A 144,179-nucleotide genomic window follows, 5' to 3' on the forward strand; every position below is an offset into this window, starting at 1 on the left:
CGGAAAATTCCTGAAACGAAAGAGACAAGAACAACGTGCACAAACAAAATATTTGTATTTGATGATTTTGGGTTACAATCTCTCTCTATTTTGATCCTCTGATTCGATCTCCGTAAGGTGTGTATTTGTGGATGTGCGATTGATCCAAAGGGCCGTTGGGCTTGATCTAAGGATGAACGTTCTTCAAGGGCCGTGGACTTGATCTTGAAGGTGGATTTGAGTGGATCTTCAAAGGGGCTTTTGGGCTTGATCTTTGAAGAACAGTGATGAACGGATCTCCAAGGGCTTTTGGGCTTGATCTTGAAGAACAGTGATGAACGGATCTTCAAGGGCTTTTGGGCTTGATCTTGAAGAACGGTTGGATGCGTGGATTTGTCGACGTTGTTGATCCAAAGGGCCGTTGGGGCTTGATCTTGGATGAACGGATGATGAACGATGGTGCTTTCTTCAAGGGCCGTCGGGGCTTGATCTTGAATTGGTGGATGGTTGATCCAAGGGCCGTCGGGGCTTGATCTTGGAAGAACGATGAACGAAGAACGAAGAACACTTTCTTCAAGGGCCGTCGGGGCTTGATCTTGAATTGGTGGATGATTGTTGATCCAAGGGCCGTCGAGGCTTGATCTTGGAAGAACGATGAACGAAGAACGAAGAACAGTTTCTTGATTCTTCGGGAACCTGGATGCTTGAGAGCTTCGGAGTTTCAGAGCTTCAGAGCTTCAAGGTGTAATATGAATTGGTCCTCTTATGAATGAAATTGGGCTTGTATTTATAGAATTTTCCAAGGCCTAATTTTGAATATAATATTCCAGATGAAATAAGTCGTTTCTGCCAGGCGTTGACACGTGTCCTATTTGATGACTTTTCCAACTCATTTCAATTTTCGTTGAGTCACACGCTACGTGTAAAATTTATGTAATACATGAGCGTTGACACTTTGATTTATCGGTCAACATTTATTTACGAAATTTCGATGTCTACAGTTTTATTCACACCTCACGTTTAATTGACTACACCTCATATACTTAATACACCTCACATTTACTTTTTAGACTAAAATTTATTTTAATACACCACACATACTTTCCAATACTATCCACACTTTCTACATATACCCCACACTCTCCACTTAAAATCTAAATCAAATCATGTGTTCGTCTCAATTAGGGATTTTAGATTTTACATGTATATATATATACATGTGTGTGTGTGTGTGTGTGTGTGTGTGTGTGTGTGTCTCCATCTATACTCACCTTATTTGGTAGTTGTTGGTAGTTGTTAGATTTTTGTTCTACAATGGATGATAGGAGTGACTTTGAGAGCTTGAAGAAAAAAATATGAAAACAATTTGGGGTGTATTCAGAAAATCATTTTATTTTTTAAATTCAAATGTGGCCTAACTAGTCATTTCATAATAGGATATATAAGTCATTTAATAATAAATTTTTACGTGGGGTGTATTCAAAATATGTGGGGTGTTAATAAAAAAAACCCAAGTTGATATTTTAAATTATTTGTTTAATACATTCGATATTACCTACATTAAAGGGTGGATGAGTGAGTTAGGAGTAGCCATAATAATTTAGTTTGAATTCGCATTTGAGGAAAATCGAACATAAAATCTGTTACATACAAATAAAAAATAATATCACTAGATGGTAGTATTAATGACATATTTTAATATGGGTGCTTCTAATTATGCATCTAGATTCAAATCTTTCTTATCGTATTATAAATTTAGGGGTGTGCTATCTACACACCCCTTTTTACTTCTCCCACATTCCTTATTAATTTTTGTCATTTGATATTCTTCAATTCATCTGATCCGACGGCCGAAAATTAAAAAGATGTGAGAGAAGTAAAAAAGGATGTATGAATATTACATCTCTAAATTTAACATATAAAAAAGTTTCTTTAAAATTCAAACTCAGATGCAACGGATAAGACGTTGGATAAATTGTTGGTTTTAGTGGGACAGGTGGCATGAGTTATTGGTTTGTGTTGTCTTGTTGGACAGAATTTCTCTAAACACCTCCCTCATCAATAGTTTAAAGCCTCTCGAGCTCCATCAATTGGCGGAAGAGCAGTTTGAGCTTCTGAACGAAAAATGGCTGGCGATTTAAGAGTCCTAAGCAGGTCATTGAAACATTACAAACCCACAACCTCTATATTACCAGAGAATTCACTTTCTCTTCAATCCAATCAATGGATTCACCAAACTCGCCATACTCTGATTTTAGAGTCAGCCCCGTCTCACTCCGTCACTTTCCACCGACTCTCCGACTCCTATTCCGGTAGTTTCCAGTTTCAAAATTCGTATGAACAAGTGGGTTATCTCTGTTTATGCCAATTTTCTATGACCTAGAAAGCGTTAACCGAATTGGGTTTTGGTTGTTTGGTAACAGGGATTATTGAGGTTAGGTTTGAGAGGCCGGAGGTGAGGAATGCAATTGGCAGAGATATGCAGAGACGTTTACAAAGTGCCTTTGAAGCTATCAGTGAGGATTCCTCTGCTAATGTTTTGCTGATCCGCAACAACGTTTCCAAGGTGTTCTGTGCTGGGGCAGATTTAAAGGTCGGAATTTTGATTATGTTTTTTGTCCAAATCGATGTTTTTCTTTTCTTTCAAGGAACTTGTACTCGATATCCAAAGAATTCTTCAAATTTATGTTCACTTTATAGAAATTATGGCTTTAATTTGTAATGTATTTCATGAGTTTAATGTACAAGGGGTCCAGATATATATGAGAAGAAAGAGGGGGAAGAAAGAGAGATAAGATGGCTGTTGCAAGCAGCCAACAGAAAATAGAAAAAAAGAGACTGCTACAAGCAGCCGACAAAGACTGAAAAAGGAAGACAAATTAGACAAGCTAGCCTAATCTACACCTTACAAAAAACAACTTGCACCAATCAATCACCTCCCTTAAATCAAGAAAAGAAGACTAATTACTAATTACAAATATTGCCTAGAGCTATCCCTAGAGAACATGGTAGCTAACTCTAGAGGCCAAAATACACTTCAACACTTCAACATTTCAACACTCCCCCTCAAGCTGGATCGAGGAGGTTAACTGAGCCAAGCTTGCCTAATAATCGATGGAACTGAGTGGATGCCAATGCCTTTGTAAAGAGATCTGCCAATTGATCATGGCTTCGTGTGAACATGGTCCGGATGATTTGAGTTTGAACTTGAGCTCTGATGAAATGACAATCTACTTCAATATGTTTGGTTCTTTCATGGAACATAGGGTTGGCAGCAATGTGCATGGCTGCCTGATTATCACACATAAGTGACATAGGAGTAGAACTAGAAAACCCTAAGTATGAAAGAAGCCCTTTAAGCCAAATGAGTTCATAATGAGTGGCTTCCATGGCTCGATACTCAGCCTCTGCGCTGGAAGGAGCAATTACCCGTTGCTTCTTACTCTTCCATGTGACAAGGTTTCCACCAACAAATGTACAATAACCTGTGGTTGATTTCCTATCAATTGCATTACCTGCCCAGTCTGCATCTCTGTAGCCACTAATGACAGTGAATTGATTGTTATGCATTGTAATTCCTTGCCCATTGAACCCTTGAAATAACGAAGGATTCTTTTAACAATGTTAAGATGATCAACAGTGGGAGAGTGCATAAACTGACTAGCCAAGCTCACTGCATAAGTGATATTTAGACGAGTGATGGTGAGGTATATGAGCTTGCCTATTAATCGTTGATAGTAGGTTACATCATGCATGGCTTCTCCATCTATGCTGAGGTTCAATTTACAATCAACGGGAGTGATAGCAAGCTTGCAGTCAAGCATTTTTGCTTCTTGAAGAAAGTCCAATACATATTTCCGTTGATGTAGAAACAGTCATTTTGAAGATGTTGCCATTTCGATCCCCAAAAAATACTTTAACCTCCCCAAATCTTTGATAGCGAAAGTTTGATGTAGTGAAAGTTTTAGTGCCTCAATTTCCACAGTGCTATCTCCAGTGATGATAAGATCATCAACGTAGATGAGGACCACCAACTTCCCACTGGTGCCAGTTCTCACAAATAACAAAGAATCATCATTACTTCGCACGAATCCAGCCTTTTCCAGAACAGAATTGAGCTTGGCATACCAAGCTCTTGGTGATTGTTTCAAATCGTATATTGCCTTGTGCAATTTGCAAACCATGTTGCCTTTGATACCATCATAGCCTGGAGAAGGTTGCATATACACTTCTTCCTGCAACTCTCCGTGAAGGAAAGCATTCTTCATGTCCATTTGGTAGAGTGACCACCCACAATTGATTGCAACTGAAAGTAAAACCCTGACTGAGTTCATCTTGGCCACCGGTGCAAATATTTCCTTATAATCTACTCCAAAGGTTTGGGTGAAACCTCGAGCAACAAGTCTAGCCTTGTGTCTCTCGTTAGATCCATCAGCTTTGAATTTTGTCTTGTAGATCCAACGACTTCCAATAGCCTTTTTTCCTAGTGGTAGTTGAACTAGACTCCAGGTGTGATTCTCTTTCAGTGCACGAAGCTCTTCTGTCATGGCTTGGTTCCATTGTGGGAGAAGATAAGCTTCTTGAAAGCTTCTTGGTTCACAATGCTTATCAATTTCACTAAGAAATGCAGCATGAAATGTTGAGAACTTACTAAAGCTGATACATTCAATGATAGGATGCTGTGAGGCATATGTAACATAGTCTTGCAACCTAGCTGGAGGTTTTTTGATTCGAGGAAGGTTTCTCTTAATCACCTGAGACTTTGTAGTCGACTGAGAATGATCATAGTGGGACTCTTCTTCACTATCACTGGCAGTAATTTGGTCAATTTGTACCTCTTCACAATCTGGACTCACAGTGACTGATCTTTCTTCCAACATCGGATGATTAAAGTTTTGAGAAAGTGGGAACATGTCAACTAAATCCTCCCCCTGACTTGTAAAATAGGGACAATCTTCTTTAAACTTCACATCTCTTGAAACTGTGCACTTCTTAGTGACTGGATTAAAGCACTTTATCCCTTTTGGGTGGCCGAGTATCCCATAAACACACACTTGGTTGCCCTAGCATCTAGTTTGTCACGGTTCAAAGTTTGGATGTGAACAAAACAAACACAACCAAACATCTTGAGGTGTGTCAAATCTATTTTCCTCCCCTTGAGAACTTCATAGGGAGATTTAAACCCTAGCACACGACTTGGAAGTTGATTGATAAGATAAGTGGCAGTAAGGATGGCAAACGACCAAAATTTCTTTGGAACATGCATGTAAATCATGAGAGCACGAGTCTTCTCCAAGAGATCTCTATTTTTCCTCTCGGCTACTCCATTTTTTTAGGAGTCCCTACACAGCGGGTTTGATGTATGATACCATGAGAACTTATGTATTGAAGCATGTTGTTGGATAGAAATTCAGTGCCATTATCTAACCTTAAAACCTTAATGTTTGATTGAAATTGTGTTTTAACATGCATGTGAAAGTCTTTGAAAATGGTTAGGACTTCACTCTTTGATTTCATAAGATATAGAAAACTTGTTCGAGAGAAATCATCAACAAACAGAACAAAGTACTTAAACCCTTCCATTGATTCAATTGCAAGTCCCCATACATCGGTGTGTACCATTTCAAAAGGTTTACTTGTCTTAGACATTGAATTACCAAAAGGTAGCCTAGTAAACTTAGAAAATTGACAAGTATCACCAGTAGGATAAGGGTTACAAAAAATTTAGAAACAGTGTAGACAAGACAACTTTAGAGGGGTGAGCTAATCTCCTATGCCAAAGTTGGTTTTCATCTATGAACTTTGATTGAGCTTGAAGAGCCTGAGTGAAACATGCATTCTTGCACAGGTAGTAAAGTCCATTTATGAAGACCCCTTCACCAATCATCTTCATGGTGAGAATATCCTGAAACATCACATTATTTAGTGAGAAAATAGCACGGCAGTTTAGAGTGTTGGTGATCTTTCCAATTGACAAAAGTTGGAAAGGAAAGGTTGGTACATAGTGGGCAGTGAAAGGTATTTTTTGAGAGAGTAAGTTTATTTCTCATTTCCCCAAAACTAAGACATTTTTTCCATTTGCAACATACACATGCGAGGGACTTGAAATTTTTTTAAAATGATGTAAATTTGTAACTTTGTTTGTCATATGATTTGTGGCGCCTGGATCAATTATCCAACAATCAGTTTCAGTACTAGTTAATAGGGCAGTAGTGAAGGCTTTGAGTATGCCTAATGCTTCTTCCTTTGGAACTTTCTCATTTCCAGCAAGAAAGCCGGCAAATTGTCCCAACATAGTTGTGTGACTACCTTCTTCATTGCCTTGACCATGTGAGCCTCCTCTGTGTCCCTTACTTTGTAGGTAAGCTGCAAATTCATTGATCAATGACAATGGATTGGCAGTGAACTCCATGGATCCTTGTGAAATAGTAGGAGGGTGAACATTAGCAAGTTGTGCCTTGAAATGAGGTTGAAATTGTTGTGAGGACCTTAGTATCATTTTTCCATCTTTGCTGAACTTAGGCTTAAGTTCAGGATGAAGTTCCCAACACTTGTCTTCCACATGACCAACACCATTGCAATATTTACATTTTAGATGTGTGCTTCTTCCCTTGTATACCTTGGCTTCTGAATTCTTGTAATTTGATACATATGCTTAAGTCAGTCAATCTGGGGCTGTGATCAGCATTCATAACCTTCTTCCTTGCTTCTTCTTGTTGGATAGTTGCACAAACATTGTTGAAGGTAGGTAGGTCTTGACTCATCAAGATGTGACTCTTTAAGTCCTCGTACTCAGAGCTCAAACTCCCTAACAGCTGATAAATTTTGTCTTCCTTAGCTCGTTTTAAGAGAATGGTAGGATTTGTGGTATGTGGGATATATACATCCAACTCATTCCACATGGCTTTGAGACTCCCAAGGTGTTGAACAAACGCTTTCCCTTCTTGTTGAGCACTGGCAATGTCATTCTTTAATTGGAAGACCTGCGCATAGTTGTTTTGATTTCCATACATATCTTTCCAAAGATCATGTACGGAATTGGAGTAGCTAAAAATTTCAGCAACATATTTCTCCATGGTGTTGAGCAATAAGGACATGACAAGTTGATCTTTGCAGAGCCATGCATCGTATGTAGAGGAAGAACGGTCTGGAGCTTCCACACTTCCATTTAGAAACCTTGACTTCCCTTTGCCTCCAAGAGCTAGTGAAACAGCTCGGGACCAAGGAAGATAATTGAACTCGTTTAAAAGAACTGAACATAAACGTTGATTGGTGTTAACCTCAACGTCTGAGAAGTTTGGAGAGAGACTATGCTGGGTTTCCTCATCATGGTTCACAGAACTTTCTTCAGCCATGACTTAGACTTTGAAAGAAAAAATTTGCAGCAGCAAGAATGGCAGAGACAGGTTACAAAAGAACCTGCTCTGATACCATATAGAAATTATGGCTTTAATTTGTAATGTATTTCATGAGTTTAATGTACAAGGGGTCCGGCTATTATTTCAATTATTGAAATGATATAAGGACTTAAAAAATTAAAATACGAAAATGTATGATGAATGTACCTATAATGGTGTTTAATTGTCAAAAAAAAATTATGACAATTTTTTTTTAAAATTTTCAAGTTGTTAAAAAACATGTAGATGGGTGAAAAAGGGGTAATGGTAAAAAAAAGAAGATAAACGGGTTAAAAAGGGTAAATGGGTAAACGGGCATTAAACAATTACGGTTAAATGAGTATGGTTAACCGTTTATAAATGGTTATGGGTATGAGTATAACCGTTTAGGCAATTACCTAACGGGTAAACGGTTATACGGGTATAAGTATAAACGGTTATGGATAAATAACTACAGTTACCCGGCCGCCATAACCGTTACCCATCCTTAATTAGGAGAAGATGCAGTGATGGGCTTGCCAGAAAGAGGACTTGCTATAATTCCTGGGTAGGTGCTAAATTTCAGAATCAGTTCCCATTATAACCTATGACCTCTCCCCAAGGATTGCAGATCACCTGCATCTTGTTTGACGAACCAAACATTCTTTTCTGTTTCAATTTTTTCTAAGCGGGTCTCATAGCAGACCATTTCCGATCACAAAGAGATAGAAAGGATTTTAATCCCCATTCCAACCCATATGTAATTTATGGAATTGTGTCATCCATAGTCTACATTTTCTGGAAGAACTTTCCGCATGATTACTTCTTATTTTACCCTCTTTATTTATTTATTTTTCTTTCTCTCCATTTTTCTGAAATTATTCGTCCAGTTCAGATCAACTCTCTTGATTATGTCCATTTACAGAGCAGGTGGAACACAGTGACTTCCTAGATTGGTAAGAAAAGCAATATCAAAGGAACTAATATTCACTGGTAGGAAGATTGGTGGCAGGGAAGCAATGTCGATAGGTATGTGATGTATGTCTACTCAGTAGCTGCTTTCCTTTTGTCTTATTTTCCTTTGACACAAGATTGTATGTCACTACAGGTTTGGTAAATTACTGTGTTCCTGCTGGTGAAGCTCATCTAAAGGCAATTGAAGTTGCTCGCAATATAAATGAGAAGGTACGGCATTATTTTATCCACAATTGCGTTCATTTTATACTATTTCATGGGGACTGTTATAGGGTATAGTAATCTATGAACTGAACTTTCGCCTTCCGATGATAACTACATTCTAACATCTCTATCAAAGTGGATGTCTATAGCTGAAACTTCTCTATTGCACAAAATCTGCTCTAATGAACAAATGTTTAATACATGCACTGAAAAGGGGCAAAAGACTGTAGAAACTAAGCATCACTTGAAATCATCATACTGGGCAAAGAAAAAAAAAAGTTGCGAGTAATTGTTGCAATCAATTTTATGAAATATAGTGTTAGCAGGGTCCAATCGCAATAAGGGTGGCAAAAAAAGCTGTTGACGAGGGGGTGGAGGTAGATAAAACCTCAGCTTTGGCTCTAGAAGAACAATGCTATGAACAAACGTTGAACACAAATGATCGCTTGGAAGCCCTAGCAGCATTTTCTGAGAAGCGAAAGTCAAAGTATACCGGAGCTTAAGATGATAAACTTGGTATAATTTGTCTTGGATAAGTTTCTAAGTTGGACAGAAATAAACTTGTCAGCATTGACAAAATGATAGGTCAGTCAAGGTCTTAATTTTATTTGATCATACTTTACCATTTAATGAATAGCTGATTAAATGTTATGTTTGGGTGTCTCTGGATTGAATGTGATCTTAGTAAATATAATAAATGTACTCAATATCGTTCTTTTTTACACTTGACAACAAAATGGTCTTTGTTAAACAGAGGCTAGTTTCTTAGGAAAGTGTCTTTACTAAGAAAAGCATGTGATTGACCTCGCACCTTTTAGTTTAAGCATACACGGAATCTCCTGCTTGAAATTAATGGCGGTGATGAAATGAACTATCATTAAAGGTTCAGAAATATGATTTTAGGGTATTTACAACGTGTCATTGTGTATGGTATATTTTTAGATTTTTATTGAAAAATAATTAAGTTATAGTGACACTAGACATTTATCCATGGCAGTCATGTCGTAGTCACTTCAACACTACCCTTGAGTGCTTGTGCTTGCCTTCATTGGCAACGTACCTTTCGTAGTTGAAAAAACACAACCTCAACTCTTACTTCGTATAAAACATTGCATTCTAGTGGACCAATTCATTCCTAATAGGATTCGTAGACGTAGGAATTAGAGTTCCTAGCGTATGGCACTAATATCATTCCCCACAAAACATTGATAATGTTGATAAAACAATGCCTTCATTGCATCTAGTCCAAGAGCTTCTATAGAATGTATTTTATTTAATTTGTTATGAGCTCAGTTGTTGGACCAGATTGAATGTAGGTAGGCATTGTATTGTTAGGAAATAGTGTTAGTGTCATATGTTGGTAACTCTAATTCCTACGACAACTGGTAGAGTATTTAAGAACCATGGATGCAATTGATTAAAGAAAACACGAAACACATACCGCGAGGTTTTCGTAACATAATAGAGCCTTTCTCGTGTTTTCATTTTTTTTTATTGCAAAATGTTTGCTTCCTATATTGCTTGGGTGGATGACAAATGGATATCATGTAGATGGGGAACTAATATAAAAAGCAAATTATTTAAAAAATTAAACGACTTGAGAACTGAAATTTTAAATTTAGGGTAAATCTCTATTTACTACTCTCATGTTTCATGGTTTTCAACATTTAGTACATTAAGTTTTTTTCGTTCCAGAGTTATACCTAAAGTGTTAATTTTGGGACAGTCTCATACATCTGTTAGTCAAACTGTTAAGTTTGCCGTTAACTAATGACATGGCACCCATGTGGACAATGACTGAGCACCACGTGTCATTACGGGTGCACGTGGATTTTTTTTTTGTTGAGAAGGGGTTCATAAAAAAAAAAAACAGTGGTTCCTAAAACTGCAACAACCATGGCTTTATCTTCATCATCCCAAACCCCTCCTCCTAAACCCATCTCAGTCTTCATCTCCAAAATCTAGAAATATCAACAACCCTACAAAAATCGAGCTAAAACTTTCAAAACCCAGATCAAATCTCAGCCCCAAATACCTCTTAAACCCTGAATAAAAAAAAAATCAAACAACAAAGAAATTTGGAAAATCCAACAAAAACCCAAATCCAAGTTTCCGTCGATCCGCATGCAAAGCCATGAAGATCTGAACTTTGAAGCTCCGGGAGGCCCACAAGCCCACGAGCAGCGGCGGGGGGACGTCGTACTGCTTGGTGCTGTGGGACCAGCAGGCCTACCATGTCGTGACGGTCTCATCCTTCGACCCCACAATCGCCATCCACGACTATCTTATCCTGTCCAGCCCTCCCAAGCTCCTCTGCCACCACTGCGACGGCATCACGACTCTTACTCTCAACCCCAACTCCACCTACCTCGCCTCTGGCTCCGTCGACCACTCCATCAAGCTCTACAAGTTTCCCGGTCAATATCTCCCAACCAAGTAAACAGACAACACCCAGATCTGAATTTCCATCCAAAATCAAACACAACAAATTAGGGTTTCGTAATCTAAGAAATTGGGATCTAAAATTTGGGTATAACAAGGAGAAAAATAACAAATTCATAATAAAGTTTGAAGGTTTTAAATATACAAATATGAACAAGAATGTAAATGGCAAATTAATAGTACAAAGACCCATATATTCAAAATTTAGATAGAGAAAGAAAGACAGTGAGAGAAGAGAGAGAAGAGAGGAGAAAGGAGAGAGAGAACTTACTCAGGTGGTGTAAACGGCGCTTTAGGGTTTTGCCCTTCTGGCGAGAGAGAGAGGAGAGAGAAACCTGAGAGAGAGAGAGAGAGAGAGACTTATGAGATAGAGAGAGGAAAGAGGAAAGAGGAAAGAAGAGAAGAGAGAGGAGAGAGGGGAGCAAGTGGTGGAGATGGAAGTTGGCGCGGGTGAGGGAGGCAAGGGGCTTACCGTCACACCAGTGGGGAAGACGAAGGGGGAAGGAAAAAAGGGGGTTCTTTTTTATTTTTTTTATTTTTGTGTAAGTACTTTTATTTAATTAATTTTTTAATTTTTTTAATGACATGTGGCGCCCAGTCATTGTTCACATGGGCGCCACGTCATCAGTTAACGGCAGACTTAACATTTTGACTAACGGATGTATGAGACTGTCCCAAAATTAACACTTTAGGTGTGACTCTGGGACGAAAAAAATTTGATGAACTAAATGTTGAAAATTACGAAACATAAGAGTAGTAAACAGAGATTTACCCTTCAACTTAATATTGGATGTGGGGTCGTGGGTCGTGGACCTAAACATTGTTCTTTAAGGGTGCGTTTGGTACGTGGGACGGGACGGGACGGAACGGGACGAGGCGTTCCGTCCCGCGTTTGGTGCGCAAAAAATGGGTGGAACGGGCTATTCCACGGGACAGATTTTGGGTGTTTTTGCGTCCCACCTCCCCCCTGGAACGGGTTTGTTCCACGTCTGTGGAACACAATGTTTTACCATTTTAAGACAAATATACCCCATGTCTTTTTCAAAAATAACACCTTCGTTCCGTCCCGTCCCGTCCCGTCTCGTCCCGTCTGCGTACCAAACGCACCCTAAGAAAGTATTTGGTTACCAAGACAAATTTTAAGTTCTCAAGTCGTTTAAAATATTTTTGTTTCTATTAGTTCTCTATCTGCATGGCACCCATTTGTCATCCACCTAAAGTATATATGAAGCAAACATAATGTCAAAATGAAAACACAAGGAAGACTCTGTTATGTGAAGAAAAAAGGGGGTTCTCTTTCTTTTTCTTTATTTTTTTTTTCAAAATTAATTGCATCAATGGTTCCTAAACTTTTCCCAAGTTTTACTTTAGTCCCTAAATTTGTTTGAATTTTTTAGTCCTCATTTGTTTGCATCTTTTTAAGTCTTTAAAATGAGAGACACTTAGCAGGTTCTAGTTGCATGTAATTTCGTATTCCTGCCCAGTGTTTCGCCATTCCATAAAACAAGTCTCGAACCGTTTCTACCTATCATATACGATTTTTATCTACCATCATTGAAGCGCAACAGAGTTTTCCTTTTGAAATCTTCTGTCGCATTTTCAGATCTCAAGGTTTGAAAGCGAGATTTCTAGGATTTTTTTATTGTATTGTTTTAATTATGGTTGTCTAGCATTTGAGACGCCAGTAAGAAAGAGTATTAGTGGGTCTTGAGTGACGTTCTTCCCCGAAACTATTTTAGGTAATTATTTCTTACTTTCTGTAATTGATATTTTGTAGATCTAAGAAGGTTGATTCATTTCATAGTTTTCCTTGTTCATTTTTATTTTTTTTGAGAATAGTACGATATTTCATTCACTGAAAAAAAGGGCATTACGTATCATGAAGAACTCGGTCACAAATGGTCCCTGCAAACTATATCAAAAAATATTACAATAAAGTATCGCCAAGCAATGACTAGACTTTAAAAACTCGTTCAAACCCGAGCTCATCGAGGACTGTAAGATTACACAAATTAATAAAACCGTTAAACCTCGTGTTAAATGAAGATCATGTGAGTCTTATTTTATGCAGAAGTAGTTTATAATAAAATACCAAATATAACGTCGTAAGTGAAAGCAAAAACAATTTCAAATGGAACTTAAGAAATTTACGTGGTTCGGCGAAAAACCTACATCCACGGGCGAAGCACGACAAGGAATTTCAATAAACAAAATGAGATTACAAAAGAGTGTTTAAACTCTCACAATCCAAAACCTATAAATTACAATCGCTAACAAAGCCAAACGAGTAGACAACTTGAAACAAACGGAGAAGGTTCTCTCAAATTGCTCTCTACCTCACAAATTGACTCTTAACAAATTGCCACACAAATGATTCGTACTAAATACACTATCTTTAAGGTCCTATTTATAGAGCATAGGACTTAGGTTTATATAGGAATCTTAATAGGAAGTAAAATCTAAATCCTAATAGGCAAGGAAATCAAATCATTATCTTTTAATGATAAAGAAACCAACAAGGAAGTAAAAAACCCAACCCAAATAGGACACAATTAGCCTAAATAGGAGGTAATGCAAACCAAATTTCTGCATCATTCTAATTTGAGACGCAAATCATAATAGTTAGAACAAAAATCTCAATCATAATGGGATAGGGAATACGATGTCCATTAGTCTAATTGCATCACCTAATCACCACCACTATCACAGAACACCAAGTGAAGTAAATCCAACAAACCAAACTTGCTCCACCCTTCACACATAGATCCAAACGAGATGTAGCACACCAAAACAAAAATTAAAATGAAGCAACTCTCCTATAGAGAGAAATCAAACTAGCAAACTCTCCTAAGGGAAGAAAACCAAACTCTAAGACAATTCCTAAAAATTATCAAACAGAAACAAAATAAAAAGATAATAAAACCATGACGCAGCTCCACATCCTTTGGGCATCTGAGATCCATATATATCACCACACCAGCTAAACCCATAGTGTCATACTGGATAAACTTGATCTCGACGCAATTTGACATCTTTCATGGCTTCCAACTTCAACCGCATATTGAAGGTGAACTGGATCCAAAAGCTTGTGTAAACTGCGTGTGTGAGCCAAAAGTGGACCAAAAGATGACAACTATCACAACAACTATAACGTTTCATGGCGACAATTCTACACCAAAACAAAGTACATGGAAAGGGAGAGAAGGAAGACACAAAGAATGAGTGTCAAGAAGATTGCCTACGGCACCAAAGACAAAGGCAAGGGCCAAGGGCAGATAGTTTTTCTTTGATTTTTGCTCTAGACGGTTAGGGTAGTCCTGTTCGTTTTTATCTCATTTTTCTTTTTCTTGTTATTTTTTAATTTAGATTTTCCTGATCAAAGCAAAAAATTACATAAATATGTTGCAGTCCTATTAGAAATGTAATCCTATTAGAGTAAAGATTCTATCTATCCTACTACTATAAATAAAAGCATAAGGGGGTGATACAACATAGACCTCAGAATTACATATCTCTCTTCCCTCTCTGTTGTAGCCGGCCTCTCTCCCTTTCTGTCATTTATACATAGACCTCAGAATTACATATCTCTCTTCCCTCTCTGTTGTAGCCGGCCTCTCTCCCTTTCTGTCATTTATACAGTTCAGTCAAATAGGCTTACAACAAAATAAAAATTTTGAATTATTTTTAACATGATTTAATATAAGTTTCAGTGGTAAAATCTTTAACAAATTTTCCTTTATATATATATATATATATATATATATAGAGAGAGAGAGAGAGAGAGATCTGGTTTTTCTACCAATCATTAACACTAAATTACTTTTAAACAATGTTTAATTAATTTTATAGTTTTTTTTTTAATTTCATAGTTTTGGTATATCTTTATCTTGATAGTCGTTTTCTAACTAAACAATCAAAATCATTTATTGGGATGAAAAAGAGAACTCATTTTGTATATGTAGTTCTTAGTTAAATAAAAAAGGATGAGGAACTCATTTTGGATGAGTTACTTTCGTCTTGGAAGATGACGATTGAAGTATGGAGGCTAATGTTAGATAGGAGTGGGTTAAAAGCCCATAATTAGAGTAGTCATAGTGGAAACCCAACTAAGTTGACTAAAGATTCCAAGATCTAAGTTCAAAAGGAATAACTAAATTATAACAACTTGGAGTAGCACTATGGAGAATATATTCTCCTTCTACCCATATCCCATGATGATAATAGTGTTGTTTGCCATTGGGATTAGGTTAAACTTTGCCCTTAATGATTCATATAGCTTGGAATACTTAGAATTCCAAGGGAAGTATTGTCACAGCCCATCCCAAATTATTTATTTTCGATGGTGTGAAATTACTTATTTACCCTTGGACGTTTTGTGTGGTTATGTGGGTTAAGTTTTATTTGGACCAATGCAAAGATTTTCCTAAGTTTTGGAACACTTAGGACTTAAAGTGTTTGTTTTGTGTATTGGAAGACCAAGTAGGACAACCACACACCCAACCTTTTCCCCGTGCACTCTCTCTCCCCTCCCTTTTGATTTTTATGCAACGTCCGTACAAGTGTACAGACAAATCTCGAACCCTCTCATTCAGACACAGATCGATGTCAAGAAGGTAAGATTTGAACTCCTTATAAGCTTCTGAGTTCGTATATGTTATTTTTAGAACTTGAAAGCTTCAAAAACCCCGAGAACTCTAACCCCAGATTTCATGCACTAATTAATGTGAGGTTTTTAGGAGTTTTTAAGGACATTGGGAGCTTTGAATCATCCTCACGAAGCTCGGAGAAGAAAAACCAAGCGATTGGGACGTCGGGAAATCAAGTTTGACGAGTTTTAAGTTTTTGCCGGATTGTCGAGCTTTCTCCGGCGAGTTTTCGTGGATTTCAAGCCTTGAAATTGGCGAGTTTTCGTGGATTCCAAGCCTTGAAATTGGTGAGTTTTCGTGGATTATAAGCTTTAAATTGAGACCAATTTCATGAGTTTTGGGTAAAAAAATGACTGAGATACAAGGATTTTAAGATTTTCCAGTTTTCAGCGATGGCGAGGGTCGCCGAAGTTCGAAGGTAGAAGATAAAGAATATTCCGTCAAAGTTTGACGGAATATTTTGATGCCGTCAGGTAGAATTAACGGTTTATGTTACTTTTTAACAGAATATTCTTAACGGGGTTAGGGGATTCCGTTAGGGTTCCCTGCGCGTGGCCGTGCGTAGGGTTGTGCCCTTGTCGGTGCGTGACGGCGCGTGAGGGCTCCAAAAATTATTTTAAAAATTTGGACGTGTTCATAGAGTTGTGTAGGTCACGATGGTATATTTATATACCTCAGTTGAGCAATGTATAAGAAGTTATAAGCTAGTATTGGTTATGTGCTTTAAATTAATGTTTTTGTAGTTATTTCGCATATAGGGGAGACTTATCCCGAGGACGAGCGCAGTCAAGGGCGACTCGGGGGCTACGACCCTTCGACATACCAGTGAGTAGGCTTTTGGTTTTCAGTATATATTTATATACTTGATATTTTCACAGAAAATGTGTTTAAATGAAAGTATGCTTTGAAATGTCATGCATATAAACTTATATTTAGCATATGAATTAGTATATGATGCATAATATGAATTGGTGCTGTGGACGCTCAGGTGAGTTATGTTTTGTTATATGAGATATTGATAATGGGAGATGTGATTGAGAGCTCATAAACCTGCACCCCGGGTGATTGTGACTTAGCCAGAGATATGGTACATGCCTATTTATAATGTCACCTCCCGCACTCTATGCTCAAATTGGATCCAATTTAGATGCACAGTCTTGTCGTACAGACCATCATAGGTGGTTCCGATTAGTAGGTGACTAGCAATTTATCGCATAGCTATCATGAGTGCGTAGCATTGAGTATAACTATATTACACCCAGTCTTGTCGTATAGACCCTTTCAGCTGTTCTGACTTGTGTGTAGTGTAGTGTCGTATAGGTCATTTGTAGTGACTCCGACTAGATTGACTAATGAGCTATGAATTCAGCCGTACAGACTTTTGTAGAGGTTTCGGCTAATATGTTATTTTCCATGAATTTATTTTCATCTGAGTTACTTATTCTGTTTTATATTTTGGCATGACATACTTATGAATATGGATATGTGAAGCATGATTTGAATATATATATATATATATATATATATATATATATATATATACGTTTATATTCCATTTATGGGAAAGTTATACATGTTTTACGGTGAGGGGTTAGAGCATTTGATAAATGAAATGATTTTTGAAAAGCTTTGTTTTTACCCACTCACACTTTCTGTTTTGTGCCCCTCCAGGTTTTAGGTAGACTTGCTGTTGGTGACATTTGTGGATCTTGACGGTTCTGACAAAGTATATTATTCGTAGGACTTCTTCTGGTACCGTATAATTAGTACTTATCCTACTGGACTGCACCTAGACTTCTATGCTCTTATTAGGTGTATTTACACTTGTATCTCATTCCTAGCACTTTTTGCTTATTAGTGCACATTAGTTAGCTTTCAGTTCTTATTTATTTGTATATTTCATATCCTTATCACTTCCGCACTGTGCACATGACTACGTCACCCTCTCGTGACGGCCAACATGTCTTGATTTTAGGTCGGGTTGTGTCAAGTATTGCAGGATACTCTTAATGAGAATTCACCTAACTTGAGTGTGGAATGTGATTGTTCCTATGATAATTTCTGAAGGGGTTAATTTTATAGAGCACTCATGAGAAACTAGGAATTGTTAAGGGCCTATATGAACACAACCAAGTAACCACGAGGTGTTTGAAAATGTATTGTGTGTTTACTATTGTCATGGTTTACATAAACGACCGAACAGTTCAAGACATTGTGTTCACTAATTAACCAAGTAAATCTGATAGTAATTTACCATGGAAGGTTCAAAGCCAAAGCTACATATCCTAATCTTGTGCCTTTCTTTCTGAATCTCTCTTTATTGTCTGCATTGTAATTTGTATAGTGTTGACTCAATTTTCATTCATGCAGGGATTGTTGGAAATTTACTATTATTATTATTATTATAATAATAATAATAATAATAATAATATTGCATTCATTAATTGAATAGAAATTAGCATCGGTGCCTTTTAGTGGAAAAATATGTCTTTTCAAACATGAAATTCAAATGAAGAGTTGCAATGTATGACTCTTCATGAATAGTCACATGGTTTCTGAATAGACATCTCAACTTCTATAGATAGGAAAACCCCTTATGGTCTTTTAATCACTTTTACATTCACATATTCAAGCATATAGTACACTATTGTTAGAGAGTTTTGTAATGTCTCATTGAGTCCATATGAACGAGTTTTCAACACAATTGTGGTTCACTTGAGCCTTGTGGGTAGAAGTGCTACTATTACAAGGATGTGGTCACTGTACCTGGGAGATAACGATGATCGACCTTAAGCACCGTAGTGGAATTTAAACTTATCTTAAAGACAAAATGTTTAACATTTAGCTCGACTGAAATTTAGGTGTTTCTAACTCAATTCTCTTGTTCATTTAGCATTGTTTATTATTGTTTGTATGCATTAAATTGTTTATTTAAATGTATGATTTATTCTTTAATTTTATATGTGATAATATAACAATTATACTCTATTTTTCCAACACAAACGAACTCATCCAAGGCAAGTTTTAGCAAGTTTATCATCTTAATCTCCTGTAAAACAAATGTGGCATTTGCTATCTTTTCATGTAATAGAAAAGTTTCAGCTTAGAATGTGCAAATGACGCTTTACTACAGCAGCATAAAGCATTAATGTCATGTACCATGGTGTGGGTTTGATTCTCACCGATTCTCGTCTCCTAACATTTAATAATTTAATCCACTAATACTATCAGTTGTAAAAATAAAAAAACTTAGAATGCAGTTATCATTGGAAGGAGAAAATTGCTTCTTAGATTGCTCAGATTGCTCAACGCCAATTAATTAACCTTCCTCTTCACACACAAATTCGAATTTCTCTCTTTGTAGTTTAGCTGAGTGTTGAGAGTAGAAATCTCAAAATGAGAAAAAAAAAGACATTGCATATGCCTTAAAGTAGTTAGGCTACTTTCCATATTATCAATTGGTTTGACGATTAAACCTCAACTTCTTCAATGAGTTTAGTGCATATTCTTCAATAGTTTGTCAAAGAATAAAATGAGCATAATAACTTAATAAGGGCAGCTCTGCTGCTCTAGTGGATCAAATAATTTCAATCATACCTACCAATTGTCCTAGTAGATTTCCACATATTTCTTCTAACAGTGGCAAGAAGCGAGTGAACTGCAGGTTATCATATTTAGAATGTCTCTATTGTCTTTCTGTTATGAGCCAAAATTTCAGTGGCGGATGAACCGATTGGAGGGAAATACTGCAACTGTAAGAACCGTCTTTGTGTTGTGTATGATCTTTAGACCCAAACATGCTGAGCTGAAGTTGTTGAACTCATTTATGATATCATGCGCTCTCGTAATTGTTGGAACATATGAAATGGGATTAACTTCACAATGTTTATGAAGAAGCACTTACCAAATGTTTCGCGACTAATACAAAATGTGATTCTCTAACTTGATGGCATTTTCGGAAATTTAATAGCATGGCTGTTACAAAATTCAAAAAAATTTATGTCGAAAATTTGATAAAATAAAAAAAAACCTAATGAAAAAGATTTCAAAACTTTGAATTTTAATCAAAGGTCATCTAATAACTAGTCTTGATGATGATTTTTGGTCGCGTGCACTGTTCTAACCGCCCTCGAGAGCACACGAGCATGCCTGACCCTTCACAAATCTAAAAGCCAAAAAACAAAAATTATAAACTTGTTTATTCAAGCAAATAGTGGGAGAGAAGAATCAAGCCTATAAACTAAGATGTAATGATAAATGGTCTTAACCACTTGAACTACAGGTTGGGTTAAAAATCTTTTTGTTTTTGTTGATGCAATGAGATATTTACACTAAGGGATGAAAGATTAAATTGGTTTTGAACTTGCCATTCACGAAATTCGAATATAAGATCTCTTATTTACAAGTGAAGATAAATACCACTATACTGTAATTGAATAAAGTAGAGATTCCACAATAAAACAAATTGACAATATAGAAATTAGCTCAATTACTTATAAAGACATGTAAAATTCTTTTTTTTTTTCCTATGTAGAATTTATACTCTGATAAGTAATACTAACATCATCTCTAATAGAGAGGGCTAAAGGTCCAAAAGCAAAAAATTGGCTTGATATGTCCAAAACTCATCTCCAACGAATGACATGCTTATAATTCTATGGAACCCACTAGGCCATTATTTGGCCAAATGGGTATCAGACTGGACAAATATTGCCCCTCTCTAAGCCTTTTTTTGGGGCCAGCTCCTCAATTGCAATAATTAATTCAAATTCAACGCCAAATTTTGAAAACATATAGTTTAATAAAATTAATCAACAAATTTAAAGTATAAACTTTAAACTAATAAATTATTGAGACACTATGTTTAGCACTTTGGTTGAAGATTGTATATGAATATAACCTGATATCTATCTATTTAAAAATAATTTTTTGTAGGCTATGTTTAGTCTTTTTTATTGGAGATGAGATAATCGGCTCAGATCGGGTTAAAATCTTAAAAAACGCCTAAAAATTTTGGGAAATGGTACCATCACACTGGGCATGGGCCTTGAAATGGGGGACATTCGCAGCGTAAGGCCAGAGGTGAGTCGATAAACAGTGTATTAAGTGGAAAGCCTTATTTGAAACCCACAGCCCCAAACCTATATATTAACCCAAAACAGCATTTCACAAAATCCCAGATTGTCCAGCTTCAAACCTCACCAAACGAAAAGGCACAAAGAAAATAAAATCGAATCGGAGAGAGAGAGAGAAAGAAATGGCTGCTTTGGACGAAGCCCCGTCGGCTAAGAGATGGCTTCCTCTCGAAGCTAACCCTGATGTTATGAACCAGGTACTTCAATCAATCGCCTTCCTTTTCAAGCAAAAATTAAATTCATCGTAATTATTTTTGTATTTTTTAGGTTATCCTCTGTTTCTCTAAAAAACGTCGGAAAAGAAAATAAAATAGTTTAATTTTTTCTTGGGAGCAAAACGGAGAGCTAGGGTTTGGTGCGAATTTGATGTGGAAGATGGAACTTTTTGATTCTTCTGGAATTAGGGTTCTAGTTTGTGATTAACAGTTGGCAAAGAGATGATCAAGTATGCTGAAGACGTATCGGTTTCGTTTATACTAAAAATTTTAGCGAGGGAGACCCAGTTGGTGAATATTAAGTAAACATTTGCTTTTGATAGAAAGCTAAACAGGAATTTGGTTATCGAAATTAAAATGTAATACAACAACAACAACAAAGCCTTATCTCACTAAAGTGGGGTCGGCGAAATTAAATGGTAACGAGTAGCGAAAATCATTTGCACTGAAGAAAAGCGCAAAAGTGTTTGGACTATTCTTTCAGCTGTTAAATGATCAAATTCAGCAGATAATACAACCTCCTAAATAAAGAACAGAAGTTCGAAAATCCTATTCTTCGTCGTTTTGATTACATGTACCCTTGTTTGTGTGTTATGTTGCAGATTAGATTTATAATTTTTTGTAAAGTGATATATTCAGGAAGAGCACCATTTGCACCATTGTACTTTACAATGGTTTACCTCATTGTGCAAAATACCAAATCAAATGTAAGAAATATATTTGGTCATTGCAGTTCCTTTGGGGCCTGGGTCTTCAAGAGAATGAGGCAGAATGCTTTGATGTTTACGGGTTGGATGGAGAACTCTTAGAAATGGTTCCGAAGCCTGTACTTGCTGTCCTGTTTCTTTATCCTATAACTGCTAAGGTTTTGTCTCTTTCCTTGAAATACAAGTTTGTAATTCTGAACTTTGTGGTTGGTGTGCAACTTAAGCTCTCGGCATCTGTCTTTCTTTTGAACAATATGAAATTTAGTTGTCTCTTGATTTGAGGGATGTTTCTATACTTTTCAGACTGAAGAAGAGAGAATGATGCAGGCAAATGAAAAACAGGTGAGTGATAGGAAATTTGATTGGATGCGCTCTATAAAAAGAAAACCTTGTTTTCTTGCGCGGGTTGTTGGACCTGTGATCTCTCTCTGCATATATGTGGATGGTGCGTATCTGCATATTCATGCGATGATAGTAACTTTTGAGTGATCAGTTGTGTGTTGAAATTTATGTTCAGATTCAACTATGTTTTATGTTTTCTTATCATGCTCACTTATTTTCGATTGTGTTAATTTGTTTTACTTACTTCGTGCGTACTTGGTTTTTTTGCTTTGTGTTTCCAATGATTTACTGATCAAAAGAGAATTTTGTATTGAAATACATTCTGTCTTGATTTGAAGTAGTATGATTTAATTAGATGTTTTGCAATGCAAATCCCGGCTGTAGGAACCCAAAGGTAGTGTTTATTTTATGAAACAAACTGTGGGCAATGCTTGTGGAACTATTGGGCTTCTTCATGCTGTTGGAAACATCAATTCAGAGATCAAACTTGGTAAGTTTTATACTGTTTTCCTGTTATGGGTAAGTTCTGATTAGAGTTATGCATGGAAGCTATGCGTTCTCCGTCCTTTGGCTCTCTTTTTTCTCATATTCCTGTTTCTCTTACCTATAACATTTGGATCACCCTGCTTTTCGAAAATGCAAAACAGTTGCAGGAACAACCGGATCAATATAATTAAAAAGATAATTAATAATATAGAATACCTGGGGAAAGTAGCATACCATTGGAAATGAGCTTCTTGGTTATTATCACCCAGGTGTATGCCATTCTAGTTTCTAACTAGGACAGTACATGTTTGTGGACCACGTAGCTGTGGAAATTAGGGATATAGAATCCCGAAACCAGAGAGTTCTAGATACCAAAATTGTTCCCTTAAGTAACTCCTGTGGAGGAATGAGCTTGATCTTTGTTAAGTATGCAACCTTGGAAAACATGCTTCCCTGTCGAAGCCAAAATTAATGAATTAATTTCTTTGTGGACGACTGCTCGCTATTTCTTTTTAAATTTTAATCACAGTTCTTTTTTCCATGTTATCCCCTTTTTCTTTTCAGTTGAGGATTCATTCTTGGATAGGTTTTTCAAAAAAACTGCAAGCATGGATCCATTGCAGGTTCTATTTTCCTTGTCCTTTCAGTTTGACCAATAGAGCCATATTATTCTTCTTGCCTCTTATTGTCATCTATTTTTCATACAAATGTAGCGTGCAGCATTCCTTGAAAGTGACACAGAAATGGAAGTTGCTCATTCAGTAGCAGCTAATGGTGGCGATACAGAGGTGATATATTATAAGTAGCATAGAATATTATATAAAGTACCAATCTCTCCACTTTTCTTTTCTTCTGTTTGGTTCAGATGGTTTGTGCTTCTCATGTCTAACCCTGTTTCTTTGCAGGCATCCGACAATGTGGACACTCACTTTATTTGCTTTGCATGTGTGGACGGTAATGCTTTTTCTATATCTGTTTATTAATGACTTAATTGATCAGAGATGGTTCTTGAAGAGTTTTTTTACCCTACTGTAGGATTTGTGATTTCAATATCATCTTTTAATATGTAGGGGAGCTTTATGAGCTTGATGGGAGGAAGTCAGGTCCAATCTCTCACGGTCCATCTTCACCAGACAGTCTATTGCAGGTATTTAAGATGTCACTGTGCTCTCTGAGAATTAGAGGAAGAACACACAATCAATGCCTAAAAAAAAAAGGTCATACCCAGTGCACAAGGCTCCCGCTTTACGCAGGGTCTGGGAGAGGTGAATGTCGGCTAGCCTTACCCCCATTTATGGAGAGGCTGCTCCCAAGTCTCGAACCCGAGACCTACTGCTCATGGGCGAAGACACTTGCCACACAATCAATGCCTAAACATATAAAAAGTTTTAACTGTCCATTTAGTAACCTTTTCTTTTTTTGGTCAAGTAAAGAGGGGGAAGAGGCATAATATCCTAAGATTATAAATGGATGAAGTTTCGAGGGAGAGAAGAAATTATAATTGAAACCGTTTTGAACTGATTTAAAAGTTAATGTGTCTGTTTTGGAAAATTCGATCATAACAGTTTAATTAGTTATTCTCATGTGTTTATTTTGGCTTATTTCAAGTGGGAACGTGTTGGCCTTCTACCCGAGTCTTGTGTACAGTTTGCAGCCCTTCATCACCCATTTTGATAAGTTTTTTATTGCATAACAGGATGCAGCTAAAGTCATACAGGGCATGATCCAGAAAAATCCCGACTCCCTCAACTTCAATGTGATTGCAATTTCGAAGAAATCTGGTGGGTTTTCTTAAGTTGGAATGCATCCATGTCCTTCAAAAGTGGTCAAAAGTTTAATGCAGTGGTAGCACTTGATGTACGCATCTTTACACTGAACAGTTTTTTTTTTCCTGGTTAACATGTGTGCTAGCATCTATAACATAAGCTTACTCAACTGCGTTAAACTGGCTGTAAAATTCTCTGACTATAGCCTTGGTGTGTACGGATCATGCCTATTGGGCATAGAATAGAGTTCCGTGTTTTTTTAAGGGAAGTGTTATTGGCACTCCAAAAATCTCATTTTTGATCATGCAGTGTTAATGATCTCGGGAAACCAAAACCAAACTCTTTCCAACTTCTAGTTCCCTAGAGTGTCAAAGGAGTATGTTTGATTATACGGCGTGGAATGTGTCAATTGCATTAGTGTGACAGCATGCTAGATAATTAGATTTTATGGTCATCTGCACGGCGTGCTCAGAATATTTCGAAGAGAACACATAGAAACCAAGCCTCAGGGATTGGTATGGAACTAAAGTAAGAGCTCAGAGTGAACAACTATTACACACTAGTTCTTTCTTGGCCGTTGCAACCAATTGCCATATTTTAGTGTTCGTTGGATAAAGGAGGAGGGGGAGGGCGTCAGGTAGTCGACAGTCGGCACTCCATGATCACGTCGAATCCTTATGAAAATGAATCCAGAACAAAATCGCGCTAAAGCTAGGGCGTCACCCGTAAGTGGCGCGCTGTGTGGCCTGAGCACAGTGATAAGTGAGCAAGGGTCGCTGCATCTCCATCGGCACCCGGATGCAGTGTTAAATGAGCAAGGGGGCCATAGAAACTTCTTTTCGAACGACTCCACTCAAAGTTGTTTGGGAGCATATGCTCCTATCAACTTTACCCGGGACACACAAAAGAAGTACTTTGATCCTATTAGACGGGGGAGGGTGAAGAAGCTAGGACAGAAGGGTAGAGTTCAAGAGAGCAAAATGCGTTTAGGAACGTGGAATATAGGAACCTTAACGGGAAAATCTATGGAAGTAGTGGAAGTTATGGTGAGGAGAAGGATAAATATTATGTGCCTACAAGAAACTAAGTGGGTTGGTAGTAAGGCAAAGGATCTAGAAAACTCAGGGTTTAAACTTTGGTATTCGGGCACAAATAGAACGAGAAACGGTGTTGGCATCATCGTGGACAAGACCTTGGTACAAGATGTTGTAGATGTCAAGAGGGTAGGAGATAGAATCATGGCAATCAAGATTGTAATAGGACAAGAACTTATCAATGTGATTAGTGCGTACGCACCTCAAGTAGGGTTGGATACGAGTTCGAAGGAGAAATTTTGGGAAGATCTTGGAGACTTGGTGCAAGGAATTGCTCAGACGGAGAAGTTATTTATAGGAGGAGATTTAAATGGACACGTGGGCAGGGAGACAGGCAACTATGGAGGTTTTCATGGTGGCCATGGTTTTGGGGAGAGAAACGAGGATGGGGAAGCTATCTTGGATTTTGCAATGGCATATGATCTCTTCTTAGCCAACACCTTCTTTAAGAAGAGAGAAGAACATGTGATCACCTACAAGAGTGGGTCGTCAAAAACACAAATAGATTTTCTTCTAATGAGGAAAGGGGATCGTATAACTTGTAAGGATTGCAAAGTTATACCAGGAGAGAGCGTGGCTAATCAACATCGCTTGTTGGTGATGGATGTACATATCAAAAGAGTAAGACAAAAGAACAAGACTTGGAAGTGCCCAAGGACTAGATGGTGGAATCTAAAAGAAGAAAAACAAGTCATTTTCAAAGAGAAGGTAATCACCCAATGTGTGTGGGATAGAGAGGGGGAAGCTAGCCAAATGTGGGATTCCATGGCTAGTTGTATCCGAAAAGTAGCAAAAGAGGTATTAGGAGAGTCCAAGGGCTTTGCCCCACACCAAAAGGAATCTTGGTGGTGGAATGAGGAGGTACAAACAAAGGTGAAGGCTAAGAAGGAATGTTGTAAAGCCTTATACAAGGAGAGGACCGATGAAAATGGTGAAAAGTATAGAAAAGCGAAGCAAGAGGCGAAAAAAGCTGTCAGAGAAGCTAAGTTAGCGGCTTACGACGATATGTATAAACGACTAGATACCAAAGAAGGAGAGTTGGATATCTATAAACTATCTAGAGCAAGGGAAAAGAAGACAAGGGACCTAAACCAAGTGAGGTGCATCAAGGATGAGGATGGAAAGGTTCTTGCTACAGAGAACGCGGTTAAAGACAGATGGAGAGGTTATTTTCATAATCTTTTCAATGAAGGACATGAAATGAGTGATTCTTTAGGGGAGTTGAGTAACTCAGAAGAGTGTAGAAACTACTCTTTTTATCGTCGAATCCGGAAGGAAGAAGTGGTTGTAGCTTTGAAGAAGATGAAGCATAAAAAAGCAATAGGCCCAGACAATATACCAATCGAAGTGTGGAAACTTTTGGGAGAGACAGGTATAACATGGCTCACTGACCTTTTCAATAGGATTTTGAAAACGAAGAAGATGCCAAATGAGTGGCGAACGAGCACTTTGGTGCCTATCTACAAGAACAAGGGCGACGTACAAAATTGCATGAACTATAGGGGTATTAAGCTAATGAGTCATACAATGAAGCTCTGGGAGAGAGTCATTGAGCATAGATTGAGGCAAGAGACACGGGTTTCGGACAACCAATTCGGGTTCATGCCAGGGCGCTCAACCATGGAGGCAATCTATCTCTTACGAAGATTGATGGAAAGATATAGAGATGGGAAAAAGGATTTACACATGGTCTTTATAGATTTGGAAAAAGCGTATGATAGGGTCCCAAGAGACATTCTTTGGAGGATTTTAGAGAAGAAAGGAGTACGAGTAGCATATATCCAAGCTATAAAGGATATGTATGAAGGAGCAAAGACTGCCGTAAGAACTCATGAAGGACAAACCGAAAGCTTCCCCATAACTGTAGGATTACATCAAGGCTCATCCTTAAGTCCTTACCTTTTTGCGTTGGTAATGGATGAGTTAACAGGACATATTCAAGATGATATTCCTTGGTGTATGCTTTTCGCAGACGATATAGTGTTGATAGATGAAACTCAGGAAGGGGTAAATGCAAAGCTTAACCTTTGGAGAGAAGTGTTGGAATCTAAAGGTCTTCGCCTAAGCCGATCAAAGACAGAATATATGGAGTGCAAGTTCAGTGCAAATGGAGGCCAAAACGAGTTAGGGGTGAGGATCGGAGATCAAGAAATACCAAAAAGCGACCGTTTTCGTTACCTAGGATCTATCTTGCAAAAGAACGGAGAATTAGATGGAGATCTCAACCATAGAATACAAGCTGGATGGATGAAGTGGAAGAGTGCATCCGGTGTGTTGTGTGACCGCCGTATGCCATTGAAGCTCAAGGGAAAATTTTATAGGACGGCAATAAGGCCGGCGATGCTGTATGGCACAGAATGTTGGGCGGTGAAACATCAACACGTACACAAAATGGGTGTAGCGGAGATGAGGATGCTTCGTTGGATGTGTGGGCACACGAGAAAGGATAAGATTAGGAATGAGGATATCCGGGGTAAAGTAGGAGTAGCCGAAATTGAAGGAAAGATGAGAGAAAATCGGTTACGGTGGTTTGGACATGTGCAAAGAAGGCCTACTGACGCTCCGATTAGAAGATGCGACTATGGGACAGAGGTTCAGGGCCGAAGGGGTAGAGGAAGACCTAGGAAAACTTTGGAAGAGACTCTAAGAAAAGACTTAGAGTACTTGGATCTAACGGAGGACATGACACAGGATCGAGCACAATGGCGTTCTAAGATTCATATAGCCGATCCCACTCAGTGACTTGGATTTTCCAAGTCTTCAATCGAGAAGTTTTCCTCACTCGGGAAATTAAGGGAACACTACCCCAACCTACATGCTCCACTCAGAAAGCTTCAACATACAAGCTTCAACAAAAGAAAATTCAAAGAACTTAGCGAAGAAGACTTTGGTGTATTTAACACAATACGTTGAAATGAAGGAAAGCTTATTTATTGATATCCCCGATCAGCTACAAATATGTACATATACATGAGTCAAAATAAACACACAAGACGGAGCCTTCACAAAGGTTGCTTAGGAGAAGTCTCAGCAGTCGGTAGAGCCCCAGAAAGAGAAGGCACCGGAGGGGGATCATTTGGAGCCTCAGTACTGGACAGAACCCTAGAAGGAGGAGGCATCAGAGGTTGATCATTCGGAGCTTCATTACGCGGTACAGCCCCAGAAGACGAAGGCAATAAATGCCTTTGGAACAAACCCACAAATCTCTGATGATCAAGTAAAACCTGACCATCAGTTTCCTTCATCTGGTCAAGCTTCCTCTTCATGTTTGTAGCATAGTCATGTGCGAGCCGGTGCAACTGTTTATTCTCATGCTTGAGCCCTCTAATCTCCTGTTTGAGACTCATCACTTCAGCCGCCAAGGATTCAACTTGGCGGGTTCGAGCAAATAGGCGTTGGGCCATATTAGACACAGAACCTGCACACTGAACACTGAGAGCCAGCGAATCCTTAACAGCTAACTCATCAGACCGTTTGGAAAGTAGTCTGTTATCTTTGGGAGTGAGAAGGTTCCTGGCCACCATCGCAGCGGTCATATCATTCTTCATCACGGAATCCCCAACGGTAAGAAGACCAGTAGGGGAGACGAAGGATGGGCGCCATATGTTGTCTGGAGAAGGCGGGGCTGCCTCTTCAACAAGGTTCAAGTCAAAACGACGGTCGGAGGGGCCAGACATTTTCAAAGGTGTTGAAGAGAGAAGAGGTCGGACAAATCAAGATCTTAGAAGTGCAAGAATGAAGCTTCTACTGGTGGAGATTCAAGTGTGCTTTGGAACTTAATGTCAGCCTCTATAAAAATCTGCACTCGACGGAGCTTCAGAAATCGAAGAGGCGCCTGCTCAGAAATCGAAGAGGCGTTTGCTTTCTCAAAAGCTGGGCTGCTTAGAGATCACGAGGGTTGATCTCAGAAATCGAAGAGGCGTTTGCTTTCTCAAAAGTTGGGCTGCTCAAAGACCACGAAGGTCGATCTCAGAAATCGAAGAGGCGCTCGTTTTCTCAAAAGCTGGGCTCCCCAGAGACCACGAGGGCCGATCTCAGAAATCGAAGAGGCACCTACTTTTCCAGCCTTGTCAGCACCCGTCACACGCACACTCAGCTTTGCAGAAATTATGGGCATTCTGTCGAAGACTTCTAGGGAAGTAGAAAACACATGAATCTTACTGTTCAATCACCCACTTCTCACACGCAACAATAGCTCATGGGTACCACAGATAACTTTGCCAAAGTTCTCTGCCAAAGTTGAGCACGTGAAGCTTGCAGCTCCCACTACATCGCTCTGACCAAGAAGGGTAAAAGAATAGCAAAGAAACAGCACTAACAAAGTTTAGACCCATAAATTTTGAAGGTCTAGCTACCATATTATTACCCACAAGGGTAAAGGAACAGTACCACTGCTGGATAATTGGAAAGTCCCTGTGTGTCAACCTCTGTGCTTCGTGGCAAGGTAGACTAGCAAACATGCCCAACCTTTACTCACATTCGAGAAAACACTCCCAATAAGATTGCTTGCTCCAAAATCGAAGAGGCACCGTCCTCCGAATCTCGAGAGCCAGACTCCCAACATGACTACTTTCTTAAAAATCGAAGAGAGGGTAAAGGAACAGTACCATTGCTGGATAATTGGAAAGTCCCTGTGTGTCAACCTCTGTGCTTCGTGGCAAGGTAGACTAGCAAACATGCCCAACCTTTACTCACATTCGAGAAAACACTCCCAACAAGATTGCTTGCTCCAAAATCGAAGAGGCACCGCCCTCCGAATCTCGAGAGCCAGACTCCCAACGTGATTACTTTCTCAAAAATCGAAGAGACACTGCTCCCCGAATCTTCGAGAGCCAGACCCCCAGCATGATTGCTTTCTCAAAAATCGATGAGGCATCGTTCTCCGAATCAATCGAAGAGGCGCTTGCTTTCTCAAAAGCTGGGCTGCTCAGAGACCACGAGGGCCGATCTCAGAAATCGAAGAGGCACCTACTTTTCTAGCCTTGTCAGCACCTGTCACACGCACACTCAGGTTTGCAGAAATTATGGGCATTCTGTCAAAGACTTCTGGTGAAGTAGAAAGCACATGAATCTTACTGTTCAATCACCCACTTCCCACACGCAACAATAGCTCATGGGTACCACAGATAACTTTGCCAAAGTTCTCTGCCAAAGTTAAGCACGTGAAGCTTGCAGCTCCCACTACATCGCTCTGACCAAGAAAGGTAAAAGAATAGCAAAGAAACATCACTAACAAAGTTTAGACACATAAATTTTGAAGGTCTAGCTACCATATTATTACCCACAAGGGTAAAGGAACAGTACCACTGCTGGATAATTGGAAAGTCCCTGTGTGTCAACCTCTGTGCTTCGTGGCAAGGTAGACTAGCAAACATGCCCAACCTTTACTCACTTTCGAGAAAACACTCCCAACAAGATTGCTTGCTCCAAAATCGAAGAGGCACCGTCCTCCGAATCTCGAGAGCCAGACTCCCAACATGACTACTTTCTCAAAAGCGAAGAGAGGGTAAAGGAACAGTACCATTGCTGGATAATTGGAAAGTCTCTGTGTGTCAACCTTTGTGCTTCGTGGCAAGGTAGACTAGCAAACATGCCCAACCTTTACTCACATTCGAGACAACACTCCCAACAGGATTGCTTGCTCCAAAATCGAAGAGGCACCGCCCTCCGAATCTCGAGAGCCAGACTCCCAACATGATTACTTCCTCAAAAATCGAAGAGACACTGCTCTACGAATCTCGAGAGCTAGACCCCCAGCATGATTGCTTTCTCAAAAATCGAAGAGGCATCGTTCTCCGAATCTCGAGAGCCAGATACCACAGACCACTTTTTCAAAGTGCTCTGACAGAGTTAAAACATGTGAAACTGGCAGCTCCCACTACCGTGCTATGACCAAGCAGGGTAAATGAATAGCATTACTACCTGTTGTTAGGGAGACTCCTATATATGTCGACCTCCATCCCCAACGGACAGGCAGACCTGCAAAAATGCTCAACCCTTCATCATATCTGAGAGGGCACTCCCAACGAAGCCTTTCGAAATATTCAGCTTTCTTTCCCCCCGATAATACCTCTGCAAACAAGCTATACTAGAGCAAGAATATCTCATATCATCAGGGTTAAAAGCAAGAGTATCCCATATCATGCTTTTTCCCTGTCTTTTCCTTTGGCCTTGTTTTTACCTGCAAGACAAGGAGAAAGAGAGCAATTAGTCAGCACTTGGATCAAGCTTCCAGCCAGGAACTGACTGCCTGGAACCCCTTACCTGATTACTTACCTGACATTGCTCTCGAGTACTCATCTTCAACATCTTATGTTTCCAGGGAAGATTCCGCATCTGCTTGAGGAACAGATAGGGCAAGTGCGAAGGATACAAGGAAGCATGTGGAGACAAGCGTAATAGCACACGTGCCGATACACCCATTACTCTGTCAAAAGCAAAAGTATCCCATATCAGCAGGGTGGAACGTACTCTAGATTTGATGGACTTGTTTTGACCCTCAAATTCTTCAGTCGGCCTTATACTCTGGAGGAAACCAGAAAACCCTCCAGCTCAGTTCAAGAATAAGCCTGTGGAAAGTTACTTCTTCAAAAGCAAAAGTATCTCATATCATCTCTTCTCATTTTTCTTCTCTTTATCCTTCATGCTGCTGCAAGATGGGGAGAAGGTGAACAATCAGTCGGAGCTCTGATTGCTTACCTTGTCTGTCACCTCTTTCAGCAGACCCCCTAGCTCGGCGACTTGGGGGACTCCTACTACATGGTTTGTATCGCGCTTGACCAAGCCTGAGACTACAAGTAAGCTTCAAGTGAAATTGATACATTACCTTGTGCATCTCCACCAGTTAAAGATACCACCCCTGGATGGAGGAAGAGTACTTCCAGAGAAGATGCCACATCTACCTATGAGACAGATAAGGCAAGTCAAGACGACACCACACTCCGATACTTAGAAGTTTCGTGATTACGAGATCATTCTCCCACAATATTTCCTAATGTCATTTGTACTAAATCATTCACTTGTACTCACTAAAGGAGAGCTTGAACCTATGTACTTGTGTAAACCCTTCACAATTAATGAGAACTCTTCTATTCCGTGGACGTAGCCAATCTGGGTGAACCACGTACATCTTGTGTTTGCTTTCCTATCTCTATCCATTTATATACTTATCCACACTAATGACCGGAGCAATCTAGCGAAGATCACAAAAAGCGACCGTTTTCGCTACCTAGGATCTATCTTGCAAGAGAACGGAGAATTAGATGGAGATCTCAACCATAGAATACGAGCTGGATGGATGAAGTGTAAGAGTGCATCCGGCGTGTTGTGTGACCGTCGTAAGCCACTGAAGCTCAAGGGAAAATTTTATAGGACGGCAATAAGGCCAGCGATGTTGTATGGCACAGAATGTTGGGCGGTGAAGCATCAACACGTACACAAAATGGGTGTAGCGGAGATGAGGATGCTTCGTGGGATGTGTGGGCACACGAGAAAGGATAAGATTGGGAATGAGGATATCCGAGGTAAAGTAGGAGTAGCCGAAATTGTAGGAAAGATGAGAGAAAATCGGCTCCGATGATTTGGACATGTGCAAAGAAGGCCGACTGACGCTCCGGTTCGAAGATGTGACTACGGGACAGAGGTTCAGGGCCAAAGGGGTAGAGGAAGACCTAGGAAAACTTTGGAAGAGACTCTAAGAAAAGACTTAGAGTACTTGGATCTAACGGAGGACATGACACAAAACCGAGCGCAATGGCGTTCTAGGATTCATATAGCCGACCCCACTTAGTGGGAAAAGGCTTTGTTGTTGTTGTTGTTGTTGTTTGATGTCCATGATCATGCGTATTGTGTATCATTTCGGATGCTGCCTGGACTGCTCTGCTCGTTGGTTCTTGATGTTCCTAACACCGCACGCCAACGTTGAAGCCAGCCGGCCAAGTTCGTCAGAGCCAACGGGGGTGCTGTCCTGTCACATAATTGTAAGCCTAGTAAAATACCATCACCGCGGTTGCCCCAAGCCCTCCGGACATAACAAGGCCGGTAGTCAGCAGAAGCATTGCAACTGCTGTTGGTACCAACACCTTGCTAAAGATCACCAGCAATGGTGGTGCAGCCACCAAAGCAATAACAACCGTCGTGAGTGTCAAACCGGAGAGGACAGAGAGATCGGAAAAGGTTATTGTAGTTGAGGTCTTGGCTAATTGATAAGAGGGTTTTGTGGATTTTGAACCATTTATGTGCGTCAAATTATGATTTGTTTTCAAAGGACCATTTGAAGCGGCCTTTGAAGTAGGCTTGGCAATTTCTGACACGACTAGATAACCGGACATGAAATTAACAGGTGTTCGGGTCGTCATGATAACGAATCGGGTCGTTATCGTTTGAAGGGACTTACACAAGGAGTTTAGGCATTATTCATGATCTATCATGAAGACTCACAAACAATTTGGATACTGGCATAAATGTCGATCAAGCCACTGCATATCGTTGTCCAGCAGAACATAATCAGGTCTCGCTCTTCCTAATCCATGGGCATGCTCTTCTTGCAGCTGAAGAAACAGCGGGATGGCAAAATTGTTGCCAGATACTTAAGCTGTGAGGCAATCTAGCTCGCTAGCTAGCAGCGTAGCAGCACGAGACCAAGTTGTTTCTTTGCCCCCTGGCCCTTGGATACCTAGACCCAACACAACACGTGAAGAGGAAAATAAACTTATAACTGTATATAACTGATGACACCGGAGAAGTTACTTAGGAAACAATAATGGGATATACACAAACAAAAGTTTTCATTCCCACGAGCCAATTACACCAAAAGTTTTCATGATAAAGTCCTATTCCAACATTTAACAAAACCAAAGTTTATACGCTTTCGACAGGAATTTCATGATCAAGGTCTTCTTTTTTATGGGGAATTTTCTTCAAGACGTGGAACTTGATTTCATGATTTCGTCGCTCTAAATCTGGAATTGCAGTCACTTCCGGATATACTTCATCAACAGTCGGTCATTTTTTAGTTAAAAGATTGCATGAACTAGGTAAGAGCGTTAGCCAACCTCACAATTTCAGTAGCAAGGATATCATCTGCTTCGCTTTCATCATCTTCTTCGCTTTCATCTTCCTCTTCCATTTCTTCTCTTCCTCTTCGCTTCCATCATCGTCACTTTCATCATCTTCTTGACGTTGATACCAAACCACTATTGCTGCTAACAGAGCAACGATCTAAAAGGAAGACAAATGAAGGGTTTTTCGTTTGGGAAGTTTTATTTGAACGAACTTATCTCTGCACCCAACTTACATTTTTAATATGACTTATCTCTTTATCCTATTGCATAATTACTATTAAGTACAAAATGAAATTAACAATTATTGACTCTAAAAAACTACCTAGCCTACATGGAGCGCAGACTGAGTAATTAATAAGCTAACTACGTCCTTTGGTTGAATGCAGGGCATGCCAACTCGTCAGCCGAGCTCGGTCGAGAGTAAAATGTATGTTGATGTGGCGTTGGGTGCGCTGCTGACTTCGGAGTCTTGCGATTGCAGCACAGGAAGGAACTTGTCTCGGCCTTTGGATTTTATAGCCTGAAGACAAGGTTGCTAGTTTCTTCGAAGTTCACGAATCGTCGGCTCCGGGTTCGGTCTTAGTAATTATATTTGTGCAAATATAAGTACGCCGAACTAGTACCAGACTATACGGACACAAAAACTCAAAAGAGATAAGTGTCTTGATTTTAAATATGGTTTGGCCATCTGAATGCCAAACTCTAAAATGTATTTGCGAATATCCAATCATAAAATAAACTCAGCTTTCAATGTGCCGAGCCTGGTAACACCTCACTTCGTCGAAAAGGCTGATGAGATGACCTCTTCCAACAAGGACACGGAAATCCTTGTTGACCGAGACTTGGATAGATAATCAGTTGGACTCGAAACAATGTTATTTATCCAAACTAAATGTGCTTCTCGGTTGGTTGATTCTACAGCTTTAGTGCTGTTTATCCAAACTGAAAATGTCGCTGGTTGCCTCCATAATGCTGTTTATCCAAATTGAAGATGTGTTGGTGGGATAAAATATAATAAAAATCTCAACATGTTTGAGAAGTTTGCGTAGGGCAGTTGTGTGTTGAATTGGAAGGGGTTAGAATGATGCACTCTCTTCTCTATTTATAGTAGCAATTTCCTTGATAATCGAGTTAGAATTTTACTCGGACTAGAATTCCTCATCCTAATCTGATTACGTTTCAACCAATCCTAACTCCCATAGAATTCTGAATCAAGCTCTTTAATCACTCAGATTCAATCCTTGATTCTCAACATCTTTTTTGATTCGAAGCATCCTTAACTTCTGAAAAATCCTTATTGCACTAGGATTCGACCACTTCACCCTTATCTAGGTAAAACCATCTTCTGATAGCATTCAGTCGAACTCTTCTAGACTTGGCCCATAGCAAAGAACATTCCCGATATTCCTTATTGGATCGAGAACAATTCTAGGCTTGGCCCAAAGTATTATTTTGGGTCCAAACAACAATAAAACTAAAATTTATCAACAAACCCATACCCAATAATCAAACCTATTATCACCGAATCCTTATCCTCCATTCATTCTAGCTAAAACTCTAAGACGTTTTTATAAAGAAAGACAAGCTCTTTTTTAACGATGAAGATGATGATTTTTAAGTTTTGAATCATCCAAGTAAGGTATGAATTGATTTATGCAATTTTTTTTCCATTTGATTTCACAATCAACCCCTTTTTTCAAAGCATAATTACTAGCAAAAACATATATAGGATTTAAAATTTTAAAGTCTAGCTACTTGTGTGAATATCACACTTTCTTTTCGTTTCATTCGTGAAGGGTGGTGGCTATACTTTGCTTGTAGTTATGATGGCAGTGCATAGTAGCAATATAGCGATTGTCCTTGAATTTGAAGGTGTTGAGTTCCTTCTATCTGGTGAAAGAAATGCATGCACGTTGTCTCCAAAAGCTTCCTCGTCTTCCTCTTGTTTTAATCAGTCATAATTTAATTTGATTATTGGATGTCGAAGATGTTTCAATTTCATGAAAATATAGGAACTTGATTTTCAAGTAGGTTCGTAGCATACAAAAACATGCCTTCAATTTCAGAGGTGAATTTTTTATCTTGATTATGATAATTAAAACATAATCTTGTTTTAATTACGAGATTATTAGGTACCCTTATCATCATGTAATGGGAAGATGACGTGCCTCTACTTCTATACAAATTCGTGTGGACCTTGCAAGGCTCTTACCTCTCAGATGGTGAGACTTTATGAAATGCTTTGAAGGAAGGCAAAGAGTTTCAGATAATTTTTGTCTCCTCCGACTGTGATGGGGAAGAATTCAATGAACACTTCCAAGTGCATAGACGTCGAAACATCTCTTCATAATGATCGTGCCTTAAAGTTCGCCGTTACACACAATCATGCAACCTTGATTTGCGTGCTTTCCGGCCCCTTTGACTGGATTTTTTTATTTTTGCAATGATTGCAAAACATTTCACCCGGATTTACCCCTCAACTTTTGAATTTGAGATCATCGATCTTCTTTCCCAATCGGCTATAAATACAAATTCCGGCCTTATTCTAATTTACGCTCTCAAGAAATCCCAAAACTCTTGCCATCTAGCTCCCGATTTTTTCAAAACTCAGAAAACCTCAAAACCCTTGCTCTAATGGCTATCAACACTTTCATTACCAAGGTCGCTGAAGAATGCGACAAATGTCACAACTTCATAGATCATAATGCCATCAAATCTCTCCGTTTTAAAGATGAAGCATTCCCTTCCCACCAAGCTCTGGGACCTTTATTCAAGGACAACATCCTAAAACCCATTACTGAGATGTTGAAGGAGTACTGTCTAAACCTTCTTTTCCAAGGTCATGATTGGTCAAAATGGGATTTGGCTAAACCCCAAGGATCATGGTCATTTACTCAAGTGGCCTGGGCTGCTTTGGTCAACCGAATGGAACCTTACTTCAGCGCTGCCTGGAAGGAACTTGATATCTTTGATGCCATCAAACTCTCAACCATTGAGATCATCATGGATTGAGAACTCTTGATGGCCACTCTAAGTTTCTGGTGTTCGACTACCAATACCATGATACTTCCTCTCGGCCCTATAGGGCTAATCGTATTAAATGTGTCGGTCATTCTTGGCACCTCCCCAACTGGCCTTCCAATTGATAACGTCATCTCTGGGTATCAATTCGACCTAGACCTGAAGAATGTCTTTGAGGAACAAGCTTACGAGGTTGTAAAGAGAAAAGATCAAGAAATGTCAAAGGATGAGGCGAGCAAACTTTACAAAAACTTCTTTAACTATAGCACGCTCATCACCCACTTTGCTGGTCAAGACAAGGATGGCTTCAAGAAAGGAGAACATAAAGCTTTCTTGTTTTATTGGTACAATAACTTCATCTTTTGTACCAAGTCAAACAAATACCTCGCTGAGAACATGCTAGTTGCCGAGGATCTAGCTAGCACTCATCACTTAGAGTTCAGCCCTGCCATTCTTGTGAAGGAAATTTTGTGAAAAACATGTTCATTTAAGCAACATCTATAGCATGCAATTAACAATTAAAAGGCGGAATCATGCTTGTATGCACTTAAAAACAAAACATTAACCATGAAATTCAAAGCCTAGTAGATTGGTGAACCTTGACTCAACTTAAAACAACATTTGTTAGTTGAGAAATTATACCTTTGTAGATTCCTCTTTGCATAAGCAAAGGCTGATCACCCAAAGAGAGGGCCTTCATTCCTTGCATCTTAGATCTATGGATTTGGATGGATGAAATGGTTCTCCAAGTTCCCTAAATTGAGAACCTCTAAGTCTCTTCACCAAGGTTAGATTGGAGAAGAAATGAGTGACCTTGGAGTAGTAGGATTGCTAGCTAGACCCTCCAAGGAGGCCGGCCACTTTAGAGAGAAAGGAGAGCTTATGTTCTCATCCTTTCCCCAAAAGAAAACCCTAAATGAATTTTGGGCTATAAAGTCATATTTATACCTTTATTCATTGGAGTGGCAAACTTGTAATTAAAGCAAGTTCACTACCCTTCCTCTAAATGGCCGGCCATAGGGTTCTATTGGGCTTTTTGGGCCTTTGTGAATTAAGTTGTCATACAACTTAAGTTAATGGGCTTGACGTTCGAAGCCCGTTGGGCCTTGAGGCCCAAAACTAACCCGTGGTCTTTTAACGAACTTTATTCGTTTGATTAATTAACATATTAATTAATCCTTGCCATAAATAAATAATCAAACCATTTAATTATTCTTACTCATCTCCTTTGTTTCTTCAATCTCTACCTTACACGGTGTGCGATCCATTAGGTTCCTTTTAGTGAGGCAGTGGGCGATTAAAACTCTTTCAAATCGATTGTGAATTGAAACTTACTTTCAATTCTCCCTTTAGTGTTTATACACGTTTAGGGCTTCCACAAACCATGAGTGACACCTAGCAGTATATCATGGTTACCCAAGCTAATCAGAAGAGGTGGAGAACCTATTCAATTTAGGATTACAATGCAATACGGTCTTTCTCTAATACAATACTCTTGACCACATTGTTTGGTTTGATAGTTTAATCATGTCTACTATCCAATGTGATTCATTTACTTATATGATTACCTTGAATGTGATTTGGAATGACTTCCTAAATCTCATTCATACTCTGGCCAGAGATTCTTAATCATATCATAGAGTATTCTCCCTCAAACAGTTTGAAGGTTAGAGATCCCTTGTTGCGCATTCACTCGCCTCCATGGCTAAGTGGCTTAACCCCAACTATACCGTGGACACCCGCGAATGGAGTGACTTTGACATAATCAAAGATCAAGGACCTAGCCACAAGACAACTATGATGCCTCAGGTCAAAGGACTACTTTGCATTATCCCAACCATGAGACTCTGTCCCTCTCGGTTTTGCAATCATTTAAAAAAAGGCCTCAACTTTGTAGGATAATGATTGAACCCTTATAGTTGATGGTCTGGTAAGTAATCAAAGCGTTGTTCACTTGACGGCCGTTTTGGAGCGAACTCGACTATATTTTGATATTTTCGAGAAAGCTTAAAAAGTCGACGAAGATCTCAAAGCTACGACGACAGCTCAAGAAGCTATCTTACCAGAACTTGAGGCGATGAAAGTGAAGAAAGAGAAAATGGCAGATCTAGACTGTCAAATTGTCGAACTTTAATCCTAATGGTCTGCCCTTGCCTCTGAGCTTGAGAGAGACTTCGAGGTAAACAAACCTCATTTAGCAGAGTATGCGGCCAGCGCGAAGCAGATACAAATGCTGAAGGCTGATAAGAGGACTCGGTAGACCGAGATCACTATGGGCGAAGTAAAGTGGCTAGAGTTAAAAGCTACACTTTAAGCCTTTATTCTTTAGACCCCATAGATTATGTTCCTGGTGTCGACTTGTAAGCCGGTCAATTTTCTTATGTATTTTTTGCAGTACTAATGAATATTAATGAAAAATCTTTACTTTTGCATTTCTCAAGTAACTGGATAATATTTCTTTAAAAACTTCCCATTAATCGGTAACTTGTGTGCCGAACCAGTGCAATCTTTGAGATGGTATGCCTCTTTGCCAAGGACCTTATGAACAATAAACGGTCATTCCCAATTCGGCTACCATTTCCTAAATCTTAGGTCCCTGATCTCGACTAGCAACACCGTTTGCCAGACCAAGTCACCTTCGCCGAAACTCTTTTGCTTTACTCGTTGATTATAAGCTCGCTTAGTGATCTTTTTATGTGCCACTAACAGATTATAGGCATCAAGTCGAGCCTCATCTAGATCTTCCAAATCCTGCCTCATTGCTTGACTATATTCGACGGTGAACAAACTACTTTGCTCGATAATTCGTAATGAGTTTATACTCAGCTCAATCGGCAAAATTACACCGTGCCCATGGGTCAAAACATATAGAGTTATTCCTGTTGTCGATCAAAGTGAAGCTCTATATGCCCATAATGTCTCGTTTAATTTTAAATGCCACATGCCAGGCCTTTCCTTCACCATTTTTTTTAGAATACCGATCAAAACTTTGTTACTTGCTTCGGCCAACCCATTCGTCTGTGGGTAATACGGTGTGGACTGTTCGAGCCGAATTTTCAAATTCGTCGTGTAATCTCTAAACCTATTGGCCATGAAAATCATGCTGTTATCCGTGATAATCATTTCTGGAATGTCGAATCGTGTTACAATATTCTCTTCTATGAAATCACAAACTTCTTTAGACGTTAACTCGGCATATGAAATCACAAAATATCACTGTCGTCGAAGCAACCAACGTATTTTCAGGCCAGATTAATGGGCACCACATATTACTTAAACTTCAACAATCGCTTGATTGGCTTATTCTGGGACAAGACATATAAAAAACAAACCATCATCACCTTTTCGGTATAATTCGTGCCGGTACACCATATAATTTGTAGCATGTACCCTTATCTTGCAGTCGTGTTTACCACTAGGATTATCGAGATATCGTATGATCAACCTTCTTTAATCATGTGGCAGCATTTCAACTGTGCAAATACCTACATGAGCTTCTAATTAGAGTAATGATGGCAAATACATCACTCGTGTTCAAATTACGTCATCCGGTTTGAGTTTGTTAATTGACCAAGGCCAGGTATTGACGTCGATCAACTGGTGTGACTCGGCCTACCTCGCCCTCCCCCAAGAGTTATGCTCTAGAAGTGATTTGAGCCAACTCATCGGCATCTGTATTCTGAATTCGAGAGATATGCTTGAATGTGATGCCGGCAAATGATTCGGCTAAATAGTTGGCGACCATGTGATATGGTGAAAAAGTACAACTTATGCAATAGAAATTCCCGTTGAGCTAGTTAATCACATGCTCTGAATTACCGAGGACAAGTACTCGAGCTGCTTTCAAGTCAGGAAGAATGTTAAGGGCGATAACAAGGGCTTCGTATTCGACCTGGTTGTTGGTACAGTCGAAATCTAACTTTGAGAGAAAGATACCATTTGTAGTGGTCAAGTGATTGGATGACAATGTCGACACAGGCCAAGGTCGTAGTACTAGACCCATCGAAATACATCGTCCAATAATTGTCGCGTGTTAACACCATGCCAATTTCTACATCATTGCCCCCAAATCTGTATGGAAAAGGGTGTTGGGCAAGGAAATCGGTCAGGCTTGACCTTTGATAGCTTTTTAAGGAACATACTACAAATTAAATTCAGATAAAGCCATTGTCCATTTTCCAATGTGGCCCTTAACTATTGGTCGAGTAAGCACGTAATGAATAACATTGATTTGGGCAATGATGTAATGCATGAGCTTGGATGCGGCAAAAAATAGAGCCAAGCAAAGTTTCTCGACGGTCGAATAATTTATTTCAACCGAGTTGAGATTTCAGCTGAGGTAAAAGATGGCCTGTTCCCGACTGATGTCGTTATCTTGTGCTAGGAGACAACCAATGGATTCTTTGCCAGTTGAGATATACAACTTGAGAGGCTTACCACGCTGAGGCAGCATGAGAACATGAGGGCTAGTGAAAGAAACCTTAATTTGTGTAAAGGCATCCTGATGTTCTTCTCACCATTCAAATTGGTCAGAATCTTTGAGTTTTAGGAGCGTGGAAAAAGCTTTCATTTTTCCCGCCGAATTAGAAATAAATCAGCGAAGAAAATTGATCTTGCCAAGCAAGGATTGCGACTGTTTCTTTGTCATTGGGTGGAGCATTGATAATCGCACGAGCCTTGTTCTTATCTACCTTGATTCCTCAATGATGCACATGGAAACCCAAAAAATTTCCTACAGATACACCAAAAGCACATTTAGCAGGGTTGATTTTGAGTTTATGTTGGCGTATGCAGAGGGAAGTTCACCGAAGATCCTCTAAATGTGTTCGACGACGTTTGGACTTGACCACGACATCATCGATGTGCACTTCAACAGTTATGCCAATCAGGTCCTGAAAAACGGTATTCATGGCACATTGATATATGGAGCTAATGTTCTTAAGTCTGAAAGGCATGACGAACCATTTGTAGGTACCTAGTGCCCCAGGGCATCAAAAAGCAGTTTTATGAATATTTGCTTCGGCGATAAAAATTTGATTCTAACCGGTGTGGCCATCCATGAAAGATAAAATCTCGTGGTTTACTGCGGCGTCAATTAATAAATCTAAAATCGGCATTGGATATTCATCTTTAGGGGTTGCCAAATTTAAATTATGAAAATCGATGCAGATGCGCAAAACATCACTATTCTTCAAGATTGGTACAATATTTGCCAACCATTCGACATATTGAGCAGTCCGAATAAAGCCAGCTTTTAAAAGTCGAACAAGTTCGTCTTTTATGCCGAGTTGAACTTTGGTCGAGAATCGTCTTGGAGGTTGGTGGAAAGGTTTACATCCAGGTTTGATACACAGTTCGTGTTCAACTAGTGCCCGATCAAGTTTAGGCATATAATGGTAACTTGAAGGAAATTTTGTGAAAAACATGTTCATTTAAGCAACATCTATAGCATGCAATTAACAATTAAAAGGCGGAATCATGCTTGTATGCACTTAAAACAAAACATTAACCATGAAATTCAAAGCCTAGTAGATTGGTGAACCAAGACTCAACTCAAATCAAAGTGAGTTGAGAAATTTATACCTTTGTAGATTCCTCTTTGCATAAGCAAAGGCTAATCACCCAAGGAGAGGGCCTTCATTCCTTGCTTCTTAGATCCATGGATTTGGATGGAAGAATATGTTTCTCCAAGTTCTCAAAATAGAGAACCTCTAAGTCTCCACACCAAGGTAAGATGTGAAGAAGAGATGAGTGACCTTGGAGGAGAAAGATTACTAGCTAATCCCTCAAAGGGGGCCGGCCTTTTAGAGAGAAAAGAGAGAGATATGTTCTCTCCAATTCTCTAAAAGAAACCCTAAATGAATTTTGGCTATAAAGTCATATTTATACCTTTATTCATTGGAGTGGCAAACTTGTAATTAGTCCAAAACCCACTCCTTTAACAAAATGGCCGGCCATAGGGTTTCATTTGGGCTTTTAAGGCCTTTGTGAATTATTTGTCATTAAGTTGTCATACAACTTAAGTCAATGGGCTTGACGTTCGAAGCCCATTGGGCCTTGAGGCCCAAAACTAACCCATGGTCTTTTAACGAACTTTATTCGTTTGATTAATTAACATATTAATTAATCCTTGCCATAAATAATTAAACTATTTAATTATTCTTACTCATCTCCGTTGTTTCTTCAATCTCTACCTTACGCGGTGTACGATCCATTAGGTTCCTTTTAGCGAGGCAGTGGGCGATTAAAACTCTTTCAAATCGATTGTGAATTGAAACTTACTTTCAATTCTCCCTTTAGTGTTTATACATGTTTAGGGCTTCCACAAACCATGAGTGATACCTAGCAGCATATCATGGTTACCCAAGCTAATCAGAAGAGGTGGAGAACCTATTTAGTTTAGGATTACAATGCAATACGGTCTTTCTCTAATACAATACTCTTGACCACATTGTTTGGTTTGATAGTTTAATCATGTCTACTATCCAATGTGATTCATTTACTTATATGATTATCTTGAATGTGATTTGGAACGACTTCCTAAATCTCATTCATACTCTGGCCAGAGATTCTTAATCATATCATAGAGTATTCTCCCTCAAACGGTTTGAAGGTTAGAGATCCCTTGTTGCGCATTCACTTGCCTCCATGGCTAAGTGGCTTAACCCCAACTATGCCATGGACACCCGCGAATGGAGTGACTTTGACATAATCAAAGATCAAGGACCTAACCACAAGACAACTATGATGCCTCAGGTCAAAGGACTACTTTGCATTATCCCAACCATGAGTCAATCCTATGATCAGGAACGTTTAGGATATGTATACGAAAGAGAATGGTCTCATGAATCTAACTTGTTTAAATTACATTCTCCTAATTACATATTCCTTGGACTTATCGTTTAAGCATATAACATTTATATGAGACGGCTTAAAACAATAATCTTTGCCCTTGATATTAAACTAGATTAGTTTAACATGTGAAATGTCCGTAAAGTATCATCACATGATTGGTTTTAGGGCACATTTCCAACATAACTAAGAGAAACAGTCTTTAGATTCCTTAAGTAATTTACAAAGTTCGCCTTTCATAGGCTGAGGCAACAAAGAACTAATAAATAAAGGCCGAGGTTCGTCAACCGTTCCAACATTTGTCTCTTCTAAATGATCTTTGACTTTAGGCCGATTATCTTCGAGCTCGGTCGGTGCAGCCCAAATTTTATCGAATGACAGCTTTGGGCCATTATTCCATTCGGCGAGGAACTCCAATAAGTTCATGCCATAATTCGGTTGCTTGGATATGGTGTACCAGTGGGCCAGCAGCCGTTCTATCGTAGATAAAATCGCAGCCCTTCATTCGTCTCGTCGTGTTGCATCAGTCATTAGGACAATCTTACCGACCTGGTCGTCATAATTAGGGCTAGAAAAAAATCCCAAAAATCCCAAACTGAACCGAAAAATTCCCGAAACCAAACCGAAAAAATCCCAAACCGAAATTCCTGAAAATTTCGGTATCCAATACCGAACCGATCCTGAAATTTCGGTATGGGAATCGGTCTCAAGTTTTTGGGATTTCGGTATTCCCAAACCGAACTGAAATATATATATATATTATTTAATTTCTAAATATATAGGAGCACATCTTTAAGGGTGGGAACATCATCTACCTACAATAGTGAAAATTGAAATACTGAAGGAGCATTGGAAATCGATGATGGACCGTATACAGGAAGGAGCCCTAAGATAGAAAGTGGAACATATGCAGAATTTTTAAATCACAGAAGATTGATAGATGGATACATAGATGCAGAATAAACACGGGAGATTGATAGATGGATACATGGATAGATTATAAGTTACAATTTGCTTGAGAAAACTTTACATCTATCTATAATATTTATATTATATATGTACAGAAGTTTACTCAAGCATATATTAACGTTTTAGACGTAATTTTGGGGACTGGCATGATTATAGATAATTGCGTTAGTTTACTCAAGCACATATTAACGTTTCAGATTGGCAGATTGCTTTTGAATAGGCAGAAACAAATAGGCAGAGACTAACTGGGCCTTGCCATTTGATTGGCAGATTTGTGTGCACAGATTAGTAGAAACAAATTGGCAGATTGAGTCTGCCTATATGTCAAATTTTCAATATAAAAGGTTGAATTTTAGCCCAAAAGCATAATATGTCAAATTTTAGTCCAAAAGCCCAAAACCATTTCGGGATTCCCGATTTGTCCCGAAATCTCGAAACTATTTCGGGATTCCCGAAAATTGGGATTCCCGAAAATTTGGTTTGGGATCGGTTTTGAAATTGGGATTCCTGAAAATTTCGGTTTGGGATCCCATACCGAACCACCCCTAGTCATAATAACGGGCTTGAATCATGTTAGCTTCAAACGGCTGGTTATCGGCCGGATAAACTACAGCTAATTTGATGTCCCATAAAATAAGGACCTAGTATAGTGACGAAGGAATACAGCCAGTCTGATGGATCCAGTCACGACTGAACAATGCATTGTACTCGATTTTTTAATCAATTATAAAAAACGTGGTCATATGAGTTTGACCTACAATATTTACTTCCAAAGGTAGGACTCCTTTAGTCTAAGATTTATCGCCAACAAAGCTGCTCATGGTCATGCTGGATGGAATGAGTTCATCTTTAGAGCGTCACAGAGTTTTCATTATAGAAACAGGCATGATGTTGACTGTTGCCCTACAACTAACGAAGACTTTGGATATCGGATATCCTTCAATATGAGCCGTGACGTATAACAGCTTCAGGTGATGAAGGTTGACGACCGAAAAACGAGGAAATAACTTAGCTAAGGCTACTTGGAGTTTGTCCTCCTTACTAATTGGTTCGGCTTCTTCGATAGCCACAAAGTTGACTTGTGTGGTCTCTTCGGCAACTACATCACCATCTAAAAAGCTTGGTTGAGACATAGTTGGTTGGAATTATGTAGATAGGATATGGACCATGCTAATTTTCATGTTGTCAAGGATCGAGGGCCTCACTGGGTCGTGATCTCCATCTTTTGGATTGTTTGGCAGAATATCTTGATCTTTGGTCACACTAACTACGTCGTCATTAACCATAGGCAAAATATGTGCACCTGTTGTACTTGGCGTGGCTGTTTTATCTTCAGCTTCAGCAACTGGTTCCCCTATCACTGGAACTTGGTTTTGTGTTTGCAAAGCCTTGCAACCCGCTCCTAATATGCGATGTGAGCATCTCATGTGTCTAGATAAGCATCCAACCTTTTAACTCGCTCTATCTCTTTGGCCGTGAGGCCAAGTAAGGATACGATCGAGAAAACCTCAAAATGATGTTGCAAGTATTGCAAACCATCTAGAGAGAATGAAAGGTATACATGGTCTAAATAGGTGTATGGGTCAACGTCGAAGCCGAGAACACTAACTTCGCAAATATGTTGGAATCTAGCTTTCATCCCTAAATTTGACAATTTCTGGATAATTTGTTCGGCATCAGAGCTGATCAAAACTAAATTGAGAGACTCCTGACATGCTTTTGGGAGGCTGTATAGGTCGTTTATTTAATTTTTCTTGTGAAATTTTGGCGTATATTTTAGAGCCTCACCAAAAAGTGGCGGATGGCGATTCCTTAGGGACTTTAATCAATGGCTCTTGTGGTAATAATGGAGGAAGTTTGCACTTGGCCTTCTTCCTGAAATGCTCGATACAAGCTTTCATTTCTCCAGGCAGAAGGAGAAGTTTGATTCATTTCTCAGATTCTTCAATCTCGGTTTCAAAATTGCGATCAATTACTTTCTTCCCTTGAAACAACTCGGTCATTTTGTCAATCATCCTCTTTCTTTGCAATTTCTTTAGGTTGTCATTTTGTGATCGAAACTTCTTGAGTCGCTTACCGACAGGCCATGCAATCCATCATTTGTCGACAATGTTTTTGGGATTTAGACAGAATGGTATATGCACTGGTAAAGCAGTTGTAACAATACTAACTGTGGTCGCGTAGCTAAGGTGGTTTGAAGGTACACTAGGTCGTGGATGTACTTGAACTTCTAAAGTTATGTACATAATAGTCCTTATCATAAAACGGCTCGTTGAAATTAAGTCGTCATTTAACTGAAGGTGGTTTGTAATTTTGCGGTTGAGGGTCAAGTTTGTCAAAAACCATTTGCTGATGTTAACCCTAGCCAATCATTGGTTGAGATTATGCCAAAATCGTTGGTGCGGGTTGTGGTGATTCGATCGAAGTTTTTTATGGTTTTGGCTTAGCTGTGATGACTTTCGATCGACATTTACTGCACAAGATCATTGGGCTTTTAGACTTATCTGAACATGAGTCAAATACTAGCTCAACATAGGCTGGATTCGAGAAAAAACTAGGCGGGTCGTTTTGGGATGATAAATTATTCCTTAAACGCGGCTGGGGATTTTGTCTTAGGACGTGGTATGTTGGGATATACTTAGCTTTTCCTTTTTTCTTATCCTTCGGTAGATGGGCATTTACCATGTTCACCGTTGCCGAAGGAAAAAGATCAGCATCAACCAACAATTGTGTCTTCTCTGGGAACTTTAGTTTGCCATTGTCGATCCAGCTTTGAATGGCATTACGGAACACGATACAGTTATTTGTCATGTGTTTATTTGAGTTGTGATACTTGCAATACGTTTTCCCTTTTAAATCTTTGGCCTTAGGAATGTCATGTTATGGCTAAAGCTTAATGATCTTTGCGAGTAATAGCTGGTCAAAGATAGCATCAGCCTTGGTGATGTCAAAAGTGTATACCTTTGATGTTTTGACGACTGCTTCAATAGAGGCTGAACGCGTTTTAATGTCTTTGGAACTAGCGTGAGCCAATGTCTTGCATACATAAGGTTTATCAATCAATCACTATCTCAGCCACGTCTATATTGACGTATTGGGTTTCGTCACCCCCGGTGGATGCATAACTTATTGTTGGATTCTTATAAATCATCCCACGGGTTGAGGTGTTCGATATTTTTTCTTCCTTAAGCAAATAATCATATTGGTCGACGTGTTGAGCCAGCTCATACATATCTCGAAAGTTTGCTCTAAAGAATTTCTTCTTGTATTCCACATCTAGGCCATTTTGAGCGAGCCTAACAATTTTGACATCAGGGAGAAGTACTCGGCACCAATTCCTGGCCGATTTGAACCTGGTAAGAAATTCCATTGGGGACTCATTAGATGACTGAGCCATCATAGCCAAAGAAGATACCAACACTTCTATTCCGGGTCGATAAAATTGCTCATGAAATTTCTTAACTAGTTCATCCCAATTTTGAATAGAATTTGGTAGAAGGTTAGTGTACCATGTGAACGCCGTGCCCATCAACGAGAAATTAAACATATGTAGTTTATGGAAATCACTGTTGACATCTCCACGTTGGACAGTAAATCTAGCCACGTGTTCTAATGAGGACAAGGTTGATTCCCCAATGAAGAGACTGAAATATGGGATCTTGAATCCTCGGGGATATTCAAACCTTTCGACAAAGGCCGGATATGGATGGATACACTTTGGGAATTTAGGCCTTTTTTTCAAGGCTGAATCGATCATTCTCTGGACTTCACCCATATCCACGAATGTTGTTTATGTTCTTCAGCCAAATTCGGTCGAACTGATGCTTGGCTCACCGTATGTTTTTCAAGATCGATCATCCTGGGCCGAGTGAGTTCTACCTCGGCCTGTATCGACGACAACCTTTTCCCTTTCAATGGAGCATTTAAAAGAAAAAAGGCGTTGCTTGGGTTGATCGACGAGGTCATTCTTGTGAGCTTTGTTAACTAGAATTTCAAGCAACTTATTATTCATCGAGTTGTTCTCATGCACCGTTTCAAGTACGCTTTTCATCTCTCGACAAAAAATTTGCTCAAATTGTTGAGATTGTTCTTCCAACCATCATTGAAAAAAAAATTTAGATAGTACACTAAAGGTTTCATCATCGTCGTCGTAATCATATACCAGGCCTTCGATAAAACCATCTTTTGCCATCCTGGTAGTTTAGGTGAAGACCACGACATCATGGTTCTGACTACCAAGATTAATTTCTGTTTCTGGGTCAACTATGCCAGTGGCTTCAGGTGTCACGGCAACATGAAGATCATGTGCCTGCGACGCGTTATTGTGGACTTGACTTTGAACTATAAGTGCTAAACTGGTAGTCGATTTACCCATAGTTGTTTTCTTTTTGATTGACTGTGTCTTAATGGTCATGAACTTCATAACATTAGCACTGGGTCCCATTGAGTGTGCCAAAATATTGATCTTAAAAACTACCTAACCTATGTGGCGCGCATGCCAAGTAATTAATAAACTAACTACGTTCTTCGGTCGAATGCGGGGTGTGCTAACTCATCGATCGAGCTCGCCGGGGAGTAAAATGTATGTTGATGTGGCGTTGGGTGAGCTGCTGACTTCTACATCTTGCGATTGCGGCCGAGGAAGGAACTCCTTTCAGCCTTTGGGTTTTAGAGCCTGAAGACAAGACTACTAGTTTGTACGAAGTTCACGAATCGTCAGCACTGGGTTCGGTCGTACTAATTATATTTGTGCAAATATAAGTACGCTGAACTAGTACCCGACTGTACGTACACAAATACTCAAAAGAGATAAGTGTCTTGATTGTAAATGTGGTCCGGCCATTTGAATGCCGAACTCTAAAATGTACTTGCAAATATCCAATCATTAAATAAACTCAGCTTTCAATGTGCCAAGCCTGATAACACCTCACTTCGCCGAGAAGGCTGATGAGATGACCTCTTCCAACAAGGACTCGGAAATCCTCGAAGACTAAGACTTGGATAGATAATCAGTCGGTCTCGCAACAGTGCTATTTATCCAAACTAAAGATGCTCCTCGGTCGATTGATTCTACAGCTTCAATGCTGTTTATCCAAACTGAAGACGTCACCGGTTGCATCCATAGTGCTGTTTATCCAAACTGAAGATGTATTGGCTGGAGAAAAGAAAATAAAAATCTCAAAGTGTTTGAGAAGTTTGCGCAGGGCAGTTAAGTGTTGAATTAGAGAGGGTTAGAAAGATGCACTACCTTATCTATTTATAGTAGCAATTTCCTTGATAACCGAGTTAAAATTTTACTCGGACTAGAATTCCTCATCCTAATCTGATTAGGTTTCAACCAATCCTAACACCCATAGGATTTTGAATCAACCTTTTTAATCACTTAGATTCAATCCCTTGATTCTTGGCATCTTTTTTATTTGAAGCATTCTTAACTTTTAAAGAATCTTTATTGCATTAGGATTCGACCACTTCACCCTTATCCAAGCAAAACCATATTCTGATAGAATTCACCCAAACTCTTCTGGACTTGGCCCATAGTAAAGAACATTCCCGATATTTCTTATTGGACCAAGAACAATTCTAGCCTCAACCCAAAGCATTATTTTGGGCCCAAACAACAATAAAACTAAAATTTATCCCATACCCAATAATCAAACCTAATATCACCGAATCTTTATCCTCCGTTCATTCTAGCTAAAAGTCTAAGACGTTCTCACAGAGAAAGACAAGCTCTTTTTGAACGATGGAGAAGATAATTGTAAAGTTTTGAATCCTTCAATTAAGGTATGAATCGATTTATGCAATTTTTTTTTCCGTTTCATTTCATAATCAACCCCTTTGTCAAAGCCTAATTACTAGCTGAAACATATATAGGATTTAAAATTTTAAAGTCTAGCTACTTGTGTGAATATCATGCTTTGTTTTTTGTTTCATTCGTGGAGGCTATACTTTGCTTGTAGTTCTAATGATAGTACATAGCAGCAATATAGCGATTGTCCTTGAATTTGAAGGTGTTGAGTTCCTTTTTTCTGGTGATAGAAATGCATGTATGTAGTCTCCAAAAGCTTCCCCGTCTTCCTCTTGTTTCAATCAATCATAATTTAATTCAGTTGTTGGATGTTGAAAATGTTTCAATTTCCTGAAAATATAGGAAAGTGACTTTCAAGTAGGTTCATAGCATAGAAAAACATGCCTTCAATTTCAAAGGTCAATTTTTTTTAATCTTGATTATGATAATTAAAACTTAATCTTGTTTTAATTACGAAATTATTAGGTACCCTTATTGTCATGTAATGGGAAGATGGCGTGCCTCTACTTCTCTGCAAATTAGTGTAGGCCTTGTAAGGCTCTTACCTCTCAGATGACGAGACTTATGAAATGCTTTGAGTGGAAGACAAAGAGTTTCAGATAATTTTTGTCTCCTCCAATTGTTATGAGGAAAAATTCAATGAACACTTCCAAGTGCATGCCATGGCTGATAGTGCTAATCTTCATAAAAGATTAAGTGACATGTATCGCATAGAATGAGCTTCGATACATTGATTTTGGGTTTTTATTTTCTAAATGGGTGTAAAGATAAACTTATATATTGGATTGGGTTTGTGAAGGTAGTTTAGGTAGTAAATTGGGTTTAAAGAGATATTAAGAGTTCAATTAAAAGTAACATGGGTGTGGAGAGTAAGTTGGGTGTAGAGAGAGGTTATATGGGTTTAAATAAAATTTTCATTTTCATTTTTATTTTGCACTCTTCTAAAATTCCTCCTGCGCAGGGATTTGTGTTAAAAGAATTGCCTTTTATTAATTTAATAGAGGAAATTGTAATAATGGTCATGACTATTGGTCCCTTAACTCATCAAAATGCACAGTTATGGTCCTTTTTGTCAACTCCGTTAGAACTTCTGTCAAAATGAGTCAAATGTCATGCATGTGAGGCTAAATCAATAGGCAAATATAAAAAACCAAATGAGAAAAGTTGTCGCCGCAATGGTTCCTCAATTTTAACCCAATTAGAGAAATGGTCCTTAAACTTTACCAATGATCTGTCAACTTTAACCCAATTGTAGCAATAGTCCTCCAATATGACTCATTCTGACGGAGTTGATAAAAAGGACCATAGTTGCACGTTTTGATGAGCTAAGGGACCAATGATCATGAATTTTTAGTTGAAGGATCATTGCTCCAATTAAATTAAAGTTGATTGATCGTTGCTACAATTTACTCGTTTAGTAAATCAATAATACTTTAACTTAACCCTACTTGACTCAGTTGGGTTGATTGATAGGAAGGAAGATTCTCTCTCCTCCTAATTTCTCTCTCGTTCCCTTCCTTATTACTTGAACGGTTACGATTAAGTCACGTCAATATTTTATATTTTTTTGTAGAGATAATACGATAAAAAATAAAGTAAAAAGAGGAGAGAGAAAGAGTTGAGAATAAGAGAAGAGAAAATCCTAGTCCGATCAACCAAAACGCCTAAACCTTTGATCATTACTATAAATTTCGCCCAAAACAAAAGAATATAAATATAAAATGTACAGGACCTAGGGGTGGGCACTTGAACCTGAAAATTGAAACCGAAACATGAACCAAATCGAACCGCACCAAATGGTTTGGTTTTGCAGTTTCAAAACGATTTCGGTTTGAAACCGAACTGAATGAAGGAAAAACGGTTTGGTTTCGGTTTCGGCCATTTGAAACCGAACCAAAACAAAAATCGTATAAATTATTAAATATTAAATCTAATTGGTCATTTCATTGAGTCCATACATTTAGTATGGACTCAACCATATTCATGCCTCAATCCAGTTCAATAGAATGTCACTTAGTCATTAGATGTTTACCTTGTTTTTATTTGTCTTATATTTTGTATAGAGATACCCGGTGCTCTGGTGGATTTGTTGTGTGTGTATAGATCTCAATTGCTAAATGTACAACCTCAAACTCTTTGTACACTATGAAATCAGAGGAGGAAAATGATTCCCTTGACACTGTCATCAGACAAGCTGCAGAAGAGCCATCTATTTCTTTCTCAAGAGTTGGGGATAGCCCAGTCTCGTGGATTCAGCTACTTCATGCCTTAGACCAACAAGGTACTAGAAGACATGCAAAATTAAAAACAAACAGTAAATGTTGCTCATAGAAGAGAATTGAAGTGTTTATAAAAGGAAAATGAAATAAGATATAACTAGGTAACCATAATAACTTTTTCAAATAATGAAACCGCACCAAAACCGTTTAAAACCAAACCGAACCGAACTAAATGGTTTGGTTTCATTTCGATTTTAGCCTCAAAATCGCACCAAACCAAACCATAAAATCTTACTGTTTTGGTTTTGGTTTCACTTAAAACCGCACCAAATCAAACCGCGCACCCTGACCCAATATTCCCTCCTCTAAAAACACCAAAATTCATCCTTCACTTCGTCTTTCAAGCTCTCTCTTTCCGTTTTCCAAAAAAAAAAAAAAAGCTCTCTCTTCCCAGCAAAATCTGGGTTTTTTCTTTCCGTTCTCAAAGAGGGGTTCAATGGAGGTAGAGTAGAAGCAAGCTCAAGTGATCGAGCACTTCGTGAAGCAAGCCTCTAGTCTCTAGGGGGTCTTCTCTCATCAGCCTCATAGTCCAACTCACCTCCCATTCTTCTCTCTTCGCTTTCTCTGAGATTTTGGTGTTCGTGGCGGGAATTTCCGTGGGGAATGCTTCCTAGCCGATGAGCACACAGCTCCCCGAGAGGTTGGCGCCGGTTGATGCTTTCTGTCGGGCTTCTGCTTTATTGGCTGGCTTGTCAGGCAGAGCCTGTCGGGCAAGGCTTATCGGGCAAGGCTGAAAGAGAAGGACAGAGTTAACTTTGAAAGGTGCCTTTGTGAGGCCTTAAGTGTAGGCCTTGAGGCTCACGATCAAGATTAACTTTGAATTGCTCAGGCGTGCCACTACCATCTTCAGCACGGCAGATGTAGAACGGATGTTTGAGTTTTAATTATATATATATATTCGAGAGACTATGTTAGTTATTGACAGGTGCCTTTGTGGGGCCTTAGGTGTAGGCCTTGAAGCTTCCCATAAATAACTAACTTAGTACTCAAACACATAAGGTTCATTTTGTTGGTTATATGGGTCTTATAACCATCATACTTCTGATTACCTGAGCTCAAAGAGCAGAATGAATCCAAATAGGTGCCTTTGTGGGGCCTTGAATAGGCCTTGAGGCTTCCTATCAGAACCCCTTCTGTACTCAATGTTCTTGCCCGAGAAATAGGATGAATCCAAATAAGTGCTGTTGTGGGGCCTTGAATAGGCCTTGAGGCTTCCCATCAGAATTCATCCCGTACTCAAACGTTATATGGTCATCATAATATAACAGAAATAAAACTAAGTGGCAGGTCGATTACTTGCGCCCCAAGTAACTTCGGACTTCTTGTTTATCAAAGCTTGTCGTGGATGGGTTAAGTCCACATCAGGTTCTTTTTTATGCCTTGAGGCCAAGGACTTTTTAGGGTGATCAAATCTTATATGCCCGAGGGCTAGGAACTTAGATCTGGCTTGAATTGTGAAGACATATTCAAATCGGATTCAAGCGCTGAGAGAGTCTTTTAATAGCCATATTACTAGAAATAACTTGAATACAACTTGAAGTATACAACATATTACTAGGCTAATGAATGAAAAGATAAAAAACAAAGAAGGTCGGGCAAGGTTTAACCTTGTCGGGCAAGGCTGATCGTCTTGCAACTTCTTATCTTTGTGGGTTAACAGAAGGTTTGAAAGCTTAGAAAAAGGGTTGGGAAGTGAGTTTGCAGAAAGAAAATTGATACTACAGCAGGCGTTTGCACAGGGTAGCAGAGCTATTACAAAGGGTTTATCCAGAAATGGATGAAGGCTTGGGCTGACTACAGCTTCGTTTTGAAGGCAAATCTGGCTTTGAGCAGAGTTTGTACTTTTGTTTGTTTGTTTGAGTGTCTTTGATTCTGACTTCTCTTTCTCCTTTTATAGCCACCTTGGCTTGGCCTCCTGTAGCAATAATCTTGCCCGAATGCAGTTTGAAGGATAGTGACTCATCAGCTATTTACTTGTACTGCCATCATAAAGTACTTTTGGGCTGATTAGCTGGCTGGTCTATACCACTTGGCCTTAAGGTAGGTGAGCAAGTGGTGCAAATGATCTGCACCTAGTCGGGAAATGCCCTTTCTGCTTTCTAGGTCTGGGCTGAGCTTCGGGCTTTTCCTTCTTTTTTTGCGCCAACTCCCTTCTAAGCCCAAAGTTTAAGTTTCAACCCAAACAATGCCCCCTTTAATCAATATTCAGACTGGAATTCCAGGCGCCAATATTGATTGAATATCCGCATGCTTGTATACCCGCTCTTGGAACTTGTGTTTTTCTGGACAGGAGGCCTACGACCATGCGTCTCTTGCTCTTCTCACGACCTTTGGGTTACCCTCTGAGGTTTCTATAAATTCAAGTTTGATTTTACCTTTTGCTCAGTCAACCAAATTCTTTCAACCTTCGCTTCAATTAACCCTGAGTATTTTTGCCTTCTTAGTTTTCTCCCCAAGACTGAGAAATGAGCTCTTTAAGATTCAAATGGGGTTTCCTAAAAATTCCTTTTCATGAGAAAAAGAGTTTTCATCAAATAACCACTATCCCCAACACCCTTGGTCAGGCACCCCGCTATCTCCAACACCCTTGGTCAGGTGGTGCTCCCATGTAGACTTCTCTTCCTGCTCGTCACCATGATAAGTCAGGCTTCACCATCATATATGGTGATGACTCTGCCTGAGGATCCTCTACCAGGCGCGTCTTGGCTGCACAGCCTGATCACCTGACCAGATTCATCCATGAAGATACCAGAAAACCAGCTGAGACGTCACTGCACCTGGAAGGAGTCGTACGTAGTACATCGGGATTGAATTGAATTTGTTGTAAACTTCACCAGTTTGTCGAAAATGAAATAAACAATATCTTAACAATCTTGTGTCTTTCTGTCTTCTTGAATGACTGATGAATATACACTATACTTTAGCATCCCGAAACCAATACCTTTTCAAGAATTTAACATGAATATACACTTTACTTTGCATCCTCCTCGATGTAACAATCCCTAACATCCCATAATGTAGGACAATACCTTTTCAAGAATTTAACATTAATGGGATGTTTCTGCCAATTCCCTTCGAGGTCCGCCAAGTAATATCCCCATTTGTCTAATACTTGACTAACTATGAAAGGACCTTCCCACGTCGGGCTCCACTTTCCAAAACCCCTAAGCTGAGCTCTTAGAGGAAGAACTGTCTTCCACACCAAATCTCCTTCCTTGTAAGATTTTGCTTTCATCCTTTTGTTATACGTTCGGGCAACAGCTCTCTTTCCTTCCTGAATCTAGTTCAGAGCTTCAATTCGGGCTACATCTAAGTCTTCAATCCCTTGACACATGGCTTCGATGTATTCTTTGCTGTGTAATCCAAACTGATTTTGAATTCTGACAGAACTCACATTGATCTCCATGGGAAGCACTGCATCTTGCGCGAAGGTTAGAGCATAAGGAGTTGTCCCTGTACCTGCCCTCTTGGAAGTTCTGTATGCCCACAAAGTATTCCCCAGCTTTTCATGCCATTTTTCCGGACTATCTATCACCATTCTTTTGATAATGTTTACCAAAATCTTGTTGCTGGATTCATCATGGCCATTTGACTGCGGGTAGTAAGGACTGGATCGGATCATCTTTATTTTGTATTTGCTTGCAAATTCTTCAACTTCTTTTGAAATAAAAGATGGCCCTTAATCCGTCACTATGGTTTTGGGCACCCCAAATCTATGTAGAATCTTGGTCTCAATAAAATTTTTGACCGCAGCTGAGGTTATGGTTTTTACCGCCGAGGCCTCCACCCATTTGGTAAAGTAATCCGTTGCTACAATGATAAAAGTGTGCCCCTTGCTAGAAGACGTGTAAATCTGCCCGATGAAGTCCATTGCCCATCCTCTGAAGGGCCAGGGCTTGACTACTGGATTTAAAGGCACAAAGGGTATATGTTGGAGAGGACCGTGCCTTTGACATTTCTCACACCCTCGGGCATAGGACTTGCAATCTTTTTCCATGTCGGGCAAAAAATAACCATATCGCCTAAGTAACCACCTCATCTTTGTCCCCGCCTGATGTGCTCCACATACTCCTTCATGTACTTTGACCATCACTCTCATGGACTCCTCTTGGCCTAAGCATTTCAATAATAACTCGTCTAGAGTCTTCCTTAGTAGGTCTTTCGCCCATAAGACATACTTAGTTGCTTGTTGTCTATTCTTCTTGCTGGTGGGTGAAGAGGGATCTTTCAAATGATGTATGATGGGCGATTTCCAATCTTCTATCTCAGTTTCCTGAACCATTACATCCAGGCTGAATCCCCTTTCCAGGATAGAAGGAAGATTTCTCCTTTGAATCTCGGCATCCAACCCATATCTTCTTTCCTGTATTGGCATGCCTGAGGCTAATTGCACCATCTCATTAGTTGCTAGGTTGGCTCCCCTAGGAACATAACTCACCGATATATTAGAATCCCAATAAATCAACAATTGTGTGGCCGCCAAATAGTATCCGGCCATGGTGATATGTCTGCACTTGAACTCCCCATTTAGCTGGTTTATTACCAATTTTGAATCACTAAACACCTCAACTTCCATTGCCTCCAGATCTATCAAGATTTCCAAACCAATTATTAAGGCCTCATATTCTGCCCGATTGTTGGTATTCCCTTGATAATCCAAGAGAAATGAGTAATAATGATAAATCCCTTGAGGGTTGATAATCACAATCCCAGCTCCTGAAGCCTTCTGAGTATAAGAACCATCGAAATACAACTTCCAAGGAGTAATCCATAAACCAGCCACTCTTCTTATCTCCTACTGAATCCACTCCTCTTTGCCCGAGATCCCTTTGCTTGGCGGGATCCAAACATTAGTAACTTCCAGGGTTCCTGGTATATTGATTATCTCATCTCGAGATTCTTGATGCTCCGCCAAGAAGTCAGCAATTGCTTGGCCTTTTACTGCCTTTTGGGGGACATACTGGAAGCTGAATTCTGATAATGCTAGAATCCACTTCCCAATCATTCCTGTTAACATTGGCTTTGACAACATGTACTTTATCACATCTGTCTTGGCGATGATGTGCACGTGACAAGGTAACATGTAATGCCTCAGCTTATTGGCAGTAAAATACAGAGCTAAGCACAATCTCTCTACTGGGGAATACCTTGTTTCTACCTCGGTCAGAATTCTACTGAGGTAGTACACTGCTTGCTCTTTCCCGCCTTCATTATTCTGAGCCAGCAAACTCCCAATTGATTTATCTGAAGCGGAGATATATCGCTTTAAGGGTTTTCCCCTCTGAGGTGGTACCAATACTGGCAGGGAAGTCAAATAAGCTTTGATACCATCGAAAGCCTCTTGGTGCGGTGGTCCCTACTCGAAATTCTCCTTATCCTTCAGTCTTAACAAAGGAGTCAGCAGCTGAATCTTACCCACTAGATTAGCAATGAATATTCTTAAGAAATTAATTTTGCCTAGCAGCCTCTGAAGTTGTACTTTGTTGGTGGGTGAAGGCGACTCCATTATTGCCCGAGCTTTATTTTTGTCCACTTCTACCCCTATTTGATGAACCAGGAATCCCAAGAAATTGCCCGCTTTCACTCCAAACGCACACTTCTTTGGATTCATCTTCAATTTGTGGATCCTTATTCTTGTTAATGCCTGCCTGAGGTCTATCAGATGTTGTTCTTCCGTCTTGGATTTCACCACAATGTCATCAATATACACCTCCATATTATGGCCAATCAGATCATGAAAAATGGCATTCATCGCCCTTTGGTAGGTTGCATCAGCATTCTTGAGCTCGAAGGGCATGACCAGATATTCATATGCCCCCACATGCCCAGGGCACCTAAAAGCTGTTTTATGTATATCCTCCGGGGCCATCTTTATCTGATTATACCCGGCATTTCCATCCATAAAAGATAAGACTTTGTGTTTTGCTACTGCATCTATGGATAGATCTGCCATGGGCATGTGATACTCATCTTTAGGTGTAGCACCATTAATATTTCTGTAGTCAACACAACATCGTACCGCTTTTGTTACGGCTTTTAAAACGGGTACAATGTTGGCTAACCATTCCACATATTTGGCTGGCCTGATAAATCCAGCTTTTACGAGCCTCTCAATCTCTTTTTTGACCTTCTCTTCTATCTCATTTGACATCCTTCATGGTGCCTGCTTAACCGACTTATATCCTTCCTTGATGGGCATTCTGTGTTCCACCAAGGTTGCATCTAAACCCGGCATCTCAGTGTAATGCCAAGCAAAACAATCTCTGAATTCTTGCAAGAGACAGATAATTTGTGCCCGATCCTTACTCTCCAATAAACCACTGATTTGTATTGGTCTTGGGTCCTCCTTTGTTCCTAGCTTAATAACTTCCAGAGGATATTGGACCTTTGGTGGTGGCTTATCAGGTTCTGCACACAAAAATTCGACTAGCTCTAGGCTCTCGGGCAAGTTATCTGGCTCATCTAGGTCATATATACACTCGGCCATTTAAATGGCCCTTTCCAATTCTTCTTGATAAGATTCCTCGTTGCTTTCATCCTGGCTGGTTGAAGCTCCCCCCTGCCATTCCTGCTCTTCTCTGTCTAAGAGCTCATTTTCTTGTCTTCTTCCTTTCCCATACACCAACAGTCGTTTAATCAGGGATCTGACTACCATTACCTGATCTTTCCTTTTTTGTTCTATCATTGATGGTGTAGGGGTGTTGGGATGATATAAGGTCTGTCCCACTCTTCTCTAGTAAGGAGCATCCCTTGTTTTAGGAGCTTTTGGGCCGTCACCTTGGTAGGGCGACCATTCTCATCTGCTCCAAAACACTTCAAGATTCCTATGTTGGGATTGTAGAAACTTGCTTCCGCTCTATTGGCTGTGGGAAGAAATGGCCGTGATTCGGCCTCTACCATATCCCAAAAGCCTGGCCCTTCTGCGCTTGCCTCATGATACACAGCCACTTGTTGATGTAGGGTGGAGGGTACAGCAAGACTTTGGTGGATCCAATCTCTTCCAAGTAAGGCTCCATAGGTGGAGGTGCAGTCCACCACAAAGGACGCCAGCATGATCTGTTTAGACCCCAGATTTACTTCCAAAGGTAATATCCCAAGAGTCTTGGTGATAGCGCCTGAGAAACTAGAAACTGTGAGGTCTGTAGGAATAAGATCTTCTGTGCCTCTCCCCAACTTTTTCATCTGCTTGGCTGGTAATACATTAACAGCTACCCCTCCATCAATCAAAATCCTTTTGAAGGGCATTTCCTCCAAATGAGCTGTTACATATATGGGCTTTAGATGATTGGCAAGTGAAATGTTCGGGCGACTGAACACCATTTTGTCTGTGTAGATCCTTAAAGGACCCTCTTCGGATGCTTCAGATGATGCAGCTTTTCCCGACTCTCATTCTTCTGCTATCTCCATATTAACATGAGCCATCATTGGCTCAGTTGTTACATAATCTCCTTCCATGGCTGCGGGCTGATTAGGTTGGGCAAAAAACATAGCAGATAGTACATACGCCATGTTTATATGAAAGTTGCTAGGCTCTGGCAGTTCCTCTTTTTTGCTCCTAATTTGGTCCATGAACTTATCCAACCACGCCATAGCATCTCGTGAAAGCAATGGTTCTGGTGCCCCCTCTAGCTGATTCACACTTGAACATGGTGTTTGTTTTGGAACTTCCCCGAAGGGATCTTCTAATGATAGAGAAGGTTGTTTTTTTCTCAGGGGAGACAGTTCCAAAGCACATAGGCTGCTCTACCTTCCATCCGAGAGTCGGCACCATAACCATATCTTCTTGAGCTCTCCTCAAGATTCTTTATTTCCCAGGGTGTAGGCTTTGTGGCACATGATTTCCTTCGCCTTCAATCTTGCTGTTAGCCTTTTCCACCTCCTTCTTACTTCTCCAGCGGAGCTGACTGCTCCCCCCAGATGACGTTTTCTCTAACTTTTAATTTTTGGAAGCTTCCGACGTCGCTGGGGTTTTCAAGGAATTCATGTAGGCTTTGTGTTGCCTCTGAACCCTTATGACCATGGAGGCACCCATTTGCTTAACGGGCTGTCCATTCTTCCCAACCACATACCATTTTCGCCCGAGGCGGGCAGGATTATCTTTTGTGACGGGGTTTGTTATCCTGTTATTCCTCCTGACCTCTCTTCCCATATGGCCGTACTGAGAATGCCCTACACTTCTCTCTTTTGGCTTCTTGGCATCTTTATCCTCTGCCTCCTCAAAAACTTCATGGTTACGAAATATTTCTGATAAAGCCCTTGGTTGGGAATCGCCTCCTAGCCGCTGAAAGACACTTCGGGAGGTATCCCTTCCTGCAGTCCGTCGAGCTTTCTCTTGTGCCTCTTTTCTCTTTTGTTCTTCATTTCTCCTGATCAGTTCATGATCTATGAGGGCTCCCGCGAGCGGTATCTCGAGTTCACACTCGCATTGGCACTTACTGCATAACACCTTTCCTTTGAATATGGCAGCTTTTGGATATTCAGGCAAGTTAACCCCCCATTTATGGGTTTGTCAACCAGTCTTCTTTCTTCTTCTCTTGTGACCTTCTCTTTTCCCTTCTCCGCCCAGGCCATACTGATCATATTTATAGGGGTATCTGAGAAGGGATCCGTATGTTTATCCGTCACCGCAGCTTCTTCTAGTTGATTGGTTTTAAGCCCCCTCTTCTCCCTATCATCTTTCTCCCCAAGATGAGGTAAAGACATAGGGATAGGTGGTCTTAGAACCGGGTCATCTTCTTTTCTGGAGCCTGCACAAGCGTTCTTCAGTCTTTGTAGTATGTGCAACAAAGCAGTTTGGAAATCTTCTGATCCTTTTGACATATTGCTTTGATCAAAGAATCCCACCGGGCGTGCCAAAACTATGTTCGTGGCGGGAATTTCCGTGGGGAATGCTTCATGGCCGACGAGCACACAGCTCCCCGAGAGGTTGGCGCCGGTTGATGCTTTATATCGGGCTTCTACTTTACTAGCGGGCTTGTCGGGCAAAGCCTGTCGGGCAAGACTGAAAGAGAAGGACAGAGTTAACTTTGAAAGGTGCCTTTATGAGGCCTTAAGTGTAGGCCTTGAGGCTCACGATCAAGATTAACTTTGAATTGCTCAGGCGTGCCACTACCATCTTCAGCATGGCAGATGTAAAACGGATGTTTGAGTTTTAATTATATATATATATTCGAGAGACTATGTTAGTTATTGACAGGTGCCTTTGTGGGGCCTTAGGTGTAGGCCTTGAGGCTTCCCATAAATAACTAACTTAATACTCAAACACTTAAGGTTCCTTTTGTTAGTTATATGGGTCTTATAACCATCATACTTCTGATTACTTGAGCTCAAAGAGCAGAATGAATCCAAATAGGTGCCTTTGTGAGGCCTTGAATAGGCCTTGAGGCTTCCTATCAGAACCTCTTCTGTACTCAATGTTCTTGCCCGAGAAATAGGATGAATCCAAATAGGTGCCTTTGTGGGGCCTTGAATAGGCCTTGAGGCTTCCCATCAGAATTCATCCCGTACTCAAACGTTATATGGTCATCATAATATAACAGAAATAAAACTAAGTGGCAGGTCGATTACTTGCGCCCCAAGTAACTTCGGACTTCTTGTTTATCAAAGCTTGTCGTGGATGGGTTAAGTCCACATCAGGTTCTTTTTTATGCCTTGAGGCCAAGGACTTTTTAGGGTGATCAAATCTTATATGCCCGAGGGCTAGGAACTTAGATCTGGCTTGCACTGTGAAGACATATTCAAATCAGATTCAAGCGCTGAGAGAGTCTTTTAATAGCCATATTACTAGAAATAACTTGGATACAACTTGAAGTATACAACATATTGCTAGGCTAATGAATGAAAAGACAAAAAACAAAGAAGGTCGGGCAAGGTTTAACCTTGTCGGGCAAGGCTGATCGTCTTGCAACTTCCTATCTTTGTGGGTTAACAGAAGGTTTGAAAGCTTAGAAAAGGGGTTGGGAAGTGAGTTTGCAGAAAGAAAATCAATACTACAGTAGGCGTTTGCACAGGGTAGCAGAGCTATTTGTGAACACGAAATTTTCCTGAAACGAAAGAGACAAGAACAACGTGCACAAAATAATATTTGTGTTTTTGATTTTTGGGGTTACAATATCTCTTAACTTGATCCTCTGATTCGATCTCCGTAAGGTGTGTATTTGTGGATGTTTCGTTGATCCAAGGGCCGTCGAGGCTTGATTTTGGATGAACTGTTGGAAGTTTCTTCAAGGGCCGTGGGCTTGATCTTTGAAGGTGGATTTTAGCGAATCTTCAAGGAGCCGTTGGGGCTTGATCTTGAGGATGAATGTTTCTTCAAGGGCCGTTGAGGCTTGATCTTGAATAACGGTGATGAACGGGTCTTCAAGGGGCTTTTGGGCTTGATCTTTGAAGAACAGTGATGAACGATGAACACTTTCTTCAAGGGCCGTCGGGGCTTGATCTTGAATTAGTGGAAGTTCTTCAAGGGCCTTTGGGGCTTGATCTTGAAGGTGGATGATTGTCGATCTGAGGGCCGTCGGGGCTTGATCTTGGAAGAACGATGAACGAAGAACGAAGAAGGCTTTCTTGATTCTTCGGGATGAACGGATGATGAACAATGAACACTTTCTTCAAGGGCCGTCGGGGCTTGATCTTGAATTGGTGGAAGTTCTTCAAGGGCCTTTGGGGCTTGATCTTGAAGGTGGATGATTGTTGATCCAAGGGCCGTCGGGGCTTGATCTTGGGATGAATAGTTGTGTGGATTTATTGATGTTGTTGATCCAAAGGGCCGTTGGGGCTTGATCTTAGGATGAACAGTTGTGTGGATTTATTGATGTTGTTGATCCAAAAGGTCGTTGGGGCTTGATCTTAGGATGAACAGTTATGTGGATTTGGTGATGTTGTTGATCAGTTATGTGGATTTGGTGATGTTGTTGATCCAAAGGGCCGTTGGGGCTTGATCTTAGGATGAACAGTTATGTGGATTTGGTGATGTTGTTGATCAGTTATGTGGATTTGGTGATGTTGTTGATCCAAAGGGCCGTTGGGGCTTGATCTTAGGATGAACAGTTGTGTGGATTTGTTGATGTTGTTGATCCAAAGGGCCGTTGGGGCTTGATCTTAGGATGAACAGTTATGTGGATTTGGTGATGTTGTTGATCCAAAAGGGCCGTCGGGCCTTGATCTTAGGATGAACAGTTGTGTGGATTTGTTGAACACTTTCTTCAAGGGTCGTCGAGGCTTGATCTTGAATTGGTGGAAGTTTTTCAAGGGCCGTTGGGGCTTGATCTTGAAGGAGGATTTGACGAAGAACGAAGAGGGCTTTCTTGATCCTTCGGGATTTGCTTGAATTTGGGAGGTTGGATGCTTGAAAGCTTTAGAGTTTCAAAGCTTCAAGGATTTTGGATGTGTGGGGAGTATTCTCTTCCATTTTGGGAGTAGAGAAATGTATTTGTGAATTCGTTCATGATACCTTGATGTAGAAGCCTATTTATAGGCTTTGAGAATGAATCACCACCACAAAATATTTTTTTTCTTTTCCAAGCACCATTGCCTAATTTCCCACTTAATACAATTTTAAACTTGAAGTGGTAATTTTATGGCCTAATTTTCCACTTAATATCATTTTAAACTTGATATGTGCATGCTTTGTCATTTCCCAAAATGAGAAGAAAACCTTGTTTTGATCTTCAATGGATTGAAATGTGCTTGCCTTGTCATTGCCCAAAATGAGAAGAAAAACTTGTGTAATCCTCCAAGGGTATTTCTTTTTATTTTGTTGAGTCACACACCATGTGTACAATTTGTATGACACGTGGCATATGCCATGTATGCCTTGACACGTCAAAATTTTAATGCGTTGGTGAACATTTATTTTACCGCAATTTCGATGTCTACACTATTACAAAGGGTTTGTCCCGAAAGGGATGAAGGCTTGGGCTGACTACAGCTTCGTTTTGAAGGAAAATCTGGCTTTGAGCAGAGTTTGTGCTTTTGTTTGTTTGTTTGAGTGTCTTTGATTCTGACTTCTCTTTCTCCTTTTATAGCCACCTTGGCTTGGCCTCCTGTAGCAATAATCTTGCCCGAATGCAGTTCGAATGATAGTGACTCATCAGCTATTTACTTGTACTGCCATCATAAAGTACTTTTGGGCTGATTAGCTGGCTGGTCTATACCACTTGGCCATTTGGTAGGTGAGCAAGTGGTGCAAATGATAAGCACCTAGTCGGGAAAGGCCCTTTCTGCTTTCTAGGTCTGGACTGAGCTTCGAGCTTTTCCTTCTCTTTTTGGGCCAACTCCCTTCTAAGTCCAAAGTTTAAGTTTCAACCCAAACATTTGGCTTTCCCCAATGTGCTCGAGGTCACTCTCTTTGCTTTCATGTTGTTGCTTGCCTGAATGCAATTTGGGTTTTGTTTAAAATTTGTGCTTTTTGGTTAAGTGCTTTTGGATTCTGCTAGTCCCATGCTTTAGAGCTTTTGGGTATCCTTTAGATTTTCTAGTATTTGTTGATTTTGTAGGTAATTAGTGTTCTCGTTTGGGTTTTATGCAAGGTTGTAAATTTGGGTTTGATTTAGTATGTGATCCCAATATTAGAAACTAGAAAGTGGTTTTTAATATCAAATTAGAATGAGTTCCAATATAATTTGTGTTTTATGTCAATATAGAAAATTGAAGGCGTTTTGAGAAACTTAAAACAAAAGGAATGTTAATCATATATCTGATATGCATATTTGGTTAAAATATGGATACCCATTAGGTGCCAAAGAGATCACTTACTTAGTATTAATCCCGCATTGAAATTGGATTCTAGTAGATGGTGTCTTTGATGAGCTAATTGAATTTGTGCTTTCTTTAGTATTGACTAACAATCCAATAAAATTTCTTTTATGTTTCATGTTATTGATATAACTTTGTTTACTGGAATTGCGAAAGGTGAAATAAGGGGCAAAGCATGCCGTCCCATTTTATTTTCTTTCTTTATTAGTGTAGTTAAGTTTTACTCTTGGTTCTCGATTTGACTATCAAATCACCATTCCTTGATTTTCTTAATTGACATTGTTTGATTCTTGACCATATTATGTTTCTATTCTTGTAAATTAATTTCAATGCAGCTTCAAGGAACTGGACATGCTGTATACATTGATCTGCTTCGCCTCTTTGCTCATGGAACATGGAGCGACTATAAGAGTAAGAAACTTTCTGCACAAACTCCTTTGCACCACCTGAGGGGATACATTATATACTTTTATTTGTCCTTCAATTAAATTAACATTTTTCATTTTGCCAACTAGTTAAATAAGGATGTTTTTCGTTGTTTGAAAACATTAGATGTTTGGTATTGGATACCAAAGGTTTTACAGTTTTCTGGAGTCTTGAAACTATCAAGGATTCATCTAGTCATAGTTTAAAATAGAAGGTGATCAGTGATTGAAGATAGTTGAGGTTCAACCATAAAACCAATTAGCAATATAGGGAGTAGCTTGATTACATATAAGCACTTGCAAGGTCCCTCCTTTCCCCGATGTAGGATTCACACTCTGAACGAACCCCCTTACGTGTGGCTAAGTTTCAAGCCTAGCACGTGGACAACAAAAATCGAGTGAGGCGGAGCACGTGTGGCGGTTGGGCTTTACACAAGAGACAATATGCTCTGATATCATGAAGAAAGTTTAGGTTTCACCATAAAACCAATTGGCAATATGAGTAGTAGCCTATTACTTATAAGAACATACAAGGTTCCTTCTTTCCCTGATGTGGGGTTCATACTCCTAACAAATTGGTTGCGTGGATGTGGTGGAATTCTTCTTTTGGAGTGCCTACACTAGTTTTTTTTTTTTTTTTTTTTTTTTTTTTTTTTGTGGGGGTAATAATATATTCAAGAAAAAAGAATTGAAATTTGGGAACTTTAACGAAAAGCTCCTGGTACTGTTCACTTTAACGAAAAACCACATTTTTACACTAAAAAGTCAATCCTAGTACTATTCACTTTACCCTTTATTTTGTCTTTATCATTAAAACTCAAAGTTTTCAAACCCTTTTCATTAGTTTTCCTTTGAAATTTGTATTTATTATAAGATGTCTGAATCCTGAAGATTAGCACCATTACCAGTCATGTGGTGGGTTGAGCCGGTGTCTATGTACCATGTGGGATCATAGTATTTGTGTGGAGTAGGAAGGACACTCGCAATGAAGGCTTGAAAACCTGCACAAGGAGCCATGTTAAGATGGTGGGGGCAGGCTGTGAAATGGTTGCCGGGAGAGTTGTAGTGGGTGCACCAAAAAGCTGGTGGTGCACTAAGAACCCCTGGAGCCACATTAGGTTGAGGACCCCAATTATTAGCCTGCTGATAATTGCCACGTCCACGCGACCACGTCAACGACGAAAACCACCTTGACCCCGACCCAAACCACCATGGCGGGTGCTTGCTGCTACTACGGCTGGGGAACATACTGCTGTTGCTGCTAATGCTGGATGGGCATGAGCAGTAGACAACAAAAGACATGGTAGATTCAGAGAGGGTGGAAACCAATTTGCTATAGACAAGTTGATCAACCTTGAACAATTGAAGATGCTTATTAGGTTGGGCAGGGGCATCGCCAGAAGCAGGCAGACGAGCAGCAGGCGCAGGAAACGAACTGTCGATGTACTTAAATAAATCATGTCCAATGCGAAACAGGCATATCTGAAAAGCCCTGGTAAGAAAATTGGTCACTGTAAGCTTCAGAAAGTGGGCCAGAATGTTCCACCATAAAACTAATTGACAATATGAGAAATAGTCCAATTACTTATAAGCACATGCGAGGTCCCTTTTCCCGATGTGGGATTCATACTCTCAACTGTGATTGGTATGTTTTGGTATGTTCTGGTTGCATATGCTGTGAAAAGTGTCATAGTTCTGGAAATGAAGGGTAACATTGATACATTTTCCCCTGGCAGGTTTGATATAAACCTAAACAATTGTAGAGCCTTGTCCCACCTATTCATGCTTATCCATTTTATCCGACCAGGGCTTATTTATTATATTAGTAGGATGCTGTTATATATTTTTTAATTATCCCCACCCATGTTGTTTTTTGTCCTTACTTTAATACTACACTAAATGCTGATAAGACACTACTTTGAACTGGTTCATCCATTAATCGTATTTGAAATGTCCAAACTCTAGGAGCCTGTTCTATTTCATTTTTCCCCAAGCTAATTGTGTATGTGGTCAGACGGAGAAGTTACCTTTTTGCGTTGGTAATGGATGAGTTAACAGGACATATTCAAGATGATATTCCTTGGTGTATGCTTTTTGCAGACGATATAGTGTTGATAGATGAAACTCAGGAATGGGTAAATGTGAAGCTTAACCTTTGGAGAGAAGTGTTGGAATCTAAAGGTCTTCGCCTAAGCCGATCAAAGACAGAATATATGGAATGCAAGTTCAGTGCAAATGGAGGCCAAAATGAGTTAGGGGTGAGGATCGGAGATCAGGAAATACCAAAGAGCGACTGCTTTCGCTACCTAGGATCTATCTTGCAAAAGAACGGAGAATTAGATGGAGATCTCAACCATAGAATACAAGCTGGATGGATAAAGTGGAAGAGTGCATCCAGCGTGTTGTGTGACCGTCATATGCCACTAAAGCTTAAGGGAAAATTTTATAGGACATCAATAAGGCCGGCGATGATGTATGGCACAGAATGTTGGGCGGTGAAGCATCAACATGTACACAAAATGGGTGTAGCGGAGATGAGGATGCTTTGTTGGATGTGTGGGCACACGAGAAAGGATAAGATTAGGAATGAGGATATCCGAGGTAAAGTAGGAGTAGCCGAAATTGTAGGAAAGCTGAGAGAAAATCGGTTACGGTGGTTTGGACATGTGCAAAGAAGGCCTACTGACGCTCCGGTTAGAAGATGCGACTACGGGATAGAGGTTCAGGGCCGAAGGGGTAGAGGAAGACCTAGGAAAACTTTGGAAGAGACTCTAAGAAAAGACTTAGAGTACTTGGATCTAACGGAGAACATGACACAGGACCGAGCACAATGGCGTTCTAAGATTCATATAGCTGACCCTACTCAGTGACTTGGATTTTTCAAGTCTCCAACTGAGAAGTTTTCCTCACTCGAGAAATTAAGGGAACACTACCTCAACCTACATGCTTCACTCACAAAGCTTAAACATACAAGCTTCAACAAAAGAAAAATTCAAAGAACTTAGTGAAGAAGGTTTTGGTGTATTTAACACAATACATTGAAATGAAGCAAAGCTTATTTATTGATATCTCCGATAAGTTACAAATATGTACATATACATGAGTCAAAATAAACAAACAATAGGGGGCTTTCACAAAGGTTGCTTAGGAGAAGTCTTATCAGTCGGTAGAGCCCCAGAAAGAGAAGGCACCGGAGGGTGATCACTCAGAGCCTCAGTACTGGACAGAACCCTAGAAGGAAGAGCCATCAGAGGCTGATCATTTGGAGCTCCATTACGCGGTAAAGCCCTAGAAGACGAAGGCAATAAATGCCTTTGGAACAAACCCACAAACCTCTGATGATCAAGTAAAATCTGACCATCAGATTCATTCACCTGGTTAAGCTTCCTCTTCATGTTTGTAGCATAGTCATGTGCGAGCCTGTGCAATTGTTTATTCTCATGCTTGAGCCCTCTAATCTCCTGCTTGAGACTCATCACTTCAGCCGCCAATGATTCAACTTGGCGTGTTCGAGCAAATAGGCGTTGGGCCATATTCGACACAGAACCTGCACATTGAACACTGAGAGCCAGAGAATCCTTAACAGCTAACTCATCAGATCGTTTGGAAAGAAGTCTGTTATCTTTGGGAGTGAGAATGTTCCTGGCCACCACCGCAGCAGTCATATCATTCTTCATCACGGAATCCCCAACGGTAAGAGGATCAGTAGGGGATAAGAAGGATGGGCGCCATATGTTGTCTGGAGAAGGCGCGGCTGCCTCTTCACCAAGGTTCAAGTCAAAACGACGGTCGGAAGGGCCAGACATTTTCAAAGGTGTTGAAGAGAGAAGAGGTCGGATAAATCAAGATCTTAGAAGTGCAAGAAGGGAGCTTATACTGGTGGAGATTCAAGTGTGCTTTGGAACTTAATGCCAGCCTCTATAAAAATCTGCACTCGACGGAGCTTCAGAAATCGAAGAGGTGCTTGCTCAGAAATCGAAGAGGCGTTTGCTTTCTTAAAAGCTGGGCTGCTCAGAGACCACGAGGGCTGATCTCAGAGATCGAAAGGGCGTTTGCTTTTTCAAAAGCTGAGCTGCTCAAAGACCACAAGGGTCGATCTCAAAAATCGAAGAGGCGCTTGCTTTCTCAAAAGCTGAGTTGCTCGGAGACCACGAGGGCCGATCTCATAAATTGAAGAGGCACCTGCTTTCTCAGCCTTGTCAGCACCTGTCACATGCACACTCAGCTTTGCGGAAATTAAGGGCAATTTGTCGAAGATTTCTGGTGAAGTAGAAAGCACGTGAATCTTACTGTTCAATCATCCACTTTCCACACGTAACATCAGCTCATGGGTACCACGGATAACTTTGCCAAAGATCTCTGACAAAGTTTAGACACATGAAGCTTGCAGCTCCCACTACATCGCTATGACCAAGAAGGGTAAAAGAATAGCAAAGAAACAGCACTAACAAAGTTTAGACACATAAATTTTGAAGGTTTAGCTACCATATTATTACCCACAAGGGTAAAGGAACAGTACAACTGCTAGATAATTGGAAAGTCCCTATGTGTCAACCTCTGTGCTCCGTGGCAAGGTAGACTAGAAAAAATGCCCAACCTTTACTCACATTCGAGAAAACACTCCCAACAAGATTGCTTGCTTCAAATTCAAAAAGGCATCGCCCTCCGAATCTCGAGAGCCAGACTCCCAACAGGATTACTTTCTCAAAAAACGAAGAGACACCACTCTCCGAATTTCAAGAGCCAGATTCCCAGCAGGATTGCTTTCTCAAAAATCGAAAAGGCACCGTTCTCCGAATCTCGAGAGCCAGATCCCTGACAGGATCGCTTGTTCGAAAACTGAAGAGGCATCGCTTTCTCAACTTCGAGAGCCAGATCTCCTTAGATAAAGCTTGTCTGTAATCTTCATACACAACATCAGCTTTCCAGATACCACAGACCACTTTTTCAAAGTGCTCTGATAGAGTTAAAACACGTGAAGCGGACAGCTCCCACTACAGTGCTATGACCAAGAAGGGTAAAGGAATAGCATTACTACTTGTTGTTAGAGAGACTCCTATATATGTCGACCTCATCCTCAACGAACAGGCAGACTTGCAAAAATGCTCAACCCTTCCTCATATCTGAGAGGGCACTCCCAACGAAGCCTCTCGAAATACTCAGCTTTCTTTCCCCTCGATAATATCTCTGCGAACAAGCTACACCAGAGCAAGAATATCTCATATCATCAGGGTTAAAAGCAAGAGTATCCCATATCATGCTTTTTCCCTGTCTTTTCCTTTGGCCTTGTCTTACCTGCAAGATAAGGAGAAAGAGAGCAATCAGTCAACACTTGGAATCAAGCTTCCAGTCAGGAACTGACTGCCTAGAACCCTTTACCTGATTACTTACCTGGCATTGCTCTCGAGTACTCATCTTCAACATCTTATGCTTTCAGAGAAGATACCACATCTGCCCGAGGAACATATAGGGTCAATGAGAAGGATACAAGGAAGCATGTGGAGACAAGCGTAACAGAACACGTGCCGATACTTCCACTACCTTGTCAACAGCAAAAGTATCCCATATCAGCAGGGTCGAACGTACTCTAGATTTGATGGACTTGTTTTGACCCTCAAATTCTTCAGTCGGCCTTATACTCTGGAGGTAACCAGAAAACCCTCCAACCCAGTTCAAGAATAAGCCTGTGGAAAGTTACTTCTTCAAAAGCAAAAGTATCTCATATCATCTCTTTTCCTTTTCTTCTCTTTCTGCTTGATGCTGCCTGCAAGATAAGGAGAATGAGAACAATCAGCCGGAACTCGAAATCAAACTTCTGATCTTGGACTGATTGCTTGGAGCTCTGATTGCTTACCTTGTCTGTCACCTCTTTCAGCAGATCTCCTAGCTCGGCGACTTGGGGGACTCCTACTACATGGTTTGTATCGCGCTTGACCACGCCTGAAACTACAAGTAAGCTTCAAGTGAAATTGATACATTACCTTGTGCATCTCCACCAGTTAAAGATACCACCCCTGGACGGAGGAAGAGTACTTCCAGAGAAAGATGCCACATCTACCTATGAGACAGATAAGGCAAGTGAAGACGACACCACACTTCGGTACTTAGAAGTTTCGTGATTACTCAGTGGCTTGGATCTTGCAAGTTCGCAATCGAGGAGCTTCCCCTCCAACCAGGAGGCCAATCACAGAGAGACACGTGTCGACATCAGAAGACAATTATAGCGCGACACGTGTCAACATCGGAAGCCAATCACAACACGACACGTGTCAATGTCAGAACAAGGCTAGAAACTCTTTTCTATAAAAGGAGATCATTCTCCCAAAATATTTCCTAATGCCATTTGTACTAAATCATTCACGTGTACCCACTAAAGGAGAGCTTGAACCTATGTTCTTGTGTAAACCCTTCACAATTAATGAGAACTCCTCTACTTCGTGGACGTAGCCAATCTAGGTGAACCACGTACATCTTGTGTTTGCTCTCCTGTCTCTATCCTTTTACATACTTATCCACACTAATGACCGGAGCAATCTAGCGAAGGTCACAAACATAATACTTTCTCTGTTGTACCAAAGTCCTCACTGATTTTATGCATCAACAATCCTTAAGTCCTTACCTTTTTGCATTGGTAATGGATGAGTTAACAGGACATATTCAAAATGTTATTCCTCGGTGTATGCTTTACGTAGATGATATAGGGTTGATAGATGAAACTCAGGAAGGAGTAAATGCGAAGCTTAACCTTTGGAGAGAAGTGTTGGAATCTAAAGGTTTTCGCCTAAGCCGATCAAAGACAAAATATATAGAATACAAGCGGGATGGATGAAGTGGAAAAGTGCATTTGGCGTGTTGTGTGACCGTCGTATGCCACTGAAGCTCAAGGGAAAATTTTATAGGACGGCAATAAGGTCGGCAATGCTGTATGGCACAAAATGTTAGGCGGTGAAGCATCAACACGTGCACAAAATGGGTGTAGCGGAGATGAGGATGCTTCGTTGGAGGTGTGGGCTCATGAGAAAGGATAAGATTAGGAATGAGTGGGTTGGACATGTGCAAAGAAGGCCTACTGACGCTCCAGTTCGAAGATGTGACTACGGGACAGAGGTTCAGGGCCGAAGGGGTAGAGGAAGACCTAGGAAAACTTTGGAAGAGACCCTAAGAAAAGACTTAGAGTACTTGGATCTAACGGAGGACATGACACAAAATCGAGCGCAATGGCGTTCTAGGATTCACATAGCCGACCCCACTTAGTGGGAAAAGGCTTTGTTGTTGTATCACCACATATCCAAGACACTATTTTATGAATATGTTTTTTCTTAAATAGCATTCTATCCCATAATAGCATGCCATCTTTCATTATGACTTAAAAGAAAAATTTTGCGGCTATATACTTCAAAAGGCAGAGTTTCTGAACCTTGATTCCATCACCTTTAATACTTCGGGAAGGGAGTGATGAAAATTAGTTTAGCAAATAGCAAAGTTATTGCAGTATGTTACACAACTTCATAATAACTGCGAGACCAACTAGTGTTAGGAGCCTTCTTGGTATGCATACATTGACAAACATTACCTGTAAAACTAGAAGTTGTCCTTGTTCATTGTGTACTTGTTGTACAACATCATGTGGACAATCAACAATATTATTATCAAGCCACTTTTGCCTTGCATTAGTGCTCAATGTGTAAGGCAGCTTAGCGCTTCAGTTTATTTGACTGTTTGGGATCTAATGATGTGAAATTGTCAGGTCTACTTATGTTGCTACTACATAAATTCTCTCTGTATTGGACGAGATGTTGTTTAAGGAGCCACAAGATCTTATATCAGTCATATTTTTAGTTGTTTCATTGGATTTTGACATTGGCTGTGACACTTGAAATTTTTATATTCCTTATTTCACATACCTATGAATGAGAAATTTATTGACTGAATGAGTGGCAGGTAATACTAGCCATATTCCTAGTCCCAGATCAAATCACGAAGCTGAAGCAACTTACTGTGCTTTCTCTAGCTGAGATGAACAGGGTATAAGAATTAGCTCGATATCATACTCTAATCGCTGGACCTTTTTTTTTTTATAGTTGCAGTCTAGTTATATCTTACTTGAAATTGCCGACTAGTCCCTTATTGGATTATGGTACTTACACTAATGCAGTTTAATATCTCTTAAAAGTTCTTACAATGGTCAAATATTTTACTTTTGTGCCAGGAAAGAAAGCCACCTCATTTTTCCATGTGTAGAATATAGGGGCTTTGGGTGAAATTGCTTTAGTTCGTGTACTTCTCAAATCAATGTTCATATAAAATTTCTCAAGGTCTTGTTGCCTAGGTGGTAAAAAGCTTGCTTTTGAAATTCTGAGACAAAGTAAGGCTAGAACTTTTTTATCAGTGAAGTTGGTATAGAAACAGAAAACTTCAACAGTAAGTTTTCTTGATTGTATTGAATGAATAATTCAGTTGTACAGATGTGAATATATATAGCCTTAGCTGCCTTAGGCTAATTACAAGAATACCCTCAACTACCTTGACTAACTACAGTTACTAACAAAACTAATTACATTTAGCTTTAACAAACTATTTAACAGCAACTATATTTGATGACTTGTCATTCTCCCTAATACACCCCTTCAAGCTAAAAGAGTAATCAGATAGGATTCCAATTGGAAGCTTGGAACACAAATAAGAGAATCTGCTTTTAGACAAAGATTTGGTGTGAAGATCAGCCAATTGTCTTCACTGCAAACATAGCAGACTTTGATGAGATTTGCTAGAACCAACTCTCGGATGTAGTGATAGTCAATCTCAATATGCTTGGTGCGAGCACGAAAAATAGGATTAGATGCCAAAAAGATTGCTGAAATATTATCACACCATAGGGTAGGCAGTGTAGGTAGAAGAGAATGAAGATCTTTGAGGATTTTGCAAACCCAAGTTAGTTATGCAGCAGAATGTGCTAAGGAACGATATTCAGCTTCTGTGGAGGAACGAGCGACATTGCTTTGTTTCTTTGCACTCCAATTGACAAGATTTGGACCAAGAAATAAACAATATCCACTGGTGGACCGCCTATCAAAGGTGCAGCCAGCCCAATCAGCATTAGAGAATGCTGAAAGGTTAATAGGACCTTTGGTGAACCATAAACCATGAGAAATAGAGCCTTTAAGAAATCTAAGAACCTGTTTTGCTGCTTGAAGATGTTGTTCTCGGGGAGCATGCATAAATTGACATATCTGATTAACAGCAAAGGCAAGTTCAGGTCGAGTCCAAGTGAGATATTGTAAACCACCAACTATAGAGCGATATTCAGTGGGATTTGACAAGAGAGGCCCACTGTGATCCAGTTTCTGAGAACCAAGAGGAGTGGAACAAGGTTTGGCACCTTCCATATTTGTTTTCTTAAGAAGATCAAGTAAATACTTGGTCTGATGAAGAAAGATGTCTTTGTTGGATCTGTGGACTTCCAACCCCAAGAAATCGTGTAAATGACCAAGATCTTTTACTGGAAATTGAGTACTAAGTTGTTGGATAAACTGTTGACAGAAGTTGGGTCCAGTAACTAAGATGTCATCCACATAAACAAGGACAATAACCAACTGAGGTCCATTAAGGACAAACAAAGAGGCATCAGATTGAGATTGATGAAAGCCGAGTGTTCGAAGAGCTTGAAACAATTTATCAAACCAAGCTCGATGAGCTTGTTTGAGGCCATATAAGGATTTCTTCAGCTTGCAAACAGAATGGGGAGAGTTAGGATCAATAAAACCATGAGGTTGTTGCATGTAAACAGCCTCCTTTAAATCACCATGGAGGAATGCATTGCTAATGTCTAATTGATTCAAGAACCAATTATCTTGGACAACAAGTGTAAGAAGAATCCGAATGGTGACTGGTTTAGCAACAGGAGTGAAGGTTTCTTGAAAGTTAACTCCTTCTTGCTGATGAAAGCCCTTTGCCACCAAGTGTGCTTTGTATCTGTCAATGGTTCCATCAGGATTTTTCTTGACCCGGAACACCCATTTACATCTGACAACATTCTGAAAAGGATGAGAGGGAACAAGAGACCAAGTGTCTGTGGTTATTAAGGCATTATATTCAGCCTGCATTGCAGCTCGCCAGTGAGCATGCTTTGATGCTTGTAAATAAGTACTAGGAACAAAGTCAAGATCAACTGGAAGTGGATGTTTTGTTGCTGCATAAGCTCTAGACTTGTATATTCCAGCCTTAGATCTTGTAATCATAGGATGTGTATTCCCATAAATAGGTGGATTACTAGGTTGAATAGGTAAGAGAGAGGAGTCATTGAAAGAGGCAGAGCTGGAAAAAGTGTGAGAATTATCCACTGACTGATTACAGAAAGAAGTTTCATTGGAAGATGTAATCCGATTGATAGGATGAGGTACAGAAGAACACTGTGGTGCTGAAGAGGTATTGACTGGAGGAGAACTGGAAAAATGTTTGCTGAATTTAAGGTCAAAGGATGGAGAAGGTGTAGAAAATGAAATCTTTGAAGTGGGACTGTTGGGCTGCAATGATGTAAAAGGATAAGTTGTTTCATCAAAGACAACATGTCTTGATATGTAGATTCTATTAGTGACGGGACCAAGACATCTATAGCCTTTATGTTGAAGACTATAGCCCAAAAACACACAACTTTTGCTCTTAGCATCCAATTTGTTGTGAATGTACGGTTTAAGCCAAGGATAGCATTGACAGCCAAATACTTTCAGTTTAGAGTAATCTGGATGATGGTTGAAAAGAAGTTCCCACGGTGACTTTGTAAGACCAGAAATAGGAAGTCGATTTATAAGATATATTGCAGTGGAGAAGGCTTCAACCTAAAAAACCTGAGGAACTTGAAAAGCTACAAGTAATGTGCGAGCTATCTCAACAAGATGTATGTGTTTTCTCTCTGCACAGCCATTTTGTTCAGGCGTATGTGGACAACTAAATTGATGCAATATACCATGATCACGAAGAAATGAAGTAAGAGAGTGACTAGTAAATTCACCCCCTGAATCTGAACGCAGAATCTTGATTTTATTGCCAATGAAGTTTTCTACATAGGTTTTGAAAGTAACAAATCTAGAAAATACATCGGACTTAGACTTCAATGGAAAAAACCAACTGTATTTGCTAAAATCATCAACAAGAAGTAGATAATACTTGAAGCCACTATTAGATGTTACAGAGGCAGGTCCCCACAGATCACAATGCAGAAGTTGGAAACTGTGAGTTGTTGATGAAGAAGCCACTCCAAAAGGAAGCTTGTGGTTCTTAGCAAGTGCACAATCTAAGCAGAAAAAATCAACAGTCTTCTTGCCTTGCAGTGCAAGATTATTGGTATATATGACTCTTCGAAAAATTGAGGAGGAAGGGTGGTCGAGGCGCTTGTGCCATACAGTGATTGGTGCTTGAATGCTGAAAAACGCTAAAGGTGAAGAAGAAGAATTGGTGGAACTGTTGAGAGGATAGAAACCATCCCTAACAAGTCCTTGCAAAAGCATCTTCCCCGAAATGCGATCCTTGACAATGGATCCATAAGGGTCAAGAGTCAATGAACAGTTATTATCCTTAACAAACTGATAAGCAGATAAGAGATTATGTTTCATGAAAGGAACATGTAAAACATTGCTCAGTTTAAAGGAAGAATTTGGAGTGTGCAGAGATGAGGAACCAATATGATGGATAGATAATCCTTTACCATCTCCAATGTACATTTTGTCCTCTCCATTGTAAGGAGTTGGAGAAGAAATATTGGCTACATCATTGGTGATGTGGGAGGTGGCGCCAGAATCAATTAACCAAGGCTGAGCAGATTTTGCGGAATGATGCACACACATTACAGCAAGTTTGGCTGGAGGAATTCGGCCACAGATATCCGGATTCATACGATTAAAGCAGTCAATTGCCTCATGACTGGTAGAACCACAAATCTAACAAGGAACTTTGAAAGTGGAAGAACCTTAATAATTGCAATTGCCTTGATAATTGCGATTGCCATGATTGTTGGTGAAAGTGCCCCTATTATTATGAAAATTGCGATTGGAGGAGAAATTACCTCGAGCTAGCTTACCACGATTTGAGTTAAATCGGAAAGCAGAGTGAAATGGTTGATTCTGAGCAGCAAAAACAGATGGAGTAGGAAGCAAGGGAGGCTGAGATTGCACTAAGAAGGCGTGAAAAGGTTCAGTTGCAGATGAGGAAATAGCAGCCTTGCAGCGAGCCATAGACAACTCCTTGGTGAGTAAGAGGCCATGGAGTTCATCAAGAGATGTAGAAGAGAGCCGCAGCATGATGGAGTCAATAAAAGACTCGAATTCATCAGGTAATCCATGTAGAGTGGCAGCAATTAGGTCACGATCAGACACTAAAACACCAGCAGCTTGCAAGGAATCAGCAATTTCCTTGATTTGTTGAAGATACGCAGAAATGGACTGAGATCCTTTCTGAATTGATTAAAGTCTTGATCGTAATTGGTGAATATGAGCCTCTGAAATTCCACCAAAACGTTGTTCAAGCTTTACCCAGAGTTCTCGAGAAGAAGAAACACCAACTGTGAACGGAATGAGTTCTTCTGATAGGGTAGAATTAAGCCAGATCAATAGGTTTTGATCTTTTTCATACCAAACCTCGAAGGCAGGATTCATCGAGCGATCGGGCAAGAATGGTGAAGGACAAATCTCAGTGCCATCAATGATACCAAGAAGCTTGTATCGCCGGAAAATTGGAGCAAACAGTGCTCGCCATGGCAGATAGTTGGAACTTTTCAGCTTGATTGGAACCATACTGCCGATGTTGTGAATCGTAAGAGAAGTATACGAATTCAGAGGACTCGGATTAGAAGAGGAATTAGGGTTTTGGACCGAAGGAGAGATGATTGGAGAAGAAGACCCAGTGGGTTGCGATGCAGATTGAGCAGCCATAGCTTGCAGCGATCAAGATTCAAGAGAGATCAGGAATGAAAAAGTGAAGAATCAGAGAGAAGAAAGCAAGAATCGATCAGGAATTGATCGAGAGGTCAAGCGGAAGAGAAGGTCGGTGCTATAAAGCAGGGTGGCTCTGATACCATACAGGATGGCTCTGATTGTATTGAATGAATAATTCAATTGTACAGATGTGAATATATATAGCCTTAGCTGCCTTAGGCTAATTACAAGAATACCCTCAACTACCTTGACTAACTACAGTTACTAACAAAACTAATTACATTTAGCTTTAACAAACTATTTAACAGCAACTATATTTGATGACTTGTCATTCTCCCTAATAGTTGGAAGTTGCATTAGATGAAGATAGCAAAGATTCAGAGATTGGGGGATAAAAAAGAGAGGAAGGAGGATCAGAAGAAATTGTGGCTATTCCTCTCCAGTTTATGTATATGAGCAGGACAAAAGAGAGTGGGCCTAAAAAAAAAAAAAATTGAGTGGACCTACTAGCGAACTTAATTTTTGCATCCCAAATGCTTACAAAAAATTACTCACATAACGAGGAAAGAAACTACAGGCAGAACTAAAAATGATCACGTAAAAATTGTCCAAACTAGGAGGTCTATTCTAAGCCTATCTAAATTTGCTGAAGGAGAGCTGATAGAACATTTATTCCTTCATTACCCTGTACTCTGTGACTCTGGCAGAAACTGTTTAGACCATTCTGTTTTCTATATGACCATGACTCTCAGTATTGGCCACACAAATATCAAAGGTACCATGCTCTTTGTGATCGCTACCACTGTACCACCACGGCCTCCACTAGAATAAACCATTGTTGACCTTCGTAAATTCCTGATCTTATAGTAATATAGCTGACATATGGACCTTCTGAGTTGGTAGGTATTCTACAGTTTCTAAAATTTTCTGTTGTTACCAGGTTATATCGTACGATCAACTTCTTGAGCAGCTTGATCTTTCAAATGTGCGTGAACTTGAAGACTTTCTTATCAATGATTGCATGTATGCAGTATGTGCCCCCCTATTCATTAGTGAGAAAAAAAAATGTCATAAATTACATTGGTTTTAAAAGAAAAGAATATATTTGTTCTCATTTATAGATGATTTCTTTCAAGCCAGTAATAAGGAAATACTGATAAGGTTGCAAGCTGAAAAGGCTAATCTTTCATTGTCTGATGTATAGGGCATAGTCAAGGGGAAGTTGGATCATTTGAGAAGATCTTTCGAGGTTGGATATGCTGCCTTGATTATTACATTTGACTCTTTTGATGATTTCCTATATGTTTTGGATTCAATGTTCTATCTTAACCATCATTTTATTTCCAGGTTCAGTTTGCAGCTGGGAGGGATTTGAGACCTGGACAACTAGGAAATCTGATACAGACTTTAGATGATTGGTGTGCATATTTCTGTATTTAGTTGGTCACTCTGTCGGTGGTCTTTTTCCCACTCTCATTTTGTGTATTTGCACTCTTCCCTTAATTTTATGCATTCATTCTCATTGGATTTATTCTAATACTAAACATAGAAATAAGAGAGAGGAGTGCAATGGATAAAATGGGAGTGTGGAAACGCCGTCTTCTTAAAATTCTCTCTCCAAGTCAAGTCCTTTTTTTCATGTTAGGCACCTTCTTACCTATGCGTTGCCTAATGGAAGTTAGACAGAAACCAATTTTGATCTAATGCGGTTTTATTTTTAAAATTATGTGCCTCAGGATGGTGGTACAAGTAATTTCACTAACCATCCTTTATGCACCCTTACCTGCATCTCTCCCTCTCTATTGGCGAGAAATTATACATCAAGGCGTCATTATAATGTTAATTGATCCAAGCATTACTAGGAGGCCATTTGATAACCATTTCATTTTCAGTTTTCAGTTTTTAGATTAGTTTTTTTTGAAAACTGAAAAGTGAAAACAAAAGCTTACATCATGATAAACAAATTGTTACCCGGACATTTTCTGTTCCAAAAACATTTTTTTAGTTATCGTATTGTAGAAAAGAGTACTGTTTAAAAAATCTTGAGTAGATGATGCTTATAGTAATAATTTGAAACTATCAGGCTAGACACTACGAACAATGCGCTTCTGACAATTGAAGAGAAGATCAAATGGGCAGATAAAAAGTGTGAGTTAGATGCAATACACAAAAAGGCAGTCAAGGACAGGGTGGAAGAAGTAAAGAAGTCTGTCAATAACAAGGTAAGTTGAATCCATCATCAACCTATGTAGTGATAATTTTGTTTTGTGTTATTTGTGATGCACCATCTAGGATTGCTTCTCTTTTCTTTGCTGCAGTCATAAGATGTCCTGTAAAGGAAAAAAGGCCAGGGCCGCCAGGCTTATCTGGGGGTGCTTGGTTCTGGCTGTGCCATGGGTGGTATTGTTGGAAAGAAATAAAGGATTTTTAAACATTATGTGGGAGTAGGGGTTGAGTAACAGGACAGAGCAGTTTTTGTCAGCTTTCTGGGCTTCATTTCTACTGAGTTTAGTGTCTACTCTTTTATTTGGCTTGACTGGCAGGCAGAGGTTCTTTAGTGTGTCTGAGAGTTTTCGGTTATTTAGCTTTTTGTTGTTTATCTTTCCTTCTTCATCTTTTCGGAATAAAACGAAGAAATATAAGAAAAAGGTAGATGAGATGCCTTTGTGGGTATGCATTAGTAAGTTTTTGGTTTCCATATTGTGGACTGCCACTATCCTTTATATGTCAAGGAAAAATTTCCTTTTTGTTTTGTATAGAAGAGCTTTTATCAAACTTGGCAGCATGCTAGGAGCCTAGAACCAAGATACAAAAAATTTCATACAGCTTCAACCTGTCAAAATACAGAAAATATTCCAAATATTCCCAAGGACCTTTATATATGTTTTGTCTTCTACAATATTAGTTAGGTGTTGGACCATTTGGAATGATGATTGAGGCTTGAGCCACTAATTGTGTGGATTAGGCTTGATGATTGTACCATAATATTAATATAAATTAATATTAATTAATCAAGACAAGGGTTGGGGCACTTGGGGCCTAAGAATTAAAATTAATCTGATCAATTAGTTTTAATTTCAAATTAAGTTTTTAATTAAAATTAATTAAAAACGTTTTGATTAATAGACACAACTCTTTGGAAAGAGTTGAATAGCTTCAGATACATCCAAAATGTATTTGAAGAGGTATGAAAAAGCCTATATAATTGGAGTTCTCAGTTCCATCAAACATCATCTTTTAGCCTTCCTTTTCTTCCGTACAAACTTTCCAGAGAGAGTAACACACAAAGCAATTCGCTAGAATTCTATAATCTAGTGCGGGTTGTAGAATTAGGTATTTGTATCCTGGTCGAGCAGACGTTGTATAACTATAAGCACAAGAGTGGGATGGAAATACTGTTCAAATGACATAGCTTTTATGCTAGCCTCTACCTTTAATTCATTCAAGTTAGTATCATTTTAATTTTCTGTATTTATTGTGTTATCATTCTGTATTGCAAGTATTTTTTAGTAATAAAGTATAAGTATTTCAAGTTATGTTATTTTTGTTTCTAAATTGTTCTCCAACACTAGTCGCTAGGCACTAGTCGAGTGGCAGGTTAGGGCCTAGTGCCTAGGCAGATTTAAGTAAATATATTATATTTCGTGTAAATAAGTGTCTATTTATACTTAAAATATATATAATTTCATCATAAACTACAAAATATAATGACATATATATTATGAAGTATTTGAACATAATGAAAATATGGGGAACAAGCATATAATGTGTGTTCATTTAAGTATTCAACAAGTCTCTTACTGACACATCCCCAACTCGACTCCACCGTAGCACGATAATTTTCGCTTTGGGCCCCTACCACGCCCTCACGATTTTGTTTCTAGGAACTCACACGAGAACTTCCCAATGGGTCACCCATTATGGGATTGCTCTCGCGCGAACTCGCTTAACTTCGGAGTTCCGATGATCCGTAGCCAATGAACTCTCAAAAAGCCTCGTGCTAGGTAAAGATGAGAATATACATATAAGGCTTACAGGATCCACTCCCTTGGGCAATGTGGGATGTTATAATCCACCTCCCTTAGGGGCCCGACGTCCTCGTCAGCACACATCCGGTCAGGGATTGGCTCTGATACCAAATTGTCACATCTCGACCCGGGCCCCCACCACATCCCAGACTTGACTCCACCGTAGCACGATATTGTTCGCTTTGGGCCCTTACCACGCCCTCACGGTTTTGTTTTTGGGAATTCACACAAGAACTTCCCAGTGGGTCAATCATCATGGGATTGCTATCGTGCGAACTCGCTTAGCTTCAGAGTTCTGATAGAACCTAAAGCCAGTGAGCTCCCAAAAGACCTCGTGCTAGGTAGAGATGAGAATATACATATAAGGCTTATAGGATCTACTCCCCTAGGCGATGTGGGATGTTACACTTACAATTTATTGAAAAAAAATAAAATGCAAAATGAAAGTTATCTGTTTTCTGTCTAAGTGAGTCGCAACCTAGGTAGGTGCCTAGGCGGGTGCCTCAGCAAGTCTAAGGGTCCTTTCTTAATTTTCAAACGCGTAGGCATTAATCGGGGTGGTTGCCAGCCACTTAGCGTTTGGACAGTGCTAGGCGGGGGTTTTTAGAACAGTGCCTGTAATTTGTCATACAATGGCTCGAGACGAAAGGCAAAATCTACAAGTGCATTTCTACAACTTTAACAAAACGATATTCTACTTTAAGACTAATCTTGAAAGAATAAAATCCTAATTAGAATTCTATTTCTACAAATATTGTAATCAGATTTCCTTCCTACTTAGGAATCCTAATAGTTGTAGCCCAAGGGTCATGACCAACGAGAAAGGGCTTAATTTGATTAAGCCATAGAAGGTAGTTTGATTAAGTAGGTTCGAAAAAGTGAGTGGTGTTAGGCCCGGATAACTATGAGAACGCCATGGAAGAGAGAGAAAGGTTTGCTGAGGAAGTTGGAAAACCTAGGGCAAGAACGACTAGGGTTTTATGGTCGTATGAAACTGGCATGCATCTTAACTCCCAAGACTTTTTCATAGAATTCCAACAATTTCTTTTGATCCTCAAAAACCCACAGGAACTAAGTTGATGCTCCCACATTGATCGCATGAATAGGTTGGGTCAGGCTGGATTTCCTTGTGTGCATGTAATATATTAAGGCAACAATTATCACACACATATTTTGCTTTATACCTTGATCCTCTTTTCCATTTTTCCATTATAAAAACAAAAAACAAAAACATAAAAAAAAAAAAAAACAAAACAAAAATGATTTTGAAATCAATAAAATATGGGTGTGAAAACTACCACATTTATTGAGAGGGGTAAGGGCAAAGCCATAAACTTTTTTATGGCTGGACTAGCTAAAAAAAATCACCATAAAATTAAATGATATTTTTTTGTTACCTAAATATTGTATACAAAAGTTTAAGTTTAATTTTTGTATTTGTATACTTTAAAATCTGCTTGTCATGGACTCAATAAGCTTTGCAATTGCAAACTGTAAAAAATACAATAAACCATCCAGTTTCACATGTATTTAGATGCAAATACAAAAAGAAGGTAGAAAACTTGATACATGAACTATCTCAATTACAACTACACAACTAGCAGAAAACAAAACAATGAAAGTAGAAGTAAAGACAATCTTAAAAAAAAATTGATTGAAAATAATATAAAACCCACCGAATCAAAGCAAAACTTGAACAAAATGACATCACAGTTTTCATGATAATTTATATATTTTTAATTGTGCTAAATACGTAGTGGGCTAGTTTCATTAGAAAATAATTCTTCTTGCACTTTGTTCAATCGACAGTGTAATTCCCTTTTTACCCTTTCTTTGTTTCTATGGTCACTGTTTATTATAGTGTGATTCCGTTTTTACCCATGTTTTAGCGAGATGGTGGAAGCGTGTTCTCTATCAAGATTTCTCGACCTCTCTCTCGAAGATTCCAGTGAACCTTCCCGTATCCTTCCTGTGCAGATATCTCGAGTTTTCTCTCTAAAATTTCATCTCTCTCCAAAATTTCGTTTCTCTCATCTCCTTCAAACCACTTTCTCTCTCTAGAGCTTCCATCTCTAATTGTTGAATATGGGTCTGCATAAACCCTATGACAAGTAAGTACCTTCGATCTGTTATTTTCGGTGTTTTGAAAAGGGTTAGTTGATTAGAAAATATTAAGAATTTGAGAATTCGAGTTTCGGATTACTGCAGTGATGTCGGAAGAAGAAGACCGACCCATAATAGAATATGAATCAGAAGGAGAAGAAGAAAGCCAACTTTTCAACGGAAAAGCTAAAACCAATCCCTTGGACCTCCTCATCGCGGCAACGGGTGCTTCTATATTCGTTGTTTCTCTTCTTTTTGTATGTGCAAATCTATGTTTGCTCACTGATTAAAAAATTGATTTTAAATTTTAATTTATTATTTTGATTTTTTTTGTTGTATTTAATTGCAGAGGATGAGCAAGCTTTGGTTTTGGCATGAGAAAGGAAAGCCACATGAATGCCCAGTATATACACAATACTTTGTGGTAAGTGAAGGCTTGAACTTGATGTGATAGAGATTTTTTTCCAGCTTCCTGATCTAGACTGGGGAAACCAACCAAACGCTACCCGATCTCCTCCTGACGGGGCTCTCCATCTGCTTCCTCTTCTCCTCCTCCGGCCGAGCTACCCTCTTCTCCAAAGTCCCATTTCTCCATTTTCCTTCCTACTGCATTCACATCTTCATAAGGAGATATTGACATAGGGAAAGAGTGAAAGAGTATGCAGGTATTTCCTTTGTTGTTTTGGGTGAGTCACAATTGCCCAATGCATATAGTTTGCTTCAATTTTCATCTTCTTCTGGATTTCTGTGCAATTTTCTTGAAGCCCAAAGGATTCAAATTCAAATTTTTATAAGTCGATAAGTGTGGTCGACACCCAATTAGTTGCAAGCTTTCAGCTTCTTAAAAAGCTAAAACGTCTTTCTTTTTTACTGCCTAATTTGCTTATTTTCACCAAATTTACAGTTCTTCTCTCTCTATGTCTCTCCTCAGCTGGACCGGTGACAAAAAAAGAAGTACATAGGGATGCATTTGGCTCAAAACAGTTCCTTCCATGAGCAGACACCCAAAAACTGGCGATTGGTGAGCTCAAAGAAGTTGATTTTTTTTTCTTTATTCAATTTTTTATAATTCTAGTTTTAAAATTTTGGATTAAAGAAATATGGAAAGTTTCATTGCTATCTTCCAGGTCTGAAATTAGCAATTTTACTTCATGCAGCAGTCCAAGAAATTCGTTGTCAGATAACGGCTGCAGCTTGGGCTTTTCCTTTAGTAAATTCTTTGAGGTTTCATTCGTTTACAACGAAACTATACTGTTGTTTTACACTCTTAGAAAATCTCGCTATTGCTCTTTAATCTGACTCTCTAATCAACAGAAAATCTTCATTGAGTATATAATGCTTGATGGAATGAATGATGAAAAGCAACATGCACACACCAACTCGGAAAATTGCTAGAGACATTTCAAGTGGTAAGTTCTAATCTATGAACTTGCACGATATGTGGAACTTCGGTCCCCTTTTTGTGTCTGTATTTGTTTTTTCTAATCTTATACGTCATTAATTTAATACCTTTTAATCCAATCGGTATTCTGAATAAATTTACAACCAGTAATGAAAACAAAGTTACAAGCTTCCAAAAAAATTCTACGAGATACTTATGGCAATCAAACGATAGTTTGCAAGGAAATGAGTCAGGATATAAATGGAGCATCGGATTAGTGGTGAGAAACGTAAGCATGTATGTCAATTCCCTTAGAATGGATAAGTAAACTGGGTTTTGTGGGTTTTCCCAACAAAAAAGTCAATTTAGTTGAAGAAAGTGATTATAGATTCTGATATTGAAGGTTAATTAATAGGGTTTCTTTTCATTTCAGATTAATTTGGTTCTTACTGGATACAATCAAAGGTTAGAAGGGTGCGACCAGTGGTTGGAAAATGTTGGTTGTTCAATTTTTCATTTTTGTCTTTATGGTTGTTTGAATGGACCATTGTATAATCTAAATGCAGCTGAATTGAATGGCTATTTTTCTACATTGTATTTGCTTTCTTAAATTGATTCATTTTTGTTGATAAAGGTAATTTTGTTTTGTAGGTTAAGGTTTATCGGCTAGAAAATTAAGCTGGAAATTCAATTGAGGTATCAATGCTTGCACTTATTTAAATTAGTTCATATTAATTTTGAGTTCGATTTGACATTGAATTATATCTTGGATAAGCAGCAGGTATATATTTGTCAAGAGTACTAATTAATTACATACTGTAGCTCACCGATTTGTTAAATTCATTCAAGCGTTTTAAATTTATTTGCTAATTAAATTACAAATAAGTATTAATGGCCTTCATTTGGTACCAATCAATCAGGTGAGAGATGAGTTGTTTAAATGTTTGATTTTACTTGAATTAGAGTCTCCAACTAGGAGAAATAGAAGGATTTGAATGGGATTTGGGGAGAGGGTGACTAATCATCTGAAAAACTCAGGTGTATATTTGTTCCTCTTTGAATTACATGAACATGGCTGTATATTTGTTTCTTTTGTGTCAATTATTAGAAAGAATGCACTGGATATGGACATTCTTTGACATAATTAACAGGAACATCAAAATGGTTAATTCTGTTCTGCCCTCGGTTATATTTTTCACCTCACAATGTTCCCTTCCCTTCTCTTGACATGGTTGGAATGGTAGTGCATGATAGTAAGAGTTATATATTTGATTTATCACTTGGAAATCTGGTAATTATTTGGGCAAACGATCGCGAGGTAAGACTAAAATGGGTTCGGTTATGTGTTCATTCAACATAGAGTTCTTGCCATTTAATTTTTCTTTTGCTATTTTCTTAGTTTCTCATCCACTGCATATGGAGTGTAGAAGATGGACCATTTTCTCTATGTAAGTACTATGCCGGTGTACCAATTGTTTTTACTTTCTTATGTGTCAGTCGATTAGAGCAAGTATTGAGTGCATTTGCTCTTGACAAAGAACCATATATGCACACCTTGGAAGAGGAGACCACTCCATTTGGGTTGCTTGCAAGGGGCATTTATGCAGCAAAACTTAAGGTGCGTGGCAGTTAGTTGGGTTAATGATTGCGAGGTAAGACTCAAATGGGTTTGGTTATGTGTTGATTCAACATAGAGTTTATGCCATTTAATTTTTCTTTTGCTACTTTCTTAGTTTCTCATCCACTGCATATGAAGTGTTCGAGATGGACCCTTTTTTCTATGCAAGTATTGTATTTCTTTCAATCCAAAATTTCAGTAGTCATAATCTCGCTCATCGTAGCACTTATTTGTCATTATCATTTCATGGTTCAAAATACTTTGGAGAAATGTCGTCAGTTTCTTCAAACTATATGCCATTAGATACAAATTTATAGTGATATGAACAGTATCAATTTTTGTAGGATTTTTCTCACAAGGATGGAAATCCTTTTATTGTTGGTGTGTAATATGTTGTCAAATATTTCCCGAAGTTATTGTCTTTTTTTTTTATTGAGAGCTTAGTATTTTGATTTCAAACTGCTGCCATATGACTGAATAGCATAAGCATTTTCACTGTCATTATTATTTTCTGAAAGGTAACTGAATAGAACAATATTTTTGTCATTTTTTGCATGTAAATGGAACAATGTTTATTAAATCTTTTGTATGCAAATACCACTGTCAATCCAAAGCCACAAGAACTACCTAGGTGGAATATGTTGATCTAATCTTTTCGACAGGGCTGTCCAGTTAATGTTTTCATTGTAAATTGGGTTAATTGCCACAATTCTTTTACGTAATGTATTGGTTTTTTTATTGGTCTTCTATTTAATTCTGTTATGTGTGTGTAATTTTGTGTTTTGTTTTGGTTTTTAAGTAATGTGTGATGGTGGATATGCAGGAAAACTTTTGGTGCTCTGGTGGACTACTTTTGTCATATTTTATCAATGTAAATCAAACAATATTCCCTTTTTTTTTTTGGAGTAATGAGTTTTTTCAATGGTGTTAATTTTTGAACAATTTATGATGCTATTTGTAAAATTTAGTCAAACTTTTTTTAACAAGTATGATATAGTTTGATTTCAATTCATAATTACTTATTTTGTTAAATTTAAGCCTGAATTTGTTAGTAAATCTTTATACTTTATGTTCAAATACATATATAATGCTGTATGTATAGCTTTTATTATGTTGTCAATCATTTTCAGTGTGTTCTTTTTGTGCGTAAAGGGTGAAAAGCGCTGTTCGTAGAGGCAAAATAGGGGACATCTTCTACTTCATATGGGAAGAAGAGGTTAGTTTGATTGCGATTGCTTTTTTGATTTGGTTAAATTCGAAGTTGGCTTGCGCCTAATTTAGTCTTTTGCATTGTTTGCATATGTAGTTGTGTTGTAACTTAGTTGATTTAGGTTTGTACAATTTTTTTGCATTCTATGCACATGCATATTCATGTTATACACACTGTTATTCACTTAACCGGATATTAACAATATTTTTCTCTTGCATTTTTTCCTATGCTGAATTGTCAAGCGACAAGCAATATAAACTTATATGAATTTGATTTATTCATTGTTTAATCTATTGATGCTAGGAGTAATTTGAGTTTTTACATTCTTTTGAATATTTTTCATATTTGACTTGCAGGATCAGTGTCACCGTACATATTTCCGCAACTGTTTGTTCCTGTTTGTTCTGTCTATCTGCCTTCCTCTATGTAATTTTAAGTTAAATTGAACTACTTTTTTTAACTTCAGATTGAACTGAAGTGCTAAGAACTTAGTAAAATGAAAGTTTACTTGGGTTTGGTGACAATTAGGTGTTTGATGTTGAATCTATGATTATTAGGTCCACAATCATTGGATACATGATTTTTATATGTTTTAACCATAATATGTCAAAAAAAATTTCATTCTCGTAGCTACTCGTAAGTCACACTCCCCGCAGCAACGTGCGGGTCACAATTTCTAGTCCTTCCTAAACTACAACCCACCGTAGCTTTTGACGTGGCTCTGCTGTTGAGTGGTATTATGGAATGAAAAGAAAATTATATATTTGCTTTCTTTGAGAAAATTGTTTAGATGACATGTATATGAACATTTTCCTTGGTTTTTGTCAAGAGATATGTTTACCCAAAAAAGTCAAAAACTGAAACATTTCATAGCAAGTTGAGAAGATATTTGTTGCTTGCTTGGAGACATTTAAATGGTTGAAACGTCGAAAGGAGGACGGATCCTGGATATAAAATTCAGGTGGGCTAAACTTTGAAGACAACTATCAAAGTAGGAAAATTTACTTGCTTGCTGCGGAAAATTTTGAAAACCGAGAATTTTTAATCTATTTAATGACTTTTAGCCCCCATTCTTCAAATTTTCTTACAGCTTTAATAGGAGTTTTGTGTTAAAGAGAATTTAGTTTAAAAAGTTAGTTTATTTAACATTATTCTAATGATTTGTTTACAAATTCGTAATCAAAATAAGAGACATTAAATTGAGGAGGAATCAGAATAGAGTAGAATCAGAACTAGATTTTTGTTGAAACTTATGAAGATTCAGAATTTAATTTAGGGAATTTTAACGAAAAGTTTTCGGTACTGTTCATTTTAACGAAAAATCATATTTTTACATTAAAATGTCAATCATGGTACTATTCACTTTACTTTTTATTTTGTCCTTATCGTTAAAACTCAAAGTTTTCAAACTCTTTTCATTAATTTTCTTTTTAATTTATTGTTATTTTTAACTTCAAATAGGAAATAGTTTTAGCTTTGTTTTATTTTAACTTAGATCAACCTTTTATATAGGGCCTATTGATATAACCCACCACACAAAAGACAATGACCTCTCTTTTATAATCTTCTAATCGACAAGGAGAAATTTCTTCTTAGTATCATCTGCCTCCTTATACTTATCCCCTTCATAAAATAATATTTTTCCAATACCCTTTTTTGCCGACTAGTGTTGGCTATGCAACTGGGAGGTGGGGGGTTTCTAGAGAGCGGTGGAAATCTTATGCAGTAGGTGGAGGAACTAGGGGTGCGGTGGAGAGTCTATGGGTGCACGTGGCAATCCATGGTGGTTTTAGATTGCTCTGTAAGCAGTCTATATATCTGTGGAAAGTCGAGGCTTAGGCTCCAATCATGATTTTTTTTCCCTATAAATAGTTGCACTTTGAATAGAAAATTTTATAAGGACTTTAACGAAAAGTTTCTAGTACTGTTCACTTTAACGAAAAATTACATTTTTTGCACTAAAAAGTCAATCATGATACTATTAATTTTACCCTTTATTTTGTCCTGATTGTTAAAACTTCCAAGTTTTCAAGTTCTTTTAATTAGTTTTTCTATTTTTATATCATCTTTTCATACCTCTCAGGCATGTTGCACATAGCAGTTCTGCACGCATAGTATATGTATATATAGGGTAAATTACAGGGACAAGGATTGTCTACCCTCTCACTTCCGGTGCCCTTCCGTGCCCTTCTGTTTAGTGTGGTCATGGTTAAGCTACGTCAACATTTTATATTGTTTTTTATAGAGATAATAAGACAAAAATGAATAGTAATATAAAATGTTGACGTGGCTTAATCGTGACCACACAAACAGGAGGGCACGGGAAGGCAGACAATCTTTGTCCAAATTACATAGTAGGCGTTTATATTTGAGGTCTATTACAACCTCATACAACATCATTAAAACATTTCACTTTCATACCTCACGTACTATTTTATTTCAAAATAATACATCCGTTACATTTTCCATTCATTGATCAATTAAGTGTTAATGTGACTGCCAAATGTGTGCCATGTGGCAAAAAAAAATTAAATTTTTTTTTTAAAACCTAAATCTTCTATAAAAAAAAAACAAAACAAAAGCTAAACCCGCAACCCCCACCCCCCACCCACCCAACCTACAACCCACTAGAAGAAGAAGAGGAGGGAAAAAAAAAAACCCATCTTCATCTTCCCCGACCCCTCCTTCCTTCCAACCCACCCCTTTCTTCCCCCTCCCGTCTTCCCCAAATCCACCGTGCACCCATCCTCCACCTCCTCATCCACACCCACTACCTGCAACCCAAAAAAGAAAAGAAAAAAAAAAAACCCATCTCCCTTTCCCTTCAACTCAGATCCCATCTTCCCCAATGAGTGTGGATTTAAGGAGTATGGTGTGTAGAGGATAGAAGAGGATGCGTGCGAGGGTAGGTGTGCTGGTTTTTTTTTTTTCTTTCTTTTTTGTAGGTTGGGCTCAAGTTGAGGGAGGGGGAAGAGGGGAAGATGGGTGCGCGGAGGAGGTGGAGATGGGTGCAGAGGAGGAGGGGTTGGTGAGATCTGGACTTCGGCAGCGCGGGGGGGGGGGGGATGGTGGAGATATGGGATTGGGGTTTTGCGTCCGCGGGGGGAGGGGGGGATATGGGGTTTCGTGCAGGGGGAGGGTGGTTTAGGGGGATCTGGTTTTTTTTTTTTTTTGGTTCAAGGTTCAGGTATGAGGGAGGGGGTAGGGTGATAGGATCTGGATTTTCTCTTTCTTTTTTTCTTTTTTTTTATTTTAGAAGATTCAGGTTTTTTCTTTTTTTTTTGCCATGTGGCACACATTTGGCAGCCACATCAACACTTAATGGATCAATGGATGGAAAATGTAACGAATGTATTATTTTGAAATAAAATAGTACGTGAGGTATGAAAGTGAAATGTTTTAAAGATGTTGTATGAGATTGTAATAGACCTCAAACCTGAGGGGCTGCTTTGTAATTTACCCCGTATATATATGTAGAGAGAAGAATTAGAAAATTAAAGAGAGTAGAAGAAATACACAGTGTTAGGAGTGATCAAGTAGCATGCTCAAGTACGTGGAGTTTAGTTATATATTGCAGTAGTGATGTAGATGTTCGTTTTAGTTTTGAAATCGAGGAAAGGTAGTTTCTTGGGGAACTTATCATTATTGGGGTATTTGTCTTGTTTAAGTTTTGTGAAATATGTGTTGAACTTGATATATCTTTATAGCTGATGTAAGTGTATTTTGGAATATGGTATTCATATTATTGTTATTGCCAATAATGATACCAAACTGACACACTCGACCTGAAATATCCATCTAGACGCCCGAATCAAGCCGTGCTAGTCGATATCTAGAAAGTGACGAAGTCATAAACTGATGTGATGTGGAAAGTGCTACTAATTTAAATCTAAAGTAAGTAATTCTAGAGCGCACATGTGAGCATGACCAACTCATTTAACAGAAGTGATGTTCAAAGCATTAGTAAATTGCAGTGAAAAAATCGTAAGGACATTTATACAGAAAGAAAAAGTCTCCTACATAATAGCTTTTACCAGCAATCCTCGTCGTCACGAAACTCTTGCCGCTAAGATTCTGGAGGGGCAAAAAATAAGGATGAGTGCCTAAAAATAAAGTTTTGTAAAACCTTTTTGAAAAGTGTAATATTATAATAATAGTATGTAATATGTACCCGGCATTGGATATTGAAATAATGTTGATTATATGCATATCATTTCATGTTGGAGAGGATGGATTTTATTGGTTTATTCGAGAATGGGATATGAAAATGGAACTATCTTTTGTGTTCAACTCTAGTAGGAACTAGCAAGGGTGTCAAAAGTGATATTATAAGAATCATATGACATAGTGGGGACACTGGCAATCGAGAGAAGAACAAGATGACCAGCAAAATGAGAACTGGGATGATTGAGTTGTCGGGGTTAGTTTGTATATTAGAGCATTTGGACCACCCCTATAGTGGTAAAATGCATAGTATGGGACGTGCAGATCCACGCGTTTTTATTATATAAATTGATGGACTGGGTGATTGAAGTTAAGCTACATTCATGGTTTATTAGTTAAATTGTGATTAATGATACAAATGTTATAATTAGGGACGAAGCAAGAAATTTAACTAAGAAGGGGCATCTTAAAAAATTTGAGCTCATTTTTTGGACAAATAAAGCTAGTTCTTTTACAAATACTGAAAAAATTAATTACAAAATGCCTAATTTTATTACTCTATTGTCTAATTTTGTCTTTAATTGTTGACAATCTAATGCTCATTTGTACTAATTAACCAAGTACATGCAACTCAACAAGGTTTGGACATTAGTGCATGAGAAAAATATACAAGACAGAGGGGCATTTAAAAACTAAAAGAGCATTTTCACTATTTTTAATATGATTAATTGAATAATCCTCAAAGCATGATTAATTGAATAATTTGTAATGAAACAAAATGGATGAGAGGGGGCATGTGCCCCCACTAGGCCTTACCTCCCTCCATCCATGGTTATAATTGATTATGTGCTGCATGACACTCGGTTTAGCCTTGACAATTATCCTTGATAAGACTTATGTCCCTCTGAGCTATGGTCTCACTCACCCTATATATTTTAGACCTTGCAGGTTTGGTACAAGATTAACGAAGGGTAGAAGAGCTAAGATTGTGTTCAATGAGGGATTTTAAGGTTTATATTTTATTTTTGTACACCCTGTAAAAGTTTTGGAGTTATTTTATAAGAGAAGTTTGTTTTTCGATTGTATTTTTACTTTTACTCGTGCATCGGGCGTGGGTTTATTTTTTCATCGACCCCAGGTCTGATGCGTGGCAAAACTTTTTACTAAAATTTTCAGGAATCAAAGTAGGAATAGTATTGAACCATATAAGTTATCTACTAATTCACATAATCTGAGTAAGAATCTATGTTATTACCCAAATGCCCCTATTTTAGTAATATATTTTAGGAAAATACCCCAAAATGGGACAATTTCTTAATCTTGGGAACAAAATAGGACAAATCGGCCATACACAAGTCATGCACACTATGCACAAGCCATGCACACCATACACAAAATCGAAATAAATACCCATATATAAATGGTTTATTCCTCTCTTTCTCTCCCCCATTTTTTGATTTCTCTTTCTAGTCTCTCTCTCTCTCTCTTCATCTCTCTCTTCTCTCACTTTCTCTCTCTACTCTTTCCCCCTTCCTCAGATCTCTGAGCTTCGGTTTTGAAGAGATGGAAGTCCAAAGAGAGGCGAGAAGAGTGAGTTGGCCTTTGGGTTCACCTCATACCTCTGATTTCGAACAAAGGGATGCGAGAGAGAAGTGAGAAACGTGAGTTGGGTTTTGTTCCATATTTTCTATTTTGGCCGGAAAGTTCCATTTTTTCTAGCGACTAAAGCTTCAGCAGGCATAGTAAGGTAGGGTGTTTATTTCCAAGTTCCTTCATCAATGATTTATAGAATAAATGGGTTGTTTGTAACATGAATTAATACTTATAAGTTAAATTAGGGTTTGTGTTTCATGTTAGGGTGTATGGGTTGTGGAATAAATTTCAAGTTTTGACATGCTACAAGACTGGGATGGAACAATTTCTGGTTCAAGTATTCAATTGCAGAAATTTGTGAAATTTTTTCCGTAATGTGCATGTGGTGTGCATATGGTGTGTATGGCTACATCTTAATATGAAAAGTGGGAATGTTCACTAGTTATGATGCATGTATGTTGTGCCTCATAATTTAGTGAGTATGACCACAACCTAGTGGCCTCATAGAAAAACAAAATTAAGAAAAAACTTAAAGGACGTTAGGGGCCATGCGTGTACGTGAAATAACGACAACGAGTATCATATTTTCCATGTGCACAGTTAAGCGGTGGTTGATATACGTAACAAGGCTTTTTAAATTGTCATTGTAACCTTATATAAGTTATATACATAACAATTATGTTTTTAATTGTATCCACTATACCAATATCTTGTCGTTAAAGTTTCTCTTGTTATGTGCATATGATGTGCATGTATTGTACATATTATGTGCATATAGTTTATTATGTGTAGATGGTGCGTATTTACATCTTTGATACTCTTCGCATTAACGTAGTTTACTACCTTTTCCTTTGATTCAGAGGCAGACCCTGCAAATACAAAAAAAGCGAATGAGTTCATGAAACAATTTCCTTTTATTTAGTTGGGTTTTTCGTGCCCATTCAAACTGCAATTTTTTCAAATCCTTGAAATATTTGAACCCAATCAAATTTGATACCAAATTCAAATTAATGAATCTTCGATTCTTCATGTAAAGTTTAGGGTCGTTTATCTAATTGCATCATTTTTTTTATTTCGAAGAGAGAGCTGTGAGCTATGGTTTTTGGATTGAGCTCAGATCTGTGAGCATAATATGTGCATGTCCTGTACATGTCATGTACATACAGTGTATGAGCAAGCTTAATACGAAGAGAGCGAACGAGGTACGCGAAACAGTTTCATCCATATCCTTCTCTCTTCCTTCTTTCCACTCTGATTTCTCTCTTTTCCCTTAAATTTATCTCTTCTCCAAAAGGCAACTGACCTTTAATATGTTTTTTCATTTAATTGCAGCAAAAGCCAAAGCCTATTTTAGTACTTGTAAATTTGGACCGAGAGAGGGAAAAGACAGAAGAAATGAAAACCCATATATAAATCAGAGAAATGACAAAAAAAAAAAAAATCAAAATCAAAATTGAAGGATTTTGGGTCTCCTCCAAGAAAAACCAAACCAATCACTTCAACTCCAAAAGTCCATAAATTAGAAAGCAAAATTAAGCAAACCCAATAAAAAAACCTACGAATGAAAAGGTAAAAATCGAAGAAGATGAGTGGGTTAGAGAGAGCTCTTATGCATATTCGAAATGTAGAGAGAGAAGAGAAAGAGAGAAAGAGAGGGAGCTTGGATGAAGAAGATGGGTGGGTTAGAGAGAGCTCTTGGATGAAGAAGATGGGTGAGTTAGGGTTCTTTGAACTAGAATTGGGGGAGAGAGATTTTCTCTCTCTACAAAATGAGAAATGAGAGTTGGAATTTCAAGGTGTATGAAAATTTTTGTTTTTGTTTGATTGTTGTGCATGGTGTGTGCATATTTGAAATGTCATATTTATGTCCAAAGATTAAGAAATTGTCACATTTATGGGTATTTTCCCATATTTTATGTGCTATTTCTTTTAATTTATTTATTTATTTGGTAAAACTTTATTCTATTTTATTTTAACTTTGTAAGAATTTTTATTTTTTTTATTTTTTATTTTTACTGAGAGAACAAAATATAGTGTTGAGTTAATGCAAAGGGCAATCGGAATTGAGAAATAAGTGTCACAGCCCGTCCCAGAGAAGTATATTATTTAATTATCGACGGTGTGAAATTACCTAAATACCCTTGGACGTTGAGAATTATTATGGAGTGTTATGGTTTTGACTTAAGGTTGTGGACCTATTAGTTCTATTCCTCTATTATTGGACCCAATTAGAAATAAGTGTTCTCTTAGTTTTGATTGGTGGCTTTTGGACCACACACCCACCTACTATCTCTCTCTCCTTCCCGTGCTCTCACTCTCTCTCTCTCTCTCTCTCTCTCTCTCTCTCTCTCTCTCTCTCTCTCTTCGAACTCATACAGACGCACACAAACAAACCCAAAACAACATGGATCGAAGGTTCTGAGGTCTCCAGTGTGTTCCTAGGATCTTTACGAGTCGAGTGGTACCCATTTTCCGCAAGGAAACCTTTGAGAAACCTTAGTTTGAAAAGGAGTCGTGGGTGTACAGTACACCAAACCAGTTCGTGGAGGTTTCAAGCTATTCTAAGACTCAAAAGGTAATCTTCTAGTCCTCTGGTTTGTTTTGGCATAAATTGGAACAATTTTGGGCGTCAGAAAACCCCGGAAAATGGACCTTTGACTTTAGTACTATTCATCAACTTTTAAACCTTTGAGTTTTTGTGAATTTTAGGACCACAATGAGCTCAAGGAGATCCTCACGATGCTCGGAGTGCATCGTTGGTAGGATTTGGGTCACGGGAAGCTCGAAAATGGAGTTTTGCAGAGGTCGCCGGAGTTTGAGGACTTCTCCGACTTGATTTCATGAGATTTGAGGCGTGAAAGAGTTATAACGCAATTCTTTACCTCCTAAACTTCATTTTGGTGGAAATTGCATGAAAAATGGTGAACAAATGAGCGGGATTAAAGAGTTTGAAAAATTGCCCAGTTTCCAGCGCCGGTGACGGTTGTTGGAGCTGGAGGTAGGAGATGAAGGAATATTCTGTTAAGTCTGACGGAATATTCTCACGCCGTTAGTTAGTTTAGACGGATTGCGTTAGCTTTTAACGGAGTATTCTGGAATATACCTGACGGCGTCAATTGACACTGTCAGTGTGCCTGGCACATGGCCGCACGTGGGGGGCACGTCTGGCCGTGCCTTGGCCAGCACGTGGGAGCTAAGAAAAATATTCTAAAAATTTGGGGATGATCCTGAGGTTGTGTAGGTCACTGTAGTATTTTCATATACCCAAATTGAGCAACATATGAGAAGTTATTACCCATTGTTGGTTATGTGCGTTAAATAACGTTTATTCGGTTACTACGCCTATAGGTGAGACCAATTCTCAAGACATGCGTAATCAATCGAGGCTTGGGGGCTACGACCCATCAACATATCTGTGAGTGAGCAGTTATTTTCAATATATATATATATATATACACACACTTGACGTTTTTTGCATAAAACGTATTGAAAGGAAATGTGATTTAAATGCCATGCTATGCCAATGCCTATATTTTATTTTAGTATATGCATTATCATAATTATGCATATTGTCGAATGGTGCTATGGAGGCCTAGGTAAGCTCAGGTGAGTTATGTTTTGATTATGTGAATTGTCAATGATGTAATATGTGATTGAATAGTGTTGAGCTCATAAAACTGCACCTAGGGTGATTGTGATTTAGCCAGAGATATAAAGTACATGCCTGTTTATTATGTCACCTCCCGCACCATATGCTCACATTGGATCCAATTTAGGTGCACAGTCTTGTCGTACAGACCTTATTTATGGTTCTGACTCGTAGGTGACTAGCGATTTATCGCCCGGCTATTATGTGAGAGGTGTATTGAGCATAATTATATTACACCCATTATCGTTGTACAGACCCTTCCATTTGGTTCCGACTATGGTGCAATATATTGCCGTATAGGTCATTGTAGTGACTCCGGTTAGATTGACTTTTGAGCTATGAATTCAGCCGTACAAACTACCACATGGGTTCCTGCTAACATGTTATATTTCTATGAAACTATTCTTACCTGAATTACTTATTCTGTTATATATAGGCATGGCATACATACAAATATGAATCTTGATTTTGAGCATGATTTGAGATATATATATATTTATGTATTCTATTTTCTGGGAAAGTATCTATATACTTGTTTTACGGCGAGGGGTTAGTATATTCAAAGAAAAATAAGGTTTTCGTGTAAGAATGTTTTTACTGACCCACTCAACTTTGTTTTTCACCCTCCAGGTCTTAGATAGCAGAGTTTGGTGGCCACGAGGAATCCCACGGTGTTCTGACAGAATCCGAAGAAGTAGGATTCACCTTCGGGTGTTGTATCTTAGTAATTGTCCTACTTGACTGCAACTAGACTTTCTCATTGCTCTGAAAGTGTATTTATACACTTAGGCTCTCACTAGCATCCTTTCTTAACTAGGATTGCTAGTTACTTGGTTTTAAATTGTTCATATTCCTTACTCTTTGTCGCTTCCGCTTTGCGCTCATGGCTACGTCACTCTCATGTGACGACTAGCACGTCTCGACTCCGGTCGGGGTGTGTCAGTTTGGTATCAGAGCCTAGGTTGCAGTCCTATATATCTTTAGAATTTCCTAATGTCTTCTGTCAGAACTATACCGCCTCGTAGAGAACCACATCATTCAGATGAGCCTAGTTTCTCTGATATAGCTCAGTTAGGGGAAGCTATTATTAAGGTGATTCAGTCTATTATCCGTCCTTCTCAAAGGAATTCTTTTGAGACTTGTTATAAGCTGAAACTGAATCACTTCATGTAAAATGAAGGACCTGAGGGAGCAGAGCGATGGCTCAATCATTTGGAAAGGATGATTCGCATTATGCAAGGTCAAGGGAATCTTCTTTTTGAAAGGTGGATCAAGACGACCCTTAGTTTCTGAGTATTGAATCTGCATCCTGGTGGAGACAAGAGGCTTATCAATTGATGCTAGAGGAAATTGCTGATTGAGAATTGTTTAAAGAGTTGTTTAAGAAAAGATTTAATCCTCCGGCATATATGGATGATAAGAAGCAAGAGTTTACAAATTTGAGACAAGGAAGGATGACGACGAATGAGCATTGTGGAAAATTTATTGACTTGTCTCTTTACCATTTGAATGTTGCTGCTAATCCGGTTGAGATGTTACGTCATTTTAAACTAAGTAATAAGAAGATGTGGTGTTTTTTGGTGACCATTACCCATTGTGCTTCGTACCAGGAGTTCTACGAGAGTTTGTTGAGGACTCTAAGAATATGTTCAACGATATTGATAAAGGAAAGGAAAAGAATGGGAATCAGAGGAAATATGATCAAAGTTAAGGTTAGTCATCTCAAGGACTTCGTAAAACTCAAAGCTTCAAAAGAAGTGAAACTAATTCTAGTTCTTCTAGCGGAAATTTTAGTGCTACTGATCTGAGAAGAGGTGGTAGATTCACTGGAGGTCCCAGGTTCCAGAGGCAGGGATATATTGGTAAAGGAAATGTACCTTTGTGCCGTGGGTACAATAATAGACACTTTAGAGAGTGTAGACGAAGAAGCAGTGGATGTTTTATATGTGGACAAATGGGACATAAAGCTATAAATTGTCCCCATAAGCAGTAGATGCCCAGCAGTCTTCTTTGCCACCACTAATGCCGATCCAGCAAGTTCCTGGATCTAGTAGTTATAGTCGGATGGGCTGTGGTGTGCAGGGGCGAAGAAATCAAGCTAATAGAGGTCGTGAAAGATGACAAAAAGCCAAGGACATGTTAACATATCACTGCAAGATGCTTAGAATTATTTGGACTTGATTATGGATACGTTAAACATTTTGGTCACTTTGCTAGAGTTCATTGGTTGTGATACAGAAATTTTATGTTTTGGACGATGTTGCCAAAAGAAGTAGTGAATGAGCACGAGCGAAGCATGCATATGTATTTCCCAATGAAGGACAAGATGGTAATATTGCACCCTCGGGAATTATTACTTACTTATCAAGACAACAGTGGGTTATCAGTATTGCGGGCTGCAGACCGTAATATTAATAACTTATTCGTTGGATTTGTTAAGTAAGTAAGCATGTAAGTCATTATATGATAGTATTGTGCTTTCAGGGTGTCCGGTGATGGTGGAAGATATAGTTATGCTAGTGAATCTTATCCCTTTAGATATGTGGATTTCGATGCTATTCTAGGCACATATTGGTTGCATTATGATCGTGCCAATACAGAGTGCTACGGGAAATCAGTTACTTTCCATTGTCTTGGATCACCAGAGATTACTTTTATGGATGAGCAAAGTGGAATGAGGTATGTCATGATTTCTGTTATGAGAGCGAATAAATGGTTATCGAAAAGCTGCCAAGAATACTTATCTCATGTAGTGCTAAATGATGCTACTCTGAGTAATGTGGAAGATGTAAGGTGGTTAGACATTTTCCTATTATAATTCCGGATGAGTTACTTGGATTGCCGCTAGACAAAGATATGGAGTTCACTATTGATTTGTTTCCAAGTACAGATCTTATATTAAAGAATGGCTCTTGCTGAGTTAAGGGAATTCAGTTACAGGAATTGATTGATAAAGGTTCCATTTAACTTAGTACGTTATCTTGGGGAGCCCCACTTTTGTTGTGAGAAAGAAAGACCGGACATTAAGGCTATGCATTAATTATAGGCAATTGAATCGGGTAACGATTGAGAACCGTTATCCATTGCCGCGCATTGATGATTGTTTGATCAGTTTAGAGGTGCCTGTGTGTTTTCAAGGATTGATTTGATGTTTGGTATTATCAGTTAAAGTTTAGCGGTGAGGATGTTCCTAAGACTGATTTCAGGACTCGTTGTGGTCTTTATGAGTTTTTGGTGATGCCATTCGGAGTGACTAATGTGCCTGCTATTTTCATAGATTTGATGGATCAAATATTCCAGCAATGTCTAGACAGGTTGTTATTGTTTTCATTGAAGATATTCTAGTATACTCTAAGTCGAAAGTGGACCATATTCGACATTTTAACTTGGTATTAAAGAAATTGAGAGAACATCGGTTGTATGCCAAGTTTAGTAAATGCCAATGTTGGATGAATCAAGTGACATTTCTGGGACATGCGATATCTGCTCAAGGTATTCAAATGGATCCTTAAAAGGTAGCAGCGGTGGAGGATTTGGAACAACCACGAACCGTGACGGAGATGCGGAGCTTTTTTGGCTTAGAAGGCTATTATAAACGGTTGTTAAGGAATTTTTCAGTCATTGCCTTGCCAGTAAGGAGATTGACAAGGAAGAGATTAAGGTTGAGTGAGATGAAAATTGGGAGCAAGTTGTCAGCAGCTGAAGTATTATCTCACTCATACACCTATTTTAGCACTCCCAAATGATAGTGGTAATTTTGTGGTCTACAATGATGCCTCGTTGAATGGTTTTGGATGTGTGTTGATGCAACATGGTAGAGTGATTGCTTATGCTTCACGACAATTGAAACCCCTTGAGATGAATTACCCTACTGATGATTTGGAATTAGCAGCCATTATATTGCCTTGAAGATTTGGAGACATTACCTTTAAGGTGAAAAGTGCAAGGTTTTTACGGATCAAAAGAGTCTCCAATATATTTATTCAGAAAGATCTTAATCTTCGACAACAAAGATGGATGGGTTGCTTAGTGATTATGATTGCACGACCAGGGTGATCGTGCGAATGTGGTTACTGATGCACTTAGTACGAAGACTCCAGTGAGAATTAATGCTTGATATGCTTGCCATGTTTCTCTTATTGCGGATTTGAAATCTATTGGAGTGAAGCTTAAGGTGAAAGAATGAGAAGAAAGCAATTTTGGACGAAGCACATAATTCAGCATATGCAATGCATCTTAGAGATACTAAAATGTGTCATGCCAATCGACCATTTTATTATTGGCCGCGTATGAAAAGAGAAATTGTTGAATATGTTAGTAAGTGTGCCAATTGTCAACAAGTTAAAGCTAAAAGGAAGAAACTTTTTGGTTTAATGCAGCCACTCATCGTTCCATAGTGGAAATGGAAAAATATTATGATGGATTTCTTGTACAAGCTTCCTCGTACATAAAATGGTTACGATGAAATTTGGGTGATAGTTGATTGACTTACTAAGTCAGCGTATTATTTTTCAGTAAAGGAACATTAACCTTTCCAGAAGTACAACAACTATTTATCTGTTTTATGGAAAAGAGATTTGGGCTTACGGATCTGTTGAACTTCTTGGGCATGTTGGTCACGTCAGTTTCCCGAAAGTAACACCATAAGGCCCATGAATGATTTGAAAATTTAAGACCCTCAGTCAGTGGAAGAGACTACTCAGAATATTCAAGTACTTAAGTCGAACCAAAAAGCTGCCCTAGATAGACAAAAGAACCTAGCTGACAGGTATGCTATTGATCGAGTATACAAGGTTACTGATTGGATATTTTAAAGCTTTCACCATGGAATGAGATAGTAAGAGTTGGAAAGAAAGGTAAGCTAAGTCCTAGGTACATCAGGCCGTCTTTGATCACTAAAAGAGTCAGTGAAATGCTTACAAGTTTGAGTTGCCTTCAGAATTGGCTAAGGTGTATAATGTATTTCAAGTTTCGATGCTTCTTTACTATGTAGCATATTCATTGCATGTGATTCCGGTTCAGCCTTGGAGATTAATCCGGACTTGACCTATGATGAGGAACCAGTGACTATTTTGGATTGGAAAGAGGAAGTCCTGAGAAATAAGACTGTGTACTTGGTAAAAGTATTATGGAGAAACCATTCAGTGGAAGAAGTTTCGTGGGAGACAAAGGATCGGATGAGAGAGATGCATCCAAGGTTGTTTTATAAGTATTAGTGGATGTATTGGTTGTATATAGTTTCAAGGACGAAATTTTATAAGGTGGGGAGATTGTCACAGCCTGTCCCAGAGAAGTATATTATTTAATTATCGACGGCGTGAAATTACCTAAATACCCTAGGACGTTGAGAATTATTGTTGAGTGTTATGGTTTTGACTTAAGGTTGTGGACCTATTAGTTCTATTCCTCAATTATTGGACCCAATTAGAACTAAGTGTTTTCTTAGTTTTGATTGGTGGCTTTTGGACCACACACCCATTACTCTCTCTCTCTCTCTCTCTCCTTCCCGTGCTCTCTCTCGCAGACTCTCTCTCTCTTCGAACTCATACGGACGCACACAAACAAACCCAAAACAACACGAATCGAAGTTTATGAGGTCTCCAGTGTGTTCCTAGGATCCTTACCAGTCGAGTGGTACCCATTATCAGCAAGGAAACCTTCGAGAAACCCTAGTTTGAAAGGGAGCCGTGGGTTGACAGTACACCAAACCAGTTCGTGGAGGTTTCAAGCTATTCTAAGACTCAAAAGGTAATCTCCTAGTCCTCTGGTTTGTTTTGGCATAAATTGGAACAATTTTGGACGTCAGAAAACCTCGGAAAATGGACCTTCGACTTGGGTACTATTTATCAACTTTTAGACCCTTGAGTTTTTGTGAATTTTAGGACCACAGTGAGCTCAAAGAGGTCATCACGATGCTCGGTTTCTGGCGATGGCGTGAGTATTTATCAACTTTGAAAAATTGCCCAGTTTCTGGCGCTGGCGACGGTTGCCAGAGCTGAAGGTAGGAGATGAAGGAATATTCCGTCAAGTCTGACGGAATATTCTCACGCCGTTAGTTAGTTTAGACGGATTCCGTTAGCTTTTAATAGAATATATTGGAATATACATGACTGCGTCAGTTGACACCGTCAGTGTGCCTGGCACATGGCCGCGCGTGGGGGGCACGTCTGGTTGTCCCTTGGCCGGCGCGTGGCGGCTCATGGGAGCTAAGAAAAATATTCTAAAAATTTGGGGATGATCCTGAGTTGTGTAGGTCATTGTGGTATTTTCATATACCCAAATTGAGTAATATATGAGAAGTTATTACCTATTATTGGTTATATAAATTTGATGCGAAAATATATTAAGTACACAAATTAAACCCTCTTTTTGTCAAATTGTAGCAAAGATGTAAGTAGGGATCGTTCTAAACCGGGGATTAGGAGGGATTGCTAAACACTTGGAAACTGACTTAAAAACTCAAAAACAAAGTTTAAAACACTAAACTAGACTCAAAGAATGCAAAAGTAGAGGTTAAAACACTTAAACAAACCTAAAACTCAAAACAGCAACTAGAAGGCTCAAAACTGCCTAAAAACCACTTTCTGGGCAGTTTTGAGCACCTGCACTAATTTGGACGAAATTTGATGAAAACTTGAATCAAAATACTTAGAAACACAAATCAAAACACTTTCTAGCTAATCTAAGACTTCAAATTAAAGGGGGAATAGTTTTGGACAGAATTTGAAAACAAAACAGAAACTTTAATTAACACAGATTGTAAAAACGATTTTGGTGAAAAGGATGGATAAAAGGCTAGTTAGGAGGTTCTTCTCCACACATGTCACACTTGCAAACAAAACGATTTTCAGTTGTTCTTCCGATAAACTATGAATACTCAACGCCCCAAGTTAACCGTGAATTGCACTAATTAACCCTCAGTTTTTCCACAAGTTATTAAGTTGGATGATTGCATACGACAACTCAAAACATTCCCTACAAGTTCCCTACATGAATTGCATAATAGAGATACAAGCAAGAATCATTACGTTCTATGAAAAACATAAGCATTGACGAAGCATTTGTTACTATGAATTGCATGAAACTTATGCTAAGAATTCATTCAACGCGATCGTTTTCAAGCGATCTTCACTACTTGTGATTATAAGATTGTAACTATTAGGTGAAACTCCCTCATAATCTAGCATCATATTCATGCATGAAAACTAAGCGTGCACTCTCAATCAACATACATAAATAAGTATCAATCAAATAGATGAACGAATTGAATCCACAACTTATGAAATAACAACTAAATGTAATCGAATCAAATTGCAAGCATGTACATGGTTTCGAATCACCCCCCAACTAAGGGGGTTTAGTTCCTCATACTCACAACACAAAGTTTATTAAATTGAAACATCGAAGACATAAGAAAGATTACACCTAAAAAGCCAAAGAAGTCCACTTTGAAATCTACACAGAAAGCTCCTCTTTCTTCTTCTCCTTGCTGCGGCAGTGAGGGTTTAGGGGCTGTTTGGATGTGATTTCGGTTTAGGGATGGATTTGGGATGATATGGTGGTTCAGCAAAGGGTAAGGGAGGTGTATGGTGGTGCGGCACAGTGGGGTAGGTTGCTGGAATGGATGAGTGGCGGCTGGAATGGATGGATTTTGGGTGATGGTGGCTGCGGCAAAAGGTGGGGAGAAGGAGAGATGATTTTCTGATTTTGTGGAGAGGGCACGATGTATGCGGCTAGGGTGTAAGGGTGGTATATATAGGCACTTAGAAACCCTAATGAAATCAGATTTTTAACAATGGGCTAGGGTTAGGTGCGGCACTTAAGTGGACTAGGGTTTAGGGTTTGTAAAATAGGGCTTCTAGGTGGAAAGGTGCGGCTTGGGTTTAGGAGGAATGAACTAGGGTTTAACATGGCAGATTTTAGATGATTAGGCCCTAGGGTTCGGCATGGGTTGAAGGTCCACAAGGAAATTTGGGTTTAGGTCATCTAAAAGCCCAACGCCAAGAATAGAAACTCTCGAAAATGGAAACCTCCAAGAATAGAAACTTCCAACTTTTAGAAACTTTGGTTGCCAATTCCGATTTAGGAAAGATCGACCCAAAATGGAAACTTTTAGGCTTAGCTTTCCTACTTCAAGTAGGAAACTTCAAATCTTCAACTCTTCAATTCCATCCCAACCTTGCGTACCAAGCATGTCCTTTTCAATTCAAACTCACTTTTTGCTCCAAAAGCTCCAAATTGCATCATTTCATGTAATACGTCCGCTAAACCTGAAAACACAAGAAAGTAGCTTAAAAGACTACTTTAACAAAGAAAACATAACAAAAATGCATAAGAACTAGCTAACTAAGGCGCATAAATATGCTCCTATCAATATGCGTTAAATAACGTTTATTAAGTTATTACGCCTATAAGTGAGACCTATTCTCAAGACATGCGTAATTAATCGAGGCTCGGGGGCTACAACCCATCGACATATCTATGAGTGGGGAGTTATTTTCAGTATATATATATACTTGACGTTTTTCCCGGAAAACGTATTGAAGGGAAATGTGATTTAAATGCCATGCTATGCCAATGCCTATATTTTATTTTAGTATATGCATTATCATAATTATGCATATTGTCGCATGGTGCTGTGGAGGCCCAGGTAAGCTCAGGTGAGTTATGTTTTGATTATATGAATTGTCAATGATGTAATATGTGATTGAATAGTGTTGAGCTCATAAAACTGCACCTAGGATAATTGTGATTTAGCCAGAGATATAAAGTACAGGCCTGTTTATTATGTCACCTCCAGCACCATATGTTTACATTAGATCCAATTTAGGTGCACAGTCTTGTCATACAGACCTTATTTATGGTTCCGACTCGTAGGCTAGCAATTTATCGCCCGGCTATTATGTGAGAGGAGTATTGAGCATAATTATATTAAACCCATTATCGTCGTACAGACCCTTGCATTTGGTTCCGACTATGGTGCAGTATATTGCCGTATAGGTCATTGTAGTGACTCCGGTTAGATTGACTTTTGAGCTATGAATTCAGCCGTACAGATTACCACAGTGGTTCCGGCTAACATGTTATATTTCTATGAAACTATTCTTACCTGAATTACTTATTCTGTTATATATAGGCATGGCATACATATGAATCTTGATTTTGAGCATGATTTGAGATATATACATATTTATGTATTCTATTTTCTGGGGAAGTATCTATATACTTGTTTTACGGCGAGGGGTTAGTAGATTCAAAGAAAAATAAGGTTTTCGTGTAAGAATGTTTTTACTGACCCACTCAACTTTGTTTTTCGCCCCTCTAGGTCTTAGATAGCAGAGTTTAGTGGCCACGAGGAATCCCATGGTGTTTTGACAGAATCCAAAGAAGTAGGATTCACCTTCGGGTGTTGTATCTTAGTAATTGTCCTACTTGACTACAACTAGACTTTCTCATTGCTATGAAAGTGTATTTATACACTTAGACTCTCACTAGCATCCTTTCTTAGCTAGGATTGCTAGATACTTGGTTTTAAATTGTTCATATTCCTTACTCTTTATCGCTTCCGTTTTGCGCTCATGGTTACGTCACTCTCACGTGACAGCCAGCACGTCTCGACTCCGGTCGAGGTGTGTCATAAGTGAAGGTATAATGGGGAGGAAAAATTCATTCTAATTCCTCCAATTTCGCAAAGTTCAATTACCATCAAATTGTAGGGAATCCAATTCCTCCAAATTTTAGAGTTGAATTCCAAAAGTTGTGTGGGTCCCATCAAAATTTTTATTCCCTAATATTTCGTAAATACGGAAGTATCCTTATTTGGAATTTAATTTTGCAGTCTTTCAGAAATTAAGGAATAATTTAGAGTGAAGTATGATATGCAACTACGAAATGTTCAATTTCAATTTTATAAACATCTTTCAATTTTTTCAATTTCATACAATAGCTCCCAATTTCACACCAATGTCACACAATGGTTAGAAATATGTTAAATTGACTATTAAATGATGATGTGGCTGTCAAATTTGTCCACATAGATAAAAAAAAAAAAGTTATGCCAAAAAATAAAATGAAAAAGAGTAGGCTCCACCCCCTTCAATCCAATAAATTTTTCATTGTGCCCAGAATGTATCATTATATAAGCAGTGAGATACTTGTATTAAAAAATTAACAACTTAAAAAATAAAACTTTTCTCCACTTATATAATGACACGTGGTGTATCATCCGTGTTTCAGACACAATGAAAATTTTCTCCGTCAATCTTACCACTCAACGCCATTCCCTTCTACTTCCACCAAGGTTTGTACCATCTTTATTGGCAACGACCATCAATATGTGGGTCAGAGCGGCGACGGGTCAAAGTGTAGTAGTGGTTTCATCAGATCATGAGAATCACGAGGTGATGAAGACATCCGGGTGCGAATTGGATCCAGAGTGCTGGTTGCTGGTGGTGTGGGTCAAGTCTGCTGTGAGAAGAGCAGGGTGGTGTGGGCAGTAGCGGGTGATGATGATGAAATTCTGGGCAAAATTCAAAGTGTGGCAGGATCGTCGCGCGACGATCCGTTGTAGGTTCGTGGAGGTGGTTCAGAGAGAGTGTGGCAGAGGTCAACGAAGAATCAGGTGGCAGGTTAGTGTGGTTCATCGAGTCTTATATCATTAGGACAACGACTACTGTGGCAAACAGGGTGTAAAGAAAGAATATTACAAAAAAGAATTGTCTCGAATGAATAATTTCATTGATCTGAATCATACAATATAGACAAGAGCATTCTCCTAATAAATCTCTAATCTAATAAGGTTCCCAGTAAAAAAAGGAATTACAAATTAAATACAAATCTTTTCCTAAACAATCTCGGAGAATCCTAGATTAGGTGAATGTATTTTCCAATACTCCCCCTCAAGTTGGAGAGTGAATATCATTCACACCCAACTTGCGAACAAGAGGAATAAATGTTTCTTTTCCCAAAGCTTTAGTAAGCACATCGGCTAATTGAAATGAAGAACAAACATGCCTTGTTGCAACAGCCCATTCTTGAATCTTTTGTCGAATAAAATGGCAATCAATTTCGATATGACGAGTTCTCTCGTGAAAAACGGGGTTAACCGCAATATGCAAAGCTGCTTTATTAGCACAATATAACAAAGCGGGTTTGGAATGAGCCAAATGAAGATCTTTGAGAAGATATATGAGCCATGACAACTCTTGGCAAGTATTCGTCATAGCCCTATATTCTGCTTCCGCCAAAGACAATGAAACGGTCTTTTGTCTCTTTGATTTCCATGAAACCAAAGAAGAGCCCAAGAAAATGCAATAACCTGTAGTTGACCTTCTAGTAATTGGACAACCTGCCCAGTCAGAATCACAATATGCACACAAAGACAAGTCATTTTGTGAAGAGAAGAAAATACCTTGTCCTGGTGCATTCTTGAGATAACACAAAATGTGTAGAGCAGCTTCCATGTGGGGCTTTCGAGGTTCATGCATAAACCTATTCAAAATGTGCACTGAATAAGTGATGTCAGGTCTTGTAATAGTAAGGTATATAAGGCGTTCAACTTTGTATAATAAGCAGCCACAGACAACTGCTCTTGAGTCAAATATGCAATTTCCCATTGAAGTTGAAAGATGCGGAGAGCATTGCTTTGAGAGAATCGTTCTTGGAGATCTTCCCATACCGCACGAGCCATCGTATAGTAAAGAACATTGCCTCCAATCTCACATTCAAGAGTGTTGACGATCCAGGCGACAACCATATCGTTGCAATGCGACCAAGTCGAGTATTCACTAGAATCTGGTGAAGGAGCTTTGAGAGTTCCATCAACGAAACCCAATTTATTTTTGGCATTAAGAGAAACTGTCATGGCCCTATGCCTTGACGCATAATTATCCCCATTCAGAGGCTTTGAAACGAGCATCAACCCCGGATGATCGGAGTGATGAAGAAAATAAGGGTTTGAAACTTCTTGGTCACCCATGGAAGATGACGGGGCTGTTCTTCGAGGTTTGTAGCACGAGAAAAATTAGGGTGCAGAGAAAAAAATTGCAGCGGAGAAAAAAGCTAGGGTTTTAAACCTACTCTGATACCATGTAAATAAAGAATATTACAAGAAAGAATTGTCTCGAATGAATAATTTCATTGATCTGAATCATACAATATATATAGGAGCATTCTCCTAATAAATCTATAATCTAATATGGTTCACAGTTAAAAAAGGAATTACAAATTAAATACAAATTTTGTCCTAAACAATCTCGGATAATCCTAGATTTGGTGAATATCTTTTCCAATACAGGACAACACTCAGCATCCCCATGGACACAAGCTTGAAATATTTTTTTTATAACCACCTCGACGAAATTGTAGAACCCCCAGTTTTCACATCATCTTTTAACGGTTAATACATAATATTTGACGGATATATGATATTGTAAAGAAACGTAACTTTGTGTAAGAATGTGAAAAAAAAAAAAACTAAAAGACGACGTATGAATTTAATGTTACACAAAAACTTGAGACTACAAACTGTCATTTACTCAATAATTTATTATTGGCCTTCATTATTTTATGGTTTAACCATGTTAATCTGGATGGACTAATCCCCTAAGAAGTTGCCCTTGTCAGAAATTTCGTTTGGGCTACAGCCCATCTCAGCCAGCTCTCTATCGGTCCCTGGTTGGAAGAAGAAAATATATATATATATATTCAAATAGTCGTCGATGATTATGTTTTTGTTTTGGTAAACCGTCGATGATTATTTGGTAGTAGTACTCTGAGGAGTTAATTAGCTGCTGTCCCAACTGGCTTTGATTATATATATGATGAAAATGGATGAAATTTAAAAACTGAATTTGGAGAAAGTCAAGGTCAAAAATGTGAAAATCAAAGGATGCAACAAGATGCCTGCGTGTGCATGCAGTGGCTGTTGCTTGCATGACCGTACAACTCCCTAGCTGTTTGCTGCCCCCTCGTGCGTTTGAATTTTATGCCAAATTGTTGACGTGACTCCCTTTCTCTTCTTTTATCCTTTCTACCCTACTCTGTATTTTTGAACAGAACCGGATCCCCTCCTAAGCTTAGGAGGCTGAGCCTTCTGAACAAATCACACGGAACATTAAAATTTGATTCAACGGTTACAAATAGAATATCTCTCTAAAAGTTATAATAATTGCAATCGTTGTATCAAATTTCAACAACCTGTGTGATTTGCTCATGAGGGGATCCGGTTCCTTTTTGAACACCTAACCTCCTCAAGACAAAAGAAAATTACTCATTACATACTTCGAGCTAAGTGTTGAGCAACTTTTTTTTTTATGACAAATAAGAATCATGAAATAAAAAGAACAGATTGTTTGAACTTGTTTATAAATGATTTTAGACGATAATAAAAAAATAAATAGTTTTAATTGTAATATTTATAAGTGATATCACGTCGTCGTTAAAGATGGAATAGCTCATATTCAAGTATATTGTCATATTTTTTATACCAAATCAAACATGCATCTCCAATAAAAATAGTAAATTGTCTATCAAAAGTATCATTTACTAACTTATGTGGCATTTTGAGAGAAAAAGAAATTGCTACATAAAGTATTGTCACTCAAGCCACCCGTATTTTTTAATAGGATAGTGTTATTGATACGTTCATTTTTACTTCTTACACATCCCTTTTAATTTTCAATCATCAAATCAAATGAATTGAAGAAAATTAATGACCACAAATTAACAAAAGTATGTGAGAGGTTAAAATGAGTGTGGGAATAACACTATCCTTAGACACCTAACAATTTCTTACACAACCCGTTAACACAACACGTAAACAACACGAAAATAACGGGTTTTGGGTCAACACGATATCTAATCGGGTCGTTATCGGGTCACACGATAAGAACCCGTTATTTAACAAGTTCTTAACAGGTTTACACGAAAGTGACATGCGGGTAACCTGTTTTGACACGTTAAGAAAAATGTTATTTTGATGATTTTAATTTTTAAACTACTTAAAAAACTTACTATAAATACAATAGACATAGTGTATATGTATATATTGTATATTAAATATATATTATTGTATTATTATTCAATGTAAATTTAAAAAATTTAAGTTTTATTTATTTATTTATATAGTATAGGCAAAGTGTGAGAATAAAAAATTATAAAACAAATTAAAATAAAAGTATCAAGTAATTTACAGATACCAAACACATTAAAAAAAACATAATAATTAATTTATAAGTGCGAAAAATGTGAAAAATTAGGCAAAGCTCGTGATCGCATCTTATACGATATGAGTATGGGTACAATGTTGTTTGATTTTTAAAACCATACAAATCCTCATGAATAGTATTTTTAAGGGAGTTCAAACTAAATAAAATTCATAATCTTAATGTACAAGTTTAAAAAATGTGAAGGCATATATAATCGTGCAAGGTTCCTCAACCTTGAAGCGTAAGTCCCTTCATTTTGCATATCCTTGAATATTTGGTATTTTATAGTAATGTACTAATGTTTTTTCATTAGGCTCTTATTTTGGAGTATATAATACTTGAAAGACAAATGTTTTTTTTTTAATGTTTTGGAGTAATATTAATGTGACAATGTGGTATGTGTTGATGCACAAAACCGGAGGGATGTTGGAACAACGTAAATCCGACCGTGAATCTGCAAGAAAGTAAAGAACACAAGATGTATCGTGGTTCACCCCAATGTTTGGGCTACGTCCACACTGATATTGTATTTCTCAGTTTGTGAGAGGATTGTGAGGGAGAGAGAGCTTCTGTATGTGAGGATGAGGGCCTCTTTTTGGGGATATGAGACCCTTTGATTGTGAGGGTAAGGAGTCCCTTTTATAGACTAAGGGCTCCTTACTTATTACATATTTACCCCTTCATTTATTACATAATTACATTTGAGTCCCCCGAGAATTTATATGAGGTCTAAATACGAAGGCCCTAAGTATGGTATAAACAGTAGTCCCCCAAGTCTTCAGTCAAGAGAGTCTTTTGGCTGGAGACTTGAAATTCAGTCCATGTGTGGGCCGAAGTAACTAGATGTCGTCTAGAACTAATACTTGATATGAGGCGGTTCCCAATCTGAAATGACGCTCAACTAGAAGTAGCAAATGTTGCAAGGCTGCTCTGCTTGTGGCTTATGTTGCCTTGGTTGGCTTGGCTTGTGGCGTTGAAGGTTAGGGAGTCCCTTTTATAGAATAAGGGTTTGCTCCTCAATACATAAATGATGGGCTAGAGTTGATGCTCGCGGCGAGGCGATTGCTCAGCAGGCGGCGATACTCTCTAATGAAAGTGAGGGAGTCCCTTTTATAAAATAAAGGCTCGCTCCTCAGTACATGAATAATGGGCTAGAGTTGATGCTCGCGGCAAGGCGGTTGCTCAGCAGGCGGCAATGCTCTCTAATAATGGTGAAGGAGTCCCTTTTATAGAATAAGGGCTCGCTCCTCAATACATAAGTGATGGGCTAGGAGTAATGCTTGCGGCAAGGCGGTTACTCAACAGGCGGCGATGCTTTCTAATGATGGTGAGAGAGTCCCTTTTATAGAATAAGGGCTCACTCTTCAATACATAAGTGATGAGTGTTCTCTAATGAAAGTGGGGGAGTCCCTTTTATAAAACAAGGGCTCGCTCCTCAATACATGAATAATGGGTTAAGTCCCCTGAGTATTTTTCATGAGTGCTCTCTAATGAAAGTGAGGGAGTCCCTTTTATAGAATAAGGGCTCATCTCTTCTTACATAAATAATGGGTAAGTCCCCCAAGTATTTTTCATGAGGCCCAGTTGTGGAAGCCCACCATATGGTGCATAGTGTAGTCCCCCAAGTATTCAGTCACTAGAGTCTATTGGTTGGAGACTTCAAATTCAATCCATGTATGGGCCGAAATGGCGATTTGTTCGGAGGTGGTCTTTGTATATCATACACTGAAGCTTTGTAGGTTAAGCTTTGAAAATGAAGCTTTAAAGCTGGAGCTTTTGTAAATGAAGCTTTTGAAGCTGGAGCTCTCGAAGCTGGAGCTCTATAAATGAAGCTTTCGAAGTTGATTGACAAGAGTGATGCTCATGAATGTTTATGTTGATTGTCATGAGTGATGCTCATGGATGTTGACATGAGTGATGCTCATGAATGTTGATATAAGTGATGCTCATGAATGTTGATATGAGTGATGGTCATGAATGTTTATGTATGATTGCCATGAGTGATGCTCATGTATAATTTTGGAGTACTAGACGTACTTTTGATCACCTAGTTGGTGATAATAGCGGCAGGCTGCCGAATAATTTTGGAGTACGGGACTTACTTTTGATCACCTGGTTGGTGATAATAGCTGCAGGCTACCAAATAATTTTGGAGTACTGAACGTACTTTTGATCACCTGATAATAACGGCGGGCTGCCGAATAATTTTTTGTAGTACTAGACGTACTTTTGATCACTTGGTTGGTGATAATAGAGGGCCTGGCTTTTTGTTTGCATATGAGCCTTCACCCTCCACATAACATTCCAGCCCATTATTTTGGGCTTGCCATTTTTTTTTTTATGATTACCCTCTGATGGGGTTACATAGATGTCAGGAAAATAAATCACATCATTCAAAAATAAATTCGACCCTCTGCTCAATGGGTCACGCCCATAACCCTTTTCTGCATGCCATCACCACCGCAATTATGTATGTTTCTTCTTTTGGTTTCTGGTTTTGCTTCTCTGGTTTTCTTTCTGCTTTTCTTGATCTCCCCGCTCTTTCTCTGTCTCTCCATATCCAACCATACTCACCTGCAGACTTGCTTTTGCTTTTTCTTTTTATCTTCTTCCTTTAATGCTTTTCATTTTTTGAATACTGTGGCCCAGAAACTTCATCAGCTTTTTTTTCCTATACAATTGCTCGACCAATGTAACAGCAAACTCCATGGTAGTACCAGCACCACCGCAATTATGTCTGTTTCTTTTTTTGGTTTCTGCTTTTGCTTTTCTGGTTTTCTTTATGCTTTTCTTGATCTCCCCGCTCCTTCTCTGTCTCTCCATCTCCAAACAAACTCACCTGCAGACTTGCTTTTGCTTTTTCTTTTTATCTTCTTCCTTTAATGCTTTTCATTTTTTGAATACTGTGGCCCAGAAACTTCATCAGCTTTTTCTTTCCTATACAATTGCTCGACCAGTGCAACAGCAAACTCCATGGTAGTACCAGGTCCATGACTTGTCACAACTTTGCCATGGTAGTACCAGGTCCAAGTTCTTTGAGGGACATCTGCTGATATGTGATTTTCCTTTGTTGGCGAAGTTTCTCAGCCACAGGATCCAGTGGCTCTTCGTTTTCTACTTTAACAGTTTTTTGTTTCTTATCTGTAGCTTTTGCAGGAGGTTTTGTTGTAGGTTTCTTAGGCACCTTCTCAGCAAAAGGCTTTGTTGTAGGTTCCAGAGGAGCAGGTTCATCGAAATCTCCCCGTAGAATTTGTTCAACGAAAGGTCGAGGTACCGAAGGCTCACCGGAATGTTGCCGGAGATTGTTTTCCCTTCTTTCTTACAACAAAAACTATCTTAAGACAGAAGAGAACGAACAAATCTTAGAGCCAGAGAGCCCCGGCCTCTATAAGAAGAGGAACAAAAGTGCCGTTGATATGAGAAACTATGACTCTGTCCATTGCGCCGACGAGTTTACCACCGATGAAGACGACGGGGACGGCGGAGGAAGTCGCCAGCCGCCTTATCAACGCCCTCTCCAAGTCCTTACCTCTGGGGTCCTCGTCCAGCTTGTACACAGTGGGGTTGACGCCCTTGCCGCAGAAGAGGCGCTTGATGGCGTGGCATATGCAACAGTTGCTTATACTGAATATCACCACCGCGCTCTCCGACGCCATCCGCTTTATGTGCTCCAGAGGGTCCTTCATGCCCATGGAGGTTTTTGTGGGTATGCAGGAGCCCCATGACTCGGTCTAGTAGTGCATCGTGCTAGCTTAAATTGTTGAGGAGGTTAGGGTTTAGGTTGAAGTGAAGCGAAGGAATGTATAGATATCTGACTAGAAAATCAGCTTTTTGGTTAAGTACTTGGGAGTTCAGATGAGTAGTAATATGAGTAAGTGAGATTTTTGGTAAAGAGGGAGTCTGCGAAGTTTTTCTGGGTTTTTGTGATTTTTCAGATTCACGGTAAAGGTGAAAAAAAATGAAAAAGAACTGACACAACTTTTCGTATCGATTCCCACAGACGGCGCTAAATGTTGATGCACAAAACCGGATGGGTCTTGGAACAACGTAAATCTGACCGTGAATCTGCAAGAAAGTATAGAACACAAGATGTATCGTGGTTCACCCCAATGTTTGGGCTACGTCCATACTGATATTGTATTTCTCAGTTTGTGAGAAGATTGTAAGGGAGAGAGAGCTTCTGTATGTGAGGATGAGGGCCTCTCTTTGGGGATATGAGACCCTTTGATTGTGAGGGTGAGGAGTCCCTCTTATAGACTAAGGGCTCCTCACTTATTACATATTTGCCCCTTCATTTATTACATAATTACACTTGAGTCCCCCGAGTATTTATACGAGGTCTAAATACGGAGGCCCTAAATATGGTATAAACAGTATGCATATACTAATTTAGTATTATGTTTTTTTAGGTCAAATTATGCTTTTTATTTTCATTATTTATTGATTTAAAAAATATTTTCTTTAACAGGTAATGGGTCAAGTCATATTACCTGATAATATTAACGGGTCGATTTCAGGGAGGGTCATATTACCTGTTTACTTTAACAGGTGTTACACGACACAACCCGTTAAGATATTGGGTATGACACGAACACGAAAAACAAGACATGAATGCCAAGTCTAACTATCCTTTTTAATAATATAAATCTCGTGAATGACAAGTTCAAAACTGTTGTAGGCATAACTTACTGAACAATTATGGAGGCCAGAGAGATATGGAAGGTGCAGCAATAGTAGAGAGAAAGAGAGATGTGTAATTGTGGGTGTGTTCTATTCCATCCCATTATGCCTTTATTTATAGTAGTATGATAGGTAAAAACCTTTCCCTTTAGGATTACAACATTTAATAGGTAATCTACTCCTAATAGGAATATAAGAGATATACTAGGATTTACAAAATCACATTCCTAATCTAATAGGACTGCAACATTCCCCCTTGAATGTGTAAATACTCAAGTAAATGGCGCATCAGGTATTCGGTGATGAAGCAAGTACAGTTAATGAAGTCATCGACACAATAAGCAAATGCGAGTCTCAGATCAACGGAAGAATTCATAAAAAGTAAAACTCACAAAACCTCGCTATGTTAAAACCCAAGGTAGGGGAAAACCCCATAGTCTAAGGAGAAAAGTGAGAAGTTGCATTAAGTCAAAACTATACGTCTTTTGGACGCAAGTAAAAGAGCTCACAAGGGTATGATAAGCCCAGGATGGATGCCTCGTTAAAACCTAGTTAGGTAGCAAAAACCCAGTGGGAAAAATTCTCCTAATCATAGGGAAAAAGAGTAAATTAAAATCAAGTGAGTATACTTCTGGATACTCCCCCTGAGTTTGACATAACTTCCAAATGAGAACTACAAGCATTGCATATGATAGTTAGGCATACCAATTCCTCGGACAAGCTTCTGGAAGGTTGACTTCGCAATGACGTCGTGTAGAGGTCGCCAAGGTTGTCTGGGATCGGCTTGTATGACTTTAATCTCCCGATGCTTTGCTGATGTAGATGTGGACGCAATATGTCTTGGCGTTGACTTCGTTGATGTATCATGGCTTGGTCGGGTGGATACATGCAGCATAGTCTTCATGGATCGTCATTGGGACTCAACGATGGATGAAAACATAGTAAGTACTTTGAATATGCTCAACAAGAACTCTTAACCATGTCTCACTTATGGCGTAGTGAAGTGAGGTGAGTCTTGGAACAATTCGAAGATTTCGCAACTAAGGTCATATCATGAACCTCCAAGATATTGTGATATCCTTAACAATAAAGACATAACCATTTGGGGATTTTTGTGCAGGTTTGATAGTAACTAACGTTAGCATAACAAACAAGGCAAGCATCATTCTGAGGATCAGGGGGGTTGGATCTGCTTGAGATGCGTCGGGATTTGCCTATGTAGTACCTTCATGGTACGTCTTTAATACCAATTCAGTGGTTGCGTGTAGGCGCGGTGCTGTATCTTTACCAAGATCAACAACGAATGAGATGTCCTATCTAAATACAATGAGCTAAGTACAATGAAGCGCAAAGTTGAACTTTAGATATGGAATTTCGGATTCCATAACCTCTTCAAGGGTCTCATTTGCATATAATGTATGGACAATCAAAGGTATACTCAAAGGTAACACATTCGAGGTGTAGTTCGACTGGTAGACCAAAATACCGTCAAAACAATGCTTGAACTTCAGGTCAAGGCATAAACAAGTTTTCCCAAGATCCTTCATCTCAAATTCCATCTTCAGGTGCGAGGCTATTTTCTCAAGCTCTTCCGGAGTCTTAGTGAGATTCGTGTTAATGACATAAACTGTAACTCTAGTACTTTGGAATAAGACTTCATAGTTTAACACACAAGGGCATTATTCATATCCCTAACTGATCAAATAATCACGTAGACGGGTATACCACATCAATTGAATTTTTCAATCCATAAGTGAACGCCTCAAAACAAGTTAATAGGGTGTTCCGTGGTTTTGGAACTATTTGAATCAGTCCATGTAATTCTTCAAAAGCTTACATGTCAATCTCCGTATCTATATCCACATGGAAAAAACACTAACCACATTTCATAATGTTGCTATCAATCACAGGATGTTTGAGAGAAACCTTGCGCCGTAAGGCGTGTATCATATCGTACTATTTCATTCATCTTGTAACGTTTCCTTTCCCACTTGTAAGACAACAAGGTTACCTTGGGCAGTGTAGTAATGACAGGTCCAATACACAATTTGGTAAGAAATTTAACCTAGATTGTAATTTCAGTTGTCCAATCAATTCTATGCTGTCACTTAATCAACAGAACACGGTTCGATATCGTCACTTTTCATTTATGTCGGTAGCTACCATATAAGTGAAAACATCATTGATGATAATCTCATTTCAATTCCATTTACGTCATCCAAACTAGTATACTGAACTAAAAACTTTAAGTCTCGGGAGAAATCCAGATTAATCTTATGAGATGGAAATGATTTGAGACAGTGATCCAGTTTAGATTCATTGTTGTACCGTATCTTCCTCTTTAAGGGAAGTGAATCCTATGAACCGAATGATCTGTCGTGCTCCAGGCCAAGACAGATTGATTAGCTATCCGCCGGCGTATCGTACCATCCAACATGGGCGTCCAAACCGTCCAACAGGGGCGGCACACCCTCCAAGGATGTTAACTTGACGTCCGTTAAGTACGTCTATCCTTGCAGGCATGTTTGCAGCTAGTATATGATCTCGTCACTTTAGCTAGATCAGAAGAATGCGTCTGGAGCAACATTCTGAAAGCTAGAATTCATCGCACTTGCTTATCACACTTATGTGGTATGGGGATTGAGATGAGACATAGTGGGTAACGTCCACGCAAATTCGCGATTTTACAGAAACGTTGATGTTCTTATCTCTTCCTAACGGCGAGAAGACTATCTCATTAAAGTGATAACTCGCATATAAACGGTTAAGCGATTGCATGCAAGGGCTTGAAGAGAGCTAATGTGAAGGAGAATCATGATCAACAAAAAATACAGACCCTTCTTTGAGGACCCATGGTGGTACATTGCGGCGGTGGAACTTGGCACATGGAATGCTCACCCAAATGTGTAAATACGAAAATCGTCAGGTTTATACCTAGTAACCAACTATAACGTCATATAGGTTGGGTGGCAATGGGCCTCAAGGCGGACCAACATAACTGCGTATAAGGATTGCAAAGCCCTAGATAGAAACCAAAAAGTTGGTATGTTTACCAAAATTCAGGCGATCATTTAAATTGCGCTTTATGATCACTAGGGGAGGCTCTTTGGGGTGAACATGGGAATTCAATGTTCAATTATAAACCCAAAATACATGCAATACTTTATCGAAAACCATCGATATATACTCTTAGGCATTATCCAGTCTCCTGGACCTTAAGGGATAAGTAGGGTGGTGAACCCGTAATCGGCCATGAGGTTTAATAGCAATGTTTGTGGACAAACATGTGACCAGTTTGTCGATTCATCAACCAAAATCATAAGTATTTTATGTGGTCCGCATTTTGGTTGGATTAGTCCACATATATTCCCCTTGAATCCACTATGAAAAAGGAGTCATGTTGTATCTTTGCAAGGAATGATATAGAAATCAATTTCCCAAATGAGCAGGCTTTGGCAAAGTGTGCTTGTAATTTCAAGATCCTTACTTCGGGTAAGGAGATGCATTGTAGCATCATTGTTCGACCTAAGTGTCCCAAATGGTCGTGCCAAAACAAGTAAACTACTCAATCATCAGGCTTCAGGCCGGCCAGATATGGTGCATTCCCAGTTAGGTGACAACCCATTGGCCCCAAATCAAAGCTTCGGGCTCATTTTTGGAGGTGAGACAAAGATATTTCACTTTATTTTCTTCAATGGTTTCATTTATGATCATTGCCACCTCGAATATCCTTAAAAACTCAACGTTATGGAGAATTTAAGGTCCCTTAAATAGTGATGCAGTACTATTCGTACAACGAGGAGCGTGCCAATGCTCTTAATCAGGTTGGATAGACCTGAAGTCGTTGTTAGAGATGTGATTTAGGTGTAAAGTTAGTGTGCGCAGTACACATTCATCCAAACAACTAACTGTACCACATTCCTACCTAATCACATGTTTAATTGAATCGGTCACATGTATTAAGAAACATGATTCAATTAACTCATATTCGAGGACAATATCAATAAGATTATCCATAAGTAAAATATACACCAAACTTGAATCCAAGAACATGGAAAAATGTTCACAAAGTAAATGGTTTACTAAGGGGATTCGGCCAACAAGGCCATCCATGTCAAAATTTTGTTCTTCCAACAGTGTTTGGTGGAGCAAAATTAGTCTCACGTCTTGACTACTAGAATGGTACTCCTTAACAACATTAGTAGGGGCACGAATAGGTGCATAACCAATGGTCTATTCCATCGAGACATAAATAGATTCTGCAGGGTTAAGGTTCGGGAATATTTTCCCTTATTCTTGAAGTTTTTAGATTTTAGGTACCAGGGATCATGCTTCAGGCATGATGCCAGACCTTGGCAGGCCCTGATTCTATCATATGTTGTAAAAAGAAACTCGAAATTGGATTGTGAGAGAATATGTCATTCAATGTATCCTTGCCGAAAAAGTGCATCACCATTTGGTAGGCTTTGACTCAACTAGGTTGAGCTATTCGGTAGACTCCAGTCGAACTGAGTCCATACCGTTCTCTCACGTTTGTGGTAGTAATCAGATCCAAAAATTTGGTAAACTTCTGCTATCTACACTGCTGCTTCATGGGCGAGTTAGAAACAAGGAAGGACGAGAAAAGTATTTCCAGTCAACATTCGATCAGATTTATAAACTTCATAATTGTACTCATTCATGGACGTAATCATGGTGTGCTTCAGGCAATGTCTTTCATGATTAGACGGTCCATAGAAGCGAGCCAAAGAGCCATGGAATCCTCGATCGAGAGGTATTTCCATTTGTAATGTTTTGAGCATAAGTCTTCGAATGAAGATCATGGCGGAGGCTTATTCAGCTCTTCCATGCCATTGTTGGCTTCAATGGTTTCTCAGATTCATGATAGTCAAGTGGAAATCAGACTTGTGACGGTTCGACAATCCGTTGAATTTGGAAGGAACAAGATTATGATTGGCACTATGGGAATGAATCATCCATAAGCATCAAAGTTAAAACATTTGAGTTTTAAGACATGGTTGTCATGAAAAAATGTTGGGTTTTCATGGGTGTATTGTTTTATGAAATCTTCGGGTTTCAAAGGCACTAGATTTGAAACTACAAGTCCAATTTAGTTTATGAACATTTAGTTCATAAAAGAGAGGTTCCTGCAAGAACACATAATGCAATATACAACTAAGTGTAGTGGATTTGGGTTGCTTCAGGAACTCAAGTGTGAGTGCTTCGGGACTACGAAAGTATGTCAACGGTTCAAAGTATAAAAATAAATTATTGAATCGGTAATGTCCAAAAGTGATCTTCAAGTAAATAATTTTGGATTCATTATCAGATTAATGGACTGCATGTCACTTTTAATTAATTCAATAGATTGAGACCATTCGGGGTCGATCGTAGAAGCAAAATTAATTATAACATATGTGTTAAAATTATTTAGAATGCTAAAATAATAGCATGTGGGTTGAAAATATTACCCCAAAAATAATTGGGCTCGGGTTGGCTACAAAAGGCAGCCCATGGGTGGCTACAGGCCACAGGCCGAAACTGGGAGCCTAGTAGTAGCAACTACTGTCGTTTGGGCTAGGAAATTGGGCACGGGTGCAGGTCCAGCAGAATGCTGGCCTGCGGGTTGGTGCATACGAGGCCCAGCCTAAGCTAGGGCTTGGTTTTGGGTCCAGGGCAAGTGCCACCTAGCAGATAGGGCTGCTGGAAGCGGGTCGTGGTGTAGGACAAGGCCCAGCAGCCTATTGCTGCTAACAGATGGTGCCGAAAGCATGGGATAGGTCTAAAGGAATGCTGCAGGCTTCCTTTATAGAGTTGGGCTACGGGCCCGAGTTAAACCAGCCAAGCCGAAAGCCTGGTGTATCCATGTGCTCGGCAGGAAAGCCCAGAGGGCTGCTGCCAAGGTCCAGACGTCGAAACGATGTCATCCTAAGGAGGGTCTCCACAAGGCTGGGCTTTAGGCCAACATGGTGGTCCTTGTGGTTGTGCCACGGCGGTGGTGCTGCAAAATCCCAATATCCATTCCTTTTTTTTTTCTTTTCGAAATTTCTAGGGTTGTAGAAACCCTAATATGCTTCTAATTTATGAATATACTTTGACTCACAAATTCCACATAACGATTTAATTGTGTAATGCATGAAACAAATATATATATTGACAAATATATGAACATATACAATATATATATATATATATATATATATATATATATCGGAAGGAAAATATAAATATAGGGCGGTTCATGCATCTTGGGGAATGTTTTCATGCATCAAGGTCGTTTCAAATATCTTACTTTATTTTAAACGTACCTGATTGGCAGAAAACAATAAAAGTCTTTGAACTTGTAGAAGATCCTTCTCATAAAGTCGGAATTGCATCTCCAATGCATTGTTTCACGTTCAACACAGAAAAAATTAAATTGAATTAATAGCATGTAGATCAATTCAAAATAATAAATTAACCACAAAAAGAATGATTAAAATGTAATAGTCCCCTGATTGAAGAATAAAAACTCTTTAGCACAGTGTTAAGAGCGTGGTGATAACGTGTTGTGGGCATAATTTACTGAACAATTATGCAGGCCAGAGAGAGGGGGAAGGTGCGGCAATAGTGGAGAGAAAGAGAGATGTGTAATTGTGGGTGTGTTCTATGTAGGCCTGGCAATTCATGACACGACACAACACGCCTCGAAATTAACAGGTGTTCAGGTAGACACAATAACAAATCAGGTCGTTATCGTGTAACCTGATAAGTACCTGTTAAGATAACAAGTTGGTTCGGGTATACACATAGGTAACACGATACACGATAAGCAGAATAATAATTTTATAATTTTATAACCCTAGAAAAATACTATAATAATTATCTATTCTATTAAGAGAACCCTTCTTGTCAACTTTTTGCCACTTTTTTCTAATTTTGCCCTCACTTTTGATACACAATGCTTACATAAGGAGGGCAAAATAATAATTTTGTATCTTTTGAGAAAATGACAATCATGTCCCATTTTTCCTATTTTACCCTCACTTTTGATGCTCAAAATTTACATAAAGGAGGCAAAAAGAAAAATATGCCCTTATTAAGAGATCACATCAGCATTGGCTCATACTCTTTTTAAAAATTTTAAAAACTAATCACACTCCTTAATAAAAAACAAAAAAGAAAATGAAATTGTTCACACACAAAGTGTGTGCTCATCTTCTAGTATATATTAATTTAACAATTTTATACCCTAAAAACTATAATTATATATATATATATATATATATATATATTAAATTAAATATTAAAAATTGGTGACAATTGGATCGGCTTAAATATACATACCATTCAATTTCTTAAGTGTTATACATACAAAATAAATAAATTTAAATATACTTAATAAATATATATACCATTGAACTTGATGGGATACGAATTCTACGAAACTAATTTCAACGATATAACCGTCAAACTTGTTTGTATATGCTTCGAGATCACATCAGCAAAAACTTGCAAAAAACAAACATTCAGAGATCAAGTAACATGACAAAACTTTTCGACGGTTATCAACGAAAAATCACAATTTAACGGTTATTTTAACTCTGATTTTGATAATTTTTTACAACTACACTCCTTGATCCTATATGAATACAATGAATGAACTCGATCTTCAATTTAAAATATTTACACTAGTGGATATCACAAAATCTTATGTTATACTTCATGAAAATATGAAGAAACTCTTAAGTGTTAGTGAATCTATTATTTTGATGGGATAAGCATTCTACGAAACTAGTTTCAACGATCCAACTGTCAAACATGTTTGTATATACTTTGAGATCGCATATGCCAAAAATTGCAAAAAACATACATTCAGAGATCAAGTAACGGGACAAAACTTTTTGACTGTTATAAACGAAAAATCATGATTTAACGGTTATTTTAACTCCGATTTTGATGATTTTTTACAGTTACACTCCTTGACCCTATATGAATACAATGAATGAATTCGGTCTTCAATTTATTTACACTAGTAGATACCACAAAATCTTATGTTATACTTAATGAAAGTATGAATAAACTTTTAAGTGTTAGTGAATTTATCGTTTTGATGAGATACGCATTCTACAAAACTAATTTCAACGATCCAACCGTCAAACTTGTTTGTATATGCTCCAACATCGCATATGCCAAAAATCGTAAAAAACAAACATTCAAAGATCAAGTAACGGAACAAAACTTTTCGACGGTTATCAACGAAAAATCACGATTTAACGATTATTTTAACTCCGATTTTGATACAACTACACTCCTTGACCCTATACCAATACAATGAATCAACTCAATCTTCAATTTAAAATATTTACACTAGTGGATACCACAAAATCTTATGTTATACTTCATGAAAGTATGAATGAACTCTTTAGTGTTAGTGAATCTATTGTTTTGATAGGATACACATTCTACGAAACTAGTTTCAACGATCCAACCGTCAAATATGTTTGTATATACTTCAAGATCGCATACGCCAAAAATTGTAAAAAATAAACATTCAAATATCAAGTAGTGGAACAAAACTTTTCGACGGTTATCAACGAAAAATTACGATTTAACGGTTATTTTAACTCTGATTTTGATGATTTTTTTACAGCTACACTCCTTGACCCTATACAAATACAATGAATGAACTCGATCTTCAATTTAAAATATTTACACTAGTGGATACCACAAAATCTTATGTTATACTAAATGAAAGTATGAATAAACTTTAAGTGTTAGTGAATCTATTGTTTTGATGGGATACGCATTCTACGAAACTAGTTTCAATGATCCAACTATCAAACATGTTTGTATATACATCGAGATCGCATACGCCAAAAATTACAAAAAATAAACATTCAAATATCAAGTAACGGGACAAAACTTTTCAACGGTTATTAACGAAAAATCACGATTTAACGGTTATTTTAACTCCGATTTTGGTGATTTTTTACAACTACACTCCTTGACCCTATATGAATACAATGAATGAACTCGATCTTCAATTTAAAATATTTACACTAGTGGATACCACAAAATCTTATGTTATACTTAATGAAAGTATGAATAAACTCTTAAGTGTTAATGAATCTATCGTTTTGATGGAATACGCATTCTACGAAACTAATTTCAATGATCCAACCGTCAAACATGTTTGTATATATTTCGAGATCGCATATGCCAAAAATTGCAAAAAAGAAACATTAAGAGATCAAGTAACGGGACAAAACTTTTCAACGGTTATCAACGAAAAATCACGATTTAACAGTTATTTTAACTTCGATTTTGATGATTTTTTACAGCTACACTCCTTGACCCTATAGGAATACAATGAAAAAATTCGATCTTTAATTTAAAATATTTACACTAGTGGATACCACAAAATCTTATGTTATACTTCATGAAAGTATGAATGAACTCTTTAGTGTTAGTGAATCTATTGTTTTGATAGGATACACATTCTACGAAACTAGTTTCAACGATCCAACCGTCAAATATGTTTGTATATACTTCAAGATCGCATACGCCAAAAATTGTAAAAAATAAACATTCAAATATCAAGTAGTGGAACAAAACTTTTCGACGGTTATCAACGAAAAATTACGATTTAACTGTTATTTTAACTCTGATTTTGATGATTTTTTTACAGCTACACTCCTTGACCCTATACAAATACAATGAATGAACTCGATCTTCAATTTAAAATATTTACACTAGTGGATACCACAAAATCTTATGTTATACTAAATGAAAGTATGAATAAACTTTAAGTGTTAGTGAATCTATTGTTTTGATGGGATACGCATTCTACGAAACTAGTTTCAATGATCCAACTATCAAACATGTTTGTATATACATCGAGATCGCATACGCCAAAAATTACAAAAAATAAACATTCAAATATCAAGTAACGGGACAAAACTTTTCAACGGTTATTAACGAAAAATCACGATTTAACGGTTATTTTAACTCCGATTTTGGTGATTTTTTACAACTACACTCCTTGACCCTATATGAATACAATGAATGAACTCGATCTTCAATTTAAAATATTTACACTAGTGGATACCACAAAATCTTATGTTATACTAAATGAAAGTATGAATAAACTTTAAGTGTTAGTGAATCTATTGTTTTGATGGGATACGCATTATACGAAACTAGTTTCAATGATCCAACTATCAAACATATTTGTATATACATCGAGATCGCATACGCCAAAAATTACAAAAAATAAACATTCAAATATCAAGTAACGGGACAAAACTTTTCAACGGTTATTAACGAAAAATCACGATTTAACGGTTATTTTAACTCCGATTTTGGTGATTTTTTACAACTACACTCCTTGACCCTATATGAATACAATGAATGAACTCGATCTTCAATTTAAAATATTTACACTAGTGGATACCACAAAATCTTATGTTATACTTAATGAAAGTATGAATAAACTCTTAAGTGTTAATGAATCTATCGTTTTGATGGAATACGCATTCTACGAAACTAATTTCAATGATCCAACCGTCAAACATGTTTGTATATATTTCGAGATCGCATATGCCAAAAATTGCAAAAAAGAAACATTAAGAGATCAAGTAACGGGACAAAACTTTTCAACGGTTATCAACGAAAAATCACGATTTAACAGTTATTTTAACTTCGATTTTGATGATTTTTTACAGCTACACTCCTTGACCCTATAGGAATACAATGAAAAAATTCGATCTTTAATTTAAAATATTTACACTAGTGGATACCACAAAATCTTATGTTATACTTCATGAAAGTATGAATGAACTCTTTAGTGTTAGTGAATCTATTGTTTTGATAGGATACACATTCTACGAAACTAGTTTCAACGATCCAACCGTCAAATATGTTTGTATATACTTCAAGATCGCATACGCCAAAAATTGTAAAAAATAAACATTCAAATATCAAGTAATGGAACAAAACTTTTCGACGGTTATCAACGAAAAATTACGATTTAACTGTTATTTTAACTCTGATTTTGATGATTTTTTTACAGCTACACTCCTTGACCCTATACAAATACAATGAATGAACTCGATCTTCAATTTAAAATATTTACACTAGTGGATACCACAAAATCTTATGTTATACTAAATGAAAGTATGAATAAACTTTAAGTGTTAGTGAATCTATTGTTTTGATGGGATACGCATTCTACGAAACTAGTTTCAATGATCCAACTATCAAACATGTTTGTATATACATCGAGATCGCATACGCCAAAAATTACAAAAAATAAACATTCAAATATCAAGTAACGGGACAAAACTTTTCAACGGTTATTAACGAAAAATCACGATTTAACGGTTATTTTAACTCCGATTTTGGTGATTTTTTACAACTACACTCCTTGACCCTATATGAATACAATGAATGAACTCGATCTTCAATTTAAAATATTTACACTAGTGGATACCACAAAATCTTATGTTATACTAAATGAAAGTATGAATAAACTTTAAGTGTTAGTGAATCTATTGTTTTGATGGGATACGCATTCTACGAAACTAGTTTCAATGATCCAACTATCAAACATGTTTGTATATACATCGAGATCGCATACGCCAAAAATTACAAAAAATAAACATTCAAATATCAAGTAACGGGACAAAACTTTTCAACGGTTATTAACGAAAAATCACGATTTAACGGTTATTTTAACTCCGATTTTGGTGATTTTTTACAACTACACTCCTTGACCCTATATGAATACAATGAATGAACTCGATCTTCAATTTAAAATATTTACACTAGTGGATACCACAAAATCTTATGTTATACTTAATGAAAGTATGAATAAACTCTTAAGTGTTAATGAATCTATCGTTTTGATGGAATACGCATTCTACGAAACTAATTTCAATGATCCAACCGTCAAACATGTTTGTATATATTTCGAGATCGCATATGCCAAAAATTGCAAAAAAGAAACATTAAGAGATCAAGTAACGGGACAAAACTTTTCAACGGTTATCAACGAAAAATCACGATTTAACAGTTATTTTAACTTCGATTTTGATGATTTTTTACAGCTACACTCCTTGACCCTATAGGAATACAATGAAAAAATTCGATCTTTAATTTAAAATATTTACACTAGTGGATACCACAAAATCTTATGTTATACTTCATGAAAGTATGAATGAACTCTTTAGTGTTAGTGAATCTATTGTTTTGATAGGATACACATTCTACGAAACTAGTTTCAACGATCCAACCGTCAAATATGTTTGTATATACTTCAAGATCGCATACGCCAAAAATTGTAAAAAATAAACATTCAAATATCAAGTAGTGGAACAAAACTTTTCGACGGTTATCAACGAAAAATTACGATTTAACTGTTATTTTAACTCTGATTTTGATGATTTTTTTACAGCTACACTCCTTGACCCTATACAAATACAATGAATGAACTCGATCTTCAATTTAAAATATTTACACTAGTGGATACCACAAAATCTTATGTTATACTAAATGAAAGTATGAATAAACTTTAAGTGTTAGTGAATCTATTGTTTTAATGGGATACGCATTCTACGAAACTAGTTTCATTGATCCAACTATCAAACATGTTTGTATATACATCGAGATCGCATACGCCAAAAATTACAAAAAATAAACATTCAAATATCAAGTAACGGGACAAAACTTTTCAACGGTTATTAACGAAAAATCACGATTTAACGGTTATTTTAACTCCGATTTTGGTGATTTTTTACAACTACACTCCTTGACCCTATATGAATACAATGAATGAACTCGATCTTCAATTTAAAATATTTACACTAGTGGATACCACAAAATCTTATGTTATACTTAATGAAAGTATGAATAAACTCTTAAGTGTTAATGAATCTATCGTTTTGATGGAATACGCATTCGACGAAACTAATTTCAATGATCCAACCGTCAAACATGTTTGTATATATTTCGAGATCGCATATGCCAAAAATTGCAAAAAAGAAACATTAAGAGATCAAGTAACGGAACAAAACTTTTCAACGGTTATCAACGAAAAATCACGATTTAACAGTTATTTTAACTTCGATTTTGATGATTTTTTACAGCTACACTCCTTGACCCTATAGGAATACAATGAAAAAATTCGATCTTTAATTTAAAATATTTACACTAGTGGATACCACAAAATCTTATGTTATACTTAATGAAAGTATAAATAAACTCTCAGTGTTAGTGAATCTATCGTTTTGATGGGATACACATTTTATGAAACTAATTTCAACGATCCAACTGTCGAACTTATTTTATATGCTTCAAGATCACATACAAAAAATCGCAAAAAAACAAACATTCAGAGATCAAGTAACGGGACAAAACTTTTTTACGGTTATCAACGAAAAATCATGATTTAATGATTATTTTAACTCCGATTTTGATGATTTTTTTATAGCTACACTCCTTCACTCTATATGAATACAATGAATGAATTCGATCTTCAATTTAAAATATTTACATTAGTGGATAGCACAAAATCTTATGTCATGATGATCAATGAAAATTGAGGGGTTTGTAAAAGGAATAACATGCAAGCTTTGAGTTCCATTGGCAAGGTTTAAACTTTTGAGAAAGGCTTCACAACCTTGAAAACAAAAACTCTTTCATTTTGCATATCCTTGCACATTTCATATTTTGTAATAGACTAGTTGTGTATGGATGTTTGTTTATTAGGCTCTTATTTTTGAGTGTAGATGTAGTACTTAAACAACAAATGTATTTTAATGTTTTGAAGTAATATTTATGTGGTAATGTGTGGTATGTGCAAATTTAAGAAAAAAAAATATTTTTTTCTTAACGGGTCATAATGGGTCAGGTCACTTTACCCGTTAGGTATAGTGACCTGACCTGTTAAGGACTCGTTAAGATAACGGGTGTGACACGACACGACCCGTTAAGATAACAGATGTTACACAAAAACGACACAAACACAACAGACACGACCCGTTTGCCAGGCCTAGTTCTATGCCACCCCATTATGCCTTTATTTATAGTAGTAGAATAGGTATAAACCTTTCCCTTTAGGATTACAACATTTAATATGTAATCTACTCCTAATAGGAATATAAGAGATATTCCAATATATACTTGGATTTACACAATCACATTCCTAATCTAATAGGACTACAACAAAAACCAATTTATTCCCGTATTTTTTAATGTAAACATATTTCTCTGCATGGAAAAAGAATGCTAATTTATATGGAAAGGAAAACGAATTTTACTTCTTTTTTCCACACCTTTATTTATTTATTTATGTTTAATGAAGAATCTAAAAATAGATAGAGTGTGCATAGACAAAAAAAAAAAAAAAAAAAAAAAAAAGAACCAGAGTTTGAAAATCCCTTGCCTCGTGAAAAATGTCTACTTGAAGCCCGTGTGAATAAACCATTTGTGGAGTAGCTGGTGATCGGAGGTGAAATGTCAAGTTCAAAACCTTAAATTAAACCAGAAAGAGATAGAAGGAAACAAATGTGCACAGGTACACGTACGTGTATGGGGAAAATGTCTTTACGTGGTCAAAAAGGAATTTTGTGGAGCTTAACAGATATGTTATATATGTATATATGTATGTATGAGTGTGTATGTGTGTGTGTATTTTCCCTTGAGTATTTGAAAGGTAATGCACACTCACCAATAAACTTGATGTATATTATATGTTCTTCAGAATCTTTTTATAGTGAATTTGAAAAACCACCATAAAAACTATAAGTGGATGGATGAGCGTTAAAGGTACTGTAGTTAGTTCACTTCATTACACGCAAAATCAATAGTAAAGTTCTTTTCTCAGACTATATAATGACGACATAAGTATTTTATGTTTTTAAACTATGAATGTAGACCATTGATTAAAGTTTACCATGTGCAGAAGTCAAAGATAATGTAGTGAAGCCAACAAAGGTCGGTTCAGTTGGTAAGGATCGTTCTCTTCGCTAGATTAAGGCCAAGGTTCGAGCCCTGCTACACCAAATACCTCTTGGTGCATGATTTGTGAAGAAAAAAAACCAAAAAAATGAGCTAAAACCCCCTTTGCAAGTTCTCAAAAAGGTTTGTGGTGTACCTGGCTAGGCCTGGCAATTCCTGATACGACCCGATAACCCGACACGACACGACACGAAATTAACAGGTGTTCGGGTCGACACGATAACGAAACGGGTCGTTATCGGGTAACCCGATAAGCACTTGTTAAGATAACGGGTTTGTTCGGGTATACACGTGGGTAACACGATACACGATAAGCAGAATATTAATTTAATAATTTATAACCCTAAAAAAATACTATAATAATTATATATATATTAATTTAACAATTTAATACCCCTAAAAACTATAATAATTATATATATATATATATATATATATATATATTAAATTAACTATAATAATTATAATAATTATATATACTATAATAATTATACCCAAAATATTAACTATAACAATTATATATATATATATATTAAATTTTATACCACTAAAAATTATAATATTTATACATACAAAATAAATAGATTTAAATCTACTTAATAAATAAATATATATACACACACACACCATTGAACTTCATGGGATACGAATTATACGAAACTAATTTCAACGATCCAACTGTCAAACATGTTTTTATATACTTCGAGATCGCATACGCCAAAAATTACAAAAAACAAACATTCAGAGATCAAGTAACGGGACAAAACTTTTCGACGGTTATAAACAAAAAATCACAATTTAACGGTCATTTTAACTCCGATTTTGATGATTTTTTACAACCACACTCCTTGACCCTATATGAATACAATGATTTAATTCGATCTTCAATTTAAAATATTTACACTAATCTTATGTTATACTTAATAAAAGTATGAATAAACTCTTAAGTATTAGTGAATCTATTGTTTTGATGGGATATTCATTCTACGAAACTAGTTTCAAAGATCCAACCGTCAAACATGTTTGTATATACTTCGAGATCGCATACGTCAAAAATTACAAAAAACAAACATTCAGAGATCAATTAATGAGACAAAACTTTTCGACGGTTATAAAAAGAAAAACCATGATTTAACGGTCATTTTAACTCTGATTTTGATGATTTTTTGCAGCTACACTCCTTGACCTTATATGAATACAATGATTGAATTCGATCTTCAATTTAAAATATTTACACTAGTGGATACCACAAAATCTTATGTTATACTTAATAAAAGTATGAATAAACTATTAAGTATTAGTGAATCTATTGTTTTGATGGGATACTCATTCTAGGAAACTAGTTTCAAAGATCCAACCGGCAAACATGTTTGTATATACTTCGAGATCGCATACGTCAAAAATTACAAAAAAAAAAACATTCAGAGATCAATTAACGGGACAAAACTTTTCGACGGTTATAAAAAGAAAAATCACGATTTAACGGTCATTTTAACTCTGATTTTGATGATTTTTTGCAGCTACACTCCTTGACCTTATATGAATACAATGATTGAACTCGATCTTCAATTTAAAATATTTACACTAGTTGATACCACAAAATCTTATATTATACTTAATAAAAGTATGAATAAACTATTAAGTATTAGTGAATCTATTGTTTTGATGGGATACTCATTCTACGAAACTAGTTTCAATGATCCAACCGTCAAACATGTTTATATATACTTCGAGATCGCATACGCCAAAAATTGCAAAAAACAAACATTCAGAGATCAAGTAACGGGACAAAACATTTCGACGGTTATAAACGAAAAATCATGATTTAACGGTCATTTTAACTCCGATTTTGATGATTTTTTACAAATACACTCCTTGACCTTATATGAATACAATGATTGAATTCGATCTTCAATTTAAAATATTTACACTAGTGGATACCACAAAATCTTATGTTATACTTAATAAAAGTATGAATAAACTCTTAAGTATTAGTGAATCTATTGTTTTAATGGGATACTCATTCTATGAAACTAGTTTCAATGATCTAACCGTCAAACATGTTTGTATATATTTCGAGATCGCATACGCCAAAAATTGCAAAAAAACAACATTCAGAGAGCAAGTAACGGGACAAAACTTTTCGACGGTTATAAACGAAAAATCACGATTTAACGGTTAATTTAACTCCGATTTTGATGATTTTTTACAACTACACTCCTTGACTTTATATGAATACAATGATTGAATTCGATCTTCAATTAAAAATATTTACACTAGTGGATACCACAAAATCTTATGTTATACTTAATAAAAGTATGAATAAACTATTAAGTATTAGTGAATCTATTGTTTTGATGGGATACTCATTCTACGAAACTAGTTTCAAAGATCCAACCGTCAAACATGTTTGTATATACTTCGAGATCGCATACGTCAAAAATTACAAAAAAAAACATTTAGAGATCAATTAACGGGACAAAACTTTTCGACGGTTATAAAAAGAAAAACCACGATTTAACGGTCATTTTAACTCTGATTTTGATGATTTTTTGCAGCTACACTCCTTGACCTTATATGAATACAATGATTGAATTCGATCTTCAATTTAAAATATTTACACTAGTGGAAACCACAAAATCTTATATTATACTTAATAAAAGTATGAATAAACTATTAAGTATTAGTGAATCTATTGTTTTGATGGGATACTCATTCTACGAAACTAGTTTCAAAGATCCAACCGTCAAACATGTTTGTATATACTTCAAGATCGCATACGTAAAAAATTACAAAAACCAAACATTCAGAGATCAAGTAACGGGACAAAACTTTTCGACGGTTATAAACGAAAAATCACGATTTAACGGTCATTTTAACTCTGATTTTGATGTTTTTTTACAACCACACTCCTTGACCCTATATGAATACAATGATTGAATTCGATCTTCAATTTAAAATATTTATACTAGTGGATACCACAAAATCTTATATTATACTTAATAAAAGTATGAATAAACTATTAAGTATCAGTGAATCTATTGTTTTGATGGGATACTCATTCTACGAAACTAGTTTCAATGATCCAACCGTCAAACATGTTTATATATACTTCGAGATTGAATACGCCAAAAATTGCAAAAAACAAACATTCAGAGATCAAGTAACGGGACAAAACTTTTCGACGGTTATAAACGAAAAATCACGATTTAACAGTCATTTTAACTCCGATTTTGATGATTTTTTACAACTACACTCCTTGACCCTATATGAATACAATGATTGAATTCGATCTGCAATTTAAAATATTTACACTAATGGAAACCACAAAATCTTATGTTATACTTAATAAAAGTATGAATAAACTCTTAAGTATTAGTGAATATATTGTTTTGATGGGATACTCATTCTACGAAACTAGTTTCAATGATCCAACCGTCAAATATGTTTGTATATATTTCGAGATCGAATACACCAAAAATTGCAAAAAAAAAAACATTCAGAGAGCACGTAACGGGACAAAACTTTTCGACGGTTATAAACGAAAAATCACGATTTAACGGTTAATTTAACTCCGATTTTGATGAATTTTTACAACTACACTCCTTGACCTTATATGAATACAATGATTGAATTCGATCTTCAATTTAAAATATTTACACTAGTGGATACCACAAAATCTTATGTTTATACTTAATAAAAGTATGGTATAGTACTATTGTTTTATTTTTTTTCATAATTATTTTGGTAAACTTCTCATAATTTGAATGATTTTTAATGTTTGGTTTTTCTATGCTTAGTTTATGCAGAAGATAGTTATGACGTGGAAAACCTTACTGAAAACATCATCAACATAACTCTTTAAGGCAATAGATCAAGCCAAAGTTCCAATGCAATTTCATGATGATCGATGTAAATCGAGGATTTTGTAAATTGAGGTTTAAACTTTTGAGAAAGATTTCATAACCTTGAAAACAAAAACTGTTTCATTTTGCATATCCTTGCACATTAAAAATTTGTAATAGATTAGTAGTGTATGTATTATTTTTTTATTAGGCTCTTATTTTCGAGTGTAGATGTAGTACTTAAACGACAAATGTGTTTTAATGTTTTGAAGTAATATTTATGTGGCAATGTGTGGTATGTGCAAATTTAAGAATTTTTTTTTTTTTCTTAACGGGTCATAACGGGTCATAACGGGTCGGGTCACTTTACCCGTTGGGTAAAGTGACACAACCTGTTAAGGACCCGTTAAGATAACGGGTGTGACACGACACGACCCGTTAAGATAACAGGTGTTACACGAAAACGACACGAACACGACTGACATGACCCGTTTGCCAAGCCTATACCTGGCCCTGGGATGGGATAGCTTCTGCTCCCCCTAAACTTTTAACAAACAAACAAACACAAAAAACTTAATGTAGTCACTACAAAAAAAATAAAAAATAAAAATGGCTTTCCCAACTACTATGCTAGTGAATTTTATCGTCGAGCAAGGTCAATTTTCACCAGAAAAGCAGCATATCCTTATTAGAAAAGACCTTTCCTGACGGCCACAATAAATTTAGCTAGCACAGATCTCTCACTGTGAATCTAAGATGACGAAAGAGTAACGCCTGTAGGGAATATGTTTGCCGATAAAGGCAATCTTTCTCGACGAAATATTATTCTCCTAACCTTTTTACCGGCAAAATTATTTGACTAGAATGAACCTTTATGCTCTAAAAATATTTGACAGAAATGCTTTAGTGGCTAATTTTTTCCCTCAAAAGACCCCTTTTGTCGACGAAAATATGTTTCGTCATGATAGATATTAAATTTTGGAAAAAAAAACATATATATTACTCTAGCCAAACAAGTTGTAGAAGAGGAAAATATACTACTTTGTTTCAATAAGATACAATTATTGAGAGAAATATTAAAAAAAATAGAAACCCTTAATATTCATTCTCAATACAAATTCATGTTTTGAAGTGTAAGTACATGACTAATGCTACCAAACATAAATAATCTCAGTTTATTATTCTAAAGTTTCTTGGTTTTTAACATTTGGTACATCAAGTTTTTTTCATCCTAAAGTGGTACTTGAAGTCATAATTTTGGGACAATTGCATACATCCAATAAGGTTGTTGTTAAATCGGCCATTAATTGATGATATGACACCCATGTAGACAATGATTGGGCCTCACGTGTCAATATGGGCTTACGTAGATATTAAAAATAAAAAATAAATAAATGATAGAAATTAAAAAAATTTGGGCAGTCTCTTACCCCACCCCGACCCTCCCTCCCTTCTCTCATCTGCACCCATCATTCCCCCTCCCTCTTCAACTCCTCCCACCCAACCCTCATCTCCTATTCGACGGCCCCGTGAGATCGAACCTCCAGGCCCCGCTTACCAAATTTAACGGTGGTGGAGAGACGCATATTTCGATTCCACGAACCCGGGTTGTCCCATGTCAAGCCGAAGTAGTTAGAGAGGAGATCGATGTTGTAGGCCGGTAGGAGCTGTCAGATGTGGATCCAACGGTCAATGCAGTTAGAGTTGGATTAACGATGGTCGAGATTGTTTTTGGGGACTTGGGCCGAGCTTAATTGAATGGTGGTGGTGGTAGAAGAGAAGAAAAAAAGAAATGAGGTGGTGATTTGTCACGCCCTGACCGACGAATAAGGACTATTTAAGAGCTAGGGTGTGAGCCATATCTTAGCAATAGAAATAAATTCTACAATCAAGATATGGTGGAAAATAAAATTAAATTACAACGATTACACCATACATCATATAACAAAATCTGACATAAAATTTATCTAATACGCAGCGGAAAAACTATTGTGCACAAATTAATTCACAACAAAAAGTACCAACAAAATAATAATTAAAATGTAACAATTCTTTCAAATGCATGAACACTACTACAAAAGGGCCTTATTGCGTCGGTGGGTGGTGTCGCTTTTATACAACATAGTGGTGGATAAGACATTCCGACACCCACTTAATATGGTGTCGGAGTTATTGTCGGTTATAACCGACATAAACTGTTAATGTCGCTTATAATCGACATTGATTTTAATATTTTTAATACTGGTGCCGTATTAAAAAAAAAAATTGTGTCGCTTTTAACCGACATAACGTTAGCGTCGGTTAAAAGACAACTGGTGTTGCTTTTGGGCTACACTAATGATAGTTATTAAATATTTTCAAAGATAGTGTCAGTTGTAGCTGACATTGTGACGACCCGTCCCTAATTTTCATATGTAATTTATCCCCAAGTATGTAATTTGACGATTATGCCCTTATTGGCAAGTGACGTGGACTTATTCTTATCGCTTTCATTTTATTTCTTGCTATCGCATTTAATTGTACACGTTGTTGCGGGTGTACATAAATATTATTAGTACGAAAATACTATTCTGGATAGATTTTCGATACACTTTTCTGTACAAAAGTCTAAAGCCTATCCCTAGCTTCTACCTAGTCTATCCCATGCACCCTCATCCATTATTTACTCTCTCACCAATCCCATCTCTCCCTCATTTCTATCCCCTAATCAGAAAAGAAAACCTCACATCACTCACTATCTCTCTCCCTCGCCGAGCTCCCTCTTCCTTTTTGCAACCTTCACAAAAACACACTAAAACTCATAAACGTGACAAACCAACTACACCATTGTGCTGATCTTAGTCCCACGATCACAACCATGTTCTTGAAATCTGGTGTGGACGAGTTTTGACTCACCAACTCGTAAGGTTTGACTCAGCGAGTTCGATATAACGATTTTCAGGCCATTCATGGCTTAGGTAAGCCTCGAGAAACCCTTAGAACCTTTATTTCAATTCTATGGGTTGATATTGATCTCTTGTTTGTGTTTTAATGTATGGTTTTACCTAGAAAAATCAAGAGGAAGAACCTGCACGTTTTTCAGTTAAAGACCGTGACCATTTGGTCACTTTCAACCCATTTTTTCGGTCAACCTCGACCACATCTGGACTTCTATTAGGTAAAAACTTGTTCTCTACATTCCTAACTTCAAAATGACTTTTGAATCACTGAGTTTGGTTAAGTAACGAGTTAGAAATCAACTCTGGAAGTTGGGAAGAAAATTTCAGTTTTCTGGAAATTCACAACCGTGGTCATTTGGCCATTTTCAGGCCAAATTTCTGAATAACACAGACCATATTCGAACCTTCTGTGAATTGGGATCCAAACATCACATTCCTATCTTTAATTTGGCTTTTGTAAAAGTGATTTTGGTTGGGAATAGAGCTCGTTAAGAGCCCTAGAAGTTTGCCCAAAAATCTGCAAAACTGCAGAAAATCGCGATGAAGGCGAGTACACCTGTACTCACAGGCACGTGGGGGCGCATGACAAATCTATGCAGCCCCTTTGGGCGATGCGTGATGGTTTGTCTGGCCTTCGGCCGACGTGTGGTCGACACGTGTGTATTCGTGTCGTCGAGTAGATCGATTTCATATATTTAAACCCTAGGTTTGAGCAAACTATGGGGGTTTTATGTAGGTTTCCATTTTGTGCTTTAATTAATGTTATTTTAGTTATTTCACATATAGGGGAAACTTATCTCGAGGATTTACGAGGCCAAGCTTGGCTCGGAGGCTACTACCCAGCAACGTACTTGTGAGTGGGCAGTTGTTTTATACCTATACATATTTATAGTTTCTATAAATGTGTATTTACTTCACTTTTACTCTTATATTGCCAAGTATCGTTATTATGATATATATTGTGATAAATGCTGCTATATGGCTGAGATATTACTGTGATGACATTCATACATACTTGTGTACATGCTCATGTTGCTGCACCCTGGTGTTAGTACTTGCCCCAGGGCCAGGCCAGTCCTTCACGTGTATGTTCACATTGCACTGTTCGCTCACCTTGGATCCAAGTTAGGTGCCAGTCCTATCGGGTAGATTGCATTAGGCAATCCGACTTGTATGTGACCGTGCTTCTGCACCAGCCTTCAGGTGATCGTAGTACTAGAGCATATTAATTACACCCAGTCCTGTTCGTGTCAGAAACTATCTGTTCGACCTTGTGTGTCAACTTAGATGGATGAGCACTTAGTTATACTTGATTATCACATGATTATTACTGTGGCATTTGATACATCATTACTTGGCATATTCCTGGTTATATTACTGCTATAATATTATCGAATTATTGTTTATATACCTGAGTAGTATGTTTTAAGGAAACTATACTTGTTTTATGCGAGGGGTTAGTATTTTCAAAGTTAAAGGTTTTCTTATAAGCATTGTTTTGCTTACCCACTCAACTTTGTTTTTCGCCCCTCCAAGACCTAGATAGATGTACTCTTTGTGGCAATCGAGGAATCTCGGCAGTTCTGACATTTCCTTCTGTTTTAGACTACGAACTTATCACTATTATGTAATAAGTGTACTTTGGTTATTTTGACTACTCTTCTGTAGTCTCATTGTCTATTACGCTCTGAATAATTGTAGTGGGTTCAACCCACGATTGCGCACTCTTTCATTGTTTAGTTCTAATTAGTTTTAATTTTATTCACTTTTTGCATCACTTACCCTTATGGTTACGTCACCTCACGGTGATGGCTAGCATGCTTCGACATTTCTAGGTCAGGGTGTGTCAAATTGGTATCAGAGCATAGGTTTAAACAGTCCTACACTTCCTAGTGTGTTTTAACTCTTGTTTTCTTATGTCAGAACCATGCCACCTCGTAGAGAGCCACATTCTCCAGCTGAGAATAACTTTCTGGACTTTGGGCAGTTTGGTGAGGCTATCACCACTGATATTCAATCTTCACTCTGTCCTACCCTGAGGAATACTCTGGATATTATATCTCGCCTGAAGATTAATGATTTCATATGTGCATCCCTTTCTTCCTCCTTTTCAGTTTTTCCTCCTCTTTCCCCATTGCTATGGATCACCATTTTGAAGATCAACATTCTGAAGAACTCCAATTCGAAGAGGAAGAGCTCGAAGGTGGTTCATTTTTAAATTATTATGATTATTAATTTTAGTTTCTGTTTTGTATTCTAACTAGTTTTATGCTTAACTTGATTATTTATTTTTGTTTCTTGGTTTTTAATTTTTGTTTTTGTATTTATAAGGATCAACTCAACGGAGAGGTTAGAGATAATTCTTGTGCGTTTTCGAAACATGTAGCGGCAGAGGTTAGAGATTGCAGAAATATTCCGATGGTGGCATACTGGAATAAAGAAAAAACAAAGGTAAAAGTTTCATGATTTATTTTATTATACCTTGAAATTTGTCTAATAAATTCTTTTATTTTTCAGGAGATTGCCAAAAAACATAAGCATAATAGGTGTCACATCATGGCCCGGGCCCCTACCGCATCCTCGGTTCAACTCCATTGTAGCATGATATTGTCCGCTTTAGGCCCCAACCATGCCCTCACAGTTTTGTTTTTGGGAACTCACACGAGAACTTCCCAGTGGGTCACCCATCCTAGGAATGCTCTCGAGCGAACTCGTTTAACTTCAGAGTTTCTACGGAACCCGAAGTCAGTGAGCTCCCAAAACGCCTCGTGCTAGGTAGAGATGAGAATATACATATAAGACTTAGAGGATCCACTCCCCTAGGTGATATGGGATGTAACAATCTACCCCTTTTAGGGGCCCGAAGTCCTCGTCAGCACACCTCCGGCCAGAAATTGGCTCTAATACTAAATTGTCACATCCCGGTAAGGGCCCCCACCACATCCCAGGCTCGACTTCACTGTAGCATGATATTGTCTGCTTTAGGCCCCGACCACGCCCTCACGGTTTTGTTTCTAAGAACTCACATGAGAACTTCCCAATAGGTTACCCATCATGCGAATGCTCTTGCGCGAACTCGCTTAACTTCAGAGTTTCTACAAAACCAGAAGCCAGTGAGCTCCCAAAATGCCTCGTGCTAGGTAGATATGGTTTCGAAATCAGGTTCTAAGGTCACGGGGAAAAGTCACAAAAGAAACAAAGTTAAAGAAAAGAAACATGCACCTGATGTGGCAGATTTAATTGCCTTGAAGCATGATCCCAACTTGCACACCAAGTCCATGTGCACGGCAATTGAAAACATTAGGATTTCCTTGCTTTGAAAAGCATGCATCTGGCGTGTAGGTAAGGCCAACAGGACATGCCAAACTTTGGATTCCTTGTCAGAAAGGCATGCAATTGGCATGCCGTGGGAAAAATGGTGCACAGCTGGCATGCTAATTTTTTTTTTTTTTAAAATAGACTTATCAGATAACAGTGCCCACTTGATGGAGATATGACCAAAGCCGAACGGCTCTTCAAAAAAAAAAAAAAAAAAAAAAAAAAAAAATCCTGCAAATATTGGGTCCCGAGCCGAACGGCTCTTCTTTGCCTTTAATGCAAACCGAGCCCCATGAATAGACCTGAGAATACGCCAGCCTTGCACACGTGGCATGCAGCACGGCAGTGAGCTACCTAAGATTCCAAAGGAACGGTGAAGATCAACCATGACTTTTCTGAAAGCTGTGTAAACCCCAAGTCTCTCATTAGAAAGTCTGAAAATGCTTTTACTCTCTCCATTTCACAGCAACACCGTCTTCCTCCCCTTATATTTTTTTTTCTAAGTTCTCGCGGACCCATTTCTCTGCTCTCTCTCTCGGAACTCTTCCCCTTTTCCCTCAGACCCATCCATGGTGGAGCGACACATGCATGTCTGATTCCTCCATAATAGTGCTCTGGTCCGCAACACAGATACCCAAACGGGCAGATCTAAAATAGTTCGTCTAAAAAAAAAATCCTCCTTTTGCAGGTAAAAACTAAGCCATGCCATTTCTGCTAATTTCATCACCAAGAGTAACATGAAAATGTTTGTGACTGATGCATTTGATTGTTCTGTGTATGTCTCAGTTTCCTCGCAGATTGATGCATCCGTAGCCTTCCATAACCCAACAACAACGCACCTCCGTGAGTACCCCGCCGTGATGGAAAATCGGAAAAAACGGAAACCCAAAGGTAAAATCATCCTCCAATCTTGTGGTTGCAGTGTCCAATTTATTTGTTGGAGAGATCTGGAACAAACACTAACACCTGCATGTGGTT

At 38.2% G+C, this 144,179-nt stretch overlaps 3 protein-coding genes and 3 pseudogenes across 5 annotated transcripts; 4 read left to right on the forward strand and 2 right to left on the reverse strand.

The window, feature by feature from the left end:
* Window positions 1-2,104: 2,104 nt before the first annotated feature.
* On the forward strand, window positions 2,105-9,258 carry LOC126625416 (probable enoyl-CoA hydratase 2, mitochondrial; annotated as a pseudogene).
* An 11,438-nt stretch (window positions 9,259-20,696) lies between these two features.
* LOC126625758 (ubiquitin carboxyl-terminal hydrolase 3-like) lies at window positions 20,697-24,536 on the forward strand. The gene is made up of 9 exons (XM_050294821.1): window positions 20,697-20,954; window positions 21,706-21,837; window positions 21,983-22,021; window positions 22,406-22,511; window positions 23,072-23,130; window positions 23,221-23,295; window positions 23,413-23,461; window positions 23,578-23,654; window positions 24,204-24,536. The coding sequence occupies exons 1-9, from the start codon at window positions 20,880-20,882 to the stop codon at window positions 24,300-24,302; spliced, it is 711 nt and encodes a 236-aa protein (XP_050150778.1). The 5' UTR covers window positions 20,697-20,879; the 3' UTR covers window positions 24,303-24,536.
* Window positions 24,537-53,732: 29,196 nt separating this feature from the next.
* Window positions 53,733-85,565, forward strand: LOC126625760 (COP9 signalosome complex subunit 7-like). Of its 3 annotated transcripts, none has more exons than XM_050294822.1 (8): window positions 53,733-53,933; window positions 65,674-65,698; window positions 74,482-74,565; window positions 80,407-80,496; window positions 80,671-80,715; window positions 80,814-80,884; window positions 81,550-81,688; window positions 85,384-85,565. In XM_050294822.1, exons 3-8 carry the CDS (start codon window positions 74,557-74,559, stop codon window positions 85,444-85,446), a joined length of 417 nt encoding a protein of 138 aa, XP_050150779.1. In that variant the 5' UTR covers window positions 53,733-53,933; window positions 65,674-65,698; window positions 74,482-74,556; the 3' UTR covers window positions 85,447-85,565. The 3 variants fall into 3 exon arrangements, with proteins under 3 accessions (XP_050150779.1, XP_050150781.1, XP_050150780.1); XM_050294824.1 differs by lacking the exon at window positions 85,384-85,565 and adding an exon at window positions 81,785-82,243; XM_050294823.1 differs by lacking the exon at window positions 85,384-85,565 and having other exon boundaries at window positions 81,550-81,697.
* Window positions 57,042-59,159, reverse strand: LOC126625417 (uncharacterized). Its single transcript, XM_050294517.1, has 4 exons — window positions 58,778-59,159; window positions 58,510-58,660; window positions 58,324-58,369; window positions 57,042-58,088 (listed from the first exon to the last, which is right to left on the reverse strand). Exons 1-4 carry the CDS (start codon window positions 59,157-59,159, stop codon window positions 57,042-57,044), a joined length of 1,626 nt encoding a protein of 541 aa, XP_050150474.1.
* Window positions 85,566-85,702: 137 nt separating the features above from the next.
* LOC126625759 (uncharacterized) lies at window positions 85,703-90,330 on the forward strand (annotated as a pseudogene).
* A 26,451-nt stretch (window positions 90,331-116,781) lies between these two features.
* On the reverse strand, window positions 116,782-117,162 carry LOC126625161 (glutaredoxin-C5-like; annotated as a pseudogene).
* Between the last annotated feature and the right edge of the window lie 27,017 nt (window positions 117,163-144,179).

The sequence above is a fragment of the Malus sylvestris genome, chromosome 6 (genome assembly GCF_916048215.2).
Source record: "Malus sylvestris chromosome 6, drMalSylv7.2, whole genome shotgun sequence".
NCBI lineage: Eukaryota > Viridiplantae > Streptophyta > Magnoliopsida > Rosales > Rosaceae > Malus > Malus sylvestris.

Bases quoted from the DNA above. Each gene is read 5' to 3' on its own strand.
- LOC126625758 (XM_050294821.1), top strand. From the start codon at position 20,880: ATGGCTGCTTTGGACGAAGCCCCGTCGGCTAAGAGATGGCTTCCTCTC. The intron at 23,296-23,412 runs GTGATATATTAT...GTTTCTTTGCAG, and splicing joins CTAATGGTGGCGATACAGAG to GCATCCGACAATGTGGACAC. The intron at 23,462-23,577 runs GTAATGCTTTTT...TTTAATATGTAG, and splicing joins TTGCTTTGCATGTGTGGACG to GGGAGCTTTATGAGCTTGAT.
- LOC126625760 (XM_050294822.1), top strand. The intron at 80,497-80,670 runs GTATGTGCCCCC...TCTGATGTATAG, and splicing joins TCAATGATTGCATGTATGCA to GGCATAGTCAAGGGGAAGTT. The intron at 80,716-80,813 runs GTTGGATATGCT...TTTTATTTCCAG, and splicing joins ATTTGAGAAGATCTTTCGAG to GTTCAGTTTGCAGCTGGGAG.
- LOC126625417 (XM_050294517.1), bottom strand. From the start codon at position 59,159: ATGCCCTTCGAGCTCAAGAATGCTGATGCAACCTACCAAAGGGCGATG. The intron at 58,370-58,509 runs GTATTCCCCAGT...CAATGTTAACAG, and splicing joins CTGACCGAGGTAGAAACAAG to GAATGATTGGGAAGTGGATT. The intron at 58,089-58,323 runs GTATGTCCCCCA...TCTTATACTCAG, and splicing joins TTATCAGAATTCAGCTTCCA to AAGGCTTCAGGAGCTGGGAT.